We start from the raw sequence: 144179 nt of genomic DNA, 5'->3' as shown, positions 1-144179 counted from the left end.
GTTATTGCTAACACCTTACACTTTTACTGCTATGTCTGCTGTGAAAAAGGCCATTTGATTTATTTGGCTGTACAGTACAGTTTTCATGCTAGAGATAATAATAATTAATTATTATTAATTAGATAGAAAATAATGCTGGTGGCTGTATAACATTGACAGTTTATGAGAGATATGTCAGAGGTAGGTTGAGCTCATCACTTTACACAAATGTAAAGAAGTATGCTCTCTGTATGTTAGTGTTGTGACTTTAAAAAAATACTATACTAAATACTCAATTGGTAAATTGTTCGCTAACCGGACAGGTTTATGTAGCTTATTCAAAATATGTATTTGTACCTCTGTCTCTTTTGTGGAATATTTCTTTGACAAAGGAGGTTAAATAAAAGTGAATGACGCAGTATAGCTAATATACTATATATAGCTATACAGCTTACTCTAGAGTGGCTCTCAGTCCCCTCAAACATCCACATTGTCAAGACAGCTTGCTATTGGTGAATGAGGCAAATTTGCATCTCAAAGTTTACCAAAGTTGAACTCTACACAGAACATGTGTGTAGATTAATTTCACCTCTTCTTATTGTGCCAATTCCACTGGAATGACTTGATGGTGTGTCCAAGCCTTAAGAGTGGCCCAAGCTTATCAAGTTCATTAGAATCAAATTTGAACAACTGGTACAAACTGGTCAACCAGATAACTGGTCAGAGCATATAGCTGGTCCAACTATCAGGACAAAACATGCTAGACTTATTGCAGGGCTATTTAATATCCGGAAACTGACACGCCTCCAGCAGTAGATTTCTAAAATTAGAGGGACTTACATGTAAACGATATAGAAGGGTTTCCTGTGGATAGAAAAGCAGGAGCTGCATAGTAAAGCCACATATTAAGATACATTAAGAGGTGACAGGGGCCAACACAACACAGAGTATGCCAATATACAGTACTTTATATGACATATGTTTACCATTGCCATAAGGTGTTATTTCAGTACTTACTGGCCCAATCGCCATTTGGCTTAGGTTGCATTAAAGTAATCTTGATTTACTATTTTGTTTTATTATTCCCTAAATATCTCTAAAGCACTTTCATTAATGCTGGAACACAATGCTTTAATTGAGTTGAATTGGCAGCAATTTGATTTTAGCCAACCAAAGAATTCGAGCAGTTAAACAGTTTAATGTTCTGCTTTAATCGCCTCCTTTTTTTAACCCGTCATTTCCACATGTAGGAGCAATTAGCTCAGCAGCAAGTTCGCTCAGCATCTCAGAGGAAACCTGTGAAAGACTCTTAAAACATAATGAGAGAAAAAGCATCAGTCACTAATTATTTCAGAAAGGTCAGTTTAAGGTCAGACAAGTAATTAGTTGGTGTCAGGTTAAAGTAAAGTGAAGAAACAGAACAATTAAGGTTAAAATGGGATTTAGAGGATGGACAGAGCAGTATGGGTGTAGGAAATTAAAAATTTGTTGGGGCTGCAGTTTCAAGTGGATTTCAGTACAAGCCTTCCCCATCAGAAGAGGGGTTTAAACTATCTATCTCAACTTAAGGCAAAAATACACTCTGGAAATCCTGTCTGCTCCCCCGACAGGTGTCTGGTACCTTATAAACTCTTTATTTGTAATGCTGTTTGTTGACATAATTATTACGCCCCTGTAACATGTGTCCATCACACTTTAGCTTGACAAAAAGGCTGGAAATTTTGACTAGAGAGTGGGCAAGGGAGCGATAATAAAAGCACTTAATGTGGAATTTCTTTGGAGTGGCTTAATAGACAGAACTTGACAGAGTTTGACGAGTGCCTCTTATATTATCTATGTGAAAAAAAGAATTCCAATTTAAGAGTCTGTTCCAATTCAGTTGTTTGGTTTGTCAGATGTCCCACGTTTAAGGTCACAGTGAGAGAGTGAGTGTTAAACACATTGATTAAGCTCATGCCGCACTGGAGGGGTCACGGCTGTCAAAGCAGAAGCAGTCAAGACATTTCTCTGCAGAGTCAATTGTCTCTTTTCAAACAGTGCTTCTCCAGGAAAATGTTTCATTTTTCTCTTTCCTTCATGTGCGTCTGAGGCCGTAGGATAGGTACTAGAAGTTTTAGATTCACACAGTGATGGCTATCTTTGAATAAGTAATGATCTTCTAACAATAGAACAGTAGATCCCTTTATATCTTCTTATTTAATGCCAGTGATAGCCCAACATTCATCGTTTCTGAGCCTAAGTGTGTGTTTGCTACTATGCAACACACGCTGAATTCAAAAGCCTGACTTCTGGCTGCGAGGTGGACAACATTGTGCAGCACATGAGCACTCAGCTCTTTTCAGCAAGCTCAGTTCCTTAATTACTGTGCAAAGGTCAAGACAGGCAGCCCTGAATATGCTTATCTGCTGGGATCTTTGGATGCTGCACAGGTGAGCACTCGAAGCTGACAATCAATCATAGGCCACATGGGACAGGCCCCTGAGCACCTGCCTGTCACATCACTCCCATAAACCTCAATTCTACAGCAATGAGAGAGCGAGGAGAAACGTCACTCTTTCAGTGAGCTGTGAGTAACGATTTATCTTACAGTGTGGATTTCCTGATTTATATCAAGATGTTGGCTTGTCACTTGAAGGACATTAACGTTTGCAGACAGGAGACAGCAAGCAGATATGCTATGTGGTATCGGGCCAACAAATTTGACTTGAATAAAGTCCCTACCCTAGAAATGCAAGGAGTGCTGCTGCTGTGCAGTGTTTGAGGATGGACTTTTAAGTCGAAGTGGTTTGCTGCAATTGTTAGGGCTGTACTAACAGAGTACAGGTAAAAGGATTCAGATGCGGACACCAGGCCTGTTTGCTAAATTTCTAAATAAGCTGGATAACACTAAAACTTAACCCCTTGATATCTTGAATATGTTGATTATATGTTTTTTTTGGCTGCAAAAAAATGCAAAAGGCCCTATCTACAGCCAGTGTTTGGTTTGTCCATTCTGGGCTACTGTAGAAACATGGCAGTTCAACATGGCGGACTCCATGGAAGGCGCCCCGTGGTGTCTTTAGATAAAAATGGCTCATTCTAAGGTAATGAAAACACAACGAATACACTAATGAAAACGTCATGACTAATATATTCCATTTCTGCCAATAGATAAAAGGTTCACTACAGTTTAAAACTGATATTTTGACAGCAGGCATGTGGGAATTGCTCACACTGCAAACTTTTTGACAGAAATCAAAGTAGATGGTTGATGGTTTGGGTAATTAATCAGGTGTCAAACTGCACACCAAATGACAATCTGTCTGGCAGACATTTGGCCCAAATCTAAAACGAGACAGAGGCAACTAATTAATCCTCAAAGCTCAGCTTTATATATTAGCATGCTAACAAGCTGATAGGAAGCAGTTTAACAGGTCACATGGCAGCAAAATAATATGGAGGGGTGAAAAGTGCACTGAGGACACCTAGTGGACAGGTGAGGTACTGGGAGAGATTTAGAGGCAGAGACTGAGACAAAGAAAGACCATGCACTTCAACAGCAAGCTCCTGCAATTGCAATATAACATGGTTGCTGTAGGTAGAGAATTCCTCTTTAATGCTGTAACACTGAACAACCGAGCAGTATGTGATGTGTTAACAGACAATATGATGCAAAGGTCAGAGTCTTTGTCAGCAGCTAAGGTCACATCCCTGGAGAGATGTTTTCCAACTAGACAGAATGAACAATACCTCTTCAGGGGGATGTAACAGTGACTCAGCGCTGTGTATAGATGCCGGCCTCACTGCATGTAAATGTGACTGCCTCCGTCACCCTGACTGACATTCTGATTCAGCAAGACCACACCGCGTGTGGGATGATGCTGATCCACACACAAGAATCACCGATCAGTTTTCGGTTCGCTTTAGTTGAGTGAATCTGCAGGTAAAACTACAGTTTTACAGTTTTATTCACACATATTTTACTACAGGCACATTTCCAAGTGAAGAAGTAGACTCACTCAGTGACTAAGTGTGGTGTCACTACTGAATACTGATTGGATCAACCTTTCAGTTGAAAGGATGGATGATTGTATGAACCTTTTGGGTAAAATAACACCCATGTAGAATGAAAAATAAAGCTGAAAGTGGACAATTTCTAAAACAGCCGAGTTGTGATTAGCATATCCTGTTAAAAATCTGGAATATTTGAACTGCAAATGAGGAATGTCAGAAAAACTTGATACTTACAAGAATAAGAATTTGTTTTTCAATCTACTGTAGCTGCAAATTCATGCATTAATGTACATAATTTGTAAAAGTAATGGGACGCCACCTCTCATCTACCCCTGAACTCCCCCTGGACATAAAGAAGCTATATATAGAGCGGAGCCGAAGCACACTGTCTGTCTGTCTGAATGGATGTGCGGTTAGACTCACAGAGGGTTAACTGACCTGACTGCTGGACTATGATTCACACTTCGCTGGGTTAAGGACCCACATGCAACACAGCAGAACCATCCCCGGGGCTGGAGACGCCTGCAGTCCACAGATTGTGTATTTGTGCATTTGTGCATTAGTGTACATGTTTCATAAAACATTTGCATGTGACAGATTTGTTACGTTAGTGTCATTTGATGAGATATTCTTTCCATTGGTCTCTAAGGTAAAAGGTAATCCTACTGCAGCAAAATGTGCACACACACACATATACACACTGAAATTCCCCACAGTAAACCAGTAAAGAAAGGATATAGCCTTATTCTTTTCTGATGAGCACACAAAAGAGTTCTCCCTGGAGTGATGAGCTCATGTGATTTACCTGTACAGATGCCTGCTTTCAGAAGCAGCCTCCAAAATCCTTGCTCTTCAGTACTTACAGGTCAGTTATAACATATTAACTGCATGACAGAGCCTCCTGGGAGACACACAGAGACAATGGCTTTCCATCTGAATGCTTTGACTTCTACTACTTTTCTTTTTTCTTTTGTGATCTATGAATCCACTGTTGCTCTGAGAGCAAATCAGGGACAAGGACAGCAAATGAGAAAACTCGGTAGATAAAAGTGTGTTGGAGAATACAAAAGATGAACAGAGGAGGGGAAAGAGAATAGGAGGGATGAGGGGAGTAATGGTAATTTATGGTTGCCATGCGTCCCACATATCCATTAGGAGTGCCATAACGAATTGCTGGTCCCTGGCAGTGACACTCGGCTGGAGCCTGGACTGATCGAGCTGTGATCACCCCAGCAGACTGCTGCTGCCAGCAATGCAACACTAACCTTAGCAGATGACATCTAAACGCCACTGTAAATTCAAACCCATGGTAAGTGCTGGCCTGCCCCACACCTTTATTTCTCTTAGACTTCCTTAGTGATTTCCTCTCATGTGTTTAGGTTTCAGTCTGTGTTTGTCCCTTGTTTGTCTGTCTACACCTGCTCCTCCACTATTACTGTTTTTGCCTTCGACTGTACGGATTAGAGCGTCTGTCTCCATTTAAGTGTACACTGTCAAAATCATACCCTTAACATGGCCTAGGGTGTGGCCATCCAATACCTCCACTATCTTTTCCTTCCTCTCTCAGGTGCTGATACTGAGGGTTGCCATCTTTTTTTTCATCTTTCCCTAGTTTTCCTTTTGTGACTGTACATGATACCCGAGGTCAGGATCCCTGTATTCCGTCCACATCACTCATACAGCACTGCTATAATTATCATCTTGCACAACAGCTGCTAACCTCTATTTATGCTCATTCTCTGTCTGGTGCAAGTTAGATAACCCCATAGCAGAGTATTATACAACATAATGTAAGCTTTCTGCTGTGCAACAGTCTAGTCATTTATCCATCTTATGGATTTAACAAATAAAGCCAAAGCCAGTGTTGTGTGTTTTATGCTTACAACTATTTTAGTCCTGTATCCATCTTGTGCTACATTCATATTGGAGAATTCTGCACGTCACAATTTACATCTGGTGGCAATGTTGCACAAATAAAGAAATTAAAGAAAATTGGCAACAGGCGTGCATGCAATTGATGCAACTGTACATGTAAACCCTTTTTAGACATGGAACATGTAACATTACTGTTTTTCTATTGTACTTGTATTAGAGTGAACAATGCCTCTGTCATTCCCACTCTGCACCCTGTAAGCCTGTTCTTGCACTATGTAACTTTTGGTTTCTGGTCAGGACAAGTGCGTAACACACACACACACACACACACACACACACACACACACACACACACACACACACACACACACACACACACACACACACACACACAACTATGTCACTGATTTTAATGATACTGGATCATAAATTATGGAGAAAATGTTTTCTGGCTTTCCCTCTGATGTCTGTCCTCCACCTCCGCTTTAATTCTCTGGGATTTATTGTGATTTCCTGATGGACAGAAGGCTAGTCTACTGGTTGGTAAAGAAAGTTGGTGAAGCTAGTTAGCTCACTCCATGCTACCCAGAGCTCCAAGCACCATGGGAGTGTTAGTATATTTAGACCGCTAGCAAAGGAGCTTTGGACCGTTGGGAGGATGAGGTTTGCAGGACCGGAGACGGTGTCTTGCCAGAATCAGAGCCAGGCAAGTGGGCAATTTAACCGTGCTCAGCATCCGTGAGCTTAAGGAACACTCACCACTACTTCTGGCTACACAACTACATTTTCACATTAGTTTCATCATTTAGTGTTATTTGATAGTGAATTCTCCTGACTGGTTTATAATGTCTGACTGCACAAGCATGAATGGCAGGATGTTGGGACTCTTGTTTAGTTCCTGTTTGCTCAAATGTTGTATGTAAAGCATGATATTCATTTATTGATCAGAACAACTGAATGAACATTGAAAATACACAGAGAGAGTGTTGGCCAGATTATTGTTGTGAGAATTCTTAATTACCAAGTCCCACCATCAGGGCAAAACTAGATTGTGTAAACTGACCTGATATGAGAAGATTGATCTCCTCAACGCCTTAAAATTGTTTCTTGCACAACCACTACAAAGCTTCTATGTCAACTGAAAATCATGCCACAACAGGTCTGTCACTCACTACTTGCAACATGAACACGATGTCGATGCCAACTCGTGTAATTCCTTTATGTCAGAGGATAATAATAATATAAAAATTTTAGTATGTCAGCCACTGTTCATTTGTTTTCTGTGAAAGAGTTTTGTATTTCTAGTTTAAATTTAATTTCTCCTCAAGCTGATCCCAAGCTGCTGAGAGCCATTTCAAATATTTTGAGCCCATGATGTTCATTTGGCTCCCACTGGATTTGGACATAAATGTCAAGCACTATCTTTCATCCTGGTCAGTGGCATTCAATGACGGAGCTTCATGCGAGGAGAGTGCCAGAGGTTGGAGCAGGCACCTTCCTCTCCACAGTCTGTCTGTCTCTTGTTTTATTTGTGTAATATGTGTGTTGGCCTTGGTCCAGAGCAGGGAAGTGCAGCAATAATACGATTATGAGTGAGCCCAAACTTCATCACCTGTCTACTGCAGTGCAAGGGGAGATAAATTGATGAGGTGATATATGGTTTGATATGACAAGGGGAGCATGGTTGTGTGTGAGAAAATTATATTAATCCAGTTTATTAATGAGATGGAAGCAAATTGTGCATAACCGTGCTGGCCTTTTGGTGTTGCTACAGGGGTAGTAACACTGTTTGAGGTGTGTGTGTGTGTGTGTGTGTGTGTGTGTGTGTGTGTGTGTGTGTGTGTGTGTGGAGAGGCTTTGTTTCAGTGTATTCTTTTATGCATTTTTGAAAATAACATTAATTCATTTTCTTTAATATAATTCACAGGAATGATATGCTCTGTTTTATGAATAGGCCTACTGCATTTCTTTTGCATGGAATTTCAGATGAGCAAAAACAAATTATATTTAGCAAACAAAGGGAAAAAAGTCAATTCAAGCTATAATTGAGCAGCAACAGCAGCTATTCTTTGGGGCTAAGCCTAATGAAGGTTTGAATCTAAAACTAATCACTGTGATAAAACAGGATGAAAATGTCATAATAAGAGGACAAAAACATAATTGACTTTGGAGACTGATTGATTTGTTTTCACTCATTTGAGATTGTTTTTGAATATAGACTTTGGCATTATATTGCAGATGTAGTCCAAAACTGTTGATGCCATGCAAACATTGTCTTGAGTATGAATGTGTGTGATCAACCTTGAGAACAATATGCAAAGTTTTTACTTTCTATTTCTTGACGTTTTTTGGTCTTATAGAATTTACTGTTGGATTTACTGTCAACAATTCTTTCTCCTCTAAAATCCAAAATGATATACACCCACACACTGCTTTCTGGGTCCCAGTTCTTCTTAAAGTCTACACGATAATATTTTGACCACAAAAACTCTTCGGCAGGTAAATATAAGAGTGTATATGAGCTGTGATGACAATGTCACAATCAACGGGACCACTGCACTCTCCAAAACTGGACACAGTTCCAGTCTCTTGGGAGGCCACGTGTCTTGTGTGCTTCAACGGGAAATTAATGAGTTACCGCACTAAAACCGATCAGCACAATCATTCTCTGCCTTCAAAAATTGCTTTAAGACCCACCTCTTCTGAGAGTACTTACTCACTTAAAGTGCTCTTTCTCTTGCTCGCTCTCAAAAGAAGAAGAAAATTGCTAGGAACTAATGTGTTACTTCTGCACCTGCAGCCTTGTGACACTTGATGAAGTGTTGCGGGAGTTTTTCTCGAACGCTTGACAGTTCGCTGGAACTCTCCTTCCCCGTATTGTCAAATTATAGTTTAGCAGCAAAGCATAGCTTAACAAAGGGTCGCCAATCCATGGAAAGGTTGATTAGGATCAAGATAGCAGTTTGTTTTAATGTTTGTTTGTTTTTACAGAACCTACAAAGAAAATGTGCATGTGTATCCTGATAATTGTCTCTAAAATCCGTTTTTACCATCTCCTACTTGTGTACTGTTAGTTAGAGATCCCTTTGTGTAGGATTTAAAAATGTCATTGGTAGCACCAATTTTTAAACGTTTTTTTTATGTTTTTCTGCAAACAAAGGCAATCTAAGAGAGAAATTGTAAACCCATTATATGTAGATGTTCCTATGTGATCCATGTTGCATTTGTCCCTTCTTGGTGTGCACCTTCTAGTGGCTTACGTTGACTTAATACAGTAAGTAAATACAACAATCTGCCAAAAACAATTACTTGATTTTAAGATCCCACTCATTCACCGAGCTGACGGTGCCTTTGAGGAGAAAGGAAGCTGACATTTGCATTTGCATCTGAGAAGAGTTGCTGGCTGGTAGAGCGGAGGGTACAGCAACTCCTCACCCCTGTCAGAGTGAGGCTGTGTTTGTGTGTGTGTCAGGACCGATTGGTGTGTAGCAGCTCTGAAGAATGCGCAACGTTTCCTCTATTTAAGTGTTAGACTGGATGGCTGGGCTGGAAGAAGAGAGAGAATAGAAATAAATAGGAATGGAAAGGTGGGGAAGGGAGGGAGAGAAATACAGGAGAAATGTTCACATTTGCAGAGACAAATGCAAAACAAGGAGATTAACTGGTGAGGAAGTCCCCCCAACCTCACCAGAAAATGTAATTTTATCTGTGAATAACATGCTTGCTTTTTCATCATAGGTCTTTTATCCATATGGAATAGCTAGGCTATAAAATCACATATGTATGCATTTAAATATATGATTACTGCCTTATCTTGTGCTTTGAAGAACATGGCTTTCCATGCATGTACCAGCACGTTCCAGTGTGAAATGTCACTCTGGTGTTTCCTGGTTACTGCTGATGTTATTTCCCTGCTCGGGATGTTTATTTCATCTGAGTCCATTTCTACTGTTGCTGCTATGGAAACGCTAACATAATGTGTTAGAATTAAGCACAATAGTGTTAAATTGCCAGGGCTCAGTGCTGACATAGCTTTTTCCTGTGTCTGTATAACAGGGTGGGAATGCATTTTTTGGGGTGAGTATTGTGGATTAATTTCTAATTGAACAGGACAGTGTGCTTTCCTTGAGTTGCACCACCACCTCAGCATTGAGGCCAATCTCTTTTGCCCTTAATCACCCTTCTACCTCAGAACACCATATACTTTTCTATTGGTCATTCATTTTGTAGGAGTTCACTCTCGCCCACCGGAGAAAAAATCAATATAGTCCGAGCTGAGCACAGTGGGTGGACAGAAAATGGCTTTTTCGAGCTGTTTCTTTCTCACTGACCAAAAATAATGCTGGAGAAAAAAAATCATGTGTGCAGTCAAAATTATGGGAACATCTCCCTAATCATTAACCTTTTCAACAGATTTTTGTGGCTTCAACCTTTCTATGGCTGAAACCCATCTAATGCACACCATAAACCAACCATGCACATAACAAGAAAGAAGAGAAAGAAACCTATCATTAGTGACTGAAGCAAAGTGAAATGCACAGCTCCCATAGCACGCGAAGCCAATTACCTGTAAAGATGTTGTTCTTTCTCTGGAAATAACAGCCAGTGAAGATGTCATAGCAAATTTTTTTGAAAATGGAGATTTTCCACATTCATAAAATGAACACTGCTACGCTGCTTAATAAAAACATGTATCATCACAGTATCTAAACATCATTTTAACAACATCAGAAGACTAATGAGTGCAAGTTGGTGTTTAGCTGTAAAATGCTCACTGAAACATGCTCTCATTAAGTGTGACCTCTCTGTCAGAGTAAAGCCCAGTGGTGAGTGTGTTGTGTTGTAATGAGAGCTGGCTGTGGGCTGAGGATGAGGAGAAGAAAGATCAGGACACTGTGTCTCAGACACAAAGGGCAGAGGACTTATTCAGTCTAACCGACCATACCACACTAAAGAAGAGGAAAACACTTCATGATGACAGAGAGCTTTGTATATTTGTTAAATTACCAAATATTTCCACATAAAATAAAAATTCCAGATAATTATCCTGAACTTATATATGACCTTCAGTAATATTAAGACAAAATCAGGTCAGTGAATGTTTTTTAATAGGTCATTATATAATTTTTAAAAGTTATGGGAAAGTCAGTGGAATAACTTGGGGTTATTGAAATTAACAGCAAAAAGAAAAGCAGTTCCATAAAGAGTAAAGTTGAGACAAAATTTAGTGTTTATGTAACATTTTTAACAACTGAACTGCAGTCTCTGTTTACACTGAAAAATGGTTGAGCTTACTATCACTGCAAATGTACTGTAACACACTCGCTCCCCTTTCCTTTTCTCTAATTAGGAACAAAAATAGCTGTCGTCAGCAAACACTTGTCATGCTCCTCATATATTCAACCTGACCACTCAACTGACTTCATCCTTTTTGCTCTTTCTAATTATCCCAGAATTCCCACTTTGAGCAACAAGAAGATTGAGTTGAACAAAAACAACCTCGTCCCCCTTTTCCGAAATGCTCTTTAGTCAGCTACAGCAGGTAATGGGATGTGATGGGATTGGCTTCAGCAGGTGTTGGAGGATGGGGGAAGTCAAGGTTGCCTGAGTCCAGTGTCAGGACCCTGATTGCAGCAGACAGGCTATCTAGATGTGCCCCTCAACACAACCTGATCTGTGATTGGTTGGAGCTGGCTGGATGACTGTTGTAGATGGGGTCGTCCTCCTCTAGTTGTCACCAAGAGGACAACGTCCTCCTCAGCCTCAGACACTACAAACATCCCAAGAGAAGGCAGAGAGAAGAAAAGTGAGATACAGCTGAGGAGGAGCTATAGAGAATAAGATTACCCTGTACCACTCAGAAGAGAGAGAGAGGAGGGGCGAGATATTTTTTTTTAAACTATGAAGCGACAGACAATAGACAGGTAATGATATATATGGGGTATTGTGCAATAACATGGATAAACTGCTGAGGATGTTATTGGGAAGTAAAGCTGAGTGGTCATCGGTGTAAAGGGGCATCCTGTGAGCATCCACACTGATGAACGATTTTTATGCCTTTATTTGATAGGACAGGTGAAGATAGACAGGAAAGGGGGGGAGAGCAAGAGGGGGGATGACATGCAGCAAAGGGCAGCAGGTCGGAATCAAACCCGGATCTCTGCGGTAAGGAGTCAGCCCATAAAGTTAGATTGGATTGGATATTGACAGAAGAGGACCAAGTATGGAATCTTGAGGAACACCATAGCTGTCAAGAGTAGGTAATTAGTGACCTTGAAAACAGCCTGTTTGCTGTGTTGAGCCCAAAAAGAGGACATAGAGAGACATTATAAGTCCACATGGGGAGGAGGTCAGGCTAAATGTGACACTGTAGACCACAACTTGTTTCCCGTTGCCTTCGACAGTCAGCGTTCTTTTTTTTTAACATGACCGTGGTCATTCCATGACCTTAACTATGTGCTTATTATTTTAACAACAATTGGACCAGCAATGTATCTTGTCATTTCATTTGAAGAACTTGTCGGTCGTTGTTGAGGGTTGAGAGATCTACTATAGGTTTGATCAATTAAGGTTAACAATGACATGTATAAAATAAGTCTGAGAAGGAGCCAGCAGTCAAATAACTAGTAAAAGTTATTTAATTAAACTGACTAACAATTTAGTGAAGATAAACACTGACTGTTGCTGGCTGAAACTGGCTGAGAGAAACAGCTCTGGGTTAGATTCTTACTCAACCTGGTACCAAATATGAACCAACATTTTTATTTTGGGTCTAGATTCAGAATTGAGACAAGACTACAAACAATGGAAGAATAAACACTCTTCATAAGACAAAAGAGGGATCACTGAATATGATATTTGTGCTGCGGTGGAAGTAGCAATGCAAGAATATACCTTCTTCAAGTTATTAATCCATTCTTTAATACATTTTGGAACTGTCAAAGGGTTAACTTGAGATTTGTTTGTTTTCTGCCTGTGAAATTATTGTTCTTTGTCCTCTAAACCTGAAAAGACCTTTCCCTGTTTGCCAGGCCATTCTCTTTTGCAATTTGTTACTAATTAAATTGCATGTTGAAATAAAGGATAAATAAATATGTCCTACTCTTCTTCTAACCTTGTAGAATCCTTTCAACCTGACTCCCCCAGTAAGAGCCGTCCTTGGGGCTGCAGACATCCCCATCACCCAATCATCTCTACCAGCATAAACCACCAATGATAAGTGCAATTGTAAAACCTAAGGTTATATGTAAATGACTGCATTATAAGGTCAAGCATCATTCATATGAGATAAGTGAGTCTCATGGGTTTTTAATGTGGGGGAGAAATCCTTAAAATTGGATTGTAATTACCCAGCTTTACCATCATTTTATAAAGACAACATTTTACATTAATTTCTGCATGTCATACATTTATACTGTGCAGTGTTTAAACTTTGGGCTGTGCAGGATCTCCCCAATAATTTCCTTGCAGCTCTCAAGCAGCAAAGTGCTCTTATTTTAAAATGCAGTCTAAAATGTGTGCCAAGAGCAGACAGTAGGTGTATATCATTTCAATAAATCTGAGTGAAGGAGACAAATTCACAGCTCTCTATCACGACTCTGATGGATACAGAGGGGGAGGCAGAGAGCACTCAGAGGTCTGTCTGCAAGCCCTTTAACTCACCGGCTGTCTGCACTGTAGGTGTGGTGATGCTGCAGGAAGAGACATAATATACACACACAGAGATAAGGTGAGTGCAAACACATAGACATTTGCACACAATCACTCGCTTAAGTGCATATTTATGCTGACAGGGCATGTATATTGTACATAAATGACTTGTTAAGCACATAACTAACATACATACACATCCTTACACAGTCAGTTTGGAGGCTAGGCTCGATTAAAACATTCTGGATGACAAGAGGAGATGATCTGTAGGCTGTTCCTCAGGCTGTCATCAGGAGGTGGGGGTGGGGACACAAATGTACTGGGGGCAGGAAGTATTATATTATCTAGGATCTGTGCATAGCAAGAAAATGTTATCAATTACAAAATACATATTACTAATTTAAAACATTGTTACTGCTGATTCTACTTACGTTAATCAGCAGTTCTGGAAAGGTGCCTTTTAAAAATCCTGGGGCGCATGATAGCCCACCTTGTAGAGCGCATGCCCCATGTAGTAAGAGTCCTTACTGCAGCCACCCAGGTTCAATTCCGACCTGCTGCCCGTTGCTGCATGTCATCCTATCAAATAAAGACATAACAAGCCCTAAATATATCTTAAATAAACATATATATAACTCCAAATCCTCCACACAGCACAGCTTGCAATATGTGTGGAAATAGAAAATGACACATTGTGGTTTATCAATCAGCTAAGATTACTTCCTACACTGACCTGAGGACCATCTGAATCAGTGCCAAACATCATGGCATTAAGAAATGATTCACATACATAGTGTGTGATGGCATATAGAAAAGTGCCACAAATAGTCAAAATAGAAAAAGGCTTGAGGGATAACTTTAAATCCAGTTTTACATTTGATGGATGCACACCAAGCTAACACACCTCCACTGAATGCAGAGAGACAAAATGGTATCAACCCTCCCACCAAACTCAGGGTAATAAAGTAAATAAACCAATCCTCCAAATTATCAGACTGAGTGTTACTGTTATTAGTAGGATAACTGTAATGTAATTACTGACTTTCAAATCAGAACCTCTGTATATACTTCGTATACTATACTGCTCATTATTAAAAGTAATCATATTACTGTCTACTACTGGGAGAAGGGTTTTATCATATCATTTAGCTTCAGCTTTTGACAACTGGCAACTTCTTTTAGTTACAGTGGATCCCTCGCTGTCCTGCTGAGTGTTTGAGATTGTGGTAATTATGAGAGGAATATTAAATTTGATAGGAGTAGGCATGTGTGTGTTTGTGTATGTATATGAGTGTGTTTGTGTATGTATGTATATGAGGGTACATGCTGAGGACTGGCAGACTTTTTGCAGAGTGCTACAGACATGAAGGACAGGTGAGAAGTCTTCATTTTGCGTTTGCTTTCTACTATAATATGATATTCCGTATTGCCTAGCAACACAAACATCACCAGAGGTAATCATGTCAGCCCAATTTATTGAATCTAACAATGATTCACCAATAAGTGGCATGTTATGACCCAGCTTTAGGGATAAATGGATATCAAGAAAATTAAACCAGGTCCCAGGGGGTATCCAGGCCTGTGATAAACTAATGGAAATCAATCGGGGCTCTCTCATTAAAGCGATAATCAACTATGTCTAGTGAAGTTGCATTGATTGGAAAACAGTTTGAGTGACAGCCATGCTAACCTCAGGGGCAGTTAGGATGAGTCATGGCGAGTGAGACTTTTGAAGAATCTTCTGTGTCACTTGTCATATCCTGCCTCCTCACTTTGATCCGGTGGGACACAGCAGGACACATGTCGTGACACTGTCCAAATGATCCACAAGATGATGGTTAGATTCACACTATTACTTACTGCACTGTGTGTTTAGTGCAAGGTGTTTGATGGCAAGAATGAGCAGGGGAAAGGAAGTAAGAGTATATGAAGGTTTACTTTTTATACAGCTTGTTTTTGTAAAAATGTTTGAATGAAAATTCATGCTTGCGTTACTCACTCTATTGCCATATGAGCCCCGGTCTCTCTGCCTCTCTTTACCCTCCATCTGTGTGGAAGCTTCGGTACAGCAATCTCTCCACCCACGGTTTACTCTGAGAAAGTTGCCTACGCCTACCTATGGAAACACTTTCCCTCAGTAAGTTATTAAACACAACTCCCCCCAGTCATGGCAATATTGGCTCATCACCTGTGTGTGTGTGTGCTTTCATTTCGATTTCATAAAACTAAACAAAATTCCCTGTGGTGAGAAAAATATTTGTTCACCTTCTGAGTGTTTGGAGGTGTGTGTGTGTGTGTGTGTGTGTGTGTGTGTGTGTGTGTGTGTGTGTGTGTGTGTGTGTGTGTGTGTTAAATGTCATTGCCTACTGTCCGTATTGTCCCGTGGGTGTAAATACATAGTGATGAGTGGAGGAGAAAAGCAAGGTAAAGGCACAGCGGTGACTCAGGTCAGGTGGAGGCGTCACACTGACGTAAAGCATAAAAAAGCCATTCTGCTAAACAGCAGCAAATAAAAACCCATATATACACATAGAGATCTGTTTATTATACAGTATCAAGCTTCTCCTGCTAATAAGTTGGCAAAAGTCCAAAACATGAGACAAATTACCTCCTATTTTAGGCAGCAGCACATTAACAAGCTGTGAGCTGTGTCAGTGTCTGCGCTGTAGCAGTGAACAAAAGCGTTTGTCGAAGCGGACCTAAATGTTCCCCTCTCAGCCAAGTGAAACCAGACTGCAGTCTGCCATTGATTTCTCATCCTGGATAGTGACTAACTACCTGAGGGCTGATGTTATTGCTGAGCGAGGGTGTAAAGTTTACATTAAACTGTTACTGTTTGTATTGAGCAGCTTACAATTTACAGTTCTTGGCAGGATGTTTGTTCAGAGGAGACTGACCTCAAAATGTTTCCCTCTTTCATCTCATCCAATAGCGGCCCACCAAATGACCAAAAGAACAGCATTACCACCCAGAATGCTAGAAGAATGTTGAACGATGTGATTTAAAATTTCTCCTGCAATTTTGATGCAATGACTACATCTACCTTTAAAATGTATTATAATTAGTTTTAACCTTTGTTTTCATTCTTGCTCTTTGGAATAATGACATTGCTGAAACCAAGAATGCCTGTGTACATGGGAGACACATACAGAGACAAAGAGTGATCTCTCATCACCATCAGTAATCCCCTGATCCCAAAGGCCCGGTGGTTGCTCCCAGTAGCTGCCCCTGCAGGTGCCTGTCTGAATATTCTTATTGAAGGGTTCAGTTGTGCATTCTCCAGGTCCCTGTGCAGTAGGGGAAGGCTTAGGAGGTGCAGAGCTAGACGCTTATCCTTTGAGCTAGGTAGGGAGTAGGTTAGGCAGGTAGGGGGTTACACAATCAGCAAGCGAACGGTTGCTAAGCCAGCCTGAGCGAAGTTTAGCCAACAGGCTGATGCTATAACTTCTCTTGCAAGCCAGAGAGGTAAGCCAGCATGCCAGACAATTAGGGGTTGAATAGTGAGCAAGGCAGCTATCCAAACACGCAAGGAAGCCAAGCAGGCAGACTGAAAAACTAGTAGAGGCAGGTGTAGAAGTAGGCTGGGCAATGTCAGACTGTCTGGTGACTTGTCAGGCTAACTGTCTGGTGTTGGTGTGCGTGGAGAAGGGGTGGGGGCACACTGAGGTGGCAGCTGCGTAACAGCACATGAGGGAAATCATTGTCAGAACGCTGGAGATGTGTGTCAGCCCTGACCCAAGAGGATGACCAGTTGGATTAGCAGGGCTGCATCATCTTGTTACACTGTGTGGTGCGTGCGGGTGTGGACATGTGGATGGCAGCCCTGTTTTGGTGTGTCTTGTCTTGCGTGTGTGTCACCATATTGACGAACTGAAAGTTTGCTTCCAAATTATCTTTGAGTGCATTGGTGATCACGCACGTTTGTTTGCTGTTTGTCTGTCTTGTGAAGGCCTTCTGATATTTCACAAAGTCATACATACACAAACACATACTGTACATGCACACAAGCAGGCAGGCAATAGGCTTAGTGACTTCATCCATATGCCCCACTTTGCTGTTGCATTGATGTTTGCTGTGAGCACAGCAATCTTCCCCACTTTTCAGGAGACCAGCTCAGTATGTAAGGTCACCACAGTATGCGAACAAAATCTTTAACCTTGTCTGCTGACCTTTCTGCTGCTGTGAAGAAACAAACAGGCATTAACATCTTTTTGTGTTTGACATGATGTGACATCTGTAAATTTTTTTTTTTTAAGTTTTTCTAAAAAACAGGTTTGATTTGTTTTTCTGCTAAAGATAAACGTGTTTCGTAAAAAAATATCATATACTAGGCGCTTGTTCTAGACCAATAAGAGACAGAGCTCACACACAAGGATCAGACCAAAGGCGCGGGTCGGGCGGGTCTTTGCCTCTGATTGGCTGTGGTCCTGTTCACCGCGCTAAGTTGTGTGTGTTTAAAAATTGCGCGCGACCTGAGCGCCAGAATAGCTGATTAACTGAAACGGAAAAATAAAATAAACACAACAAAACGAGGAAAAATGAAGAGAGGCAGAAATATTGGAAGTTTTTTCATTAAGAAAACCAAACCTACAACCAGCCCTACTACTATAATCCCATCCATCCCCACTACTGAGAGTCCATCCCGTCAAGACACGGATCCCTCAGTCCCTGGTGAGATACCAAGCCCCGGTCCTTCGGCGACAGCATCAGACTCAGGAACCAGAGGAGGAGACAACCGAGTCTGGGATAGAGCCCGGCCCCGAGACCCAAATTAAAAAGGCCAAAATATATTCCTTCAGACAGGACTGGCTGGAACAATTTCCCTGGCTGAGGTACAACAAAGGACGTAACACAATGCACTGCGTGTACTGTCAGGAGTGCGGTCAGAATATGGCCGGAAATAGTGCATTCGTGAGCGGGTCAAAAACGTTTCGTATTGAAACCTTAAAAAAACATAACATGTCTAAAAAACACACGATATGCTGTGACAAGTGTGTAGAAAAAGTGGCCCCTCTCTCAGCTGCATTTCAGTGGCAGGTAGTTGTAATCCGGTCCGCTTTTATTTGGAAATGTTTTATTTTGCTTAGTGTTTTAGTTTGATATGTTCAATTTCAGCTCAGTGAAGCACTTTAAACACTTTATTTTTCTTTTTATATATAATTGTGCCTCAAATAAAGACAAGCATTTCTCTACACTTATTCTTGTTTAAAAATCATTCACATTATATGAAAGTTATGGAGAGCAATAAAAGGGAAGTGTTAAAGGAACAATAAAAATGGCGCACCTAAATTGTGCACACCAAAAAAAAAGTAAAGCAGAAAGTTAGTCTGGAGCCCTGCGTTTGGGGATGAAAACTAAAAGTCTGCGGATTAAAAAATTCTGAGGGTGTGGAGTGAAGAAGAAGTGAGCTTACCAGACCTCGAGGATATATTAGCCGCTACTTCACCATATAAACTGTCGACAGTTGAGCTGTATTGTTGGTAATGTAAACATGTTTTGACAAGGAAGAAGAATGTGTGGAATAAAAAAAGATTATATCTCTGGTTCTGCTGCATCGATTTTGATCTTTTTTTTAAACTGTCTACTGAGAGTTTGTCGATGTTATAGAAGTGCAATGCTAAATCGATGAAGTACTTCAACAATATCTCTTGCAGAAGCCTACAGTACTAGATATTTGTGGGTTCAGGAGGATAGTAGTGTCATGATTCTCTAAGGATTACATATTTTTTGTGATTTTTATTAAACTGAAAGAAGACATATAACACAAACAGAGGGGCAACAGACAATACAGTGCATAAGGAGGTCTACACAGGAGGTCTCTGTGAAGCATTCAAAATAAAGCCAATCACAAGTTTATTATAATGATTTCGTCTTGAAGAAAATCCTCTCTTCCAAGGCATTGCTGTCTCTTATTCCATGGACACAACCCTAACCATTTACGTACTCCAGTACGTCATGTCCAGCCCAACATTATAAATCATTTAGTTTCTGCCAACAAGGCAGGTCATCCTGTTAACTCTTTCTGACAAAATCAACAGCCCAATTTTTCATAGTCACCTGGTTAGGACACACAGGAAGGATGAGATTAGGAGTGAAAATGTGCTTGTCACGTGCACTGTAATGTGAACTAAGCATTTGAGGCATAACAGAGTATAAATGCAATCAGACCTTATATCTTGTCAGACATGATGAGATGTAAACGTTGTCCAAGTTTCCAATGTAAAGAAACTATATGTTTGTATCAGTGCTTATGAGGAGAAAAAGGAACGGTGCCAGTGAATTTTGATGAAAGAAATGATAATGACTTGAAGACGTAAGATGTAAATAAAAGGCAGGTTGGGGTAAAGCATTCAGAACAAATGGTATAATGTTTTAGAGCATGTAGTCCAGGCAGCCTGAGCTAGTGTTTCAGTATGCTGCCGGTAGAGCACTGCGTCTGAATCTCCATACAGGAGGTGTCAAATAGCCTCTGCAGTAGTTACTATCCAGACCTGCACTGTTATTGGATAGCTGCTGCTGTCACAGCCCGCTCTGTGAGTGTGTATGCACATGTACATGCAGGGAAGCTTATGTATGGGCCTTCTTCATGTACATGAATATACTTCCGTATTGTGTTTTATTCACTCTCCAGCCTGATGGGATGTAGTGTTTGTGTCTGCATCAACTACGCTTGTATTTTGAGAAACCTCCTTTTAGTAGGTAGAGAATGTGTTATATGTCTTTGGAATACACTTTTATGTGTACATGTATTGCCTGAACCTGTGTCTGGGAAAAACTTCCTCTTGAGTACAATAAACTATCTATGCTCTCTTCATGTGCTTACTGGGAAATATGTTTGAGTTTATGGACTTAATTTCCCCTCCCTTTGAGAGGGGCAATACGTCATAGAAGTATATCAACTGGCAGACTGTGTTGGCCCTGATGTTGAAACAGACAATAGCCAAGCCTCTTATAGCTCCTCTAGAGGGAAATACCCATAAAAGGTTAACAAAAGTCACCTTTTAGGCGGCTCTCACAGTCTATTAATCATGTTAAGATGATTACGTAAAGGGAATTATCCATCAAAGTGGGCTCAGGCAGGGCACAAGGGTAATTTAGGCTTCTTTTAGCACAAGAACTTGGTTGGAAATGCTTTTCATGGGCACATAAGAGCCGGCTTATCTATCCAAACAAAGGCTGCATTGAACGTCACAGAAACCAAAAGTTCAAAGGTGGATATTTAAACTAAGTATCTTGAAATTGTTCTACTTCTTGGCTCCACAGTTTCATTTCATGTCTTTAGATTCACAGACGTCTGTCTCTGTGGAAAAAGATCAGTATCTCAGCATCAGTATAGCTCCTGGGGTTTGCAGATTAAAGCTGCAGTAATCGATATTATTATATAAAAAACTGATCAAGTGTAATGTGATAAGAGACGCCCAGTGACAAACCCACTGTTAACCATTAAACTCTCAGCTCTATAGAGCATTTTAGCATCTTTCAGCTCATTGTTTTGGGTTTATAGTCAGCTATTTTGCTATGAAACAACAACAACAACAACAACAAAACAATCTCCCATTGAACGCTACCTGCCATGCACCAAATGGCAGATTGTTGGCAAAACCATAGTGAGAGCATCTATTAACTAAAGAGCCAGATATTTCCCTCAGGAGATGGTGCCAAAACAAAGCTAAAAGGTGAGTGGTTATTGGACTAACATTTACCAGGTGACTAGAAACACCAAATGTGTTTTTAGCTTATTCTGCTGATACTTTTCCTCGCTACCATGTAAATACATACAGTATATACTGTATATGCCCTTGGTACTCGTAAACAATGAACAAACTATCAGTCAGGCTCAGACCAATTAAGCCCAACTTTTGAGCTTGGCAGTGCCAGCTAATATAGTTTGTCCAAGTTTTGGATTATTTATCTCAAACTGTGTCCAATAATACAATGTTAAAGGTATGTCAGTGAGCAAAGTTTGGAGCCACAGTATAAGAAACTGAAAGCTATTATTTGTGTCTGTGTTGATGGTTCCAGGTTAAGCAGTTTGTATTTAGGTGGCTTATGTGGGATAACAAAGTTTCTGTGAGTAATTTTCTGTGTGTGTGTGTGTGTGTGTGTGTGTGTGTGTGTGTGTGTGTGTGTGTGTGTGTGTGTGTGTGTGTATGTCTCACAGTACAGGAGGCCTCACCTGTGGGTACAGCCACCCCGTCTGTGCTCGGCTGTTCCTGCTGCTTCTCTGATGTCATCAGCGGCCCCTCACTGAGCGGGGCTGCACGCCTTTGTCCACAGGGTGCTGATTGTTGTGGCATCCTCCCTTTCTCATCTTCCCTCACCTCCTCTGCTTCTCACCCCTGTGCTTCCTCCACACCATCCCTCCTCCATCTTTGACTCCCCATAGTGATTGTTTGAGTTGACATTCCCAGTATGCCTGAGGGCTGTCAGCAGGACATTGTCCTTTTTCATACAGGAGGGCTGATGAAAAGGGAGACCACCCACATGTGCAGCCACAGTGCAGTCAACAAACAGAGCATCATATTCTAAGTAAATAAATAAGTCATATTTAGATTTTGAGTATTATTGTAATAGTTAGGTAATATAAAGTTAAGATTAAACTGATCTGTCATACGGTATAATTACTTACTGGGACAAAATCAACCACAAAATGGTAGTGCACATTAACACTGCACTAAAGACCTGAAAACAGCCGAATTTATATAATATTTAAAAAAGACACATAATTATAAAATACATGATGATGTACATAAACATCATCATTTGTGGCTGATTCCAGACCCATACCTGCCTCCTCTGTGTTGTTCCTTTCCCTCCTTCCCACTCACCTCCTCCCGTCTTCCTCTCCCATGGGTTGTTTGCCTGATTGATATAAAATGCATTGCTTTTGAATCTTTAATTCTCATTAAGGCAAAGTGTTCAAGGCTCCAAATTCAAAATTGCCATCAATTATCTCTCTAGACCTCTCATTAGAGATTCTGGCCACAGTTTGGGGTTGTTGCTGCTGCTGCTGTCCCCGACAAGATGCTGGCAGGTCCGCCTCCACTAATAAGGAGAAAAGTGCAAAGTCATAGAGAGGGGGAGAGGGAGTGCCACACAATTCCTCTCTTTTTCCTCTCATTTGCTTGTTTTATCTCTCTCTCAGTCAGCGTTGAAGCTGTTACATTACACAGGAAAAGGGACTGGCAAAATACAATAGCTGTTACAAGCCATTAAAATTTTTCTGACTTGTGTGGATACAGCAACAGGCCCATCATTACATGCACCGTAGATATATCAGATATTGTTTTTTAAAGCATGTCAGCTTCTAAAAAAATCTGTTATATTTTTTTATCTTAAAGATGGTAAATAAGCTTTTCATATCCAATTGATGCCTCCTAAAAAGATTTTTTCTCCTGAATCAACTGCCACTGAGTGAAGTGAGATAAGACAGGCAATTCCACTTTTTTGGAGATGTCACATCATGAAAAATTTTGCCTGTTGGCATGTGTCTCTTTGCTTGATTCAAGATGATTTCCATACACTGTGACAGAAAAATTCACTCCTAGGTCTGACAGTTTTGGAGAGGACAGAGTTGAACTGATGATCCATTGGCTGAATTCTCAATTGCATTGAGTTAGCAGATTAATCGGATATAGCTGGCTGTCGCCGACTTTTGGGCGGGGCCGAGCAACGCGTTGTGGACCTTACTGGCACTGATTTGTCAAGATGGCTGGAGAACTTATGGCTTGATTTTGCTCCGAGGACTGGAGAGCCTCTCAGAATGCAGATCAGAGTCACCACTTTGCTGTGTGTACAATTAAAGAAAAAAACACATTCATACTCTCTCTCTCTCTCTCTCTCTCTCTCTCTCTTACACACACACACACCACATTGCGTTTGCCAAGCCCAATCAACAGGACCCCTGGGGAGCAAGAAGGGGAGAACCGAATTCAATCAGGATATTGATTTGAGGGTGTGTTTGAAAATGTGTTTGTGCTTGTGTGTGTGTGTGTGTGTTCCTACACTCAACACCATGTCAAGGCCCACTTTTGTCTAAAACAACCCTACAAGTACTTCTATTTAAAGGACTATCAGCAGCTAGTGCGGCTGCAGCTGGAGAGCTCTTTTGTTGTCTGCGCTGCAGCCGCACAGCGATTGTTGCATCCCCAAGCAACGTCCTCCAGGATACTGCGTGAGTTAAACTAAGGCTGACATGCTTCAACCCAAGCTTTGCTGAATATCAGCATTACTACAAAACATCACGGCGAGGTTCTCATTTACAAAAGTCCACCCTTGTGTCATAGACACTAAAGGGGTCATAAGGACAAATAAGAACAGACAGCTGGTTTTCTGAACCTGCGGGATTGGTATTGTGATATGCTGTGTGTTCTTTTATGACAGTCTGTCTGCTGCTATTTGTTTCAGAAACTTAACAGTTGCTTGATCCGTTTGGTGTTTTGGAGTCTCCAAACTAAAGCATGTCTTCTGATTTACCTAACCTCTATGTTTTTGCCCCCGCATTTATGCAAATCTGAGGCTAACTGTAACTGACAGTATACGATTAGCCATCACTGCTGACGTGACATCTGTACGCATAAAGCTGAGCGATAAATTTCCTTGTTACTACACAACACCATGTCTGGGTATAGGGGGTAGAAGGAAGAGGCAGAAAGTGTGCCGTGATAAATGTTATGCCCCCCGGAATGAGACAGCAGTTTATGTATGGAGGAAGGGGAGCAAATGATCTCTTTTTACTAGTGTGCAGGTGGTGTGATAAATCTCCCACCCCGGTGGCCATTTTAAGAGCAGCTTGGCCTGTTTTTGCAGACCCTCCAGACTTGGCTCTCTGAGCAGGAACAGGCAGGTACCATCCTGTAGGAGGTACACTCTGTATATTCTTAGGCTTAAACTATATATTCAACCACTGCATTCGTATGGGATCTGAGGCTTTATTTGTAATCACTTTACTCCACTATATTTTCTATATAAATATACCTGGAATATATATATATATAAATATACACTGCTGTTCAATCTTACTATACAGTCTGGCAAAATGGAAAAAACAATAGTGGGAGTGATTTGAGGGCTCTTTGAAAAATCGTTATTCTGAGGAATAGGCTGTATGTTAAATAAACTAGTAGTAGCCAAATGACATAATGAACTGTCAGTATTTTAATTACAGACATTTATTTAAAAATAATTGCTAAAGATTTTGGGAAATATTTGCTTTCTTTTCAAGAGTCAAACAGGAACTGAGAAGTGATCAGCCTAGTTTAGCAAGACACGGTGGCACCTTGTATTGTACACGTCTTCTTGAATGAATACTTCAACATCCCTCTCTTTTTCGTTTACTGTCGTTTCTCAACTAGGGCTATATAAATGAAGGCAAAAAATGCCTATGTTCCACCCCAGACATATTCAAGACACAGAAGGATGATGCTCAGTCTGACAAACGATTTTCACAAATGCTTGTTCTCACTGTTCAAGGCTGATTTATGCTGGATACATTTCAAGATTTAAGGCCCATGATGCTCTACTCTGTCACTGTCTAAAGTGTTTGCTGTCGTGATATGACATGATATGTCCTTGGCTTTTGACCCCTCAAGGTCAGTTCATGGTTTCCGTTTAATTGGTTCCTCGCTAATGCTTGTCAGATATGACCACATCTTCATCTGATACATGTTCAGTAAGAAGCAGCAGAATATGGTGGCACAGATGTCCCAATAAAAGAGTCGTCATTGGAAATAAAACTGTCATCCACATAAGTTACAGCTTAGCTATTTATTTCCAGGCCAAGGAACAATGTACTTTACCTGCACGCATTGATTCACAAGGACTCGTAGGCATGGCACGTATGTCCTATTCTGTTGTTTACCTCCTAAGACTGGACACAAGGGGAAATCAATACTGCTCTCTGACAGGTCAGTAAACAGCCTCCATCTGATATTTACTGGTGTCGAGGTTCAGCGGCCCTCCTCATGCTACTGTCCCCATCTACCCCACCCGAGTTTATATTTCTGACCAAGCAAAGTCAGTCCATCAATGCGCCTCCTATCTGACATACCCCCCCTTCTCCTTCTGCCGCTATCGCCCATCAGGGTGGCAGGGTCTTTAATCGATGTGGTCCTGGAAAAGGCCATTTAGCCTGGGTTGTTGACACTGCTGCTCAGACAAAATGATAAAGCTTCTTGTTGCAGATAAGAGGAGGCAGGGAGGCTAGCTGAGACGAGGACGAGACAACAGACGTAATGGGGGTCTCAGACAGAGACTATGTACTGTATTTATACATGCATCCATACATGTGCCCCCTCTAAGGCTTGACTGAATGCATACTACAAGGCTTAAAAAGGCTTGTATTAAACACAGATGAGGCTCCTATTTAGGAAATGAGCCGTTCCCTCAAAAAGAAGCTTATGGGTATCATGTTTGGTTTAACCAACAATCAGAATCCTCTCTGCTGAATATAATGTCTCTCGAAGGATAAGACTGTTCTTTAACATTGTGCTGATCATATTTAGCAGGGAATGACACTTTTTATGTACTAAAGTAAGTATAAACAAGATGAAACTAGTTGAGGAAACTGGTGGTGCACACAGTAGTACTTATGTCCATATGTCATATTCTAGCCACTTAAACTCCTGCCTCCATTCATTTCTAAATTTTAGTTGTCGTTTCGTTCTTTAGTAAACTCATGCTTCAGTAGCCCCTATCTGGATGGGGATAAAACTTCATGTAATATTTGATGGTGACAGAGTAACCTTTTATGGCCATGGGGCATCAGGCTATGGTTAATGTTGAACCCTGTTTAATGTATTCCTCACTACCAGTGTATATTTCCCTATGTTCAAATACTGGCATTCATTTTTGTGAAAACTGTATCCTGATTAACTTTCACCAGCTTCATAATCTTGCCTCATTTCCATTATGTCAAAGCTTCCTTAATTTGTTGTGATTTCATAATGGACAGTTGAGTGTTATCAGTGTCAACATCACATCACTCTCTGCTTAATGTCAACCAACTGACACCCACAGGAATAAATAGAAGTTTCTTTCCAGGAAAGAATCCCTTGAAACCAAGTTGCCCAACAAACTTTGTTTTTAAGCACATGTCTCACTTGGGGCATTTGGGTTGTCAAGACAGCTGCCTAACAGCTTGGTGCCATACTGTGAGCAACTGTGATCAGAGCTCAATGATGCATGCATACACCAGACAAGTTTTCATATGACAGGGAGGACATAGGGATTGGTGCTACCTTGGCTAGAGGTTTGAGGTTTGTCCACAATGTGATCATGACACACCTGCCTTGTGGCTGCAACTTGTTTCCTTTCTATCCTTGTTTGCCACCTTTAAAGGCAGACTATGCAAGATTTTTACCTTAATATAACAGCTTCGAAGTCATTATGATGGTAAACAAACTCGTAGAATAGCGAATCATCCCGATAGCAAAGCAGGAGAGGGACGCCGTTGGCAGAACCAGCAATGCAAGGTGGCTTCCCGCCAAATCTCGTGAGAATCACAATTTGCTTTACTGCGCGATGTCACATACATCAGCGACATAAGAAGCAGCCTCAATGGAAGGCACTAGCAGGCATTCACTCAGACGTTACCTGGTCAGTAGACATCTTCGGAGTCTATCTTTGCCTGTTCGATGTCCGAGCTTCCATCCTACTGAACATGTACCGGTATACAGGTGGGAGGGGATCAGGCCATGAGTGCAGAGACGCAGAGTTGTATATAGAGACGGCTCTGGTGAGTGGTATTTACGACAGTTAACGTTAAATACAAGTACTCTGCAGCGACGCTAGGGATAGCTGTTTGACAAAACCGGAAAACTGCATAGTATGCCTTTAAAGTCTCCTGATGGAAAAGTGAATATTGATTTTGAGTTAAACATAATTCATTTGAAAATCCAATTTCAGTTTGATGTTATAACAGTTATTATAGTATCTATCTCTGAGATAGCTTGTTAAAAGTATAATTTAAATGTCATGTGATTATTTAGTTAAAACAATATTTTAGATAATTTAGAACATGTTAAAAAAGACACTCATGGTATCTGTGGTCCTGAAACTGGTGTTTGTATGCATTGTTTAAAAATATTTCAATACAGACGAGTGAAGGAAAAGAGCTGCGTGTGTTTTCCCTCATCCTTCTCCCGTTACTATTCCCCTTTTTAAGGGCACAACATTAGTGTGCTAAAAATATGCTAATTAGCACTAAAAAGAAAATACAGCTGCAGCTGATGGGAATGTCATGAGGTATTTCTTCATAATATTGGACAAAATGAAATCATACTCTGGGGACAATTAGTGTATTTATAAAATGTTACAGCAATCCATCCAATAAATATAAAAAGCAAAAAAAAAAAAAAAAAAAAGCTGAATAAAACTTCAGGAGATCACCAAAGCTGGTAGGACACATCATGGATATGAAATGCCAATTTATTCAAAGTCGATGTTTTTTACTTTACAGGATATCATCTCAAAAATTTACTTAGAACGAATCGTCTGGGGAATGTAAAAAACTCTGTGCCAGTCCATCCAGTAGATGTTGAGATACTTCGCTGCTGAGGCAGAAGAGAATAGATTAAAAATGCGAAGCTCCTCTCTGAAGGAAACAATTCCAGAGATACACAGCAGCTTTACAATCACTGAATGCTGAACTTATAAAAATAGCACCTCATGTCAACCGCATGACCACACATGTGGAGCCAATCAGGTCACTGTGATGTCAGCACCGCTCGTATAAGGGCAGGGATCATTGCCGTTTGGTTTTGCTTGGGAGCATGGCCCATATTATTATGGGTCAACGCATAACCCTCTGCTGTGAGAATCCAAGGGAAATACTGATGAGAACTGCATAGATAGCATGTCATGGAGTTTGTATTTTTCAAAAACTAAAGTGTAAGTAAATGTAAGAAAAAAAGCAACAATTTACACAAAGTATGTGGTGTAAAACGACTGGGGAAATGTGCTATAGATGAGGACAGCAGTAAATGAATGCTTTCTCTTCTCAGCTTTAAATCGTTAAAACAAAGTCTTATTTAGTCTGTAGTTTATCACAGAAGCAAAGCATTAGAGAGGATTTATGGCCACATTTTCTTCGTGTTTATCTGCACTAAAACCACCATTGTTCAGACAGGAAGGAAAGTATGATCTCAGTGCTGTAGAAAGAAAGAATAATAAGAGGGTCTACAGTTAAAGTGGAAGTGGATGTGACCGACTGTATATACACAGCACATCAGAGTATCAGAGGTTGAAAGGCCAAGTAACAGGGAGATAGAGAAATAGACGAGGCAAGCAAAAAGCCTTACTCAGACAGAGATAACGCATTCTATTGGGGGACTTTGAGTGTGAGGATGGAGCATCTGCTGCTGCCCACTGGGCCTCCCAGCTAGTGCAAGTAAACACTCTCTCTCTCTCACACACACATACGCACACACACTCCGAACCAAACTCCAGCTGATTCTAATGAGGCCGAGGCCTGCTGGGCAGCAGGATGGCTGTTCCAGCCTGTCTCTGGCTATCTGATTCTTGTCCCAAAGCTCCTCACGCGTCATCTACTGTTTCACACCATCCACACTCAGCGTTGTTTTCTCCCAGCGTTGGCTCTTCAGAGTAGTCTCACATTAAGAGACTTAATCTGGAAGAATAGACTAGACTGGACGAATAGAGTGGAACTGGATTGAATAAATATATACAATACAAAGATGTTACTTCATTTCCTTCAACATCATCCATTATTTTCCTATATCAGGACATCTTGGAATAAGTGAAACTTTTTACTAAGTAAAAAAAAAAGTAAGTATAGTTGATTTAATTGTCATTTAGTTTAGTTCTTGAAAAAAGGTTTTTATTAATTATTTTAGAATGATTAAAAAGTGTTTTATTAATTCATTATTTATCATTTGCAGATGAAACCGGCTCATTCTAAGGTAACGAAAACACAACAACTCTGATTTTCAGGTGATTTTACACTAATAAAGACATACATATTATATTCTGTTTATGCCAGCAGATCCTCGTAAACACACTGGATTGTCATGAAATTTGCTACAGACATTAAGGATAGCTACCTAGAAGCTGACTTTCATAATGTCCTGACTTTTCATCTAGTTTCTTCGGTCTCTTTGAGTCTCCTTCATGCCCACTATTCATGCTCTCCAACTCTCTTTCCTTCTCTGTCTCAGAGCCTCTCTATCAACAGGAGGGATAAGCCCAAACAAATCTGCCTAAAGCCTTTGCCGGGCTGATGGTCTCATAGGAATGATACCTATCCCCTCTCATTTCAAACGACACTAATGGCATATTGACGTGCATGCAGATTAACAGATTATTGTATTTGTGTGTCTATGCTGGGTGGGGAGTGCGCAGTCATCAGTGTATATTTTAATCCAAGTTCTGAGCATCTCTTATCATTTCACATCACTCAGAAGGAATCACAACTTGTCCTTTTTCTCTCCCACATCAAACTGGCACACATTAGTATGAGCTACCACCAGCATGAGATGATTCATGAACACTTTGTTAAAACCTTTTGATTCATTGTGAACTGACTCAGCATTAAAGGTGTATTGTAACCCATTACAACTCTGCGAAAACATCAAGTTGCAGTAATTCAATTATTTATTATTTTATGTATTCACAAATTAAGAATCTTATATTTGTTAAATGTCTAATTCCTTCTTACTCACTATGTTTGCTCTTGCGAATACATCTCCTTTGGCAGCAGTCTGCTTTTGCAGATGGTTGTTGGGGCTCTGCTATTTTTAAAAGTGATAATAAAACCACTGAAAAGGGGACTTGGAATGTCAGTGTGGTAAAGAACAGGAGGGGACAAAGTCATCAAAAATATCCCAAAGGAGTCATCTCATCCTTTATTTCAAGCCCCGTAGCTAAACTAATATAGTGAAACGATCCAAGATGGCCCTCTATTTCTCAGCCTCATCTTCTGGGTGTATGCGTTTGTGTGTGTGCGTGTGTGTGCGTGCCTGAGTGCACCCTGGTGCGTGATCATTGTAAGAAGAGATGCTAAAATGGTACCCTATCGGTTTTAGCATTTTTGTCCATATATTCTCTTTCTGCAGGAGATTAAACGTTGCTAACCTCACACAATGGCACACCATGCAAGCTATATGCTCACATCTTATTGTGTTACTTACCCATCACATGCTGAATTCTTGATTTCTCAATTTTCAGAGATCATTTAAATCAGTTTATTAGTCTTTTAGTCATTTTTTCTGAGAGACGTCCTCTCACCATGTTGTCTCTTTGAAGTGTTTAAAAACCTGCAAAACAGAGCTGCAACTTGGTGATCCAATCTTGTTGTATTTGGTCAATTGATAATTATTGTGTGTGTGTTTGTGTGTGTGTGTGTGTGTGTGTGTGTGTGTGTGTGTGTGTGTGTGTGCTTGCATATGTGTGTGTGTGTGTGTGTGTGTGTGTGCGTGAAGCTGGGTTGGAGAGCTTTTTTCTGCCGTCATTGCTCTTCTATTAATTTGATCTTTGACAGAGATAGATTGAAAGTCATAATGTCAGCTATTAGAAATTCACATCTTCTAAGCTGAGCTGTTTTTCTTACAATCTCTGAAAGATCGGCAGGCGATTAAACAGCAAATCATCAATCAAAAGCAATTTTCCTTCATCAGAGAATACAAATTTGTTGTTGTACCAGGTGCTGTTTGTGCACCCAATACATGGTACGCCTCCCAGCAATGCAGTGAATTCAAATCCACTTCCTTCAGTAGCTCTAAGTCCAGCTGATGCTCTCTCTGCCTGCTCTGTCCTAGTTAGCCTCTTGAAAAATATTTTTGTGTAAACAAGCATGACGTTGTTTGCATGTGGGTTTTCTCTGGTGCCTCAGTTTTCTCTCAGATTACAGACATGGACGTCAGGTGGAGTGGAGATTTTAAACTGCTCACAGGTATGAATGTTAAAGTCTGTTTTTATTTTAAGATATTTGATTATTTACCAGAGCCAACACACATACGGTTGTATTCTGCCCTGGTGCAGGAATTGTTTGAAACAGTAGTTCTGCATTGCCATTGTGTTTACCAGCAGCTGACATCATTAGCTTTGCCACAACACTAGCTATATACATATATATAGCTATTATCTGGCAGTGCAACATTTTACCCAAAGTTCACTAACAAAGACCATGCCATTCTTGCTGAGAGGCCACAGTGCTGCCTGCTGAAAAGGCGAGGAAGAGAAGAGCAGGTTTTTTTTTTTTTGGGGGGGGGTCATGAGAACTGAGACAAATGGGAGAGAGGGGTTATAGAAATTCAGTGCTAAATTGGTGTTCCTTTGATACAAAAAGAAAAGATTAAATCAGCTTTAAGGACCATAGTTTCTACACACTCGATTTCACTCCATTGATGAATGCTCATTTCTTCCATTCATTTAATTTGCTTTGGTTACACATCTTTGTCACTATGTGCTGTGAGCACTAACTAAGGCAGGAAATAGAAGGTTGTTTGTAGAAATGGCTTTCCTTGATCAGGCTTATCCAGCATTACTGAACATGAAAAGATTACCTAAGCTACAACAGGGCTGTCATCTCTACAGAGTCACCTGAGACACATATAGCAAGGGTACAGTAAATCACACACAGACATGTCACTTCCTAGGACTAAGAGAGTTAACACTTGACTCAGTAGCCAACTCCAAAACAAAGACAAAAAAAAAAACCCAAATGGAAACAAAGAAATGTTGCAGTAGAAAGGATGTGGACAAGAGGTCGCAGAAGCCAAGGCAGTTTCATGTGGGAGTTTGGCGTAAGGGTCTGGTCTTTTGTTCTCACCCCTGTCTCAGTGAGTCAGTCCTGGGTCTCTGAGTTCAGCTCCAGCCTCTGCCTGCCTCCACTGCTGTCACTGCATATCAGCATTGTGTTAATGCGAACATCTCACTTCACCATTCCTGACTCTGCTCACCCACTCAGGAGGAAGGGAAAAAAGATAGTAATATAGTAATAGTAATGAAGGGAGAAAGACAGCAAGCATGCAGAAACAATGCCAGAAATGCCAACAGTGAATACTGATGAGATAAGATACAATAATATAAGATTAAAAAATATAAATAAGAAACAAAATACAGTTTCAAAGGTAATCAAATCAATTCAAAGAATACATTATTATTACATGCTTTAAGAATATCTATGAAGGTTCACTCAGTTTGTGAGGGTCATTCTTTGTGGGAAGTTCTCTAAAAAGCAGGCTCCGATTGTGCATTTATATTGGTTTGAAAGAAAAAATTCAATTAACTTTTATTCTACACCAAAATCTCACTGACAGCAGACAGTGTGAGCACATCACAAAAAGGCTCTAGGGAAATCGGAAGAAAGAAGCCTTTTTCACATCAATTCCACTACTGAACTGCACCTTTTAAGCTCTCCTCCACTTGCAGAAAGCAGGCAGTACCAGTAGCTGATTGCATAATTAGTTGCTGCCTTTAGTAAATCAGATGCTAATTACACACAGATTGCAACTGGAAATAGAATGAATGCTCTCTGGCTCAGTCTTTGCACATCCATCAATCAACCCGTCTGTCCATCAGTCAGCATGACCAAAGCCCATAACACGAGTTAGTGTACTGCCTCATTGCCTCAGTATGCTTTATTGGCTGGATAGTTTTATTGAACATCAGACATTCTTATTCTTCCTGCAGTTTGGCAGTAGTTTGTACTTTTTTTTCTGTCAGTCTAAATCTGCTCTTATGCAACTTTACCCAGCAACAAGCAGTAGAACTTCATTACAGCTGTAGAAATGTGGCTTTTATTAACACTGCAAGCTGGATAAACGCTAAAGAGCAGCCAAGATGTAGAATAATTTGCATAGTGGAGCAGAATATTGTATATTTTTTCATCTTTTTCAACTTTTCATATGCTGGTTCGTAGACACAAACAGTAACAAAGCTCAAATACAACATTTCTGTTGAAAAACGAACAAACTTGCCTTGAAAATGTACTCAAAAACGTTTGGTTATAATAATGACAACGAATACAAGTTCAAAAGCACAATACGAACCTGGAGCTGTTAAATATGCAACACCAACCAATAGCACCATGTCTTAAGAGACAAACCACCATCTCCTCTTAGTTTTGACATTTTACTGTATTGTTTGATGTCTTTATGAACCTGTGATAATGCTGAAAGGTCAATAAACTATATGTGTACATAGTATGTGTAATGTAAACCAAGAACCATAAAACAAAAGCGAACTGACAGTTTACTTGATTATTTGATCCATAATGTTATGTAGAATATATGTTAAAACTTGGTTTTAGGTTCAAAACAGGCTCCTACTGTATTTCCACATTCATTTTAGTTAGCAGGACATCTCACAAAATACAAATGATATGATGCAGTTTAAATGAAAGAATACAGCTTCAGCCCAGAGAATGTCACCATGTAGTCATTTATGTAGCACAACATACACTTATGTTCACACTGCACGAACAAGTGCCCAAAATCAGATTGTTTTCCTCACATGTGACTTGGATCTGTTATAACTCATGTGGAACCTGATCCTTTCAGTTCTGTTCTGGGCCACTTTCATATGTGGTTCAAATCAGATACAGGTCTGATTTTTTGCAATGTGACCTCAGTGTGAAAAGTCATATCAGGATATGTCTTTTATGTCACTCTAGACTGACATTCCTCATGCATTTAAAAATAATATGAACAGACAAAAAAAAAATCTGATCTGAGCAATAAATCAAAATTGAGCTGAATCAAGGCTTTCAGTGTGAACATAACCATATTTTTATCAACGTTCCTCCTAATTTCTTTCAGTTTCAGTGCATTGTTTTGTGATTTTCAATGCAGTTCTTATTATTTTGTCACAATTTTCTAGGTAGGAATAAATGTAGTCCCAATAATCACATTGGTGCTACAGAAACATAATAAATGTAAATCACTGGTTTATCCAAAGTTAGGGATCTCAAACTGCCGGTCCGGGGGCCATTTCTGGCACTCCATTCCCCTCTCTGTTCTCTAATGTATTATAATCCAGCCCACAAGATTATATATTTTTGTCTATTTGTTTCATATCAATTTAAACTACCCTAAAAGTGTATTTTGTTTGGCACAAAATAATTGCAACACTTTGGCAGGGATATGTGCTTATACAATATGTGTGTGCTTTCTAGTGTGATAAATGTGGTGTTTTCTGTTTTGTTACGTCTTTCCTAGAAAAAGGATTTAAATAGTTTTCTGACCTTCAATGACAACTGCTTTGCTGTCTTAGCATGCAACACAAATTGCAGTACTGGTTACAAAAAAGCACAATTACCTCACTAGTGGCAAAATGTGTGTTTAATGGCTACATGACAGATTTAAATACATTAGTGTCCCCTTCTAGCAGGACCCATTTAAATGTGGCAAGTGTCCCCATGATGAAGTGTGCGCAGTTTGTTTAATAAGTCCTCCATTCCAGCCAAGATATGGGAAGAGTGGTAATGAGAGATCTGTTATCTCTGTTGGCCATTAGCCTTAGTGTGAGAAGTCATTAGAGGATGTAATTAACTCCTATTGTACTAGAGATGGGTCATTATCAAACGAGTTTAAGACGCATGTAGCATCAATGTGATTTTCCTGCTTATGATGGTGACCTACATGGGCTGAGAAGTTAAACGCGCTTTGCTGTGAGGCTGTGTTGATGCTGTGTTTACAGCAAAGTGTTTGGCTGAGATCACAAAGGACTTGTGTTTTTATGATCGCCTTCCGAATGCAGATGGAGCGCATTGTTCTCTTACTTCATGTGCAGACGCAGCATTATGAAGACATTTATCACTTTACAAAAGTGTTTGTACTGAGAAAAATTGTGCAGCCACAGATATGGAAAACAATAAAATGCCTGTCTACATCTCATGTATGTGTGCATTTATTTATATCAGTGTAGCTTAAAGATACTCTTCATTTCTTTCTGTCCCCAGAGAACAGAGTTATTATATACTTTTTCATTCCTGTTCCTGCACTGGTCTATCTGACATGGTTTACATTTTACTCCAGGAGGCTCACTGAGATGCCGCACATTTACATAAATAAATAAAGTTCTCTCATATGATGGGAAATTTGAGACTTTGCTGTGTTACAGTAAATCATTGGAGGGATCTATTTGTTTGTTTCCGTTGTATCTAGAAAATAAATCATTGATAGCCCCATTGAAATCCTCCTGCTGTGAGAATGTAATAAAACCCTGAACATCCTGGCAGATGAGCTGAGGCTGAGTATTTGTACAACAAGCCACTTCTTGTCAAACAGCTCCCCGAAGCCACATCGAGCAAGAGACATAGTCAGAAAGCAAGTCAGTCTGCTGTCACAAACTGCATTTCCCAAGGTGCTCTTTGTTTGATATATGCCCAAATTCTCACACCCTTAAATGATTGAAAAAACTGAACTTGCAAATGGCAAATGGATGTGTTTGTGGTAGAATTTTTTGGTTTTTGGTATTAAATGACTTCCAGGATTACTAACCTATTGACATACAGTAAACCCAGGCACAGGTTTACTTAAGTCAGGATTACCCATTTAATTAAAAGGTTATCACAACTTAATAAATGGAATGGTTTTCTTTCTTCTTTCCAAACCTAATTTAACTTAGTTAATTAGTTATAGTTAATTGTCTGCACATATTTCAATAAGGGATTATCACTGACATTGTCTGACTTTCCCCCTTTGACTTCATTGTTGTGATCTTGCTGTGTTTACCAGTTCTCACTACTTTGGTGAGTATGTTATCATGATTAATAGAAATGATGGACTAATATACAAATGTAACACCCAAACTGTGATTATCCTTTTATACAGCATAGAGCTTCTCTGTAATGAAATCATGCATTTATTTCCATCATCTTCTTTTTGAAAAGGAAATCCCTAGTGACAATACATCACTCTGGAAGTATTATTCATGTTCATGTTTGATTAATACTCATTAGTAATACAAACAGACATAACTGAATGACTTTTTTTCTCCGCAAAAATGTTATGTTTGGGAGCTCTCGGGGCTTCTGTGCTTAGACTGTATAATTATTTGTATCCATGCAGCAGAAGACAATATTATATTTGTTTGATATTGCCCTTGAACTTTACAGCATTACACCATGCATTTACTAAGGTTTGTGTGTCTGTTTTTGTTTTAGACTGTACTTTTCAAAGCACAGAATAGTCTTTATTTCCATTTTCTTTAAATGTTATCTCAGATGATAACATATGCAGCAATAATATCCTTGTTTCATGGTGAATTAGTAATATGACATTTTTGGCCAGAAATCCTGAGCTCCACATGCTTGTTGACGACTCCCATAGATTGACAGTAAATTCCTCCAGATTCACAGCTACCAAATCAGTGTCATCATGTCAGACTTCAGCAGCATGCTACATTTGCATGTAGAATGTGTGTGCTTCAGTAGTTCATCTTGTGTTGATGGGTTTTCTCGGTTGATCGACCGGTCATCTGGGTAGATTACATGTCTGATCTCCGCGTTGATAGATTATTGTGACTGTGCAGCCTGAGTATGGTTATCTCCGGCTCTGGTTCTTACTGGTGTCTCATTGCTCTAACAGCTGACAGATTTGGTGTGGTGTTTATAGATTTACCCTTGCATCGGCCGGGTATGCAGATGGGGAGGATTGACCTGCTGCGACCTTGGAAGAGTGCCCTGGCGGAGGACGACGGCGACCTCGGGATGGGCAGGACATGCTGCAATGCAGCAGAGCAGATCAGTGGCGCTGCATGCTCTCACTCTCTCTCTCTCTCTCACACACACACACACACACACACACACAACACACTCAAACACATAAACTGCAGCTCAGCAACACACTTTTCACACACACAAACACACTTACTGTACATAAATACCAACAGCTAAATGTGCACAGATGCACACAAATCAATATAAACACACGCACACACACACACACACACACACACACACACACACACACACACACACACACACACACACACACACACACACACTTTGTCATGGTGGATAAGAAGGATGTGTCTTAATCAACCTGCCGCTGTCTGGCTGGCTCAAATGCACACACCACCCACATGACTCTGCATATTGAACAGCACATGCTCACACACATTACTTCCACAACCCTTTCACAAGTGCACACGTGTAGACAGAGAATGTTTGTAGATTTACACACACACACGCACACACACACACTGACTGCATTAGTGAAGTAACTCCACACCCATTAAATTAAATAGTCAAAACACACAGAGGGACATTTATAACACTATACACACACAAACAGTTATACACACTAAAATAATGCACCGGTTCCTTTCTGATTACTGTATATAATGTGCAACAACAGCATTGAAAATATAAACTTTCCCTTTTCTCAGCATCTAACAACTTCTTATCACATAAATAGAGAGCTGTCAGTGTTTTTACAGTTACTTTACAACTGTACAGATAAGGCGATCACACAGTCCTATCAGCCACTGGATCCCCCAGATGCTGCAGCAGGGCATCCCATAGGTGGACAATATATAACAGCAGTGCCAAGGCATCTGACTTAAATACTAGCACAGCATAGACTCTCATTAAAGAGATTTTCTAAAGCAAATAAGTAAACCCTAATCACTCTGAGCAATCAGATCAAACAAGGTCAGCCTCAGCTTGCTTTGATTTGTACTATGAGTGTACTGGTAATACTTCAACGAAGAGCAAGCTAATACACATTGGTATTTGTGATGACCTTGTACTGATTTTCATTTATTTCCTGGGGGCATACCCATATACCTAACCTTACCCATAAAAACTAGAGCCTAATCTCAATAATAATATTAAAGCAGAAGTCTGGTGATATATATATATATTTTCCCCACAAAAAAGACTGAACACTTACAATGAATTGATTCTGCCAGCAAGTATAGCCTATAGTTTGGGTAACATATCCCTTAATTATGATAAATATTTTCAATTTACTTGAGTCCGACCTACACACACCGTCCTGCTGTTCTCACAAGATTACCAAATGTGTATTAATCTGCAGCTGAGAATAGTTCCCAACAAATGTACTTGATTTTCTTATTTACTTTTTTCTATTAAACTATTATATTTGTGACCTGTTTTTAAGATTTACAGTATATATTCAGTTGGAACATTGGTCATTATTTACATTCTCTGCCCCTCTCTGTCTCTCTCTTTTCCCTCCGACTCAGTCAGCTGACCCTGGATGTTTAACTCATTCACCTAAACCCATCATCATATTTTGCCACCACCTCTGTGAGCCAATCACTTTGTTGCTGTCAACGTTTTAAACTGTTCCTGTCTGTCATTTCAGTCAGAAGTCAATGTGCTCCACCCATTTCACCTCATCGCATTCAGCACCCATTGGTCCTTCCGCAGTGCTCATCAGAAGTCCTGCTCCACATCACATCCATCCACCACCTGTGTCAAGGATCCATCAGGGGGTTACTCTGTACAACATGTGACACCTCTACCCCTTTAAATAGGTCAAATCACCAAAGACTCCTCATATTCTTACATTTATTTTTATTATGAGCACATATGAAATAAATTAAATCTGTCTTTCAATGAATTCCCTCCTGATTGAAATAGGTTTCGGGGTACAGACAGGAGTGGAAAGTAAAGAGATGGACTAACACATTGTTGGTTTTGGTCTTTTCATGGGATTTGTTAATGATAAGAAATATAGAACAACACCGTCAGCTTTATCTTTTAACAAAATCCTAAACACGCACGCAATGGTGTTGGAAATTTTTAGTATTGCAGTCGATGTTATATCACAGCCGAGCTGAGCCTGTTGGCCTGGATGTGAGGGAAGGTGATGGGTGCAGAGGAAGGAGAACTGGATGTTTCAGTTCCAATGACTTAACAGGAAATTCTTTCCAGTTTGACCCTATTGTCTCCAATCTGGCAGGATGAGACATGACAACATGTTATGGTATCATGTTTAACATGTGTCAGGAGGTGTGTGCTAGACTTTGACTATAATTTTCTTGGTCTATTCTTTACCACACAAACAAAGGAGATACTCTGATCCTTTTTTGTCGCTGCTGCTGAATGTGACTTATAGATCTTTTTCCTAACCTCATAATCAGCTTCATAGTGTTTCCAATGTGACCTTTGTGACTGCAGGGTCAAAGGTCAGCACATGCCCACCTCCGAGTAATTTCAGCACACTGAAATAAAACCTGAACGAGTGGTGCACTTTTACATAAAGAATTCTGTTTATTATTTGATATATATCATATGCATCTTCATATAATAGTTCTAATACCAGTAAGTCAAAAATAATAATCATATTATATTTATATATAGATATATAGAAAACTAATCCAATAAACTACTTTTTACTTGGACTTTACTTCCTTGTAAAAAACAACATGGAGAAACGTATAATCTTATCCCCAGCTTCAATATAGGCGCTTTAAGGGAGCAAGAAGATAATACAAAAAAGAAAAATTACACCTGAACATTGCATCTTATAGAACTAGAACATCTGTCAGCAGCTAGTAATGGTGACCATGTTGGTTTAAGACACAGGAAGAGGTTGTTGTTTTTTTCTTTGCTAGAACATCTTTGACAAATATGTTTTTTGTTTTGTTTTTAAATTCTCTTGAAAATGGCTGAAAAAGTTGAAGACGATGGCAATCTTGTGATCGGCTGGATTTGGAGACCGAGAGACAGAACATTAGATTACACCAGTCTCATTACACACGTTGGAGAGGATGGATATCTGAAGATGAAGGAGACGGGGGAGAGAGTGGAAAAACAGGGAGGGAAATAGGAGAAAGAGATCGAGGGAAGAGTGTGGGAAAATAATTAAGAACAGCGGGGTGTAGAAAGTTTACTTTATGTGCTTCTCCACCAATGATCTGCATTTGTAAACAGAGGACAGCGGCACAAACAGTGCAGAATCCTATCCTCCCCGGCGTCCCTCCCTTCCTCTGGGTGCTCTCCGGGAGGTAGCCGTGTCACAGTTGGCAGGGAGAGATACCCACTCTAATCCATTTAGCTGTGGCAGTCTTCACAAGTTTTCCCATCCTTACTAATAGCATTCTCCCCGAAAACTCCCACCCCTTCTCTCAAACTCTCAATATGTAGAAATGAAAACATGGAGGCAGGCTGTTTCAGGGCTTTGGACACGGATGAGGCTCCATCTGGAGCTACGGAGGGTGGCGTCCGGGGGCCCTCATGTCTGTCAAGGCCAGAGATGCAGGAGGGCTGTACCACTGCGACCACCCCTCCGTTTGAGGAGCCTAGCTGGTCAAGTAGGGGTCAAGAGGAGGCATCAAAGCTGCACAGGAATAGAAGAAGAACAAGAAGAAGAGATCTCATCATTATCACAGTATAACTTTTGTGGGGCATTATTGATCCTTGACTGATTTGATAAACCGGAAAGACCAAATGTAACAAATGTATAATATAATATTTCTTGAGCAAACATCCGGTTGGCCATTGACATTATCGGCTAATTAGTTAATTTGTCCATTTGTCCGTCTTTCACACAATTGTTTAGTCTTTATTCATTCACAAAAAGTTGAATACATTTCGTTGTAGTTCAAATTTTTAAAGCATACCTTTTAGCATCTTGAGAATAAAGGATGTTCCACATAATTGAACAAGTTAAAAACTATAAAATTATGAAGAAGGTGCAAAAACAACTAATGGCTTAATGGTCAATAAAATTGTTTACTAATTACTTAGGTGTAGATAGAATTGAGATCCTTTATGAATGTACATCATTATAATTGGTTTAACTTTATATTAAACTATGAATTCTGCAGTTGGTGAGAAGGCAAGTCAGTCAGTCGTCACAAACTGCATTTCCCAAGGTGCTCCTTGGTTAGATTTGTGCCTCTGAGCTCTCTCACTGTTCTTCAGTTACAGCAAAAATTGGTAAGGCTTGATTTTAACCCTTTAGGCAACCCATTTAGCATTTATAACAGTAGGCTAGATAAACAAGTGTTCTACTATATTGTCATCCATGTTCTTTTTATACACCAGCAACCACTTCTAGGTGCCCACAGGAGCAGTAACAGTTGTTGCCAAATACATAAATACACCCTTATATATGCTTACAACTTAATTTACAAAATGATTATATAGCAACTTGAACAATAAAATGATGGAAAAATATTATATTATATTATAATATTTCTTTGTGTTACATGAACATATGTATTTCATGAGTTGTTTGATGTGTAATAGTGATATTAAATGAACCTATTTTGAATGAATAATTGCTTGCAAAGTAAGCACCACTAACATTCTGCGTGGCAATGCATTTCCAAAAGAGCATTACTCAATTTCATGGTGATGAATACTCAACCATTAGCAATACAAACAGATAAAATTCCACCATAATTCTCTATTTCACAGCAGTCATCTTGACGTGTCATAGTGGGAAAAGCACAGGTGTTACTAATAACATTAACAATGTCACCGCTATATTCGAGTGCCCCAGTAAGCCATGACAGTGTGACAGTGAGCCAGCATGCACAACACCAGGACACTAAAACTGAAGCAGCAGCCTCTCATACCAACACAAATACGGAATTTAACCTTGAAGGTAATCTTTCTTACGGTTCTTACAATATTCTGTCAAGTCTGCAGTTGTGAATGTTAATAGGTTGTTAATAAATGGATTCTGGTCTAGATGCTCAAGCCAAGGGGATTATTCCAGAATCTGAAAATTATCCAGATAATAGGCCTATCCAGAATATTATTAACCAGATAGATAGATAGATAGATAGATAGATAGATAGATAGATAGATAGATAGATAGATAGATAGATAGATAGATAGATAGATAGATAGATAGATAGATTAGATTTTGAGAGTTTGACTGAGTAAGATGTTCATCACTGCAGGCTTTTGTGTTGCTTATCAGTGACAGATCCTTTTGTTCCTGCCTGCGTCTGTCTCCACCACAGCAGAGAGCCAGGGGACCTGACTTCAGTCTGCATTGTTAGCACATCCTTGTTGCTTTTCTCTGAGCTTGCAAATCATCTACTGACATAAAGTACACTTTCTTCTTTACTTCACCTGAATCACTGGTGCACATGCATAGAAGGAATAGTGAATTGAAACGACTAATGTGGAAGAAAAGAAGGAAGCTTTAATCCACAAGTAGTAAAGGTCACCATGTATGGTAGAACAACCATGAGAATGTGTATGAATTATGCCTATGATTATATGCGGTTGTGTGTGCGTGGGTTCTGGCTGGGGGGGCGGGGACTATCCAGTAGGGGGAGGTGTGTCTTGTCTTGCAGTCATTAAATATTAACAGAGCCATCTCGACCTCCCACTGAGGCCTGATTGAAGATGTAGGATACACTTGGGGACAGGATAGGGTCACCTCTAACTCTGTAGCCCCATTGTAAACCCACTGTGATTACACCTGGGCAAGAACAAGCATGCAAACACATTACTCATCTGGAGCCCGTACACAGGACTAACTCAAGGAGCGACCCTGCAATGACACAGCATCACAACAGAATATAATTCAGATGTTATGCTGATCAACTAATGATTAGAGAGATTTCTAATTGTCATTCTTTTTTCAATCACAAACACCCTCCAAGCCAACTGTTAAATGTAAATATGTTTCAAGACTCCAGCTAAGTAAAGCACACTGTATGGTAAAATAGAATAATGGGAGCTAATTACTGGATTATGGGTCCTCATGGAAAGAACACACAGTGACCGTCATTGGTTGTTCTTTTCCTCTCAAAGACTCTAATTAACAGAAAAGAGATTTATGTAAAAGAAAGAAGGTGGAGAGTGGTTCTTACCTGTCCCATAGCTTGACATTTCTACAGTTGTTGGTGCAGCAGCCGGCTGATATCAATGCTGTGATAAAGAGAGATGGGGAAAGAGAGAGGAAGAGATGAGTTTTAAAGTGTTGTTTTGACAAGAGAAAAGAGCCTTGTTAATCTAATGATTTAGAGCTGATGTCTGTCTGTTAAGACTGCCAAAACAAGGGAAAATGACTCATTAATAAAACATGATGATGGATGCGAAAAGTTTTTGTTATCAGCGGAAATTTATGCAAAAGGTGAAAATTGAAATATTTATTATTGAACATGTCCTGGTCACCACTCAAAAACTCACTCAGAATACCTTGGAATTTGGGAAATTACAATTATTTGCTTTTTTTGCAGAGAGTTAAGGTCGATATGCCAAGTGTAAGAGGAACTATGTTGGCCGTGCAAGCTCTCATGCTGCTATAATGAAAAATGCGAAAGGCCCTATATAGAGCCAGCGTTTGGTTTGTCAGCTCTGGGCTACAAACAGTTCAACATGGTGGCATCTGAAGAGGACCTGGTAGATAAAAGCAGCAAAAGAAATAGTACACTCAAAAGACCATCAGGTCCATGGCCACCACTTTATGTCATGTTGAACAGAGCAGCATTTACAACTTTTCCACATTTCCCCCTCTTATGTTTCAATCTCTGCTGCAATGGTGCAAGTGACAGCGAGCAGAATGGCAACAACCTTCACAGGGTGGCTAAATGTGAATCCCAATGTACACACACATGGACAGCTACAGGCAGAGTGATTTATCTGGACCTTAATCTCAAAGTGTATCAAATTTAAGACTAACAGATAATGTGAAACAACAGCAGGAGACAAAGGCTTTATTCTGCTTAAGGAGTGCAAGATTAAACAGCTTTCTCCACTAAAAGGTTGCTCTCTCACACTATCGCACTCCCCCTTATTGTCCTTAAACAAGGCAAGCCATTGACTCTATCTTGACATCCTTGACTGAAGATTCCTGTGCTGCTTTACTTTTGCTTGGCAGAAAAACTGTTACTGTCACACAAAATGGTGTTAATCTAAAGCTGTTATAAAGTACAGCACACACAGTGTTTGCCCTCATACTCTCTGGCTCTGTGAGCACATCTGGTCAGAACTCGGTTCGGTTAAGAAGTGGAAAAATGCCTTTGCCTTAAGCGGTCCAAGCTTAAAAAAAATAAAAACGTTATCCCTCTTTACCTCCTCTGCCCTTCAAAACAATTCTTTTATCCTTGCTACCCTGCTTGATATCTCTCTTTTTCTCTCTCCACCAACGGTTTCCTCCCCATGAGCCCATAATCATGTTTTCAGCACATTTCCTCTCCTTGGCGCGCTAACATCTCTCATTAAACATTCATAACGCTCTTGTGACCGCCGAGTTCTGCGAAAGATTCCAGTATCCACCTTCACTAAGTTCCCTGCCACTTCCCTCTCTTTGTTTATCTTCATGGAGGGGGGGATGAGGCAAGACAGCACAGATATGAAAACTCCTTTAAAGAGTCAGGGGATGCAGTGGTGGGCTAGAGGGTATTTTCATTTGGAGGTCGGGGTGTGTGGAATGGAATTGATTTCACAGCTAAAGCAGAGCTCATAGACAAGTTAGAGGGAGGTAAATACATGATCACATCTCATTTCCTCCCAACACACAAACACAAACAAAGACACAGAACGCCTACAGGAAGCGTAGCTGATAGCTGTTTAGATGCTGCATTTGAAAGCAGGACTTTGTGTGAACATGCTCTGATGGATCGATACAAACGTAGAGTGGTCCAGCAATGACATCCCAGCAGTTTGGTTTTGGATTGATGCCAGACATAAAATCAGCACTTATCAAATCTAACAATGAAAATCAGCTTTAAATATTCGCTGGTGATATTAGTACAAAATTAATATTGGGCCAAGCAGGGTACCCGCTGTACAATGTGATTAGTTCCAGATGTTTTCCAGATGAATTTTCATAATAAACACATGGTTGGTGTCCACTCTGTTCCTGAGTTCAGAGCCTTGTCTGGGACGTCCAGATTAATTTGCAAACATACTTGACGCTTTTCATTCACTGTGATAGAGGGCAATGTTTGCTCTGAGCGGAAGATTTACGGTGGAAATAGCTTTGCTAGATGTGTTACTCCAAAGGAGGAACTTTTCTCCAAGTTCCTTAATGTTGTCAACTATCAACAATTTCTACCTTGTAACAGATTAACCAGGGTTCCCACTCTTTTAAAGAAATCATTTTCCAGGAGTTTTTATTAACAATACAAGACAGCACTTGCCTAGTAGCGTAGTATTTACTTATTTTTTTAATGATCCAAGGTTCATGATTAAGTGTCTCAGGTTTATTACAGGTAGGTGGTCAGCGTTTTATGTGGGACAACGTTTACAACTGTTTTCCTCTCACCATACCATTATGGCCACAGCCCATAAGTAACGATTCCAATCAAGTAAAATGTATCTTTTTTTACAGAAATTGTAATCAAATTCCAGGTGTTTCCATGACTGGAAAACTAGTCTCTAAATGTACAGGTTTTCCAGGACAAGTGGGAACCCTGACTAAAACCAACACAGAGCACTAACTGCAGGGGAGGGTCACATGACCAACGGGGTTATATAGCATGTTTCCTTGCCTGTGCAGGCTTAAGATGTTATCAAAGATATGTATTTATTTGTTAAATGTTACAATGGACACATTTCAGCAGGCTGAGCTTTCCTGCGTGTCTTCCTTTGCTGTACAAACTTTTACTAGTTTTCCACGAACATCTGTGTTACAGCTTTGTGCTTCTTCACTGTTGTTTTTAGCATTACATTATTTTAATGTACCAGCAAACAAGTTAGCAAGGCTACCTAAAAAGTAGCCTTCTGGGCTATTGGCTGTCTCCATGTGTCCCCGAACCATTGCCTTGCAGGTGTGGTCCGTGGAGAGCCTCCCAACAGAAACAAACACAGAAAGTGTACATGAAGGGTAGCTGATCGATGAACATAGAACGGTCTAACAATGACATCCCAGCGTTTTTTCTGAATGTGTTTTACGATTGATCCCAGGATTCTGAAACATTCATTTATGTAGCTTATACTAGTGCAAAATAAATATTAGGCGTGATTAGTTCCAGATGTGTTCCAGATTAGTTCTCATAATAAACACATGTCAGCAAGGCCTTGTCATCACCCTGCTGTATGAAGGTTGGCACCCCTCTGTTTCTCAGCTCATTACCTTGTCTGCAATCTCCAGATCAGTTTCAAACATGCTTGATATTTTTGTCTCACTGCATGATTTTTGGTGTCAGTCTGGAAGCACCTTACAACACAGTAGATACAACTGAGATGCAGCTAGCTTACAGTACATTTAGGAATCAGATCACAAGGACAACTAGGAATTCACGGTTAAAAAATATGTCAGTAAAGAAGGATGTGAGGCAATAGCCGGTGGAAACAATACAGTTTCTTGTTCAACGCATCAGCGTAACTCAGTTCTGGGTCTTAGGACTCAAACCTCACCCGCTCAAGCACAAGAACAATTAGCTTAAATGGATTTTCTGTCTCAAAGTCAGCAGCCACACACACACACACACACACACACACACACACACACACACACACACACACACACACACACACACACAGAGGTCACAAGATTACAAACTGCTGTCTTGTGATGGAGCAGTCCTGTTAACACACAGCAGGCATGTGCCAAAATGCAAAGGATCCCTTTAAAGGGAACTAATCAATGTCTAATAAAACTTGCTCATTCTGAACTCCAGCCAGCAACCGTGACCTCTTCAAGGAGAGTTATAAAGTGAGAAAACATACAGCACACTTGGACGATGTTTGTTGATTTAGTTATGGGCAGGGCATTAAAACCAAATTGGATTTAACGGGATGTGAGAGATGTGTCGAGGGAAGGGGGGTTCTGTGTGGGTCAGAGGAAGAGTATATAGATAATGTGATTACTCCAGAATAATGTGGGACCTAAGCTCCCTTAAATTCCACCTCTGTACTCCAGAGCTCAACTGAAAGGCTCTAAATTTCCCCACAAAGAGATCTGTGAGATTGGCTGGGGAGACGCGGCTCCCACAATGAATAAATCACTGTTCCGGATGGGAAACCCTTTTCCCTTTGCAGCCAGACACCAATTATTACCTCTATATAACTCATAATGTTTGAGTTCGTATAAGAGATTCAAGACCGTTTTTTAAAGTTGTTCTTAAGAAAATCAGATCTGCTTTGTTTCATGGAAATTGGTGAAATCAGTTTGAAAAATCCAATCAATAAAAATAAGGCAGCTTTGGAAAAAGTGGAGTGGTATATCTAGTAAATCTGTATTATTTGTCAAAACTGGTAATCAAGTTGTTATTGATGTCTGAATCAAGCCAGTAAACACATGAAGCTTCTCTCCTCAGGGCTTCTCATCCTTCAACCCTCTTTCATCTATCACCCCCCCCCCCCACCCCCTCTCCTTCTCTCAACTTACAGGATCAATGTAAGGTAATTTCACATGGCCATTCCCTCAGATCTCCTAAAAATCTGCCACATAAATTATTCAGGTTGGCTGGGCAGGAAAGCCTGTGGAGATGCATGGTAGATCAGTGACCTTCCGTTTAGCTAGCAGTCAGTCAGACAATCAGAGAGACAGTCAGTCAGTCAGTCAGCAAGGCCGCCTGGCAGGAGGGCTGCTTGTCTTGACGTCCCTCGGGCAGCTGCAGTCAGTGCTGTTATGTGCAACTCTGGAGCAAGAGGGCAACTTCTGAATGCATAATACAGAGATTATGTGTGGCCACTGCACATACAGCAAGTGGAAAAAAACTGCAAGATATTTATGGAGTCAAGTCAGTGTTTGGTGGGTGGCTAACAATGTCTCCCAAAAAGGCCCAGTCTTCACGTCAATACCCCTTCGGGTCTGGGGAATTTCATCTCTTTGGTCATTGACTGTAGCTCCAACATGCTGATGGACTCCAGTGGTTGTCAGTCATTGATGCATTAGCTGTCAGTCAGTGTAGGAGAGACCCCGGTGACTTGTCTGATTCAAATCAATAAACTTAAAGTAAAGGGTAAACTTTGTATAAAATGGAATTTTTAAACTCATAAACAAATTGGTTGCCATGCTTAAAGTCATTACACTATTGTGAGATTGGGTGGTTTGTTACGGTAGTTAAAGCAGGAAAAGTTACAATGGCTTCAAATGGAAATGAAAGGCAACTTTTGAATTTTAATATCCAGAAATCATTGTGGCACTGAAGGACACTGAATGAACAAAAAGGCACAATATATTTAAAGTTGGTGAGTCATGAAAATATAGTATAGTATTCATTATATAGTATATATGAAGGTCAATATCACTGCCATTTCTTTGTGTTAAGTATGGAGCTGGAGCCTGGAAGTGATTAGCTTAGCTTAGCATAAAGACTGAAAGCAAACAGCAAACAGGGAAACAGCTAGCTTGGCTCTATCAAATCTGCCTACTAGAACCTCTAAATCTCACTAATGAACACATTGTGCCTTGTTTGTTTAATCCAAACAGAAATGTACAAAAAGCTATTTGTGGTTTTACGAGAGTTAATCCTTATGTTAAGCTAAGCTAACAGCCTCCTGGCTCTAGCTCAATAGTAAATAACAATGCTGTGAGAATAAGACTCTTGGGAAGAATGTGAATCTTTCCCAAAACGTAGAACTATTCCTTGTAAGAGCCGGATTCAACAACATTAAAGTGCAGCTACTGTATATTTCCTTAGCCCATTTGGTGTCCTTATAATGTGTACTTACCTAATTCACAAAACAGGATTTTCAGACTTGCATCTATCTATCTCTTCTTAGTTGACATTTAGGCTGATAAAATGGGTCTATCTTCACATAAATCCTTCCTAGTGTTGTATTTTTACAACTTAAGCTTACATTTGTTGTAACATTAGACCACGCAGAGTATAAAGATACAGGAATATGAGAACAAAAGCTCTCATGCTGCTATAATGAATGTAATATCTTCTGACTACTGTGTAAGAACAGTAATGAAGTGAGTGATGGCAGCAGGTAGGAACAGCAAATAACTAGGAGCTGTGGTTTCTACAGTTTGGCTCGCTGTGAGGCTACAGTAGACTGTGGAGAGATGAGAGCATGAAACTCACTGAAGTAGAGCTGGATAATTGGTGCCCTGTAGGCTGATCAAGCCTACAAGGGCAGTGTGTGTGGTTTTGTGTGTGTGTAGTTATTTTGCTTTTGAGATCTTAGGGACCCAGACAGACATACACACATCTATATCAAAAGGGAGAGCACACTCACGCCACCACGTGCAAACTCATGCATGGAGTACATACGTCACATTTGAATATTACCAGCAATGTGTGTGCTTTGTAGTAATCATACACATGCTCGTTTAAGTTGATGGATGGGCACTAAAAATGTTGAATGTTTGTCCTGAAATCAACCAGAGGGATATCAACAGAGCAGGAAAAAACTGAAATACTGCCAGAAAGATTTATAAAAGCGAGTGCTGTCACAACACCAGCCCTTAACTCGTCTTTTGTTGCTTTTGTCCTCCATGTTCAGGCCCCCACATCATCCCTCCCCATTCTTACATGGGCCCATGTTGTCAGTCACATCGGTGTGGTATGCATTCTGCTATGACTCTCAAAGGTAAATTAAATATTTAAAACAGACATTTGCAAGATAAACTGCTCTTGTCCCATTTTAACATGTCACCACCCATCACTCCTCAATGCTGTTGAATAATACAACAGGCTGGGCATACAGTGGTGTCTAGAAGATTGTGGTGTGTGTATGCGTGTGGCTCAGATGGGTGGGGATGCGATGCAATATTGGTCATTTCACCAACTGTGAATGATGTAGGATTTTAAGTGTCCCAGAATTCTTTGCTGCTTCGTCTAGCACCGAGGATCTGCATTTAATGACTTCTGTCTTCTCAACTCCCACAAGCCTTCGGACCTTGATGACCCATGTCCCGAGGCTGAGACTTGTTTACACGAATTCTCTCCCCTCCCTAATGAAATCAACTAATCCTTTTGTAGCTGTGTCATGTTAATAAGCCCTTTATATTCAGATCGAAATAACGCAGTGTATTGCATCAGATATATAATTTTTTTGAGGCAGTTTGTTTCGGAACAACACCATGAAATATAGAATTTAGGAAACATTTCGTAAGATAAATGCTGAAGGAGCTGACATTAACGCTGGTGTACGGAGCCTTCAGGGGTCACATCTAGGTGTGAACATAAATTTACATCCTTCTGCTCTTAAAATACTGCACGCTTCACACAACTCTTCTCACATTAAAGAAGTGAAAGTGAGATTTTGAGCACTACCATTATATGAGAGAAAAAGATTGCAAACAAAAGCAGTGCATTCTTAAAATCAACGCAAAAGAACCTGGAAATTAATTGGCCTACATTTAAAGAAACTATTAAAAAAGTAACATACCAGCACACCCAATGACCATTTACTTCAGCACAAAGCGACCCAAGAATTCTCTCAATTACATGTTTTACCTGCAGCTAAAGCTCTCACAAAGCCAGATGAAAGAGGTAATTAAATGTACCTTTTGCTGTAACAGTACAGGAAATGAGCCAGTCAGTCTGGAGCAGTGGGGGGCAGTGAAATTGATTTCAATATCTCTGAGAGGAAATCTCACAGACCAAAAGACATTTCTGAAAGAGAACTAGTAAGAGATAATGATATAAATATAATGACTGCGGTGCCAATCATTTTACGTTGGTCAGCCCATCCATCCGCAGTAATGGGAGCTGCACATGTGCCTTGCTGTCATTCTCATCAGGAAAAACATTACATCAAATGCACATAATGCACAATGTGGGCAGGAGATACATTTATGCCCCAGGAAATGGATAACTACATCCTGGGTGTTGTGTAAGGGAGGGATAATAATGATGTCAGTTGAAGCGCTTTTGACATGTTGTTGTGTCGATGTGTTATCTCACTTTCTTTTAACAGATGGTGGGGCTCTAAAAATCATCACAGCGATGGCAGCAGCAAAGCTTGCTTCATCAGTGATAGGAATGCATGACAGACAGGCGCCACAGACATGCTTATCTAGCCGAGCATTAAAGCAAGACGATGCAACTTTTTAGAGAAGAAACAACACATTGTTTCTCTTCCTGATTAAAGGTTGAATTCATAAGCATTAAATGTACTGTTACTCAATTCAGTGCACCCAGAGGTTTGCCAGCACCACCTTACCTGGCCTCCTAGCTTCTGGCTGTCAACTTGAACTTAAATTCCTTTTTAGACATGGAATACATAAGATTGCTGTCTTCATCTATCTGGCTTTTACGTCATTCAGACATAGGTGTCCATTACATAAATATTTGCAATGGCTTATTCAGGACCTGACAGGACATTGCTTGCGTGGTATTTGGCACCTGGTATGCCACAGGGAGCCGTGTCACTGCTGGAGAACAGCAGTGAGATAATAAGGCAGAAAAGGGTTCTCTGTTCTTACAAGTTGCATCAGTGGTTAACTTTAAAAAGTACTTTGCTTTTCATTAAATGACCAGTGTGTAGGATTAAGTGGCATCTACTGTGAAGTTTCCATTTGGATACAGCTCAGCCTTCCGAGCATGTAGGAGAAACAACGGTGGCCACGAGTCGGGGAAAACACAAAAGGGTCCTAAAGCTAAAGCCAGTGTTTGTTGATTTTGGGCTACTGTAGACACATGGTGGTTCGACATGGTGGACTCTGTGGAAGAGGACCTACTCCCTCTGTAGATAAACATGGCTCAATCTAAGACACCTAAAACACAAAAATTCTTAATTTCAGGTGATTATATGGACCTTTACTGACCATCAATGACAATCCCCTCATCCTTTTTCTCACCGTTTCTTAGAATCCTGCGGCTTGTTTTATAATGTTAGAGAATGGGCAAGCATAGAATTACAAGATATTGGGATTTGTATTTGCTCACATGGTGTACGTATATTTTTTATTTCTTTTTTACCTCTTTTTGTGGAAGATCGTTTTATACACTTTTTATAAACATCTCAAAATGATCTCATCCAGGCTACAGTGTCACATGTTTTACTAAACTGACTTTACAGATTTACTTTGTGCATAAGAATAACACATTTATTGCACTTCTCTTAATATGACAAAACATGCATTCATTCATTCATTCCCTGTGCTTTAACATTTTACCATTATCTCGAAATTGTCACATCTGGCCACAGTGGCTGCTGTTCAGCAAATATAGACTTGCTTTGAGTCGCACAAAGGTACAAAGATAAGGAGGTAACCTAAAGATATTCATATTAATTTCTCTGTAAATGCTCCTTAGCCAACTCACTCAGGCTGAATATACAGTCATTGAAATAACTCATCAAACTGAGTCAGTATGACTAAAAAAAAAACATGGACATCAGTTCTTCCTAGCCAAAAAGTAAGACACAGCTCAATGAAAGCCTGCACACAGCACATGATGCACTTAGCTTCATCTGTCCACTCACCACCCTTCTTCACTCCCACCTGATCACCTGATACCCTCAGACTGCCAGCTCTCAGCATGACACACAGCTACAGCTGAAGTAAATGTAACATAGCTAAATGTGGTTACTGCTGGTGACTTTGGGACTGACAGAGGTTCCCTCAGGCCCAGTGCTGCCCTCATACATGGCAGCCACTCAACTTCCAGTTAATTACCTGGCCTAGCAAGCTAATTTCCTCTCAGCTCAGTGGGCCGCTCCCCATTGGCACAGTGTAAGAGGACAAAGACTCCATTCCATTGGGTTTGCGTGTCTACCGGATGACTGGGGCTACTGTGGAACATTTGTCACATACCTCTGGGGTTTGGGCTGGAGCGACGCTAGTACATGCCAAGCAGCCTCCTTCATAACTCACACAGCTACTTAGGAGCTGCTGGTGGGGGGAAATGTTTGGGAACATCCTACAACGGTTACCTGCTCCACATGTTCATAAATAAAGACTGAATGATCTGTTTTAAGCTTTTCTTCTTTCTTTCTTTTTTTTTACAGGAAAACAATAACATTTGCTTACATCAGAGTGCCAAAATGCTGCACAAGCATGCACTCATAATATTGTAAATGTTCATCTTTACTATACCTGCAGTGATCATTCTCCTTGCCTCTCCCTAATTCATAATTTAGTCATGCCAAACATAATTTTTTTTTCTCTTGTTGGAGACATTTCACACTCCATTTCCCATTGACATTACTATTGTGTTTGGCAGGTACGGGTACAAAAAAAAAAAAAAAAGTAACTGCATTGTGCATTGTTTGAACATCATAGAACAGAGAGGCAATACATACGACTCTATGCTCCATCCAGAAGAAGCAACTTTTAAAGAGACAAAGCTGACGGCGGCTTGATTAAAAATGACAATGATATGCACCAGGGGTAGATAAACAAAATGCCTAATCATGCACTCCTTGGTTAATGGCTGCTCTGATGGCCTATAGGCAAGGGTGTTTGGGATAATTGGTCTCAGGTGTGATTACAAATTCAAATGCCATCATAGCATTTAAAAGTAACATTTTCCCCTTTGCGGGTTGTGATGAAGACATGCACCTTGTGAAACGCAAGTCTCTGATGGGGCCAACTCTAACTATCTCTGGAGTTTTTAATCTCTCATTCCTTCACTCTGTTAAATTCTAAAAAAACATCACGCAATACTGCTACTCTTATTCGGGAAAAAAAAATGCAACGACAGAACGTTTTAAATAGTCTTCCTCATTGGCTGAAAGACAGGATTATGAGTCTGAACAAGTCAATTTATACAATACCATGCCACTTCATCAAGTTGAACTAGTAATGAAAGGTAAAGCTGGGATGTAGAAGCACAGATGAGGCTATCTGGTAATAATACTAATCCATTCAAGTTACAGCAGCCTAATGTTCCCCTAAATCCGTTCATGCCAAGCAGCTGTGACAAACATTTGAGTTTCTTCTTGCCGCTTAGGCTGTGAGACTTCACAATTTGTCAAGGGGATGCTTTCCATCCATCGCCATGGCAGATGCGTGAGGAAGAAGAGGATAGAGTGGAGTCAGAGGAAAAGGAGAAGATGTGTTGCAGAGAGGAAGACAGAAGACAGAGAGGGAAGAAGGAGGGGAAGAAAACAGCCAGTAATCCACTCAAATACTTCCTCAACCCTCTTTGCACAGCTCAGCCTGGCAAACAGTACATCCTCCGGCCTCATCCAGAAAGAGGGCTTTGTAATCAGAGTTTTCTCTCTGTCCGACAGCTGGTTGTTCACACCGGCAGCCAATTAGGATGGAAGGAGGGAGAGAGAGACAGAGAGAGGAGGGGGAAGGAGAGAGAGTTAGCCTGGCTTTCTCAGTGACAGTGGGGAGGGAGAACATTATCTGTGGCCAAAGCTTCAGTGATGATTTCCTGTTGCCCTGACAGGCAGCAGCACTTCTGAACAACAGCCAGAGGAGCTGGATAGTCTGAACTGATGCTACAATTATAAAGATTAATAGAGTTAATGAGACAGTGGGATGATCTTTGCTAATTCGATCAGATATTTTATGCTCAAGAATAGAGAATCGTGCTGCCAGTGTTTGTCAGTTCTCATTAAATCAAAAAGCACCAAGAGGAGTTAGACATGAATATGCAAAAGTTCACTAGACACTTATTTCAAAGAGAGAAAAAAAAAAAAAAAAAAAAAAATATATATATATATATATATATATATATATATATATATTTGTTTAAGTGACTGCTATACCTTAAAAGAACTCCTGTTCATTGGACATCCACTGTAGTATTTCCTGACTGCGTGGGAGCCTGTCCTGGATGATACAGTATCAGAGTTTATAGTCTTTATTGGATTTAGGTAAGTTTATACTCCAGCAAACTCGTAAGCTACTCATGATAGCATTAAGTTTACTTCTCAAAGCCTCATTCTCAAAAGATTTGCCTGGATTCAGACCTTCAAACCTGCCTACCAAGGGTGTAGCGAAAACTGGGAATACTCTTAATTTATGGCCCAATTTTTTTTTTTACAGCAGCTCGTCCAGCAAAGGATAAAGATACTGTGTTATAAACAGTGCCATAAGACTACTCTTGCATATTTAGTTCACACGGATATGGGCCAGTAGAAGTTGCACATACAATTAATACTGGCCCACAGACGGGCGAGGCAACTCTATAATTGTTCATTTTGAGTGAAGTATTCCTTATTCCTTACTCCATCCACTCATGAATAGAGCTCAGAACTAAGTCATGCCTTTGCTATCCTAGAAAAAAAAACAATTCAACTCACAGAACACTGAATGCACATCAGAGGAGATTTAGAAGTGCTTCCCAATCCAATGAGATGACCGATTGATTCTATGAAGTGCAACAAGTTGACAGTTCTGTCGGATATTGGGTAAAAGTAACCCTAACCTCTGTATTTTTCTATAGTGGGCTAAACATCCAAACAAGAATTATGTTAAACATAATAGTCTGAGCTTCCATTTTTCTACTAGCAACTAGCACTACGTTGAAATACAACAACAATGCTGCTCCTCATGTATTCTACATCAGTAGAAGACATCAAAATTCCTTTCATTGAGTAAACTGTCGAAACCTAAGTGACATATTGTATAGATATTAACTGTGCACAACAACATAAACTGTACAATGATCCCAAATAGTGGACACAATAACTATAGGAGGTGTTGGATGAATTTTGAACTGATTATTTATTGTAAATATTACATCAGAGGTAAGTTTTCTGATGGTTTTAGGAACTTTTTATACAATTCGCTCTCCATATTATGTTTTTAAAAAAACAAAAAAACAATCATACATATTATCTTAGCAAACAATTTCATTTAGTTCTCTGAAATGCTGAGATATGGAGGCCTACTGGCCTATATATATATATTTTTTTAAGTTTTTTTTTTTTTAAGTTCTTACACCCTTTAACATCAAGAAGGCCTTGCGACCCTCCATGAAGCTTTGGTGACCCTAGTGGGGATCCCAACCCCCAGGTTGGGGACCACTGTTCTACGTAGATCATTAGTTAACTGGTAAAGATTCAGACTTTTTGGCTCAGACAGCTTTACCCTCAGACAGTGAGTTTTCAACCAACTCAGTTACCATTATTTAGCTATCTAGTTACAGCTGATAAAATCTGCTAACAGTCGTCATTTGAGGCGGCAAAATCAGTGGTCGCTGGCTAGAAATTAGGAGCTTTTTCCAGACAGTATATACTGGTAAATTAGCGGACAGAGCTTCTGTTCTGTTCTGTTCTGTGAAGCAAAAGCAAAAGTGTCTTAAACCTGCATTCTTTCTAATAGCCAACAGGGGGCAGGTCCTTGAGCTGCAAAAAAGCCTTAGCTCAGCCTTAGCTCAGTACACAGTTTATGGTCTCACTTGCTAGGTTCAAGTCTCCGTCCATACAGCATGATGTTCTTTTTGAAAGTCTGGTTCCATTTAGAGTAAAATATATGATAAAGCAGTGTATGCTCTAGGGCGTGGGCCAATATGTGATTTACAAGTCCCTGCTATAGACAAGTCGAAACAAAGCACAGCCAATGAGTGCAGCTCAACTCGCAGTACATCACTGCCATTGGCTCTGAAAAAAACAACATGGCGACGGCCATATTGCCAAACCCGAGGCTTCAAAACAGTACTCCACAAACCAATTGGATAACTTCACGACAGGCAAGTGTGATATTTGCTTGTAGAGTAACTGTTTTACACTCTGTGCGTGTGTGTGTGTATGTGGCATTCACAAGGGCAGAGGTTCTCCCACACACTGTAGTGTCTTTTTTTCTCCATGCAGCCTTTTTTTCTCCTCCTGATCATCTGAGCAGCTTAAGCTAATATGCAGAACTTGTGATTGCTAAAGCAGAAAACATGATTAAGTCTCTCCTCTTTTTGAAAAAGACCCTCTGCAGTGCAGAGATCCTATAGGCTTAGTGAACAGTCACCCCTCCAGTCTGGGTCAGGAGACTACAATGTTCACGGCTGATTATCTTTCCCTAAGAGGGAATGTATCACATGGAAATACTGACATATTTGATCTGGGTCACAACTGAACTGAAGGGTTCACTGTTTATTTGTACTGCTCAGTATCACATACAGAGTCTTAACAGGCTTTAGAGGCCTATCATTTCAAATGGGCAAACTAATATTTATTGTCATTCATGAATTTGTAAAATTCCAAAGTGACATGCAGTTATTTCATCTCCAATTTATGTACTTAGTACTGTCTGATTTCTCTAAATGTTTTTTAGTTCCACCACTTATCATCAGTTATCTTCTGGATCATGTATTGTTGAAATGAGAGGGTATTCGTATGCAGGCTTCTTATCTTCTGGCATAAAACTTAACATCTCTGTCATATTACAAAGCACAGTAAGAGCACTTCAATACATTTTGGGGGCAGTGTCTTTCTCTTGACTATAAACATAAATGGATATGTGTGACAAGCTTCCCAAAATCAGTTTACTTGTTTTTAATGTTTCAGCAATTCATACCACTTATTTCTTATTTATCATTATTACTGTATAAATCACACCTTTTTTTTTTACCTGGTAACTTGTTTTCATGTCTTTGTAAAGCACTTTATAACTTGTTTTTGGAAAGTGTTATACATAATGTTATTATTATTATTATTATTATTATTATTATTATTATTAATAGATGCAAAAGCAGATTGTATTAAAAGGCTGCAGAGGTCTGACTGTTGTTTTGCTTTAATTTTGGATTTTGTCAGGAATTTAAATGGCCTGGGCTTTAGTGCTGTCGAGTGGCACGTGAACATGAGACATTCATTTGTCTGAAAAAAAACCTACAATGCTACACTGACCCTGGATGGGACACTGTGACACATCCACCCAAATCACACACACGCAAATATATAAAAAATGAAATAATACTGTGCAAAGGGCTTAGAGGATAATCCAAGCGAGTGGAGTGTACTACATCATCACAGGAATTAAATTCCCTCTTCGTCCAAAAAAGGACATGGCAGTAAGGATGGGTCAGTGGATGACATACACGGGCATAGCCACAAAGCTGCTCTCTTTACTTCCCCTACCTCACAAATCTATTCTTTCCCTTTCTTTTCTTCATATATTACAGTCCAGTGTTTGTGTATTTTATTCTGTCAGCAAAATTTTGAAGCAATTAATTCAGTGACGGTACCACAAAAGCAAACTCTTCAACGTCTGGTGAAGTGTTAATTACATGTCTTGATCGAACTGTAAACATCAGGTTGTGACACTTGAAATTTAGTGTCCTTCTCAGGTCAGTGGAGGCATGGTGGCCCTGTGGGAACATGTTCATGGTAGAGATACAGCCAACCTGACAGGCAGCTAGTCATGCTATACCAATATAGCTCTATAGCAACATGCACACACAGACTTCTCTCACACACAGGCTTAATGAAGTCTTTATGAACCTGGTTAATGGCTATTTTGTGCATGCATTTTACTCTGAGCTAAGTTCACAACAGTTATGCCACAGTTGGCAAACCACCAGACTTGAGGGCCAGTGAGTGCCCTGTGCACTCACAACATTTTCCAATTAAGGATTTGTGAAGCATTAATGTGTCGTGGCCTCTTGCAGACATCATATAGGTTTCAGGTTACATCAAGATTGAAATCGCTTATAGAGAGAGTGCACAGAGAGCTAAAATAGAACGATGATCCAAATCAAAGTTGTGTGTGTCTTTACAATAATCCGGTGCAATCCGTAGATTGCAAAATGGTGAGAGAGCATGTTTACTATTGGACTGTCATTTTCGAGGCTACAATGGTTGTACTGTAATTCTTAAAGGGGAACTTCCGCGATAAAGTTGTGGGGACTTAAAAAAGACAGTTTACCAAAAGGATGGTCACAGTTGAAGCAACAGAGGTTGAGATATCCTGTCTTTTAGTCTCCAGTATGGATCAAGCCCCAAAAACACTACATTTTGTTATTGTGTCTTTATTATACCATCCCTGTCTGGTAAATACCCATGCTTTTCAAACTCCACAACATGACAGGCTTTCTGTCAGCAGTTTCAGTCAGAACCCAAGCTGAGATAACCCTGATGATATCACAATTACATCACCAGGGTTATTTTCTCAGACTTGACAAAGCTACTGCAGGGCCACAGATGACTGAGTAGTACTCCTTGCGACTATTAAACTGATTCATATTACTTCATATTTAAATCTGTTGATTGCCCCTTTAAGGTCAGCTAATGTTAGCAAAGATAGCACACTGTCTTTGCTTTGTAACTGTCACAACAAAACATATCAATCCAAATAATCAATAGGCATAAATGACTCACCATTTAGTAAGAATAGTACAATAATCTCACCAAACTGTTGGCATTACTTTATGCAGTAACTGAAATCCTTCCTGTAAGTGTTGGATTTACTCCGCTCTGTTTAGGCTGTTTTTGTTTCTCTTGTAATGTCAGCTTCATATTGCAAAGCCAGGCAGATATTTCACCTTGAGGAGTTTGTCCTTTAGCTTCTGCCAGCTCTGTGCCACTCAGCACTTTTTTTCCCCCGGACTCCAGAAATCATTATCAGCCACTGTGGGGTATTTAAACAGCAGCCAAGTTGGTACTTTGATATTCCTCCTTCTCTCTGACATCCTTAACTCCCACTGATCTCACTGAGATGGGCATCACTGCAGCAAAGATTTGGGGGCAATTTGTTATCTGAGAGGCTGTTTTTGTGTGCCAACAGTTGTGACGCCACACCACACACTGAAATCTGAGTAGGGTTCATTTGGACTGAATCTGTTCAACTTAGATACAGGACATGTAAAATAAATATTTCTGAACTCTTTTTTCTCTCTCATGCACTGAGCCAACCCACATTCCTCTTGAGACGCCAAAAAAATCAATAATGCTGTAAATTTTGCAACAGTCAGAATGAGGAACAGTATCTCTATTTTCTCAATCAAATAAGTACACTCCAATTGCATATCACATAACTATATTGTGTGTGTGTGTGTGTGTGTGTGTGTGTGTGTGTGTGTGTGTGTGTGTGTGTGTGTGTGTGACATTATAGAAACAAGCTTTCCTTTTGGGGACACAATGTCCACATAACATCAATCACAACATTTTAGGGTGAAGAACCTTGGTAAAGTTAGGGTAAGGTTGTGTTGAAAGAAAAGCAGTGTACCCAGTTCACACAGAAACACTGGCATGCATACACACACACACACACACACACATACACACCTACCATTCATGCCATTGTAGATGCTCCGATGATGTGGTGACAGCTCGTCTCCAGCTGGCCTCCTCTGCCCCTCTCTCACAGGGCTGCCAAACTTCACATGGTCAGGGCTCATACTGTACTGGTGCCTATGAGTTTCAGGGCTGCCCCCCTGGACCACGCAGCCCTTTTCATGGTGGTCAGCGCTCCCTAAATGTGCCAGCCGGGGCTCAGGGCTCCCACAACCAGTACTGCTAATGCTGCTCCTGTGGTGCCTCTGATAGAGCTCCCCACTGCCTCCCTGGCCCAGGAAGTGCTGCCTCTGGCCCAGGAGGAGATCAGAGCTGTGGTGCTTGGGGTGCTGTTCCGGACTGCGTCGGCCCACGTTCCTCCCGTATTTTTCCGGGCTGAGGCCCCGCATGACTCGACTGTGGTCAGGCACGGATATGGAGCCGCAGCGGGGCCGGCAGAGCTGGGGCAGGGTGTATGGGTACTCCAGGCTTGTACTCCGGTGGCGCCCAGCAGGGTGCTCAGGGCTGGACACCTCCCTGTCTCCTCCACTTCCGCCTCCTATTCCACTGATGCTGCTGCACCTGGGTTTGTGCACAAGCTCAGGGCTCCCCTTTTCCCCACCACTACTGACTCCAACCCCTCCTGGAGCCAGGTGAGGCTGCTTATGGTGAGGGTGATCGGAGCTGTCAGCGCTTCCTGCGCTTGAGGTGCTGCTCCCATCCCCCACGTCTCTCATCAGGAGCCCATGCCCAGGCACCAGCAGCAAACTATTCTGGCTATCAATGGAGTTGCGGCACCCTCCCATCCCTACACTCCCCCCCCCTCCACTTCCTCCACCGCCACCTCCTCCAACTACCACCCCCTTCTCCTCGTCAAGCAGCAGGCAGAGCTCCTTCAGCTCCATGTTCTCCCTGATTACCTCCTCCTGTCGAAGCTCCAGCTCCTTGAGTTTCTGGAGGTAGAGGGTAACCTCTTTGCGCATGATGCTGGCACTGTAACGTCCCAAGCGCTGCCACTCCCTGGATACACGCTTGCCCTTTTGGCGGTCGTCGTCCAGAAAGCAGCACAAGTCCCGCAGCTCACGGTTGTCCTCCTGCAGTTTCTGATTAATATCCTGAAAGGAAAAGAAGAAAAAAAACGAGAGGAAACGAGAGTTAAAATAAGGCCTAAGCATTAGGAAGTCGTAAAACACTATAATAATGCTGATCAGAGCAGAAAGAATACAAATGTGCTTTTGATTTGGTACAAAACAAAATAGTTTATCTTCTTTTCATTTAACTCTGAAGTAAATTGCTGCAACCATTGTCCAATTTCAATCCATTTTGCTGCTCTTTGAGAAATGCTGTATGCAATAATAATGAAATGAAATCCTAATCCTCTCTGTGTTTCCCATAAAAGCATTCACTCACTGTGTACCATTCAATGTGAAGTACATAATGAAGATTAGAATGCTCTGTAGGAGATGGAGAGGCCACACACAGAAATAAGACTGGGTTAGAACAGTCAAATTAAACACCCTGAACATTTTATACAACGTTTACTTAAACATCCCTTCCTCACCTCCCAAGTGCTCCCTCTATCCTCCCTCTCCCCCTCTCTCCCTTTCTTACCCTCCAGCTCTTTCCTGTGTAATTAGGCAGCTTGCATGGGTGGAGAGGTGAAGAGGTCGCAGAGAAAGGCAAATGATCTCCATGTGCTTCATCTGAGGCTACCTCAGGCTGAGTCTGTACTCAGTAACTGTAAACAATGTAGACACTGTGCCATAGTCCTCTTGTTAGTGGCACAGAAAATAAAGGCAGTAAGTAAAGGTTACTTGCGTATACTTTCAAAGCAAATGCCACATTGTTCTAAAGGCAAATTGCACTGCACATACTGTAGATTTATGAGCCAAGATATTCTAGGAATGTGAGGTGTGTGTGCCTAGGACAGAGAGAGATCTGGACACCAGATTTTAGCACTGGCATATGAACAGAGCTGTAGATGTACAGACGGACATGCCCTCTTCTTCCGTATTAGGAGGCATGCACTGTACTTTACTCTACTTGCCCTGTGTTTTTTAAGCTGAGTTGTGGGGATACATTTTGTCATTGACTTTGGTCACAAACACCCCTCCCTTTGTTAATTAATTCCCCATCTACACAGTAAAAGTTAAATGAAAACTGTAGGCCTGCCTTAGGTTGAGCATGCCCATAAAGCCTGTGTGCACACATGGATCCATACATCCATCCATATCAGATTGTCATACAGGCCTACACAATGGCACAGTGAACTTCAATGATACTATTCCCACACTGTGTTTGCAGAGGCGCTCTCTAAACAGCGGAACATCCCTCCTGCTATGCGCGCTCTCAGGTGCGCTCCAAACCTATGATCTCATCCTTCACCGATGCGCGCCCCCCCCTCACCTTCAGCCCCCTGATCTCGTTCAAGTGCAGCTGGAGGCTGCGATTGACCTCCCGGATGAGATTCCCGTGGTCCAGAATCACGCTCATCTTGTCGGCCTCAGACCGCCTCAGCCGCCGCACCAGATCCTCCTTGGTCCACTTGAGCAGCTCCTCGTCAGTCAGACCGGAGATGTCCTCAGCGGGACTTTCAGTCTTCGCTATCGACAGCTGGAGCTGGGGCTGGGGCGGCGGAGTCGCTTTCTCCATTGGCACAGCTCCTCCGGCACCGACAAAGCGCAGAAAATAGTCAGAGGATCGTTGGCAACCTCTGCTCGCATCCGCTCCTCCGGTCGACTTGAGGTGGAAAACGGTTACCGGTAGAAAGTCAGTCGCATAGTTTGGCCTTTTCTGTTGCTCCCGACTCTTCCACTCTCTGCTAGAGCAACAGCTGACGATGCCGGCTCAGTGCGATCCAGAGGAGAGAAGATGCTCTGCTGTCTTATCACTGCAACATCCTCACAGCCAGGGATGTACTGTGGGGCAGCCGGGTTGCACTGCGACTTATCGGCTCGCTTTAGCATCCAGATCCGGTCCCAAACGTGGTAAAAGTGAGGAAAGCTTGGGCGGACAGTCGGTGCACACACCTGCCGCCTGTGGGTTCAGCACTCTGCGAGAGAGAGAGAGAGAGAGAGAGAGAGAGAGAGAGAGAGAGGGAGAGTCCGCTGTGCAGGCAGAAAGCCCCCCTCCCTTCACTCTCTCTCTCTCTCTCTCTAGCTTTCTTTAGATTTCTCCCTCCAGGGGTTTATATGCTTCACCAACAAAGAAAAAGCTTGGTTACAGCGCCACTTAATGTTCAGACACACTCCAAACAAGTTGTGTGAAATACTACAGTGTAATAGCAAGACTACAGTGTTACATGCTCGGTTACAAGTGCTGCATTCAAAATCTTTTGTAAAAGTACAAAAGCAATTAGCATCAAAAAATAAAAAAGTAAATGTTGGCCTACTCATGCAGAGTGGCTCATTTCAGAAATTACATTAGCCTGCTGGGTTACAATTAGTGATTCATGTGCACTTTAATATATGGCTGATGAAGGTGGCTAATTTCAACTATTTACTTCTGGGTTATTAGTAGGTTTATATTTTGTATTGATTTTAAATCTGCATAGTCTAATACCTAACTAAAAGTGTCAGATAACTGTAGTGGAGTAAAACAGTACAATATTTCCCTAAAGCATAAAAATGGAAATACTCAGGTAAAGTAGTCTACATATAGGCCCAGCTCAAATGTGTAGTAGTTTACAGTAGGCTGCTTGAGTAGCTATGGTCCACCAATACGTACAGTTGATTTCAGAATAACATAACCAGCATAAAAAAAAGCTAGCAACAGACTTATGTATGTCAAAGCTTTTTTAAGTTGAAGCCACTGACGTGAGATCACACCTAGAGGTCTATATAACACTCACAGACACTTAGGCCCATATACTGGCTTCGAGGCGGGCACATGCAAAACGTCCCAGTATGTGAGCCCAGCCTTGAACACAGTATGACCAGGAGCAGCAGTTGGCCACAGTTTCACTCCAGCATCATGGACAGGTGCTAATGTGGACCTTGTTTGACGTTGTGATATAGAACTGTATAAAACATAGTCCTAAAGCAGTGAGTGTAGGCTACTTAGTTAGTTTGGATGCATCGTAAGTTTTGTATGTAAACTTAGATTCTGCAGAGTTAAGTGCAGTGAAGCTCTACTGGTATACACATAGACTACGAGGAATTTAACCCCGGTTTGAACTTAAAGGTCCAGTATGTGACAAAACAAACACTGACTGTAGAGACCATCATAGTTCCTCCGACACACCTCACAGCCCGCTCTCTTTTCCCATTCCCAGGTTGTCCAATACACACGCCAGCGGTGTTCAGTTAGTTGTAATCTACAACTTCACTGCCAGATGCCACTAAATCCTACACACTGGTCCTGCAATAAAGTTCAAATTCTATTAATACTAACTTTCAAATAACTAGTAAAGTAAAATGTAGGGGTACAATATTTAAATAGAAATTTTAGTGAAGTAGAAGCCTACTGTATCATATAGGTTACACTGGAAATATTCAACTCAAGTACCTCAAGATTGTAGTTGAGTAAATGCATTTACTAACTTACACTTTCCAGGAATGGTCAAAGGTCACAGGCTGAGATTAGTTCTTTACACAGTGGATGATTAAGTGGTGAGATAGGCAGTCCCAGTCTAATCACACGTCATCACCCCGTACAATACTGTCACTACAACAACGTCGCCCTAGGCCAATGCCTTCACTGTCAATGGCCGATACTATAAACTCCATTTCCCATAGTGACCTCCTACCCGGCAACGTCATGGAAAGAAGAGCCAATAGGAGACGCCTCAACTTGGAGTAACACGTCATTCTAGTAAAGTGCAGAAGCCGGCTGACAGGGAGTGATCCCCTCACCGTCGTCTTGCCTTGTACATCCGCCTGCGTTTATCTCCAAATGCTGTAATTTCTTTTCAACACAACAGACTCTTTAGCTCTCCTCTAGACCCGAGGCCAACCTCATAGAAAAGGTAAGCGCTCGATTTAATTTAGTTGGAAAGTAGGCCGCCGGTCTCTGCTTTCATTCCTGAAGGGACAGGAAGTGGGTTAATGCTACATTCCGTTAGCTAAGCCAGCCCAGCTAGTCAACGTAGCCTTAGCTTGTAGAGGTTTGAGTGACAGGGCGACGTAGAGACGTTTAATGATGATTAACATTATCGTTTGCTGCTGAATTCATTCACGCCAACCGAATTTCGCGGGAGTGGGCACCGGGAAAACGATATTTGAATGATTTCTGAGTAGAAACGTTTCACGACGGATACCAACCTTCACCGGTGGCTTTATCAGTGATGAGACGTGGCCTGTAGCATATGATACAGACATAATGGTAGTCACTGTATGTCCCCAAACACGGATTCATTTAAACAGTTAAATAACATTTCAAGGTTTCCATGTACTCTCTTACCGAAAGCGAAAGGGGAAAGGGGGCTTTGCCAACACCAGAAACCCCCAAAAACACCAACCCCACATCCTCTTCATAAACATTGGATATTGGGCAACTTACATTTACTTTTATTTAATATTAATCCGCTCAAGCTTATGTCTTCAGGTTGTTTGTTTTGTCCGACCAACAGTCCAAAACCCAACGATATTCATTTACTATGATATGAGACAGAGAGAAGCAGCCATAGTCTCACATTGGAGAATAAGTAATGAGGGAATGTTTGGTTCTTTGGTTTGAAAATGTAGTTCCACAATCAATTGATTATTAAAATACAGACCTAGTTACAAATAAAGTTACAGTGTGGATGCCTTCTTTTGGCAGAGGTGTTCTTAGCTACAGAGAAATCCATTGCTTCTTATCTCAAGTCAGGTCAATGAAACCTGCAACAAGTTAGATCAGCAACTATTTTGATAGGACATTGATAAGTTAAATCATTTATCAGATTAAAAACTGTCTTTTAAACTGAGAGGATTCACTTCTCTTTCTGTAAAAACATTCAGCATTTTGGGACTTCAGACAAAACAGGTTATTTGAAGATATTACATTGGGCTCTGTCTTTTATTTTATAGCGAGCACAGTTATTTACTCAATCAATTGAGGAAATCATTTGTAGATTAACAGCTACAATAATCAGTAGCTGCAGCCCTCCCTAGTACACAGCTGTCTCTCCTACAGAAATGTACCTTTTGACCCTGCCAGGGCTTGAAATGAACTTTTTTTCCTCAGTCTTGAAATCACCCTAGGTGTTTGGCCACTTTCAGATTGCATAATTCTTTTAGTCATTGGTTGAGTTACTGTTTCGTGTTCATTTCTAACTGTTTGATCAATAAATGCATTACTGCAAACTGCAGGGCAAATGCAAACCCGTTTCCTGGTATACGGTGACAGAAATCTACATGCACACGGAACATTTTAGTCAAATAATTACAAACTCACTACAGGGATGTTGTATATTTGAAGTAAAACATTTTCTACAAAGGGGGGAAGAAGATCAAACAAACTATTTCAATATTTACAAGCTCAAACTAACTATTTACATATAAGCTGTAGGATCACCCTAATCCAAAGGGAAGAGACTGAGAGAGGGAAGGTCAAACAAACTATGAACCTATTTACAAGCTTTAGAAACACCCTGATCTAGAGATCCAGAGAAGCCATGGACTGTGAGCAGCATACAGGATGAATTGCGAAAATATAATACTTTAGAAAATATTGCTCGCCTTTTCCCATCCTGAATAAATTGCTGAATTTGTTGCTTTTTCTGAAATTAAGTCACTAATTTGAGACACCTAACAATAAAAAATATATATATTTCATGACGCATAAATGTAGTAATTTCATTTGTAATGATACATTTCTCTAGTGTCTCAGAATTGTACCACACACTGTATCTTTGTGTCCCAGGTGCTATTTTTATTGTCCCCTGGACGATGGGACAGGTGAATATAAAGTTCCTCTGATAGCAGTGACAAAGGGAGAGTGTACCGTTGCTACTGGTGATGCTTTTCTAAAGGTGTAATTCATGTTTCGCTGACACACCAACAAAGGTGTAGCCTAAAAATACCACTGGGATTCCACTGTACTGTACTCTTCCTTGTCAAAACAGGTTGGTCACGTTTCCCAATGACACATTTGTGCGTCACGCTTTCGAATATCTACGTCTTATTTTAGCATTAGCGAGGAAGGAGGACCTGTATAAAGAGCAGTTCACTGCCACTGGAAAACAGTAACAAGTTTTGACTAGCAGTGTCACTACATCCAGTGCTTCTATTGGACCTACATCCTCACTCTGATCTATTGGGCTCTTTCTCTGCTGAAGCTCAGTGATGGCGACCTACCAGGAGTTCATCCAGCAGAACGAGGACAGGGATGGGGTGAGATTCAGCTGGAATCTCTGGCCGTCCAGCCGTCTGGAAGCCACCAGGCTAGTTGTCCCAGTCTCCTGCCTCTTCACACCACTCAAGGAGAGGCCTGACCTGCCACCAGTCCAGTACGAACCAGTTCTGTGCAGCCGGGCCAACTGCAAGGCAGTGCTCAACCCACTGTGGTGAGTTAAATAGAAAAACAATTCCCCTGCTTACAGATGTGTTCCCTTTTTTCTATTGTTTTTTTAATTTTTTTTCAGCAGCAAAGCACCAAAGATGCTTTTGTAACATTTAGTATTATTTAGTATTCAGCCTTTATGCTTTAATGTTTAAATTACATGTTTTACGTTGTGTTTTAGTGTCAGTGCCAACTATGTTCTTGACATTTCTTCATTGTAGCGTCCTTGAGTTAAAAAATAAAGGGGATTAAAGGGGGTTGAGGGGGTTTGAATTTGGTGCTGTGTTTGAATATAACACCTCAGCATTTGGAAGTGCTGAGGTGTTAAAAAATATAAGTTATAAGTACCAGGTGTGATACATGAGTCTCAGGTACACTCCTGCCAATTGAATGCAAACCCTAAATTGTTTTGATCCCTCTTCCACAGTCAAGTTGACTTCAGAGCAAAAATATGGGCGTGCAACTTCTGCTTCCAGAGAAACCCAGTAAGTTCACGTTCACAGCATGATTTAGTTTGACATGAATAGTTGTCATAACTTATATTAGCCTGCATAACTTCATATGGACCAGCTACATTCTTTTGTCAGACCGGTTAATCTGGATGTCTATTTGTCTCTCTGTGTCTCTGCAGTTCCCTCCCTCTTATGCAGGCATATCAGAAGTGAACCAGCCAGCTGAACTCATGCCACAGTTTTCTACCATTGAGTACATAGTACAGGTAAACACTACACTCTGACCTCAACCCCAATGCATGGAGATTGTATGTACTAAAGATGTACTGTGCAAAGGTGAATATTAACAGTGTCCAATAATGGCCTCTATAGGTGAAGAGTTCTTATTTTTATTCTTTAGTTCTGGGTCTAATCCATGTGGTCAGTGTCATCCTGCAACTTGGACACATCTAAACTATGTAGTATTCTTAGGGTATGGATCAGTTCCCATGGTTCAAAGCACACGTTTATAAAAAATGTTCCATATTTGGGCAAACCTAATGTGGTACATTAGTGAAAGAGTTTTGTCATAATCATATAGTTTTTTTTGACATGTTAAGACATATAGTAGGCTATAATAAATATTTGGAGATGAAATTATACAGAAACAGCCCTGGCTCTGCTACCAATGAGGGCCTCACTTCTATTACGAGTGTAGCTTCATAAATAATTCAGATGGATTTCAAAAGTAATATGAGCTGTGTCTCTCCGGTAGTGTAAGCTAGTGCATCTTAAAAACATGTTCAGCAAACCAAACATTAAACATTCATTCAGCCTCTTCTCTATTTGTTTGTGCCCAAACATTTTTCATTATGCAGACTAGAAAGATAAACAAATTCAAATATATACATAAACCTTGCTCTCTCACCTGTTTACAGCGTGGACCCCCGACCCCTCTGATCTTCCTGTATGTGGTGGACACATGTTTGGAAGAAGAAGACCTCCAGGCCCTCAAGGAGTCCCTGCAGATGTCCCTAAGCCTGTTGCCACCCAACGCCCTTGTGGGCCTCATCACATTTGGTCGCATGGTTCAGGTTCACGAGCTCAGCTGTGAGGGTATCGCAAAGAGCTACGTCTTCAGGGGCACCAAGGACCTCTCCGCCAAACAGATCCAGGTGGGTGGGGGCAAAGGCACGGGAAACTTAGAAATGAGACAAATAAATAGATTAGTATGTAAACTTTGGAGTATACCATTTACCAATATCTTAAGGGAAAAATGTATGTTTTTATAAGCCAAGTATGGTGTCTCAAGGTTTTTTATTTTTTATTTTGTGTGTTTTAGGAAATGCTGGGTTTAACAAAGCCAGCAGCATCAGGACAACAAGGGCGTCCACCAGCCCCTCAGGATGCTGCAGCCTCTTGCAGGTATGGTGGAGCTTTAACACTTCTCACTTGTCTTTGTTAATGAATGCTGTTTCCTCTTTCTACAGCATTTTGCATTTCTTGCCTAAGGTGTGTTTGTATTCATATTCAGGTTCCTTCAGCCCGTGCACAGAGTGGATATGAATCTGACTGACTTGCTCGGTGAGCTTCAGAGAGACCCATGGCCTGTCCCTCAGGGCAAACGCCCCCTCCGCTCCACTGGTGTTGCACTCTCTGTTGCTGTTGGTCTGCTGGAGGTACAATACACACACATGCAGAAACACAAATCATATTGTACATTAAAGGTCTACTCTGTAACATTTATATAATATTAATAGTAGTATTTAGTTGGTTACAATCTGTAACTTTGCCACTATATGCCACTAAATGCTACGCACTGGTCCTTTAAATGGATACACATAATGCCGGCCCATGAATATACTGTAATTTACATATGTTGTTTAACACAAGTAAAATCTAAAACATATATGGGTATAAAATGGTATTGATTATTGTTGTCTGACTCAAACAGACACACACACAAATGCTTCACAGTAATCTGTACTTTAGCCTCTTTGAGACGATTGTGCCACATGTAACTGTTCAGAAGTGCGTACACACTGCCTGATGACTTATCTTCAGCAGGAACAGTACTTTCTGAGTTCAAAGGCTGGTTCCTTGTTTGCCTTCTGTCTTTTCTCTCCACCATTATTATCCTCTCTTCTCCTACTGCTAATCTGCGTGGTTATATAACTGATGCAACAAAACGTTGCCCTGCTGTACTCTTTTTCAACAGATAGTAGATGAGGCCTGATTAGAATAATTTTGGCTCTTTCAGTGACTCCAGATTCACTGATTTGTCGAGAGGCATTTGACATGATGAACGGATCCTTTACATATAAAGCGGATTGCTATTAGCAGACTTTTTTATTTAACTGTTCTGTGTGAGTACACTTTGTCCTTCACAAATGAATCATCGTTCGCATAGAACAGAACTTGTTATCAAATGGTCACATTATATTAAAAGCTCCTTCCAGTGGCTTTGACTACGTGCTGCCAAATGACTGTACCTTGGACTTTCCCAGACTGCTGGACTGTGGACTTTGTTTTAAGTGTTGGCTGTGAGATCTGCCCTTTGCTGAAACTGATTCTCTAAAAGCTCTCATTAGGACATGGTGTACTCTTTACATTAAATTAACCAGGATTTCTGTCATTGTCATATGATGTGAAAACCGGCATGTGTGTGATTTGAAACCTACCCATATTCAGAGGTATTAAATCACATTTTACTTGTCTTTGAAAAGTTCTAATATGGATTGCTGAGGATGCATTTCCACGGGTGATCTGAATTCTTTTGATAAGGCAGTCTTAACTTTCCCCTAACACTCCTTTTTTTAAATGGCAAACTTGAGAACTAGGTCAGTAGTCCGTTGCTCATTATCCACGTTCACAGCCCAAAAACAGGCATTCAGCACACATTCTGTCCTGTATGAGCAGTACTGAATCAATATGATATAAATCGGTGCATAATGTATATTTCAATACAAAAAACCTGTTATAACTACAGTGTGCTATAGTCAAATAACTGTGGTGTAAAATTGTCACTTGAGCAGATACTGTACAATGATACTTACTACAAGGGATTTTTAACTGGTTATGAAACAGTATCAATTTAATACTGATGCATCTATATAACCATCAGAGAGAAGACTGGCTATGTAGTTCTTCTTACACTTATCGTTGCCACCAGTTCAGATTCAGTTGGATTCCGCTTGAAATGGTGACGAGACAGTACAAACATTACTACTTTTATCCACAGACGCCGCCAGGATCAGCACAAAATAAATGTTTCTTGTGGAGACTATAATTGAAACTCTGGCCCTCCTCTCTTTATCCTCAGGGTACATTCCCCAACACAGGGGCTCGTGTGATGCTGTTTATCGGAGGGCCCCCCACCCAGGGCCCGGGCATGGTGGTGGGAGACGAGCTGAAAACCCCCATCCGCTCCTGGCACGACATCCAGAAAGACAACGCTCGCCATTTGAAGAAAGCCACAAAGGTGAGAAATCACATGAACCCTCAGCAGATCTTAGCATTTGCAGCAGATCTTGTGTTTGAGTGAAAGCTGCTTCTAAAAAAAAATTTCCTTTGTTGATATAAATGACTTTTTTCCCCAAATAAACATTAATTTCAATTACTGTTTACTGACCTGTTTTTTGTATCACACAGTATTATGAAGCCATGGCTAACCGCTCAGCAGTAAATGGCCACAGTATTGATATCTACGCCTGTGCCCTGGACCAGACTGGACTGCTGGAGATGAAGTGTTTATCTAATCTCACTGGGTACGTCAGCACTTGCTGTTCAATTGTTTGCGGGTGTGAGATTGTATTAGCCTAACTATTATGGATGTTTGATTCTTTACAAAAAATATCCCTTTTAAAGAATGATTTAGATTGTAAACAATTTGTTTTCTATGTATGAACAGGGGTCACATTGTGATGGGAGACTCCTTCAATACCTCCCTGTTCAAGCAGACCTTCCAGAGAGTCTTTAGCAAAGACTACAATGGAGACTTCCGCATGGCCTTTGGCAGCGTCATGGAGGTCAAGGTAAATAAGTGATGTAGTCATTGCAGTTATAATGAATATCGTTGTTTGCTGAGTCTTTGTGCTGATGAGGTATCAATTACTTAAATTCTGAGCACAAAACAGATTTATACTTGCTAAACCTGACATTGGTTGTGCATGTTGTATTTATGTTGTGTGTCTTTGTGTCTGTACAGACATCAAGGGAGCTGAAGGTTTGTGGGGCCATTGGACCGTGTGTTTCACTCAACTCCAAGGGATCCTGTGTTTCAGAAAATGTGAGTCCCTGCCCCCGTCTTAGATTCCTTCCTTCTCACAACTGAATTGTAATCTGAGAGCTGTTACTTACTGCCATTCATCACAATGTGCTCTCTTGTTCTGTGCAGGAGATGGGTGTTGGTGGTACGAGCCAGTGGAAAGTGTGCAGTCTCAACCCATCCACCACTTTGGGCATGTACTTTGAAGTAGTGAATCAGGTAAAAAAAAAAAAAAAAAAAACATTTACCGGAACTTTAACTTCTCTGCTCTGATGGGATTACTGTAGGCTGATGAAAGTACAGTCGCTTATTACACCAGTGAATAATTCTGATGAAGGCTTTGCTTAGTGTAGACAATGGCTTTTTGTGGGGGGTTTTCACTGTAGTAGAAGGCCATTTGTTCTGCTGATGCAATGAGAGAAGTGATTGATGATTGTCGTCTTGCTGTCTTGTGTGTTTGTGTGTGTAGCACAATGCCCCAGTGCCCCAGGGTGGCCGAGGTGTGATCCAGTTTGTAACCCAGTACCAGCACTCCAACACTCAGAGGAGGATACGTGTCTCTACTATCGCCAGGAAGTAAGACTCTGGATTAATTATTGGTGCTGACACTGATTTATGCCAGACAAGACTTTATACCAGAATATAAAACTACTGTCCATATCAACCTGTAGTGGTAGTCATATCATAACCTAACACGTAAGGTTATTTTGCAGAAAAGAGTGAAAGTGAATATTCACGTTTTGTACCTACAAGGCAATTTTAAAGAAAGTGATTAGTAGAATCAATATTGGCGGCAGCCAGTGTTTACATTCCTGCAATTTCTGGCAACGCCTTCAGAGACCTGTGTGCGTCACTCACACCACACCCACACTTACCTGTACGTGTCCTACTTTCTTTCCTCCCTCCCTCTCTTTTTTTTTTTTAACCAAAGCTGGGCAGATGCACAGTCCCAGATTCAGCACATCGAGTCGTCATTCGACCAGGAAGCGGCTGCGGTGCTCATGGCCCGTCTGGGTGTCTTCAGAGCTGAGTCAGAGGAGGGACCAGATGTCCTGCGTTGGCTTGATAGGCAGCTTATCCGCTTGGTGAGTGACGCACCCACGCCGTAACTGCACTTTGTGATGAGGAGAACAATGCATAGTTAGCATTGTTAGGATTGTGTGCTATGAAAAGGAGTAAAACGTCACTCTGTGATTGTACATGTATTGTACAAATCCAGTGTGATGTGCCAGGTTACATAAGGATTATTCCATGACATTCTCAGTGTTTAAACAATGTTTTGTCTCTCTGGGTTTCAGTGTCAGAAGTTTGGCCAGTTCAATAAAGATGATCCTACATCCTTCAAACTGTCAGAGTCTCTGTCCCTCTACCCACAGGTAAACCTGCCTCCTAGTGCAAATACATGAATGTCAATAAAGAAATTACTAAATTGAAATTTCCAATTTTTACACTGTCCCCAATTTTAATTGATTTGCAATAGGATTATATGCTTTTCAAAAACCACTTAGATTACATGACACTGAATATTCATTTTTTAATAACTTCTATTTCTTCCTCTCTCATCCACCTGCAGTTTATGTTCCACCTGCGGCGGTCACCCTTCCTTCAGGTGTTCAACAACAGCCCCGATGAGTCATCCTATTACAGGCACCACTTTGTCAGGCAGGACCTGACCCAGTCCCTGATCATGGTCCAGCCCATCCTCTACTCATACTCCTTCTATGGACCACCAGAGGTCAGCCTCTCACCCCTCCACACTGTTATCATCAATGTTAGAGGAGCATCTAGCCTTTGCTAGAAGCTTCAGAGTGTCTTTATAAGAAATGTTTGTCATTGATGATGTTTTTTGGCGCTTGTTCCAAAATGTATCTGTTCTTTACAGCCTGTTCTCCTGGACAGCAGCAGTATCCTGCCAGATCGAATCCTTCTCATGGACACTTTCTTCCAGCTGGTTATCTACCATGGAGAGGTGAGACACAGACTATGAATGCATCTATATCTTTAGATTCCCACCAGGACATTCGATTAACGCCCATTAATGTCTCCAGAAATGTCTTTCTAGGCATTTTTTTTTTTTTTAAAGCTGTCATTTCCCCCTTTATTTCCAGACCATAGCCCAGTGGCGAAAGGCAGGCTACCAGGAAATGGCAGAGTATGAGAACTTCAAACAGCTGCTGCAGGCTCCCCTGGATGACGCCCAGGAAATCCTGCAGACACGATTCCCCATGCCGCGCTACGTCGACACGGAGCACGGAGGCTCACAGGCTCGCTTCCTGCTCTCAAAGGTCAACCCATCACAGACCCACAACAACCTCTATGCCTGGGGACAGGTACGGTGTTATAAGCTACAAATTGCTATTTTTCAACTGTCTATACTTGAAAATAGATTGCTTATAGAGGTCATATTCGTCACCCAAAGTGGAGACTATGGGTATTGACACTGAGGAAAAGGGCATCTTACTAAAATTTTTATGGTTGATGTTTTGTTTTTTGAGCGGGCCATCTAAGGATACACAATTGTGTGGATTTTCCCTTGCTTGAGCTGAGGATATGTACGACCTCCTACAGAACTTTCATAACAACAGTATAAAGCAATTACTGAAAGTTTCAGAAATCTCTCATTTCCTTCTTACTTCAAAATCAAGACTTTAAACCCCAGGATTGTCTCTATCCCGGGTAAAAAAAAAAAAAACACAATCTGTGCTGACAACTTAGAAGATTTAAAGTCCAACTGTCAGCAAACATAGGTCCTGGATTAGCTAACCTCTGATTCAAAAGGGGAAGATTGAAAGCTTAAAATAGCTCAAATCTCTTTATTTCCCAAGTCAAGGAAGAGTTGGACCATAACCTGCAGTATGCAAACCCTGTGAATACATCTATGACACTCTCAAAATGAGATTATCAAGAGATCAAGGTCTTGCATAAAATAATCTTTGCTTCATTAAAGTGATCATTAGCGTAAATCACTCAACCACTTTTTGTCTTCTCTTGCTTCCGGTGTGTCTGCAGGAGACAGGAGCCCCAATCCTCACTGATGACGTCAGCCTGCAGGTCTTCATGGACCACTTGAAGAAACTGGCTGTTTCCAGCTCTGCGTAGACGCCTCTGTTCCACCACAATGACAGACGGAGTGAACTGTCTAGGGACCCATTAACATTTCCCCTGTTTTTGTAAAGGAGCCAAAATGGTCTACTGTATGTGCGTTCTTGATTTTACTGTGCCCTTTCTGGAGTCATATGTGACATTTCCATGCTGCAAAAAGAACAGGAAAAGGGGAAAACGGCACATTCCTAGTAAGAAAACAAGTGACATTTGTATTCATTTTCATTAACTTGTTATTTATGAGAAACTGCTCCAGTACTCCAGAACCAAACTGTTCTCATCCAAGCAATATCACATTCTCTTTCTCTTTTTATATTTGATATTACCTCTGATATGCAGAATAATTAGACTAATAATTTAATTATTTTTTAGTTTTCTTTTTGTTGGTCCTAAAATGTGTATGTACTGCATCGCACTTGGTTGAAGGTGCTGTTTAATAGAACGCTTATATTTGTTTGCTTTGTCTATAGCTACAGATGACATGCCTAGAATTTTCTGATGAATAAATTATAATGGTACCTCTAATGGTGGCTAAGAGATGTTCACGGGGCTAATCGGTCTTCACACTGATAATGTTAGTGTTAATGTTAATCACAGTTTATTTGTCAATGACTTCAATGAAAGTTAAAATCCTACATGGATTATGCCAGTGTTTTCCAAGAAAATTCCCTCTGAATAATGAGGATTAATGTTCTGAGGAATGGAAGTCAGTCACATCAACTCAACTGAGATTGACTCAGTTTTCAATGACGAACATTTAGATTTATTTTTAACTTTATAGGGCACTCTATAGCTCTCATCGCATCTTGTTCACCATCTGGTATTTTGCACCCGACAACAGCCCAAGTGTCTTTGTAATCAAACTTTAATATACTGTAAGACTGTATAAAAGGGACAGTTGTTTGACATAGATCCTGTCTGGATTCCTAATGCTATCCATATAAAGGTCTGTCAGCAGGAAATGGATTCTGTCTGCTTTTTCTCTCCTCACAGCAGCATGTATGCTCCAATCACTAGGCACTTTTAGGCCATTGTACTAGTGTCTCCCACTTTGGATTTTCACATCGAAGTCACAGAGGTTGCCAGAGATGCTTAGTTCACACAGCAGGCATCTGTTTGGTTTATGTGCAGCAGGAGAAAAGGCCTAGCATTGCAGGTTGTACGATTGCATGCCAGTGTGTGTGCACGAGAACAGCACATACCGTGTTGCTACAACAGTAGGTAACATATCATGCGTGCAGATTGGAAGCAACACTCTCCCTAAACAATTGTCTTTTTCTCATTTGGTGCTACTGTACATAAAGCCTGCACGGCATGCAATCCCAATCATAAAACCACTCACACTCCATCTACTGTCTGTACTACTGTAAGCTGATTTCAGAGCACCCAGACAGTATGATTTCGAGGATCAGTGAACGGCAGATTATAAAGACTAATCCTTAAGGGCTATCTGTTTAGAGGCAAATTCTACTCTTAGCAGTTTTAAGCGGAAGTTGCCACTGAAAAACAAATGAAGTCTGTTTATTGAGAGCTTAGACCTTACAATGTTGCACTCTGAAGCCACATATGCTCCAAAGGTATTCAAGGCCGAATGAAAGATGCAATGCTGTGGCTCTTAATCTCTTGTGACATGGATACTCCAAAATGCCTAAAGCTCCTTTTAGGCCTGTGCATTTTTCAGTTTAGAGTGGTGCAGCTGCGTGTGATCTGATGCCATACTGTACATGGATATGAAATGATCTCATAAAAGGAAAATAATCGTGTCTTCATTTTAATCTGTTTGTCTGTATGCTTTAGCCATCTTTACACATGCAAAGGCTGCAGCTGTGCATGTTCAGTGACGTTCAGAGAAACAAAAGATAAACTAAACTAAAATTTCTCTTTGCCCACTTATTTTTCATTTATTTTGTCTTCAGTGATCTTTTATGATGCTCGGGTCCATGTGATTTCCTGGCTTAGGCAAAGCTGTAAGGAAATGTGTCGTCTTATTATCTCCTATCAAATCCTATCGGATCAGTTCTAGTCCAGCAGCCAGAGAAATCCATTCTGGCTTCTGCCCCACATAACTTATATAAGATTCTATATAGAATATGTCATGTTTATGTAACTATGATTGACACAATACTGTAGTCAGATGATGCATACCATATATAATATGCCTCTGTTCATCTCAGTGATTTAGATGTATATTCAATATGTGTGTCTGAATACATGTAACATACTTCAATCCCAAGAAGGCTTGTGGCCACAGCAAATAATTATCTTTATAGCAGATTTCATAGAATTGAATGCAGTTGAGGAGGGGCTCCAGTGTTGAGCACTAGAGTGGAGGAGGTGTGACCCCCAATCTGAACTGGCTGGGGTCTGTTTGGGTGGAAGTCCAGTATACAGATGCAGAGTGCTGAGTTTGAGTTTCAGAGGGAAATTGTGTTGTGCTGATACTTGATTAGAACAAGTTTGTGTTGTCCAGCTACAATCAGAAATCCAAACTGTTCATAGTTATGTAATAGTTGTTCCTATAAGCTATACTGGAAGGTGAAGTACAATTTGGCCATCACAGGGAGACGGGAGATGCTTGCAGAGGCTCATTTACATACAGTCTCTCCTGGAAGGCATTCTGTTGCACTCAGTGACAGAAAAGTTTGTATCAGGAATTAAAAAGAGAGCTTGACTGTTCAAGCCCTGCCCATCCCCTCCAGACGGCTGGCCAGAGCCAAGAACATCCCGTAGTCTCAATCCATTGGCAGCTATACGTTCTAAACCATTCAGTAAGTATGCAGGAGAACCTGAACCGGGATTGTGACCTCAAAATAAGATGGTCATGATCTACTGTACCAGAAAAAGTACCAGAAAATATCATTTTCTCGCATTCAAGTCTATCTTTAATTATTTCATCATGTTTCTCAGCATATGAGGATCAAAAGACTACAGTATTGCAAGATTCTGTCTAAACAGCAGTCATAGTATGCGACCCCCACACTTAACCTAATCCAATTCACACAAATAGTCTGAAATTCATAATAAATCGATCGTTATGTAGTGTGTGTGCTGTGTACATAGTAAAACTGTCTCTTCTGAAATGTGGTAAACTGAATTATTCTCTTACCATAGGCTTTGGAGGATGTGTGAACTTTCATTCCAAAGACTTACAATGTGTTAACTTGAGAGCAGGGATTAACATCTTGTTATTGCCACAAACTCTGGAGACAGCCTATCACCATTCACATGCACGTCATAAGCAGTGTTTACCAGACTGTAGCCAAGTATTCTGACTTCCAATATGCCGCTGATATTCAATAAGACTCTTGTCAGCTGTTGGCACAAACCACTGGGTGATTTAAGGACACAGAGCACTTTTTGAAGCTTTGAGATGTGTAGCAGGGTTTATTCACAACCATTTCAAAGCAGTTCATCAAACTCCATTTGTTATTTTTGTGCCTTTAAGCCTGTAGAGCAAGGGGAGATTTAATCCTGTGTAATTGCAGCAGCGAATGTCCCCCTCACCCCTTGATCACCTTTAAGTACAAGACCATGCCAAGGTGGTAATTACCTACTGTATCACCAGCTGCTTGTTCAACAGTATTTGGGGCACTTTAGCAGAGAGTCTTGGCCTGATTTGTCAGTTTTCAGAGTCATGTTGAAGTGCGGCTTAGCCTCTGGTGCTGAGCATGAAGGCACGCTACTGAGGTAACAGAGATGTCAGGCCTATCTGGCCTCATTTACTGTGGGGTTGTAAACACTGTTTGCACAGAGGCTCAAACGGTTTATATTTTTAGCTCATTCTCACACTGAAGAACCACAGTGCTCATGGGAAACATCTTTGAAATGCCAACTTTTGTGTTGTCTCTGGGCTCCAGCACAGTTCAGATTAGAAGGCATTCACTGCAGACTCTCAGTCTTGTGGAGTCATCTGTGTTTCTCACAGTGTGCAGAGCTCAGCAGGCCACCGCCAGTCTGGTCAGTAGCAGCAGGAGCAGCTGCTCATCATCCTCTCTGTGACCTCTCTCTTAACAAGAAAGCACAGATCAGATTCTCCAAAAACAGAAACAAGGGCAAATGGAAAAACTTCAGCTGGTGTACTGAATTTAACGAGGAATAGTTTTTTATAGAACTGTATTGACTGATAACTGTGGTTTTTCTTATGTGTCAAATGTAATGTTTTCATTCACTACTACTAATTAACCGACTGTTATCTTTTACTTCACCAGCCTGTGCATCACTGGTGGCCTCTGCAGGGACTACAGATGCAAATGAGCTTTTGGCTATATCTGGTGAAATAAATGTATTCTCCTATTAAATAAACAAAAACTAATAATGTTGAATGAACTCAAAATCAAAAGTCAGAGTTTAAAAAAAAGAATGTACTGTACAAGCTCAAGCAAAAACTTCCCACATTTAAAATCAGTAGAGCAGTTTATGCAGTATGTACATATAGTATACACCAATCAGCCATTACATTATGATCACCTGGGCCCCCATAATGGTGGTCATAATGTTATGGCTGCCCCATACCAACAAACTGTGATGCACTGTGTGTTCTGACACCTTTCTATCAGAACCAGCATTAACTGTTTCAGCAGTTTGAGCTACAGTAGCTCGTCTGTTGGATCGGACCACACGGGCCAGCCTTCGCTCCTGATGACCCTGTCTCCGCTTCATGGCTTTTCCTTCCTTGGACCCCTTTAGATAGGTACTGACCACTGCAGACCGGGAACACCCCACAAGAGCTGCAGTTTTGGAGATGCTCTGACCCAGTCTTCTAGCCATCACAATGTGGCCCTTGTCAAAGTCGCTCACGCTGCCCATTCTTCCTGCTTCTAACACATCAACTTGAGAACAAAATGTTTACTTGCTGCTTAATATATCCCACTGACAGGTGCCATGATAACCAGATAATGAGTGTTATTCACTTCACCATCAGTGCTCAGAATGTTGTGGCTGATTGGTGTATAGTGCCCCTTCTTCCATGCTTTGGGTCTTTATATTCACAGGCCTACATAAAGGACACAAAGGATCAGGACTGGACATTGCTCTCGTCCACTGCACCGATTTAGCATTGCACTGCTGTAATACTGTCGTTTTTTTTAATTCATAAACTTGGATTCTCCTGCCCATTAGAGTATTAAAACTCTATTAATACATCGATGCTTAAGCCCCAACTAATGTTGCATGTGGTTACGTCACTTGAGGCAGTTCATCAGACTTCACACAGCTCCCTCTGGAGCCACAAAAGGCTTCATACAACTGTTTCACATAAGCAGCAGTACTCCCTAGGAGCTGAAAAACAGACTTTGATGTGTGAATTCAAGTTTCCTCTTAACCCTTGTATTATGTTAGTTAGTTCATTAGCCTTTATTATCATTGAGAACACTGTCTTTTTCAAAATTAAACAAATAAACACAAATTCACACACACAGCTTTCATGGAAAATAGACAGTATTTCTATATTATAGTATATAGTAACAAGTGGCAGTTCCTAAATTGGATAAAGAGTGAATTTAAAGGGACACCCACTGTTTCTACACAGATGTTTTACAAGGAGTAGTGCATAATTAAATTGTCCAAAGTTTAAAAAGGGTTATTTGGATGGATTGTGCTTCAGACTAACTGATCTCGCTATTGTGTTGCATTATGGGGGATTCAGCAAGAGGGTTTAAATGGAAGGATATCTCACTCTCAGCCTCTGTTTCAGGGTCAGATCTGCTGTCAAATGTATCACATTTATTTTGATTAAAAATAACATATTAAAAATGTAAATTAACACATGTAATGTAATGATCTGTTATGGATACATTAGTCTTCCTGATAGGTTAGGTTCAATGAAAAAAAAAAAATATTTGGAAAAATGTCTGAAGATTTGGAAATAAAACAATTTATTGATTTTTAATGCCACCTTTAGCTATTTCTATTATTGCTTTACTAATGGGTCACAATGATGTTATATTCAAATATCTTCATTTGGGGGGCATTTAAAGGCAAATATTGATACATGTGATGGTTTTTGTTACATTTAGCATATATTTAACCTTAAAGTGTCACTCTCTTGCCACTCCATGAATATTTCTCTAGATCCGCCCCTGCTCTGCTGCTTCCTTCAACTTAAAATACACTGAATTTACTAAACATTGCTGGAATATCTCTTTAATTGAATTATTACGCTACTGAGCAATTTTCTTTAGTTGTGAAATTGTGACACAGAGCAGATATTATTAAGGTCTAATTAAAGTGGTAACCAGGCTGGTAATCGCCCTGCAGATGATAGGCTGTTTGTGGGCGATGGATGGAGGGGAGGCATGGTATTGACAGAGAGACAGAGAGTAGGGGGGGGAGCATCATAAGAACATCCCACACTTGATGCAAACGAGAGTCAAATCCTTTGACAACGTGACATCCTATAGGCTGGACGCTCGTGGGGCACCGCGTGTGAAAGGGGGGGAGTGTGTAATGATGGGAAAGTGACACTTTGACACACAGCTGAGCTCAGTGTGGGGGTGCTGTCGGTATCGGTGGAGATGTTCGGTAACTGTGGAGCTGCATAGGACCCGTACCTCGCCAGGTGTGTGTGTGTGTGTATGTGTGTGTGTGTGTGTGTGTGCATCTGCTCCACCTCGCACCCATGAACTTTTCTGTCCTCCGCGCGCCGCTGCACCCTCCCTCTCACGGACAATGAAGACGAGTCGCAGATGCCGGACCCTTCTGTCGGTTACCTTGAACTTCTTCGCCCTGTTTTTCTCAATAACCGCGTTTATAACGACTTACTGGTGCGTGGGGACCCAGAGAGTCCCCAAGCCAAAGTGCAGCAAGCTGCGGACACACCAGTGTATAGACTACGGAGTGAACGAGACGGACCCGAACAAAGTGGTGTACAGCTGGGAGACCGGGGACGACAGGTTCCTGTTCCGACAGTTCCACACCGGCATCTGGTTCTCCTGCGAGGAAAACATCGATGATGAAAGTAGGTGGAGAAGGTCTGTGTGTGCTGCAGTGGTGTAACTGAGTACGTTCACACTGGCACTGTACTCTGTGTATATTTGAGGTAGGCTACTTGTACTTTACTTGAGTATTAACATTTTATACAACTTTATAGGTACTACTCGCCTACATCTCAGAGGGAGATAGTGTAGTCTACTTTTTACTCCACTACAATTATCTGACAGCTTTAGTTGCTTTTCAGATTGTAGGTTTATTAAATCCTTGTTTGATTGTGTTTTTGTGAATGCTTATTGTTCCCGGGTCTCTCTTAGAAAATACATCTTAATCTCAGTGAGACTTAAATAAAGATGAATGGATTACAATTTTTCATACTCTTTAGTAAAAAAAAAAAATGTATTTACAAAATTTGGTGATTTTACATTTGAATGTTTCTGATAACATGAAGGATTAAATGATCCTACTTCTTAAGCTAAATACACTATTTAAAACACAGAGCTGAAAACATGGCCTTTTTTCTGATCCTCTCAGGACAGTGACAAACGTATGATAATAGAATAGAATATGATGCATTGCTGTAGATTAAACTACGCAGCAGTATATAAAGTAGTTCAAATTATTAAATCAGTAAATCAGTGCACCATCATGCATTAATGATAATAATCCGAAAAACATCATATATAGTAAAACAGTGACTGGGACCGTTTTACTGTACAATGAGTACTTTTACTTAGTATACTTAAAGTGAAGTAAATGTTGCTGATAATACTTTGACAGATACTTTATTGAAATGTGAATACTTCTTCCACCACCGCTGTGTTGTGTGTGGATGACCGAGCTATAGCGTAACTATGCTCATACTGATACCGTTAGTTCAAAGATGCTGAGATGTTTAACTTTAAGGTGACGGTTGTTGGAGGGACTCTGGAGGGACTGATCAATGAAATTGTTTTGGTGGGGAAATGATGAAAAAGTTTTTTCTCCTTTTTTCAAATTCTCTTAATACCTTATTGATTCCACTGATTTGAGAATCTATTTAAAATCCTAAATTAATTTGCGGCCATTACTATTTGATTAGAATCTAAATTTATTTTTTTTCATAATTCACACCTTCCATTTCACTATCTTTTGATTCTTACAGAACACATCATCTTTGTTACAGTTTACTTTGACAGCAGGCTGTCGTCTAAGCCTATAACCCCTCACAATTGAAAACATAATATACAATGTTCACCTCTGAAAATCTTCCATTTTACCTCCCTCATTTGTCACAATGGAACACAAATGGAGATTAGTCGCTCTTATGGAGTTGTTTCGTTTCATGACAATTTCAGGATAATCGCCCACCATTAATATCAGTATACTTATCATATTGCAGGGATTGGGTAAAATAGCTTTATTTGGTTTTATCTGGCATCAAACACAGAGCCAACAGCAGTACATGGGTGCTTCAGTGTGAACCTGGGAGAGAACGAGGGCACTCACTCAAGATTCAGTACTGTACTCGAACCAGGGTTTTAAGTGTGTGGCTGTGCAGCACTTGATAGGGGCAGAATGAGATTGCTTGACAGCTTAAGCCAAAGGTAAGAGAAAACAGTGAATGATGTGCGCACAAGCTTCATTTCTTCCCTCTGGGAAATGGAAAAAGGAATTGGATCACATTGGAGTACAGTCACTTAATAACGAGGGGCTTAAGGGGGAAGATTGGTCAAAAAGGGGATGTGCGTCAGAAGGGGGGGCCACGGTCATGAACAGTTTAGGTCAAAGGTGCGATCAGGCCAGATTAGTCCCCTCGGGTTAGTTCGCTGCAATCTAATTTAGTAACTGTTCCAGCATCCATCTCAAAACTCAGTAAAACAACTCTGACATCAACTATGACTGTGCTAACTGTGCTAATAATGCAAATAGTTTTTATGATGCTCAATACATGAACCACACATTGAGATTATTCAGGAAGGAATTGCTAGCACATGGCTAACTCATCAAGTGGCTGTAGGATGGGAGGGAGGGTGGGGGGGGGCTGAGACAGCTTGAGTTAATAAGGATTATGTAACAGGGGCCTTGATGAGTTTTTCCTCAAAACAGCTGTTGCCACCCTTCTTCTACCTGATTAAAGTGTTCCACTTACAACAAATCCAGCGACGCGCTCTGCTCGACAGATGACAGAGGGAACACATCACATCTGCAGGAAAGTGTCAAGGGTCAAGGGTCATTGTTGATACCCTGTTCTTTAAACTGACCACAGGCTCCCGTCACGTCTCACAGGGTGTTTCAGGTTTGAGCAGCTTGAGTGTTATTTTTCAGAATTATATCTCTATTCTATTCTATTATATTGTAATTCTGTGTAAAGTACCTGTAATTCAACTGGACAAGAACCAGATGTTGAGCGGCTTTGCCAACACACCAGCTGGTGACACTGAACCAGGAGCCCAAAAAAGCTGTATTTCTGACACATCTGCCTCCTATTTAGCATCCTGTTTATTCATTTTTGAACTAATGAACTCTGAATTTGGTGTCGCTGTGTGGTCATTGGGCACAAGGTCATACTCTTGTCTGAGCCGATCCTGTGTAACACACCTGGACAGAAATTGGGAATTAAACACAGATTAGGACTTGGACCGAGGGCTGTATCAGTGCAGTACTAAGAGCACTTATTTATTCAGTTTTGTTTGTTAATCCTAAACCAGTCCCCTCTGACCTCAACACAGTTGAATTCAACACAAAGTATTAGCTGAAGATGCTACTGCTACAGTGCTGTGTCTCAGTCGTGACGATATGCTGTTTTCCTGCTGTAGGTGAGAGATGCCGAAGCTTCATCGATTTGGCCCCACCATCAGAGAAAGGTAAGAGCCCACTGGTCATCAGTTAGAAATAAGACTTCTCCTTCAGTAAGATAATCTATAGTTAAATATTCACAGGAAACATGAAATGATTATTTTCATTTATTGCAGACCACTTTCTAAATGTAATTATGTCAAACCCATTGTGCTTCAGGCCTGTTCTGAAACATCAGTAAGAAGGGAGACTGCGGTACTGTAAATCAGGTTTATTGTATTATCGAGGCATCCCACAGACATGGCTATGAGCAAAGCAGTGTAATGGCTATAGGACGCACATCCACTTCTTTCCAAACAAATTCATCATGTTTGTGAAATTTCCCTATAAATCTTTAAGGTGATCATTTAGACAATGGCGGTGCAGTACAGACTTCAAAGGCAGAACTGGAACTGTAGACCTAATAGTGAAGTTAAATATACATGTTCTTAATAACAGTACCTCTGTATTGTAAGTATTATATCAAACATTAACAGTAATTATCCACTGAGCTATGGAGCCTTCTGTAACATCCCATTTCCCAGATTTAACAAGCACGTAACTTTCATTTTGTGCATTGTCCTTTTGAAACCATTCGGGACACAGGTGCAGCCACACACGTTTGGTGTTTTTGCTCTTGGGATTTTCAGCTGTGTTGACAGTCATTTGAGAAAATGATACTTCCTCTATAAAGTGACTGAACAGCAAGAAAGACTTGAGAGAGATGCAATTACACTTGGCTTGATTCACTGGAAAGCTGAATAAGATTTGGAGTAGACTGCTCTGACATCAGTTGAAATTCAGCATCTTGGATATCGGTTAACATCAGCCTCTATTAGCTGCCTGAGGAACGTCTGAGACTGAATCTAAATCGTCCACTTGTCCATAACATGTTAGTGTGTGTGTTTTAAGACTGATATTAAAAGAAAGATTAACGGTTTAATGTAGAATTCCCCCATTCAACATTCAACAATAGCCATTCTTTATAAGTAAACTGCAGCACATTTAAAGGGACAAGAAATAACTGCACTCTGTACATAGGCTGACTATGTAGTTATTGTAGTATACTGTGAATATACTGTTATATCACACTGTCAGTAATATCACATTTATATTTGAAATGTTAAAGATCCCCTCCAGACATTTATTAAGACAGATACAGATTTTGCCCATTCTGAAGTTTTCCTGATGGACACAGGATGTCTCCTACTCCTACTGTAAAGTCCATTCTTCCAAACTATTTGTGATGTCACAAATCATGCTTGTAAGCCCCGCCCCTTAAAATCAGATTTTCAGTGAGCACAGAGAAACTTTCCACTTTCAGTAGACGTGAAAACATCCTTCTTGTGACAAACTGCATTATTCTGTACAGTGAAGCTCCAACATCTAACTGTAGGAACAAGAATAAAAACATATTTGAACTATTTTACTTTAATATTTGATTTAATTTGATGTTATTATATCAAATGTTCCCATTTTTTCAGGGATGCTGTGGCTGTCGCTGGTTTCTGAGATGTTGTACATAGTGCTGCTGGTGGTGGGCTTCAGCCTCATGTGTTTAGAGCTGGGCCACTCCAGCAACGTCATTGATGGACTCAAGCTCAATGCCTTCGCTGCCGTCTTCACTGTGCTCTCAGGTAGTCCCATTTTCTTTGTTATTAACCCAAAGGATGTGAGTCTCTACTTGTCTATTGTCAAGTGTTTGTGATTCCAGTTTCCACAGCTTGATTAAAAACTCCCATCTTGTGGTGAGCCGGGCATGATAACAAAGCAAAGTACCTTTTGCTTTTAAAATTAATTTAGAAGATGAAGCGAGCAGTCAAGAAAAAAAGGCTCTCGCTGAAAGCTGCATCTCACAAGATTAGATTTTCTTTTTTTTGTTTCTGCAATGATACTAGATTTAAAATCTATGACAAAGGAGCTTCATAAATGAGTCACGTTGACAAGTCATCAGGTGAAGAAATGTTACTTTCTTTCAGTGATGATAAGTTGAAAGCAGGTTCCAATTAGGAGGATATTTTTTTACAAACATTTCAGAAGGAAGGAAGGATTTGTGTGTACATGAAATGGCTTTACTGTACTCGTGGAAACAAAACATACTGTTTTTGAAGAATTCTTTGTGCATATTTAGAACCGTATGTCATGCAGCCAGCTAACCAGTCGCATATATTGTTTCAGGTCTTCTTGGCATGGTGGCTCATGTGATGTACACGCAGGTCTTCCAGGTCACTGTCAGCCTCGGACCACCTGACTGGCGGCCCTACAACTGGGACTACGGCTGGTCTTTCTGGTATGGCTCCACCGTCACACAACAGAACTCAAAGTTCAAACTCATACTATTTCTGTTCACCAATATCATATGAAGCCCTGCTATGTAAATAAAGCTAGATCAGCTCACCCATTAGGACACCAGATGAGGGATTCCATTCTGCGTGTAGCAGCCCCAAATAGTTGCCTTGTATCTCTGCTCTCACCTCTCCCCAGCATCACTGTCTCTAATGAAAAAAGCCCAAAGCTCTCATGTTACAGCAGGATTAGGCTTTGGTGTCCAAAGCCCCAATACAGGCGTGATTGGAATTGCATAAGGGGATAATATTTCACTCCTTTACAATATGCTCAGTATGCTGAAAATTTGTTTTAGAGACTAAACAATTCTCGACCTTTTGTGGGCATTAACCAACCTGGGTGAAAAGTACATGAGACAGTGATTTGAAAGTCTCATCTCACATGACTTAAAGTGATTGACACTAATCTCAGCAAACAAAAATATTGGTGCTCGCCGACAACAGAGTCACCGTATGTGCCGAACAATGTGCTGAATTTCTCTTTGCTCTGTGTTCTATCAGCATGGCCTGGGCCTCCTTCACGTGCTGCATGGGTGCATCAGTCACCACACTCAACTCCTACACGAAGACCGTCATCGAGTTCAGGCACAAACGCAAGACCTTTGAGCAAAGCATCCGCGAGGAACACGCACAGGAGGCTTTCGGATATTTCCGGGAACGCTCCGTGCACTCCATCTCCAAATCTGTGGAGGTTTATTCCAGCCAGACACCAAAAAGCACCAGGAAAGCTCCCATACCTGCTGACTCTCTGGACCTGAGTGACATTACAGGATCTTTGGGGGAAGAACAGTGTTGAAGTAGGTGGCATTTCTCTCAGTGTGGCAACTTGACTGGCGGAAGCACTGTTGTTCATCTGTGGTCGGTGTTTAGTACGGGATGAACACCTAATTGGATTTCACATCATTAGCTCCGTCTGATACATTTAAACGCTGCCTTAATTGTGGGTGTGTTGTTGGCATCGGTAGTCATGGAGCTTTAACTCACATAGGAGCTAGCTTCAAACTGGAAAAATGGACTAATCTCATGGATAAAGGTGTTTTCTCTGTTTGTGTAACACAATGTAGATATAAAGGAAACTGTTAATTACGCCCATATAAATAGAGTGAGGGTCTCTCAGATGCTAACGGCCTTATTTCAGTCAATCAATGAATCAATGCAAAAGACAGGGTGTCAGTTTAACTGGTTTTCATTGATTGTGAAAAAAAAAGCCTCAAATACTTTCTGCAAATGATGTGCCTACATATAGAAATTGTAAATAAGTACGTAAGTGTGCAGTATTGTTGTACATAGATTGGTTGTGAAAAATTGTGTGTCATTTTTCTTTTGGATGTTCGCGATCTTTTATTGTCTCACAATGCCCAAAGGAGCATATGCAACACAGTGGTTTTGTTTTGTGAAACCAGTGTGAACCATGTCAGAAAAAACTGCAGAGAAACTTAAAACAGAGACCTTTGTAGCAGGAAAATGTATATGAACAATTGTAATGGTGTTATAGGTATGATCAACAGTGTATATAGTATCACACATTTCCAGTACAGTATGTCATTTTCATTTAATGTTTCTACTTTGATTAGATAATAAATACTCACTTCTGTGAAGATGTCTCTGTTCAGACGGTTTCAGACAGATATGTTGGATATTAGTCCCCCTCCACTCAAAATTGTGTTTTAGTTAGTACTGCTTAATGTCCACTAGGGGTGGTGGGGCATGTTGATACGCTAGGTTACTTCTTGTCATTATTCCTGACACAGCAGTTTAGCTTTTTGAGTAGCATGGATTTTCTTTGCCCTGTGTTTGCCTCTAAGGCTTCAAAGAGCCTATCCACTGATTGGTGGATGTTTGCCAGAGCGGAGGACTGCAGATAATACTCGACTATCAAACTTAATAAAAAGGTGAGTTATATTTTTGTTTATTGTAAATTTGAATCTAAAAATATGCTAAAATCATTTAAAGATATGGCAGAAAAGACAGTACTGTCTTTGTGCTCTTTGTAGTAAAGATGCATTGATGATGATCATTATGTATCATTAAGTATAAGGTATAAGTAAGTTAGTCATCGTTCAGACTATAAGGTACTTAATGACGAAAACCAAACCAAAATGTTGGCATTAGTGTATTAATATTACAACAATAAACATAACTTTTTTTACATATTAGTCTACAATTATTTTGGAAAGCCTGATAAATAGTTTAATACTAATGATTGTTTTTGTGTTATATAGTAAATGCAGCATTCATCTGCGTTTAGATATTTTCAGGGCTTTTGTTTTGTTTGTTTGTTTTTTTTGGTTCTCTGACTTGATGCACATCTTTGGTTATTTCACAGAGTTTGACACCCATACGTTGAAGGGAGAGCATTTCTCTGTGCTTTTAATTTTGAGTTGATGGCGGTTGCACAACTAGTGGAAGCCACTCAAGGTCCAGTATGTATCTGTCTGGATTGGGATTTTTCAGTCGGGGAAAGGACTAGATGTAATTTTAATCATTTTTAACAAGGTGATTACATTGTTTTGTGGAAAAAAACATATCAGACGCAAGTTATTTTTCAAAGCAGAGTATTTTTATAAGTCTTAAACATGTCTGAAGAACCACTATCCAAGAATGACACTCGAGAAGGCTTTGATAAAACTCAATGCCTAATGTGTGTCATTGTATACATAATCCCTACAGAGGGCAGTGTTGTCTTAACAGAAATACTGGAGACTATATTTTGTGTTGTTTATTTTGGCATTAATAGTTTGGTTTCAGAAGCCATTAGTTACAAGGTAATGAAATGCATAAATTCATTTATTTTGTTATTTATTTTTCTTTTATTTCCATCTGGAGTTCATCTACATTTCACAGAGAATATATATAGAGTACAACTGGTGTTTATGATGCAAATTAAATTATAAATGGCACAAGATCAGGCCTACTTATACTATCATATACTTATTTATCATAGAAACATAAATATATTCCTTAAAAAGGTGCATGAAGAGGTGGACCTGCACTCTCTCCTGCAGTACCTATTTCAGTACTCTGTTCTTTTGCATGTACAGCAGGACTGAATGTATTACAATTTAGAAAAAAAGCACCCCCCGGTTCTGGACTTGTACCTGATACTAATCCATCTATGGGTGGCAACACAAATCATAAAATGACAAGTGTGATTTTGGTCATCTTAAAGAAATCCATTCTATTATTCTTTTCCGTTCCTCGCTCCGTGGTAAGATGAAGTCAGACCCCTTTGTTCAGTAACCGTCATCATACTCATTCTGGGCCTGCTGCCGGGCCAACATGGCCTGTATGAGAGCGCTGGAGCCTGCGGGTTCTGAGTTTTGTGGTGGGACCCGTTGAATCTTGTCCTCTTCGTCAGCTCTCTGCCTGGCTTGCATGACTTGCATCATAACACTAGACACAGAAGATGGCAGGTCATCTGTATCATCTGCTCCGTCCCCCTCTGCTCTTTGTCTGGCTTGCATGGACTGTGCGAGTGCGCTGGAGGATGACGGGCGTTTAACAGGCATCTGGTAAAAATCTTCATCCTGGTTATCAGCTCTCTGACGGGCCAACATGGCTTGAACCAGAGCGCTGGAGGTGGATATGTCAGACGGAACGGGCACTCCACCTGCTCTGCCTCTCTCCTCCTCCTCTTCGAGCCGCTGGCGAGCGAGTAAGGCCTGAACCATGGCGTTTGAGTTGGACTGACCGCCCGTGGAGTGGTCATCTAAACGCCGGTTTGTGTGCTGAAGGAGAGGAGAAAATATGCAGGGAGGTTGATAGACAAATCTCAGGGTGAAAAGGTGATTAGTTAAGATAGAATCCACACAGCAAACCTTTTTTTGATTCTTCTGTTTGTATTTTGTGTTAGATTTCTGGAGGTTCTGGAGCTTTTCTAACAAGAAGGACTTGTCTTTCCCCTCCTGGTGAGAAGAAGAGAGAGAGAGAGAGAGAGAAGGAAAAGAATAATAGCCATGACTGAAAAATGAATTTCAAATGCATTAAAGGTATAAACAGGCATACTAAATGGGTAGCAAATAAAGGAAAAAACAGACAAAAGCTCATTTTTAAGGATGTAAAACACTCACGTTAACAATCTGTTGTCTCAGTTGACCAATTAGCTGCTTGCGGCCCTGAGTGACTTGCCAGAAGATGTATATAATGACTCTGAGAAGGGAAACATGACACAATATCATAGACAGCGTTTGCATAATGACACAAACATGCTTAAATGCATACAGGCACAACCGCAGCCTGTACCCTCACATTGTTTCAGTATGTATCAGTTTATGTTTTAATAGTCCAATAAATAAACAACACTGTTTGTCTTTATATAACTGAACTGAGCACCATGGTTTCCCTGCCTGGCTGTGCTTAATGCCCAAACAAACCTTAAGATCAGTGATCTGAGAGGTGACTGCTTTGGACATGAGGTTATCAGAGTGCAAATACAACACACCTAATTCCCATTTGACATCAGTGTCGGTTAAATATTTTCTTAGTAAGGTATCATAAAACAAACAAAAATCTACACTCATATTTCTTTCCTCCAAAAAATTTTCTCAATTATTATTTCTTTTTTTTTTTCTATTTTATACTACCTTCATATATTTAAAAAAAATAAGTGATATCTAATTTCCAGGTTCTCAACATCCACAGAGGTTCCAACATCCTAATGACTTTGGTGATCCCCGACTTCCCCCTCTACTACCATGAGGTCAAATTTTCAGTTTTCAAACATCTTGGTTTAAAACCTACAAACTACTGACGTTAACATTAGCCTCAGTGGTACTTTTTTTTAGTGCTAATTAGCACAGCTCCAAGTTACTAAATTAGCCTTGAGGTGAGATTGCTTTGTCATAATTGTAACTTCTGAACAGCATATAATAAGACAGTACATTGTACTTGTTCTTTCTTGTGTTTAATCTGCAGGCTCAGAATGAGTTTGTGTTTGTGTAAACAGCTGTATTTTGTCTCAGAACAATACATATAGTCAATGAAGACGTGTGTGTGTAAACACACAACATAGCACTTGCACTATGCACTTACATGATGATGAGTGTGATGAGAAAGTAGAAGATTTCACTTCTGATGACATTTTGGTAGATCCATACAACCCACTGAGAGGCAGGGATCTCCTGCAGGTCATCTATCCAGACTCCCACCACACTGAAGGTATTGTTGAGTCCCCGAAAAGGACCACACTGCTCTGAAGGAGTCAGCCTAAAGACCAGGACAAGATAGACAAAACAAGACAGAGGTTTGGTTTGGGGGAATTTGTGTACTTGGTAAAGAATGCAGCATGTGACTGCTGGGGTTCTTTTATAATTTTGTTCTGAAGGTAATGATCTTCTTTGACTCCAGGCTGCTAGTGTGACATAAAAGTTTATAATGGTCGAAGCAGGTCATGTCCTCGTACCTCCAGGCAGTGTATGCAACAATGGACAGGGCTCCCACAAAGAAAGGGAAGAACAGGAGGGCGATGAAGATGGTTTGCATCTGAGCTGCTCTGCCTGTCCGCCGTGGGGGCTGGCAGTTCTGGGTCAGGCTGACCTGGGGAAGTAGTAATAAAACACACACACATAAACATGAGAAGACATATAACACAAACACAATTTTCACTCATTATTCTTGCAATACCTTATTAATAAAGTTTACAAAAGCATGAGCTAATTTCAGCCTGAACATCATATCTATTTCACTGCACAATAGGAAAGATGGAGATCTCGTCAGAGCTCTGAATAGCATTGCTTCAGAGGTCATTCAGCATGTTCATGAAACATTCAACAACACCAGATCCAGCCTGGGTCAAATTTCCAATCATACTGAATTCATTTACTGTTGGATTGATTGGTTCAATGCAACCAAAAGATGTACGCCATAAATCACACACCCTGCCTGTATTTTCCATAACACAGAATAAAGCATGCTATCAATGTGATGGAAAGATTTTAATTAATTATTGAACCAGGTGCACAAATAGAGTAATGTGAGCCTATAACAGAGCAGCTTGGGCAGCGATATTTTACCTTCTTTAAGTAAAACAAGATGAAAAATTTGAGGATCTGAATGGCAGGCAGCAAAGGAGAGAAGTATATTCCAATCCTGTGGAGAGAAAACAGAGAATATATTAGCACTGAGACCAGGAGAGAAAACACAGGTCCTGATTTTAATAACATTGAGGTTTTCAGTGGATGTATTGTTCCTACCAGGCCAGCGTCTGTGCGTAGATCAGTTCAAGAACATTTCTAGCTACGTCAAACTCTGGGACCCCCAGACGTGGTAACAATCTCGTCCCAATAACACTGTTACAAAGAAACAATTAATATGTTTTACATCTTAGGTTCACTTCCCCAATTTCTATGACTCCGAAGAACACAAACAAACTTTAAATGTGTACTGTAACTTACTTGCTAAGAAACTCTCCAAAGAAGGATCCCAACATTAGAAAAAGGAAATCAACAATGACCAGACGGTACAAAGCCTGTCCCACCATGGACTCCCAACACTGTGGAAAACACATTAAGTTGATGAATGAGTCTCTATATCAATGTCTACAGATGACACTAATGTTGGTGTGTTTAAAGATGACAATTGAGGATTAATGCTTGTCAAACATACCGAAAACTTCTCAGCCACCACATTCATCCAGTAGTAACACAAGACAGCCAGAATGGACATCTTGAGTAACACATTTCTGTAAGTGTGAAAAGAGAAGCGTTATATTTTTTATTATGTTATTAAGCATTATTGATGCTTGAAGGAATAGTGACATTTTGGGAAATATTATTTGCTTTCTTGCTGAGAATTAGATGAGAAGACTGAAACAACTCTCATGTCTGTGCGTTATCCATGGTATCTGAATATGATACATTTAAAAATGGATTCAAATATTGTTGCAAATGCAGTGGTTAAGTATAAAATAAGTTCAATTGTTTTATTCTGTAAATCTTACTTTAACAGCTGCAAGAAATAGCCTAACAGGCTTCATACAGTGTATTAGTGATGCTCTCTGAGTTCATCCAAATGTACACATAAATCATCCACCGCCACCCACTTGAACTAATTATTTTCTCTGGTTTGGAGACCTGTACCCACATGGACATTTCACTCCACCCCTACTAGTCCCTGTAGGATATATTGCCTTTTGAATGATTCAAGGTGATTTCTATGTGGGGGTGAAAGGAATATGACACCATTAACAGGTAACCAATGGAAATTCACGTTTCCTTGAATAAAATGACAAATTTCTCTGGGTTTAAAACATTTGGGATAATGTAAATACACAAGTCTCACAAATGAGATTTAACATATTAATTAGTGAGCTTTAGAGGAGCTGGTAGGTGATTTAGCTTTGGACATAGCCAAGCTATCTGTTTCCTTGTTTCTAGGCCATAGAAATGAGACTTCCTGCTGTCTAACCTGACTACCAGAGCGTAGATCTGTCTGCCCAGGCTGGAGTAGTGCTCAAACTTGTTGAAGAGGGAGTAGAAGAGCGGCACAACCAGGTTCATCAGAGACACCACAAAGGGGACCAGGAGAGTCTCTGCCTCCTGAAGCAGAGACCAGTTGGCAGCATCTGTTGTTTGCTATAAAGATAACAGATGGAGGTCAGATCAAGATAGTGCTAGATGATGAATACTACATGCAATGAAATGAATCAAACCCTGCGCTTTCCGGTAAATGACTCAACACATTCCTGTCAGAAAGCTGGAGGCTTATGACACATGCTGATAAGGAATTTCACCATGCCATAAAGTATTATCATATGCAGTTTCTATACACAGGAATACAAAGGGAACTGTGTGTCAACTGTGCAAGTCTGAGGACATTTTTCTGTTATTATTGATTTTAATGGAACAACAAGAATGACATTTTCCAGAAGGAGAAGAAACCTTTTTATTGTTCTCTGCCGTCTAAAGCCAACAAAAACAATTCCAATTTAACAATAAGACAAAGTATTCAATCTTGACTTGTGTACCTGCTGTTCATATTGGCAGAGATAATAGATGCTAGCTCCACAGCCAACAGCCAAACCGGTGGAGAGGAGCCAGGAACCCAGATGAACCCCAAAGTGCTTCAGCTTTTCAGAGAGGGTTAGCAGCTCCCTCTGGGCCCTCTCTGACAAAGACTCCTGAAGAGATGGCAAGAGGACAAACATGGCGATTAAAAATAATGAGACGTGTGATGGGACTTTAAACAGGATTTAAACTCTGAAAGCTAATTGTCTGGCATTTGTTGAAAGCTTATTGTGAAAATATAATTTGCAGCTAGAGTGGATTTCCAAAATGCAACTACAAAGCTTAGAGTAGAAAATTGAAAAATGTGAATTATTAGATATGTGCTATATTAAACATGTCATTGAGAGTTTCTTATTTTAGATATATTTAATGATGTGTAGGTGAAGTGATCCTGTAATAAAAAAGCTCTCTCTCCTGACTTGGTCTTGACTGATAAAAGTGGGTTTGTAACACAAGTTTTATTCACCTTGAGTTGGACACGTAGGTTGTTCTTGCGCTGTCTCACTGCTCTCTCATTGGTAATACTAAAATCCCAGCTGCACAGAAGCTGCCATGCACTGTTTGAAACTGTGTCTGCTAGTACATAGTTTTCCTTGAAGGAGCTGGCCATGCTGTGTGAGTATAGAGACAGAATGCAAGAATAAGTAAGGTGCTTTTATTTGTATTCAAACTACTGTTAACTTTAAAAAAAACAATTAATTAAAATGAAACCTTAAAATTAGAGGGGTCATTTCAAGGAAATGTACAATAAACCCAAAGTACTGTAATTAGCTCTATTCCATTAGTCATTAAGACAAATGGACTGACCTGAAGATAAGTGCAATTCCACACAGCACCATGTAGACGGCAATGGTGAAGAAATAGGCCAACTGCATGTTGTAGTCCACCAGACCGATCAGGGTTTCATTGCTGTAGCCACCGTAGTACATGACAGTGTAGTTGAAGTAACCCTGGAGGAACCAAAAACACATTCACTACATTGCAAAATATTTAGTCATGCTGCCATAATCCACTTAGGTTAATTAAATGTCAAATAAGGTTGGTGACTGTGTGGAGTAATTTGCTGGGCATCTATATGTGAATTAATCCTTCATTAATTGATTTTTTTGCTCTTTTAGCTCTGTTTTGGTCTCCAACAACCCTTGAGGGATTTAATTGGCTCTGTAGCTGCTAAATGCTCTAGCATTTTCATGCATCTTGAAATGAGGCCAATGAGAGCAGTAAGAGTAAACCAAAACAGTTAATCTGCAGCCCTAAAACTAAAATAATACACAGTTAGCGACTAAAAGGCTAACTAAAACAGCTTTAAATTATGCAATGTATATCAGGGATCACATGGTATGGTGAAGGTATGTGGGGAGAGCCTCCACTTACAGCCCCAGTCAGTATCTCCAGTCCTCTGAAGCTCACATTCGGAGGTATGTTTGGTGAGGGGTCGTAAACAAGCAGTGGGATGGTGATGAAGCCAAAGTTGATCAGGAAGGAGAAAATGTTGAACATGAGCAGCCACTTGAGGAACAGGAAATAGGAAAGGACGCTGGTGCCAAACTTGCCTCCTATCTCTTTCATGATGCCTTGCCACAGCTCCAGGGTCTGCCTGGCTGACCTAATGCTGTAACCGCACCTGCGTAAGGACTGAGAATGCAGCTTGTTACATGTATAGCAATACAAGCTTAGGTCATGAACAAGACGGCTATATATACAAATGATTTGTTTATGTATGGTGTTGCGGCATTTTGTCTTATAATTGATGAAACACTCACCAATGACACATTCTCAGAGCAGTCTGCAAAACATGTGAACTGGCGAGATTGCTTAGCAGACTTGAATGCCAGTACTTGGCTCCTGTGGGGGTAATTAAGAACATAATTTGGTATTTCCAATAGGTTTTGCAACAATGACGCTGCACTCTGCAGAAAAACCTTTGACCTTTCATTTTAATACTTTCTTGTGTAATGTACCTTGAAAGAAGGGTTCAGTGTTAATTATGTGTGTGTGTGTGTTTACTCACATATATAACTTTTCCTCCAGTGACGTATATCGCAACTCAAGACTACCATTTTGTTTTTGCATACAGAATGCTTGTTTTATGGTCCTCAGCAGGGTGTAATGGTTAACTCAGTACCTCAGAATGACGCGGACAAGGAAGCTTATCAACTTTAACTGCTTGTCAGTCAAAACCCACCTGATGTGTTTCTTCTCTTCAAAACTCATTGCAAGGTCTCGAATGGCCCGAATTCGGTCTCGTGTTGACAGGGCAACAAATTCCTTGACCAGGTTCTGTTCCTCTGTCACATAAAAATGACAAGACAAGCCGATCCGGCATCACACTTTACATTGCACACATCCACAGAAATAATCTGACACCCGTCACAGAATCTTACCGTCCTCCATCTCGTCCCTGATGGCGTTCTCTGTGAAAGCTAGATGGGCAGGATCTGTGTTAGGAAACATGCTCATCCTCCTCATTGCAATTCCCCTCCATCTCATTGTCATGTTACCTGGATAAACAAACAAGGAGAAAAGAATGTGTTTTTGCATACAGGGTGGCATTTTTAAATGTAGCACCTGCAGCTGCTCACACATTTAAACATTTACCCTCCCATCACAGATATCAGCTTTCTTCTCTTTATAATTTCCTGGTTAACTGATTGCACAGAAACTTTGAGATGTGTGTTTTACCTACCGTAAATGTACTGATTGAAAGCACAGCTGATAGCAGTGCAATATAAAGTAAAAGCTAATGCGGGTGCTATTATAGCACTGACTTTACATTATCTTAACTCCTGATTATCCCTATGATACTGTAGCTGTTGGAACCTCAGCCTTTCACACCGTCAGGGATTACTGACTACCAACTGTGATACAACAGTGACTACTGATATTCAAATGGAGTATGGTAATGCCTTACAACATAGCCTGCAAATTACTGTTAATTAATTAATAATACAATTAAGTTGTATTACAGCATGCTAACAGGCTAGCAGGTCTGTGAGTCTGTACCTTATATATAGGCCTACTGTCAATGGGATGTACTTAGACACAGCATTGCTTTGAGCTCAATGTCAGCATTACAATGCTAACATGCTTATGTTTACCATGTTTATCACCTTAGTTAAGCTTGTTAGTATGGCAATGTCTTACAGTTTGGTTTTACAGGCATTTGGTCAGAAACCAAAGTATTGGACAAATTAAAATTGTGATCTGTTTGATCTGTGATCTGTCAAATTTCAGCTTTATGGAGGTGTTAGAGGAAAGGTCAGGGGTTCACCAACAGGATTCATCCTCTGGGGACCATAGTTTAATATATTTCAGTCTGGAATAAAGCGGTAGGACAACTGACGGACTGACTTTCATGGCTTGTATAGCTACAAAAGATCCATGTTCAAAACACGTAGAACATGTTTTTCATGATGAAAACACAAGCTAAAAGCTGGTCAGTAATTATACAAGGATTTAGTTACAGTACATCACGTCAGCCACAGCGCAGTTTTAAATGCCTGAGAACAATAAATGTCCACTCAGATTGCTTTTCCCCTTTTACAGACACATGTACACAACCTTTAGATTGTTACTTCAGATTCAGATAGCATTTTCCAAACAATCCTCCTGTTTTCTTTTCTTTGCCTACTTCCTTGTCTTCCCTCTCTTTTGCTGTTGCGTGGAGCCTCCATTAATAATTACCCAGCTGGATTTTGCTACGTTGATTGATAATAAAAGTCAACAGGCCAACATGAATGACTCATTAATTTACATGTTTTGTCCTGTAATGCACTAACAACACTGTGTGTGTATTTAGCAAGAACAAAGCAACAGTGTGAGCACTTTACCTGTAAAGACTTCGACTGTGGAAATAAAGCATTATCTACAGTATTTAGTAAGATCAGTTTCACCATTACCTGACATTGTAGAAGGAAGAACAGAAGGCGGTCGATCAAACTGAGAGGCAGGGGGGATTTGGAACGTACTATGATCTGAATAAAAAGTTAGGAGATAAAGTATCAACAGAACGGTCACTTAGCAACACATAGAGACACTTAGAAATGCTGCATAGCCAACAAGTAGTCAACACTAAGTAATGTTGCTTTTATATGATACAATGCAGCATAGACATCAAAATGTACACAGACTTGTTCTAAACTGAGCTCAGTCACTCAGTGCAGGCCCACTCACTGACGTCATGCTGCCATGAAGGACTCCCGGGGCGCGTTGAGATGAGGCCCATGGGGATACTCTCTCTCCCCCTCCAGCTCTCCTCCTGCCAGCCCCCCCATGGTACTCTCCCGGCATCATCGCTCCTGGTCTGACCTGTCGACGAGTAATATGCGTCCTCCCTGGCATAGGGGTTAGTGTGGTTGGTTTTGCTGGAAGACCTAGACAGACACAGAACAAATAAAGATCAAGCACTGTGGTTGTCAGTTCATGAAAGAAACTGGTATTTCAAGTCATGGTTACGGTGTTGTCATTGTCTGCAATTAAACAAGTATCATAGATATGATTGCTATGGAAGTGATGTTTTTCTCCTGTGGGTAATTTTGAGGATATGATATCCTACAAGCAAGTATAGGATTAAACTTCAGACATCAATGAACTAACATATTTGCCTGCAATGTTTTTTTAAGAAACTTTAGACCTCAAAGTCCTTACCCAAAATAAGAAAAATGCATTGAATCACTCTTACAGCCCAAGATATAGCCAGGATAAATACCATTTCCACACAGCTGCCTGTTCCTTGAGGACATCCTGTTCATTCTTTTACAGTACAGTATGCCCTTAGATTACACACAGCGCTCACTCAAACACATTCCTTCATCAATTAAAATAAGGGAAGCGTTTCTTTTCTTTTAGGATAAATGATGATGCACATTTGAAGACAGAACCACATTTTATGTTATTATATTACCACAAACCTTCTATCAATTTCCAGAGTCTCGCTGTCATGATAGGCAGGGTTGAAGAATCCTCCGTTGCTGTAACTTGTCATGAGATCCTTCAAATTGATCCTTTTGCTCTTCTTTGAAAACAACAATCCTTCAGCTCAGCAGTCGCTCTTCAGTATGTAGATGTTTGTATATAGTTCCAGTTGTAAACTGGGAAAAAAACCTCGCTAAAACACAGATGTCTGTAATAATGAGATCACAAGAAAGATTTCATCACGTTATATTCAGACTTCAGTTGCCAGCTATAAGACAACTTTAATACAGTAGTTGCATCACATGTTGAGGCCAAGTGCCTTTCTGTGCTCAGAGTGACATTGTCGGGGGATGCATGTGTAATTTAATCTCTTGGCCCCATCCTCATCTGTCCATCATTAATTCATACTGTAGGTTTTGTTTCCATCACATGTAGTAGCCTAGATCTACGGGTGTCACACAGAACCAGGATAGCAGAGTAGGAAAATCTGAACAACAGTTCACAGAAATCTACAGTCAAATCAACAATGCAAGTTAGAAAGAACAACTAGTGGGACTACAAACAGATTTACTATCACATAATGAAAAATGCTCATAAACTATATTCTGTTATCTTTACAAATGCTGCTTACCTGGTGAATGTGTTGTGATCATGAGAGAATACACAAACGTAAGTCCTGACAAAATGCAGTAGAGCTGCAGAAGAGGAGTAACCTGAGAATCAGCCTGAGAACCAGCGTCAATGAGAAAGAAATACGGACTGTCTGGCTACCAGGAAGTGTGTGTGGAACTAACTCATAAAGGTAAAAGTCCACTGCTTCTGAAGAGGCCATGTAAATCCCATATGAACACTTTATATGGTGACTAAAATAATTAAATCCCTAAGGCTAAAAATTAATTGGGTGTCCAAGAGTTCATGTTGTATCTGCTGACCTGTGGAGCTTACTGATAGAGGTTGTCTACAGATAGATATAATAAGTGATGAATGAATACATTAGTGAATAAATAGATAAGGTAGGTAAATAATCTGCAACCTACCAACAGCTAAAAAGTAGGTGCTCTTGCAAACTGGATATAATTAACTATATAATATAACTCACCAAGTAAAGGTAAAATCCCATGGCCAGGACATATATCAAGGACCAGGGCAGCCATACAGCACTTTATATCACACTTTCAGCATGGATTTTCTTTGCTTTGCACAACTGGTAAAGGTCAGAGACTACACACAAACACACACACACACACACAAAAAAAAAAACAAAAAAAAAAACAATGTAAATTTAATGGGTTGTACACTGAGATGTTTTCTTATTATTATTTCTTCTCCCCTCTTTTTTTGTTTTTACCTTAAACACGGCCTCTAACTTAGGGAAGTTTAGGTTACTTGTCATGATGATAAGCCTGTAAACACTTACACAATGTCTTCTTTGGCCTGGAGGGATAATAACTTTGATGAAGATTATCTCAGAGACTTGAAATTTATAACAGACAACATTGCTACAAACATGGAGTGCATGGAGCTTGACCCATTTAGCAACCAAAGCTCAGTGTCTGCTGCTTATATTCAGATGATTCATCGTTTTAATGTGTCTATTCATTTATTAGTTTATTAACTATTTTTTTCTCTCTTAAACAATCTAACACATATTGTTAAGTTGATAAAAAATCAACATAATTTAAATATATATTTTAAAACCAGTAAAATATGACAGAATGTAATAGGTAAAGGTACAGTAAAATGACAAATAGAAAATGAAAAGAATTAAAATATATATTTTAAAACCAGTACAATAAGAATAAGAAATAGGAAAAGGTACAATAAAATCACATAAATAAATACAAAAAAAAAGATTTTAATAAATATCAACATAATTTAAATATATATTTTAAAACCAGTAAAATGTGAGGGAATGAAATAGGAAAAGGTTAAATAGAAATGACTGAAATAATTCAAATATATATTTTAAAACTATTGACAGTATATGTTAAAAACCAGTAAAATATGAATAAGTAATAGGAAAAGGAACAATAAAATGACATGAATTAGTACAAATTTAAATACATTATTTTAAAACAGTAGCTTACAATAAGACAGAATGAAATAGAAAAAGCCATAAAAATGACAAATAAAAAAAACTTTTAAAACTAGCAAAGTAAGAATAAGAAAAAGGTGCAAGGAAGAATAAAATGAAATGAATGAATAGAAATCTAAATACAGTGAAATGAGACAGTAACATGGACAGCGAGCTGAGGGCTGCGGTCGGTCTCGTATCCACATTCAGGAAGTTGTCTCTGGAAAAAACTGAGTTGTCTTCCTGACGGCGGAGTGTCAACTCCCTGTTGACGAAGTCTGCTAGGTTAATTGTTAGCTAATAGTAATACCACTCAGTACGTTGAGGTTTTTATTGTATCGGAAAGGGGAACGATGGAGGTCGACTCAGGTAAACTTGTGTCTGCAGCTATCCTCGCTCATAAACCAGGTTCATTAAACCTTCAGCACTAGCTAAGCAGCTAGTAATGCTAGCCTCAAACTTTGTATCAAGTAGCCGCTAACAACAGGCTAACAACTTCAACCTGCTGGTTAATGATTTCTAAGGAAAGGATATTTGGAAGAGTACAAGTTACCACGTTTAGGAGTTGTATAGTTTTGGCTCTTTGCTGTGTCGGAACTTTGCTGTGTGCGTTTCTCTTTGCTGAGTTTGCTCCTTCGTTAGCCATTGTCTGATGCTGGATAAGTACTGTACAACAGGGGAGACAATGGTAGTGTCAGTCAGTGTCTGTTGCTCGTATTAGAAACACTTTTTTATTTTTATTTACAGGAAGTAGCACCTTGCATTACTGATGTTATAGTTCTGCAACAGGCACATGTATATCATATTGGCACATAATAATAATAATAATAATAATAATAATAATAATAGTCACATGTACACATCTTTATTAATAAAGTATCCTTCGAAGACATGATGACCTATTGATATATGAATTGTGAATATCCTTATTTTGACCTCAGTGTATTAAGCATACTATCAATATTGGATTTGAATTGCCATCAAATTTGTTTTGCAGTGGTGTTTTTTTGTTTTGTTTAATTCTCTGTCCCAGAACAATATCCGTAACTACATTAAGTAGTTAATTCAGTCCACTGGTCAAAAGTTATTACATTTCCATCTCTGTCACTTTTAACCATGTTTTAACTGGAGTGCTTTGGTAGCTGAATGGTTGCAGCATGTGACACATAATCGCAACATTGCTGGCAACCTTTCTTCTGTCTTTCTCTTATTGTCATACTGTTGAAAATGCCCCCCCAAAAAAAATTATATAAGGGATAAAAAGCTGCAATTCTATTAAACTGTAGTAGCCTTTGGTACTACATAATCAAACATAATAACTCTGTAAGATCTAATCATATTTATTAACCCCTCTTCAAGTCTTCTACACTGATCGCAGTGGAAGAGTCACCAGTAACCCACTGTTGGACCAGCTGCCCAGCTACCAGTCCCTGCTGTACCGCAGGAAGTCGTCGACTTGTACCACCAAACGAAGAAGCAGCTCCAGAGGGCGACTTGGCTCCTCCGGGAGTGGGAAATGGCGCGTGAACACCATCAGTAGACCGGAGGAGAAACTGAAGATTCAGACGGAGCAGAGATCCATCAGGGAATTAACCAAGACCATGGCCGAGAAACGCAGAGACAAGTAGGAACAACATTATTATAGTATCTTTACTGCCTTATTTCCCATTGTAGGCTATGATTAAAAGGCATGATGTATCTGACTGTTACTTGTTAGGACCCAGCGCAAAGAGGAGGCTCGAGACCTCAGCAGTTGGAGCCAGTTGAGGCAAAGAGCCCGCAGGTATCTGAGGAGGCTGAAGGATGATGGCCAACAATGGCTGGGCTCCCTGAAGCTCTGGAGGGGAGACATCCACCTGATAGAGGGTGAGCCTCAGAAGCATTCATTGCTTTCTATTCAGGATGGCCGACATGAGTATATGTACCTTTGCTGTAACAGAAAGTGTTTAAGAAAGTGAATTTCTTTCTCTCTTCTCATTTATGTTCAATAGGGATGTTCGGCACAGGGATCCTGTCTTACTTCTCCTTCCTGCGCTTCCTGGTCATGCTCAACTTTATCATCTTTTTGCTCATGTTCAGCTTCGTCATGTTACCCATCATCATTGCCCCCCATGCTTCAGGGAATATCACATATAACCAGAATGATGGTGAGAGGACGGTTTGTTTGTTTCAAGCTAGAGTGTAAATTAAGCATAAAATGGTCTTAAGCATATACTGTCCTATGTTTCACTACAGGGAGTGTGTGCAGTGTGTATCCAAGCAGTGCCCGTCGAGGTCTGGTCATCTTTCATGAACACATTACTGACCTGCTGTCTGGTGGAGTAAGTCCTTGTTAGATATTATTTAATGGTCTCTGGAGAGGAAAAAATAATGCGTTTGGTTTCCTAATTCCCCTTTTGTGATCTGCAGGGCTTTCTGGAACAGACCTATCTTTTCTATGGCTACTACAAGGTGGACAAAATATACTTTCCAAAAAACACTTACAATTTGCCACTGGCCTACTTGTTGGTCACTATAGCCTACCTGCTCCTCAGTCTCATCTGGATTGTTAAAAGGTACAGAAAATTGCAAACTCGTGAAGAATGAAATTTATTGGACAGATCAGTTTCTGATGAACTTCTCTTCAAGGTCTGCCACAGGATTCAAACGTAACCTGGTAAAGGATGAGGACCGCTTTCAGAGCTTCTGCAACAAGATCTTCGCCGGTTGGGACTTCTGCATCACCAACGAGAACACCTCGAAGCTGAAGAGAAGCAGTTTACTCTATGAGCTCAGGGTTAGTTGATTGATGCTTTATAGGGCAGAATTTAGCCGCAGCTATAAGATAGGGGCAGACTGAAACTTGACTGGTTGGTGGAGGCATACAACCGTGGGGCTCTACTCAGTCAAGTGGACTGATGTAGTTGAAAGTTTACCTGCGTGAAACTAAAATGACATGTTCTCATATCCCCAGACGGATTTGGAGGAGGAGAGGATCAAACAGAAAATAGCGGATCGCACCCGCAAAGAGAAGTGTCGGATTTACCTCCTCCGCCTCATCCTCAACCTGTTTGTCATCGGTGTTCTGGCTGGTTGCTTCTACAGCATTTATGTAGCCACCATCTTCTCCCAGGAAGCCCAGATGAATAATGTAAAGGTATTGAAATGATGCCGAAGTCCCTTGATGGTCTTTTATTATTTTACACGGCTAGAAACTCATTCCAACTTGAAACCTGTCCAACAGATGTCAGTAGGCATCAGAGTTAAAAAACGGTAAGCTTTGTGACACTGTTTCCTTGGTTGCAGGAGAACTTCATTGTGGATCTCATCTATGAGTATCTGCCCTCAATTGTTATCACCATGGCCAACTTCATCACCCCCCTCCTCTTCTCTGTCATCATCAATTATGAAGATTACTCGCCTGCATTCGAGATACGCTTCACTCTTATGAGGTACAGTCCACTCACTGACCACTTATTTTTCCTTTCTCTTAATGGTGATGTTAACTTTAAAAAGTAATTGCATTAGGAGACGGACACTATTATGGGAACTTGAATATTTACTAAAAGTTAATATGACACAAATGTATAAAACAAATAGCTGTAATACCAGTGACATTAAATGGCTGAATTACTGTCTTTTAAAACATGTACTCTGTTACTTTCTTTCCTTCTTTTTCTCTCTTTTTCCTTCCTCCTCCCTTTCTTTGCAGGTGTGTCTTCATGCGGTTGACCAGTATTGGGGTTTTGCTCTTCTCTCTCTGGTCTCAGATCACCACATGTAATGAAGGGGAGACCTGCATCTGTGGCTATAACCATTTGCTTTACTCTGTAAGTCATTTTCCTGTATTCCACTATGATATAAGTTAATTTCCTACGATAATACACAGGTGCCAACATCACCAATTTTCTCTGTCAACATGCACACCTGTAGCTCAATGCTTAATGATGTCCTAAGACTGAATCTTAAGGCATTTCATTTGAGAATGTTTTATGTAAATCTCTTTAAATGTAGTGTAGTGACTTATATTCTGAGTATGTTCTACGTCTTTGTTGTTGTCCACAGTGTTGGGAAACCCGTGTGGGCCAGGAGATGTACAAACTCACCGTCTTTGACTTCATCATCATTGTTGCGGTCACCATCTTTGTGGAGTTTCCTAGAAAGTAAGTCTTCATCTTACCAAAAATCATCTCATTACAGTCTTAAAAACTTCTGTTAGTGTAGTTTTGTCGACAAAATGGGATCATCTTGATGCATTTCAGGAGGCATAGCCTTAAAAAAGTGTTCTGTCTTGTGTATTTTTAATTGTCATCCCAATCCATATAATACTTTGAGGTGGAATACCTTGAGGTGGAAATGTTACTCATCATTTGTTCTTCAGTCATTTGTAACAGTGTCTCTGTGTTTCCCTGTACTCCTCAGGCTGATAGTGAAACACTGTGACTGGGGCCTGGCCAAGTGGTGGGGTCAGCAGGAGTTTGCTATTCCTCAGAATGTGCTAGAGATCGTCTATGGTCAGACCATCTGCTGGATCGGCACGTTCTACTGCCCGATGCTGCCTGCCATCTGCACTATCAAATACTTCTTTATCTTCTATATCAAAAAGGTGATTTTTGAACATATTCACTTACACATTTTGTTTTTACAGGGATCAAAGTCAGAAGTAGGGTTTTCGACTGCTTTCTGTTTGTTTAAAGGTCTCATTGATAAACAACTGCCGTCCAGCCACACGTCCGTTCCGAGCCTCCAGCTCTAACTTCTTCTTCCTTGGTGTGCTGCTGATAGGCCTGGCTCTGGCCTGTCTGCCTGTCACAGTTAGTGTAGCACAGTGAGTATTGATGCACTGTTGATTCAGTCAGTTAGCTAATATTACATCTGCTTCTCTGCAGCTTGTTGTATTGACACCAGAGGTCAATATTTGTCTCATGAATATTGTTGTTAAATATAATAAGAGTCAAGATATTTGTCATTTCTTTTCTTTGCATTGACTGTTGATGTTTCTCTTGGCATATATATACTCATGCACGCATCCCTTGTTGCACAGAATAAACTGTTCCCAGGCCTGTGGACCATTTGTTAATTACAGCACCTCCTGGGAGGTTCTGCCAACCACAGTATCCCAGCTACCGCACGGTGTCCAAAGTCTCCTCTATGCTCTCTCTTCAGAGGCCTTCGCTGTCTCCTTCTTTGTTGTTACATGGTACGTGTTCCCGTCAGGTGTTCCAGCATCGATGATCACTACATAGATGAGGTTTTAACTGTCGGTTTCTCTCTTTCTTCTCCTCTGCAGTTTGGCCATGTTTTATGTGATCGCACTTGCTGGAGCTCACAAGAGAGTTATTAACCAACTAAGGGAGCAGCTAGCCATGGTAGGTTTACTAAAAATATGATGTCTTGACTATCTCACTTTTTATTTCTACTGTATTTCTTTTCTTAATCATACCACTGACCATGCTTGATCATCATTTGAGTTATTACCAAAGTTGGGATCCACCATCTATGTGTTATTTTATTACTCAGGAGGGCCGTGACAAGCGTTTCCTGATCCAAAAGCTGTGCCAGGCCCAGAAGCTCTCGGCGGTCAAATCTCCAGTGTCCAAATCCCAGCCCCGGAGCAGCAGAGGCAGCAGAAGCAGCCCCAGCTACCACACCAGCTTCGCCAACAATTTTGATGAAGGTGTGTTCCTGGCACACCCGCCTCCTGACTCCTCCACACATGTGTGAGGCAAGAGACTGATACTGCAGATACAAGACTGGACAGATGGACGCCAGTAGAAAACTGTTTGAACAAATATCTTAAATGTATTTTTTTTATTATGAAAACACTACAACTTGGGAGCTTCTATGGGCATGCCTTTATTAATGTGACTTGTCTTCTCAGTGTTCTTTTGTTGACGATCTGATTATTATAAAACTATTAAGAGGCCACACAAGTATTCTTAAACCACAACAGTCATTGCTGGCCAGATGTTTTTGTGGTGTGTTTCCTACTGCATGTACTGTCATGTTTTCCTTCTGAGAAGGACTTGATTTACTATAACACTGGAGTTTGAAAAACCTTTCTCAATTTTATGCACTTTAAATGTATTAACACTAGCGTTTTCTTACTTTTCTAACAGACAGAACTGTTTGTTGATTGTGCATCTTGTGTGTTTTACATCTACAATTTAACATTATTAATCACTATAAGGTTGCATAATAATGCAAATAACTAGTACATTTCAAAACACTAAACTAGGTTCTTGTTAACATTACTGTGACTTTTTTTAGAAGACATAAACATATATGTATATATAACATGTATAATCTACATCATGTACACTTCCTGCATTAACAGAACAAAGACCCACAATCCTAACAGCAAAGCAAAACAAGACGGGATGACATTCACATACACGCATAATATTTAATAATTTCTTTTTTTTTTTTTAGAGTAGTAGGGTAGGAGAGTCTGTGGATTTGCAGTGTTTCAAGTTAAGTTTCTCAAATACAATTGATGAAAAAAAGAATAATCCAACTACACGGATACCTTACTTTATTCTGTAAAGTATCTCAAAATATTTGCTGGATAAATATTTCAACCCCAATAAGATAACCAATGTTCTACTTTAAAAAAATCTTCTGAATTTTCCCACAATCTCAAAATAGTTTATTCTCTCTGAAAGAGGAAAAAAAGACTGGGGGGAAGTGGGCAACCCTGTCTGATACTCTCCAGTGAAAATCCCCCAGACATAAGTCATTTGTTTAAATTGATGGTGGTTGTATATTTATATAACTAATATACCTTTTAGATGGTGGGTACGTTAAAATGTTTTTGTCTGATTTTGGGACGAAATGCTGTTTTACTCTATCATGGCACCTTTTTATATGACTATGGTGACTGCTTTTACTATTAAACTGTTTACGTGGAAAATAAATATTGAAATTTGTCAAATCTTAGTTGTGCGCAGTCCTTTCTCTCCTTTTATCCTCGACCCTCACAGAACTGTCATGAGCTTTAAATGATACCTCCTCCCACCCAGCAGAGGTCGCTGCTCCCGACGCTTTGTCCGGTCGTTGACAGCAGCTCAGCTGGTACGGAACCGGAGGCAGCGTGCTGTTGCTCGGCTCAGAGAGAGAACATTCAGCCAAAATGTTGAGAATTACGATCCGGGCCGACATGGGAGCCATTTGGGTGTTATTCTGTATCACCTATTCCCAGTTCTTGACCGTATCGTCTGATGACATAGTGGTCGCATGCGGGGGATTTGTGAAATCCGACGTTGAAATCAATTATTCTCTGATCGAGGTGAGAGTGCAAACCCACCGGTTAGCTAGGTGGCTAACAGCTAGCTGGTTTATCGTAGTGAGCTAACGTTAGGTGAAAGGTTAAAGGCGGAGGTTCGGTTCAATGAAATTAAGACAACAGCAGTCTACTGTGACTCTAAACTGGTTTCCTGTTGCTTGCAAATATAATTTAGAGCTGTAACGGTAAATGTAGTTTGACGTAAAGTTAGCCATCTGCTAGTTTGCTAATTTTGGTGTTTTGTGTATGCAGCCAGGCTTGACTGAAAACCCATATGTTAACTTTATATCATCAACACCAGCGTTAATATATTAATATACTGTGTGAACAGTCATGTGTAACACAAATGAATGCACAAATGAAGCTGTCTGTTGACGTGGAAGACATCCGTCCTAATCCCTGTTCATTCACAGGCTCCATGGGATTAGCCATTTGGCTAATTGGTGAAATTAACTAAATCCCAGATCGACTGGTCTGGTAGTTGATGACAGCTGATAGAAATGACTCAACTAATTTACTATTGAACATAATATTAAACGCAACAAGAGACTGTACCTTTGTCATAACAGTTCAGGTTTAGTCATTTTAATATGTATTTTAATACTTATTCTGTCTTCTGTCATGCACAGATTAAACTCTACACCAAACAAGGTTCCCTGAAATATCAAACAGATTGTGCTCCTATCAATGGCTACTTCATGATCCCTCTCTATGACAAGGTATGAGATTCACTCCTTAGAGTACTTTTAACTCTTTTATTCCGATACAGATGTGATTGGTTGTAATCTACAGACCTGTCTCTTTTACACAGGGAGACTTTGTGTTGAAGATTGAACCTCCTCTTGGATGGAGCTTTGGTAAGATTGTGTAGTCTGCTACATGCTCACATATTATTGTCATTTATGCCAGCTGTTATCCAGGAAATGCAAAGACGGTCTCAGAGGTTGTTTGCATTTTCTACGTACATGCTTCTGTGTCTTTTCAACTCTTTTTTTAAAACTCTGATCAGAGCCAACCAGTGTTGACCTCCATGTGGATGGAGTGAGTGACATCTGTACAAAAGAAGAAGACATCAACTTTGTTTTCACTGGATTTTCAGTCTCAGGAACGGTGAGGATTGTTATGGATTTCCTACCTCATTAATGGAAAAAAAATGTTTGAAGACCCTAAAAGCTTATCTGCGCATAAAGGGGTCTGAAATTTTGACTGACATCAAACTTGGAGCTTTATGCATGGAGAAAAAGTGCTCAGATGTACAGAGTCAGGTTCAGTGTGTGTGTGTGTGTGTGTGTGTGTGTGTGTGTGTGTGTGTGTGTGTGTGTGTGTGTGTGTGTATATAATTTGCAGATCTTTTGCAGAACCCAAGACCAGATTTTTTTTTTTTTGCATTATCCAACCCTCTTTAGGCTCGTTCTTGGATCATTATAAGAATTAATTCATGTCATAAATAAATAATATTGTTCAGGTCCTGAGTAAAGGCCATCTTTTGGGTCCGGCTGGAGTAGAAGTCAAACTCAGCCGAGTGGGAACAGAAGAGAAACTCCAGAGTGTCATCACACAGCCTGGAGGAAAGTAAGTGACTCACACCTTTCTGCTTCACAGAGTTTTACGGTGTTTCTGCAGTAAACACATGTTGTAAATTGTTTTCCTTTTTTGACCTTCCTAACACAGGTATACCTTCTTAAAAGTCCTCCCTGGAAGTTATGACATCACAGCTTCCCATCCCTCCTGGACTCTGGAGCAGGTTGGTACCTTCACCTCAGTTTTCATGAAGCTGTATCAACAGCACAGACTAAGTAGAAACATAAGTGTAGCATGTGTGACATCGCCCATGCCTTTTTTATGCCGCTTTTAAAGGTCCAGTGTGTAACATTTAGTAAGATCTTTTGGTAGAAATGGAATATAATATTCATAGGTATGTTTTCATTAGTGTATAATCACCAGAAAATAAGAATTGTTTTTGTTACCTTAAAATGAGCCTTCCATGGAGTCCGCCATGTTGAACCATCACGTTTCTACTGTAGCCCAGACCGGACAAACCAAACACTGGCAGAAGATAGGGCCGTTGGCGTTGTTCGTGCGTTTTCCGACCACCATGGTTACTTATTCATGCAGAAGGGGAGAGTGAAGCGAGGAAGTTGCAATCTGCAGCTACACTGTTAGATGCCACTAAATCCTACACAATTGTCCGTTTAAGATCATTAAGATTTTTCTCCATTGGCCTCACTGCAATGACAGATTTTTGCAGTATTTATGAAAACGGCATCCTAAGACCCTTTTTCTCTGGTGGCAACATTTATACTCTGCTGACTGCTCCTTGAACAATAACAAATGACTTTGTAAGTCTTTATCATGGTCACATCTTTCTTTACTGTCTGTGATTCTCTTAAATGTTACTTACATTCTCTAACAGATAGTTAAGTTAGTTATTTGTTCATAAAATCTCATTAAGATCACAGTTTCATTTGCAAGAGAGACAAACCATACGTTTACACTTAATCACACACACACTGTTAAAAAATGAAAAATGTACATTAGCAGAAACCCATTAAGCTCAGAATATAAATAGAGCGCCTCATAATGATTATTTAAAAAGATGGATTAAGGCTTTTGGGGCAGAGTTGGGACAGATCAGCAGGTTTGTAACTAATGATTTCAAACAGCAGACAGATTAGACCTGTGTTTGACATCATTTTATTTTTTTATTAACACACTGTTGGGTACCACAGTATGGCAGCTCTCCATTCGAGTAGTGTCATTAAGAAGAATGCATTATCTCAGAGGTCTTTAATTCTGTCTCATCTACTTGCTAAGCTTGATAAGGTCTCCTGTAAGGTTAGCAGGTTTATAACTAATGATCTCGAGCAGTAATCACAGCTCCTGACAGGGCCATTATTCCCACCCTCACTGTAACTTACGTGGTGACCTTTGCCGTTTTCCTGTAGAGTACCACCTCAGTACACGTCTCCAATGCCAATGCCCCAGCCGCCGACCATCTGGTAGTTGGAGGCTACGATGTCTCGGGGGAGGTCCGCAGTGATGGAGAGCCCATGAAAGAGGTCACCTTCCTACTGTACTCAGCCACAGTCAAGACAGAGGTAAACCAAGATTATTTTAAGTTTTTAGAAACAGTGAGCAGTCAAACTAGATCATGATTTTATAGGGCTTGTCAGATCTATCCTGCATTATTTGATAAAAGTCAGTATATTATTCTGTAGCTTTAATTCTTGCAGTATTTCTGGAATATCATAGAAATCTGTATAGATTTTAACCACAAACATTACATCACTCCATTTTAATTTTTGTGTTTTTTAGGACGTTGGTGGCTGTAACACGTCCCCAGTGGAGGGGGCTGATTCTGGGGACAGCTCCCTGGTCTACTTGTGCAGCGCTCTATCCAGGGAAGATGGGACCTTCGTCTTCCCCGCACTGGCCAGCGGCGAGTACACTGTGGTAAGCTTCCTGTGAAAACCAAAAGAAGGCTGTCTCCAGTTGTAGTCCTTAAGACTTCAGTCCGGGTTGATTTGGTGACACTTGTGGTTACCATGGTGAAAGCAAGTACTGTGTAGTACTACAGCAAAAACAGCTTGAGCAGCTACTTTGTCAGAATAGCAACAGAAGAGTAACTTGTGTATCTGTTTGCAGTTTGCTGTCAAATACAGTGCTTTTTCTGTGACTTCTTCACAATAACACACAGAAGTTAACCTAACCCTAACCCAGCATGTGAATGACTCTACCACTACCACTAAAATCTTATATATGTGTATATGTTACTAACGTATTACTAAAGTAGACCTAAATGGTACCAATATTGGGGGTTGACTCTGTAGTGATTCTCAAATCTTTGATCTCTGTCACACTCTCACATGTAAATACTGTTATTTCTGTCTCTAAATCTGCGTTTGTGAAATCCTTCACTTCAGGTGCCTTTCTACAGGGGAGAGCGGATCACGTTTGACGTCGCTCCCTCCAGGATGAATTTCAAGGTGGAACACAACAGTTTGAAGCTACAGGTAAAGACTCAAATTAGATCTCAAATTTTCAGTATAATTGTTATAGTAATATGTGTCATTATCTTGCAAACAGAATACCTGTAATGCATAGTATCACATTTTGACACGTGGTGCTGTTTCTGTTGTTTGCCTGTAGCCCATCTTCCGTGTCATGGGCTTCTCTGTGACGGGCCGAGTTCTCAACAGTGCTGGTGGGGAGGGCGTCCCTGATGCCACAGTGTCCCTCAACAACCAGATCAAAGGTAACCATACTAGAAGACCTTTAAAACAAACATCCAAATAACTGTGGAATTTTCTGTGATCAGTGGTTCTCACTGTCTACAGATTGTCACACTGTAGCTTACTTTGCTGTTCTGTCCCCACAGTCGTCAGCAAGGAGGATGGTTCTTTCCGACTGGAGAACATGACGGCTGGTACCTACACCATCCGTGTCAACAAGGAGCTCATGTTCTTTGAGCCAATCACAGTGAAGATCGCCCCCAACACCCCGCAACTCCCTGACATCATCACTGCAGGGTGTGTCTGGCCTGTCCACATAGTGCTGGAGCTGCATACAGTTCATGAAGATATCAAATTCCCACATCATTTTTCCACATTGCTAACTAGTGTGATCTAAATTCTGATGTCTATCCCACACAGGTTCAGTGTGTGTGGCCAGATCTCCATCAGCCGCCTGCCTGAGGGCATGAAGCAGCAGGGCCGCTACAAGGTCACTCTGACACACCAGGACCAAGAAAAAACCCCCAGCAAGACCATAGACTCTGATCCTCAGGGAGCCTTCTGCTTTCAGACCAAACCTGGAGATTACAGTGTCCATGTAAGTCTAACATTCAGATTCACCCATTTGACTAGAATATCTCAGAACCAGAAGATTATTAGCCCACAGTGTCAGTCATTAATTATATGGAAAAGAAGCTTACCTTGAACTTATTTTCAGATTTAAAATATTTGTCTATTTAAACCATATTGTATAAGATAATACTGAGGAATCTTACCTTCATGAGAATTCAGAAACAGTCTAGAATACGTCAATACTATTATACTAGTGAGATGAATTGCCAGAGACATAAATTATTTTACTGTTTATATAGTAGCATGATTAAAAACGTGGCTTTTTCTACAAGATGACTTTGGTTGTATTTCCACGTGTCCAGGTGTCGCTCCCCGAGGCGGAGGTGAGAGCAGGCCTGGCTCTGCAGCCTCAGGCCCTGGAGGTCTCCCTTGTGGACCGGCCCCTCACAGACCTACTTTTCACCCAATTTATGGCTTCTGTCTATGGAAAAGTCTACTGTTTAGGTAATTTTCACTGAATTTTTTTTACAGATGCAGAGTGTCTGAAATGCGACTAAAACCCCATAAAAATATTACATCTTTGTTCATGTTTTCATTTTGTGTCCTCTGGTTGACCTCTAGCGTCCTGCGATGACCTCTCAGTAACCCTGCAACCAGTGAGTCGGCAGGGAGAGAGGAGGACGGTGGCTCTGTCTGGCAGCAGTGACATCCTCAGCTTCTCCTTTGACAATGTTTTACCTGGGAAATACAAAGGTCAGGACTCACCACCAGCAGCACTTTACATTCTTAATAATAGTAGAAATAATAATTGTGATGTTTATCTTTCATTCATTGATGATTGATTAGAGCTGTGGCTTCTGCACAAAGGCAAAGTCAGCATGCAAGTTTTGACTGGAAGACCTCAACCATTGTATATAAAATGATTCCCTCCATCTTATGTGCATTTCCATTCAGAAATCACACTAATTATTCTCTTAACGATTGTGGGGAAATCAATTAGTAATTACCAGCTTTCGATCATAATTGGTGTTCAGTAGCAGATTTCAGGAAGCACACATTATTCAGCCTGTGTTTCTGTGCCTTCTGGTGCTGCATCCATCTCACTCACTGTTCGATGCACACACATCTGTTTTGGGCGCCTGCAAGCTATCTGCACACACAGCATCTTTTGAGGCATGTTTACTCAGCTTATAGTGGTGCCAGGCCTGAGCGGTGGGATAAGTTTACTTTCTCAAGCGTTTGTTTAGAGATGAGATGATTATAAGATCTTTTTGTGGGAAAGCCCCGACTTTCCTCCTTGGCTGGTGTGACAGATTTAATCCTTTTCAACGAATATTTACATCTGTTTTTCTGTTACTTTTAGTCTATGTGTTCATTAGTTCTTCCCCATTTTTACACATGCCAGTGAGTATTTCTCACGAGGAGTGGTGCTGGAAACATAAGTCCGTGGAAGTGGAGGTTCTAGACTCTGATGTCTTGGGGGTGGAGTTCAGACAGATTGGCTACATCCTGCGCTGCTCCCTCTCGCATGCCATTACTTTGGTGAGTATTCAGTAACTGTCTACAGCAGCTGCGTCTGGTGTATGTTGTAACAGATGGTGGCACGTCCACAATTATTATTCTAATTCTAACTGAACACGTTTTTCTGTGTAGGAGTTCTTCCAAGATGGCAGCAAACCTGAGAACGTCGGCGTGTACAACCTCTCCAAGGGAGTTAACCGCTTCTGCCTCTCCAAGCCTGGTGAAGTTCATTCTCCTGACCTCTCATTAGCTAAACATAGTATGAATTAGCATAACTAGAAAAGAAAAATATCAGTGTACCAACTGTTCCCTTGTGCATAGTGCAGTATTTTGAGCCAAAAGGTCTGTGTCAGACTTGCCTAAATATAAAACTGGAGCAAAGTAATTAATCAACTTACAATGGCTTGTCCAGGTGTTTACAAAGTCACCCCTCGCTCCTGCCACCAGTTTGAACAGGACTTCTACACCTACGACACGTAAGTAATGAGGTGCTGTGTCCATTTATTTCTGCGTTATAAGAGTGTTCTGCCTCTAGTTCAACAGAGTGACTGTTGTTAACCTGTGTCAAACAGCTCAGCCCCCAGTATCCTGACCCTCACAGCAGTGCGGCATCACATGACCGGGCTCATCACCACCGACAAGATCTTAGACGTCACAGTTACTATTAAGTAAGACTCGGCGTGGCTATGCTCGTTCTCTTTGCTAATATAAGCTGCAAAAAACCTTCTGCATCTTAATTCCATTTTTTGTTTTTCGGGTTTGTTTGGTTTTTTTTCTCCTCGGTCAGATCATCTATTGAGAGCGAGCCGGCGCTGGTGCTAGGTCCCCTGCGGAGCCTGGAGGAGCAGAGGCAGGAGCAGCAGCTGCAAGAGATTCAACTGCGCCGTCAGGAACGAGAGCGGCGTGCTGCAGAAGAGGACGGAGGTGCCCGGGATGATAGCCCTCCTATCCAAGAGAAGGCTGATGAACTGACAGGCCCCTTCCACTATGAGTTCTCCTACTGGGCCAGGTCAGTTGCACTGCAGAGTCACAGCATTTGTTAGTTTATCACTCTTTGCTCTTTACAATATAAGAAATTAAGGATTGCAGTCTTGTGAAGACAATGTGCCTCTTGCACAAACAAGTGCTCAGTGTCTGGCAGTGTTGCAAAGTCAGATGAGCTGTTGGTTTTGGAAGCAGTTTTCCCCACTAAATTACTGTTTCAATTTGAAGAGAGTTTTCTTTTAATAATATCCACAATGCTTTGAAGCACAGGAACCTCCCAGACAATGTAGTAGGTTTATGTTATGGCCATTGTTTCAACTTTGTTTCTGGGTTCCATCAGTTTGACGCAGTGAATGGCTCTAAATACAACAGTGCCCATTAGGGGCGAATCTGTGGCAAATTCAAAATAGTTTGTCCTTGCCGTTGGGAACAGAACACTGCAGGGTAGTAGTCGGATTTATCAGTTTTCTAAAAGCACAATCTTCAACTTCAACTCGTCTTTAGCTGCACATGTAACAGAATATATACTTTGTATATATACTTTTTAAGTGGATGTTTCTTAATTAGTAAATCCACCTTGGACAGTTGTAGTAAACATACGTTAAAATGTTCTGTCTATAGGCTTGTAGCTCTTGACTTTTTATTGAAAAACTATTATTTTCTAACACAGTTGCTCATCTTTTGTAGTGATGGATTTAACCAGGAGAGTCTCCAGCTGTGAGTCACCAGAATTGTCTATAGAGAAAATGAACAGGACATTTCCCTCTAGAACAACTTTATTTTTAGTGTCTGGTTGACATCCACTAATAATAACCACACAGTCTAGGAGTCTTGCTTAGTCTTGCACATGTGTTGCTGCAGTGAGTTAATGTACACTGTATGACTGTACAGGGCTGGAGAGAAGATCACAGTCACACCTTCCTCCAAGGAACTGCTGTTCTACCCTCCAGAGGTCGAGGCCACTATCACCGGAGGTAAGTTCCTTCAGACACTTTGACCTAACAATCCCACTGTGTCTGTTTGTGTCCTTATTATAGCTGCTCTTTCATTCTTTATATGTAAATGGTCAATATTTATAAAGATATAGCCCCAACTTCCAACAGTAAGTCATTGGTTGCTAGGAGAAAGAGGAGAAAATTCACATCCTCTACATTCTGTAACATGCAGCATTAACACGCTGAAGTAATTACACTTTTTCGACAGAGTCGTGTCCAGGTCGGCTGGTGGACATTGCGGGGCGCGCAGGTCTCTTCCTGGAGGGCAAGGTATCACCAGAGCTACAGGGTGTGGAGATCTCCATCACTGAAAGAGGAGCTGCAACACCGCTCATTACTGTGGCCACTAATGAGATGGGAGCATACAGGTATGAGAGCCCAGCATTCATTCAATGGAGATAAGATTAAAGCACATAAAAACAAAAAAAAGTGTAAAAAGTGGTCGCTATGTGTGGGTCCTAGTTGAAAAAAGAGTTTTAAAAATCCCTTGGTGCTGGTCAGCCAAACGGACAATTAAATCATAATCTGTGCCTGAGAGACCCACCAGTTTGTGCAGTGTGTTTAAAAGGACTTCAGGCTCATGAAGTGCCACATCTGTGCTGTCAGTGGCAGAAAAACCATATTGAAATGTTTGACTTGCCCTGTGTGTTCAAGCCTGCTCGGTTGTTCTTTTCCCGTGGCCGTACAGATGTTGTTTTACATGCAGATGAGCTTGTAGGAAGTAGTTTTTAGCCACATGTGCGGTTATAACTCAAATGTGAACCCACAGATGTGTGTACATTTTTAGATTCAGTGTGACTTCCACTTCCCAAGCATAGAGCTATCGCTGATGTCCACCACAAATAAACATCTATATAACCACTTAGAAGGCATAGGAAAGAAGAAGCTACTTATTCATTATCAGACCAATCCAGTAGTCGTTGTCTGTACAGACATTAGCACATTGCAAACAGGAACCGCTAATTTGGTATGCTTTTAAGGGTGCCAAAATGTAAAGAAATATAGACTAAAGTGGTAGCCCACAGCACAACTAACTTAATCCATCCTTCCTGTTTACATCGAAAAGCATTATGGGAACTTGATATTAAAAGTAATAAATAAAAGTAATTAAGTAATAAAAAAGAATCATAATAGAAGTGACAAAATCTATTATACGCATTTTTTTTATGTTGCACTATAAATATTGTTCTGCCATTACCGTCTTCTGGAAGATCCTCAGCAGTTGCCTTTAGCCCTGAACAAAGATTGTTCATGGTAACATTATCAGACTAATGTATAGCATTGTGCTTTCTGGGTAGTATTTTTTTTTGTATCACTATTAGAGGTTTAGTAATTTTAAAGTTTTTGATTTCAGCTGGATGGAATTCTGTACTATTATCTATGTTTTCATCTTTGGATATTATCATATGTGTGTGTCATTTTGTTTTGTGTATGAGCTGCTATTGTAATCACATAAAACATTGTATAAAAATATGCATCCTGGAGACATCCTGGCAGTTTTAACCCCCTTTTTGCTGCTCTCTTTCCATCAGTGTGGGTCCACTCCACAGCGACCGGCAGTACAACATCAGCGCCAGTAAAGAAGGTTTTGTCCTGAGCCCTGTGGAGGGAACCCAGGGAGATTTCAAGGCGTTCGCTCTGGCTGGTGTCACCTTCAAGGTACATGTGACCAGACTCACTTGCATACATCACGGTTAGATCCCAGTAATCACCAGCCACTTTGACATCTGCTACTATTATTGTATGGTGCTATTGAGCCGACACTCCAGTGTTCTTTGTTCACACTGACTACTTTTACTGATGATGTGGTTTAAAGGGAATATGAAATGACATGATGAAATGTTGTTAGTTGTACTGTATGTTTTCACAAAATATCATTAAAAGAAGCGATCACTGATGATAGCTGATGATATCAGTTTTCTCCTTTGCTGTGTGCGTTGCCTTTGTTCTGCCTTTGTTAAAAAGGTCTGCAATTATCTACAGCAACTACGAGATCCTGGCACAAATGATCAGTGTTAGTTTCCCTTTCAGACTGTGTGATTAATTGCTTTTAAAATCTTTTGTACAGCATCAATACAGAGTTTTATGTCCTTTTTTTTTAATCATCCTTTTATAAATCCTCTCTGAAATAGAACATTAGAGACACTAAACTCACCTGTCAGCCTAATTATGACTCAGGGATTTCAAGTTTCTCTGCTAGTTTGCAGTCATTGCAATGGATAGGAAGTCCTCATCATTTCTTTTGAAAAGACTGAAGCAGTTTAATCTTTGACCTCCTGTTTTCCACAGCTATGACACAGTATTTCCAATGAGTCAAATTTCTACTATTCAAATTTGGACACACTCATGTAGTATAATATAAAGTGCTGAAATGATCAATTAATCTATTAATTACTTACATTTTATAACCTGTACTCCCTCTCTTTCCCTGTGTGCTGTAGATCAAATCAGAGGATGGTCACCCCCTGTCAGGTGTCCTCCTGTCTCTGAGTGGAGGACAGTTTCGCTCTAACCTGCTGACCCAGGACACTGGCCTGCTCACCTTTAATAACCTGGTAGGAATCCAGAAACTAGCTTTCACCATTGTAATGTTCTTCCTGTGTTGTAAGGTATCAGTCTGCTGTAAAGCTGATTGTAGGTATGCTACAGTGTCTTGTGTTATGCTCTTTTCATTTGATATAATAACTGCTTTTCTCCCCTCAGAGTCCTGGTCAGTACTACTTCAAGCCCATGATGAAGGAGTTCCGCTTTGAGCCGGCGTCTCAGATGATCACAGTGGAGGAGGGTCAAAACCTCAGCATCGATATAACTGGCATTAAGACTGCTTACAGGTATAAAAACGCACCTCCTACAGCGTGACAAGAACACAAATTCCTTCAACATAGCGCTCAAATTTTTATGTTGGTGGTCTAAAAATGAACATAACGTGAGTGTGATCCGTGTCATGGTCTTGTTACCGTCATCCTCAGCTGCTACGGGGCGGTGCAGTCTCTGAGCGGGGATGCAGAGAGGGATGTGGCTGTGGAGGCAGTGGGACAGGGAGAGTGTAGCCTCTACAGCGAGGACACCGTCACTGATGAGGAGGGTCGCTTCAGACTCAGGGGTCTGCTGGTGAGTGAAGTGTTAAAATCTGACAGGGGTCACTGTCCTATCTTAGACCACTAGAAGAAGTAGTGACCTTATAAAACACATTGTGTAAGCAGCATTGAAACTAACGGACTGTATGTTGTACACACACATATTGGATCACTCAAATGCTATACTCGTACTGTATTTTCTAAGCCTTTTAATTGTACACCTTGTACGTCTTAATGAATGTAATGTTTCCTTGCAGCCGGGTTGCAAATATCTAATTCAGCTGCGAGCGGAAGGCAACGACCACATAGAGAGGGCCTTACCACAACACAGAGCTATAGAGGTAAGAAGCAAACTTATTAAAGGTTCACAAAGCTGAATGATGTGTCATACAATCATTCAGGTTTTTGGAAATGTTCAGAAATTATACATGAATTTAATTAAGTTTTCTAAGAATTGAAATGTTAGAGGAATTATTTAAGTGTCACAAAAATACAGTCGGAGTCAGTTTTACTCTGTTCTAACCTCATTGTTTCAGCATGCAGATATAACATTAGAATTTATAGCTAACTAAAGTCTAAAGTCGCCAAAACACAGTGTAACAGATTGTAATACTTAGGTCAAGAATTAACTTCTACTAAAATGCCATTGATGATCCACCAGTCAGTCCAACAATAACATATTTTCAGTGTCATAGTGTTTTTTAATAGTTCCTTTATGCCTGGTACTGAAAACTAGATAGGAGGGTATGGAAAACTTTTGTAATTGAATTGTTAAAAGAACTGTGGGAACCCTGTGATTATGACTTATCAGCAGTCTTATCACATGGGTCCTTTCTATACGCAGAACAAAAGCAGCAATAATCCCATTGCAAGTTTAAACCTTTCTGTTCATAATTTTAGCTTGTCTGGAAAGTGCAGGCCCCTTAATCTCTCTGGCAAGGCAGGAAATTCCTTAATTCCACTTAATTCTCTGTTATTATCACACCGTGTGACTTGTACAAAGCTTTATCCATATTTTCTTTGAGAGTGCAAGGTTGTACCTGTACATTAAGCTTTGTGTTCCCTTTCAGGTGGGCAGCAATGACATCGACGGGGTCAATATCATCGCCTTCAGGCAAATAAATCAATTTGACCTCAGTGGAAACGTCCACACATCCCCTGAACATCTCCCAACACTATCGGTAGGACTTTTTGGCCTGCATTGTGGTTGTTGATATTGAACTTGTATACACATCTGTCATCACAAGTTTTACTACAGTTTTACTAAAAGTTTTTTTTTTTTTTTTTTTACTATTCTCCCCTTTCTTTATCCAGGTGAAGCTTTACAAGAGTGATAATCTGGACAACCCAATCAACAGTGTCTCTCTGGGACAGTCCCTCTTCTTCCACTTCCCTCCTCTGGACAGAGATGGAGAGGTATCTGCTTGTAATTCTGCTCTTAGGTCTACAATCACATAGTAAACCCTGAACTACTGAAAAATGCAGTCTGAAAATTAAATTTTCTAGACCACATTATACAGTGGCAATAAGTCTGTTTAATGTCGACACACCGTTGTTGGATCAAAAGTCACCTGGCTTTCTTCTGTCTTTCTGCTCCAGAGCTATGTGCTGATGCTGTACTCCACCTTGTCCCGCTCCCAGTATGACTTCACTCTGCCTCAGGTCACCTTCACCTCCAGCGGCTACCACAAGCACGTCACTCTCACCTTCAACCCCACCGTAAGATACAGATGGTTGTTTTTTACCCAAGGTTTAACCTGCAGAATATTTCAATGATTTCTGTGTGAGAATATCATTTCTTTTTTATTGCCAAGAACTACAAGATTCCTGACTTCCAGTGAGGCATATTGTAGCAGGTTTTGTATCAAAGCCATATTGATTGGGCTTGAGTTGTCTCATCTCAGGGTGTGTGTTTGTGTCTTTCCCACAGCGTAAAGTGCCTGACCAGGATATTGCCCAGGGCTCCTACATAGCTCTGCCCCTCACTCTGCTGCTCCTCTTAGCAGCATACAACCACGAGAAGGTACGTAACCACCTCCACCTGTTCCAGACAGCATCTTTAAAGAGCTTTTCTTGCTTGACTATTGAATTTCTGAATCTGTTCGGAATAAACCTCACTGGAATTTGGCCTTATCATGCCCAAGCCTGAAATATGGAATGACATCAAGAAGAATGTCCTACTTCCTGCAGTTTTCATGTTTTATAATCAGGATTTAACCATGTATTAATTCCTGTTAATCTCAGGGATTTTCTTAATATTTCAAGTGAGAAACTATTAATCCAAAAAGCATTTGTTTAATGCCTTTTGTGGACCTGTTTTGCAGGTAATCCCCCTCCTGTTACAGGTAGTGAATCGTATCCAGGGAGTGAGGAGCATGGCCCAAACCAGCGGGGAAAACGCTGCTCTGGATGAAGCCAAACGTCAGGCCAAGAGACAGAAGGCCAGACGTACATGAGGACACAATCACGGCTCACCTCACGCAACATCTTTGTGCACTAAATAGTACACTTGTAGCCATGGTTACAGCCTTAGACAAAGCTGCAGGTAGATGTTGGTTCACCAGATAAAGCTCTTAATGTTTGGAGTGGCTGTGGTTAACTGTGGGTGCCTGTAAACTGTTTAGCTCACTAAGATGTGATTTGGTCCCAAGTGAAGCCCGACATGAACCACTCAATGCGCATTACCACCACCTCATCAGCCAATCAGATTCACTGGACTGATAGCTGACATTTTACAGGTTGTTTTCTTCAGTTTGTTTTTTTTTCCCCAGAATACTCATTGTCTAAAAGCGTTGTCAATATTTGTGATAGAATATGAGCCATTTTTATACCTTTGTAATTTATGTAGGTCAACTCGAATCTATTGCGTGTGTTTTGAAAGCACCTGAATGCTTTTGATATCAGTCCTAACATTGTTTAGGACTATCAGTCACCGTGGATTAATCATGTCTCTCACCTACTAGCATTGGGGTCAGTTCAGACAAAAGGGAGGTTTCTTTAGAATATGGCTGGAGTTTGATAAGATCCAAACCTCCAGTTTTAACTTAAAGATATTTAAATGTATAGTTTCTTATGGATCAAATAAAAGTCAGTTGGATTTTGAGATTTTTAAATGATCATCAGAAATGTTTTCAGAGCTTGTGGTTGTATGTCACCCTTGTAAACCAGTGGTGAAAAAGTTTGTGTATATGTAGAGGCAAAGACTGAGAAAACATCTGAGTAAAGATCCAAAGCATTAAACTGTGTGTGAAACAAAAGAAGAGTAAATTAATAACCTGGTTTGTTTATTTAGACTGTGGGCACTCCAAACCCATTCCTAATATCCACATCATTTTAACAGGTCTGCAAATGATGATATACAACTAGCTTTGAATTAAAAAAAAAAACTTAATTTCACAATCTCAGAATCTTTTTGACCCTTATTTGACCCCATAGATTTGATAAAAACTGAACTGACTCCTGTAATACCATCAGATCCATTGTGTACCTGCTAACTATGATTGAGGGACTGCCAAAGACGCGGACAACGTAATAAATGTACCATTGTCAGCCATATCACTTAAATGCGAAACACCCATGAGTTACTGTAATGCACTCCACTTCTGGTGGTATTTTATAAGCCGTTAAGTGTGATGCAAGATTGACTTTATGTCAGTTTCTCCAATAGCTCAGGAAAGTGGCGGTCAATAGGATGATACAAATTTTGGTTTGAATACTGTGTGAAAATAATTTTTGGTTTTGGGGGGAGGTGTTCTGGGGTGGGTGGGGGCGTGGGGAGCTCTGTGGGGGATAACTGATAGTTGATTAATTTATTAACATATTTCTAATCAGATGTGAATAATAACCTAGTTTGTGTTCTGGTAAATGTCTTTCAGAAGTGTGCTTGTTTTTTGAATGATGTTCTGTCAGATGAAGTGTGTGACATGCTATTTTAAAGACAACGTTAAATTTAAGAAGACTCACATCCACAGAAGTGAAAATGAATGGGAATATGTACAAAGGGTCTGTCACAACCTTGAGTTAAACTTGAAAGATAAGGCAGAATTGTAATTTCATAATCTCATTGTCTTACCACCGGGCTGTGTAATGCACTGAAAACTATGGACCCCAATTATTTTTCTGTATTTAATTCGTCTGCTCTCAGTTGTGGCTGACTTTAACTGAAAGATGAGAAGGCCACTGATTATTTACTGAGTTGAAATATATTCCAATTAGTCAACATTTAGGGGGAGTTGATTAGTTTGGTTGGGGTGGGAGAGGGAGGATGAGGGAGGTGGGGTATAATTGTCATTTGGTCTGAATCTGTTAATTTTTTTGAGATAATGAATAAAGTTTGACTGGAAGGAAAGGAACTTGACTGTTATATTGGTTTGCCTCTAGGGGGCAGTGTAACTTTAGGTATGGATTCTTTCATAAAGATGGCAAAAAATCTCATTCCTAAAGTGTTAAGGTAAAGATCCCGTAAATTATATTAGTTGTTGACTTATCTTATTGTCCCCTCTCTTCTAACAGCAGCATACGGTATAAAACGCTTTAGGGCACATGAGTGCAGAGGACAAGCTGGTTAAAAGCTTAAAATGCTCTAATAGCTGAGCTCTCTATGAAAGGCCACTTTACTGAGTTTCAACCTAAATGTTACTGTAAATGCATGAACCATTTTTATCCCTCTGCACCTCTCTTTGCTCTCCACTACATAATGTAAAATGTATCACACAGCAAAGATCTTAATGAACTACAGTAGGGCCAACTCCGAGGGAGGCTGCGAGGGAAGAGGACTTCCAAAAATCTTCTTCGGCTTTGTTAAAGTCAGTGGTGCTAGAAGATTTAATTGGATAAAAACCAGAGCTTTCTGGTCAAAAACAACTTCTGTGACTCAACATTAGGATTTGTGTTGTTTTATTAAACCAATCAGTGGCTTTAGTCTGTGCGGTTTGAAAGTGTTCATTGAAAAAAAAAAAAAAAAAAACAATTTCAATTGCCTGATCATCTTCCATTGTCTGCTAATAATAGGCTAGACACATGATTTATCAACAGTATAATCACAGGAAATTACAGCGCAGCTTGTGAAGTCTGGTGAAATCTGGTGGTCGTGTGTTAGTGCGAGCTGGAATGTAGCTGGGTGGTGTCAGGAGGTGGGTTAGGTGGGAGGCAGCTCACAGCATTTGCTCTAAATAGTTTTGTATTAACAGTTCTTGAACTTAAAATTAAGCAGAGAAATGTGTTGGGTGTCTTTGATACATTTTGACATATCATGGCAGTAAAAGCACTTGAATGGGAGGGGACTTTGTTGATGCTAGTAATTACACCTGTCTTTTCCTGCTATAACATGTCAAAATGTATGCTGTGAAAAAGCTATATTTTTCACCACGACGAGCAAAAAGACTCACTCAGAAACTGATACACCATTAGATTTTCAAGTCGTTGCTGCTAGTGTGTTAGCAAATACTTACCTACTATCCAGACAGAGAGCAACTTGAGCTTCCCACTGGAGTTTCTGTCATCCTGGGGTTTGTAAATCAAATATTCACTGGCATTTTAGTTTGGAAGTCTAACTCATGAGAAACATTTCTGGGTGATTTAAAGGTTCTATATGAGATTTAAAACCAATCAATAAATGTATATTATATAATATAATGGAGTACTGTCCTGAGGTCATACTACCTTGTTGTTATCGCAGCCTCTCTGTGCTTTGTTTACAGATCTGGGCTGGCTACGCATGCATGTGAGTGCCTGTATGTACAACTGAGTGGAGCGACTGAAAACTGCTCTTTTCTCATCTAAGTTGATGAATTAAGGATTTATTTTGACCAAACCAGAGTTTGAAGGAAATACTAAGACAGTTTTGGTGATGTTTATTTTGTTTCTGTCCTCTTTAAATGAAGGTAAGATGTTACAATGATATGCAAGGTAAAATTACCATTTTTTTCTATGCAGTCTGGTGGAGAGCGATAGCAATATTATGTTTTTTTCTGGTTAGACAGTAAGATTTATCTCTGTAGGGATCCTTTCCATAATGTTGTCAGACACTTAGAATAACAATCTGAGCCTGTCAGTGGCAAAAAAAAAAAGCACTTTAATGGGTGCATTTGTCCCCAAGCATTAGCTTATGTTGTTGCTGCCATTGTAGCCTGTCTCGCAAATATTTTCATATCCAACTGTGAATTAAGGGTTTATTTTGACCAAACCAGCCCTGGTTGCAAAGTCTAACAAAGACACCTAGTAGAATGTGAATTTTGTACATGGTTCACCATCCAGTCATTTAATTCCACTCTGGTGAGTTAGCGTAGACTCATCTTGTCTCAACCTATGATGTTGGAGCAGAGAGCGAGTTTACATACTAGCTCCAACAACCAGAACAATGGGGTAAAAATGCCATAAAGCTGTTAACTCTCAGTGAGATTGGCAATAGGAGCCACCTGTTTACAGCACATGGACACTTTTGACTGAATGCTAATGTTGAAACAGGGTTGTGCAAGTATGGTTTCTAGATCTGCCCAAGAAGTCACTGCCCCTCTGCAGTATATTTTACTATAATATTAAGTGTATTGGGCTAATTGCTGCAGTGCTCATGGCCCCTATCTTTGCTAGCCTCTGTTCCACAGGCTCCTACTCCTGGGGGTTTCTGTCCATATTCTAAGCTACGGGTACACTGGAAAGTAAAATATGAATACTTGGCTTTTTAACAAAGAAAAAAAAGAACCTATTTTGTTGGCTTTTAACAGCACTGAATGTTTGACAATGGCGAATACTCAAGGGGTGTGTAGACATTGTTTACTGCCGGTGAACACTCTTATGCACGAGGGCCAGCTAATCTTCATTCTGTTATGTTAAAGAAATAATTCATGACGACAATGTGAAATATAGTTACACAACAAGAAGCTGATATCATGTTCACATTCAGCTTACAGCCTATACAAACTATTTAATACAGCATCTCTTATTTGGAACTTCCTCTTATCAGTTTCCATATACAGAGCTAAAGCACAACGCTTGTGGGTGTGTTAGTGTGTGTGTGTGTGTGTGTGTGTGTGTGTAGTAACCACTTGAAAGATAAATATGTGTTTTATCAAGTATTTTGTGCCAAATTCAGGAGTGGAGGCAGTAGTGAGAGGTGGAAGGAAATCAAAAATATCCCTGAATGGAGCCTATATACAGATAATATTCATCCTCAACAGTAACAATGAATTGCCATTTGAAATCATTCACTTATTTAAGTGCTGTAGGTTAATAATATTTCTTATTAAAATTACATCCCTTAAGATATGTCTAATCTAGAAATCATAAGTCTTTTCTCCTGTTCGTTAATCTCATTTTGTCTGTTCTTTCCAGTTGGAGCTTTGTGAATTGGTCTTTTTTTTTTGCCCATCATTATTTCTTATCTCTCTCTTCGGCATTGTTAGTGTTTGCCTTTATCCCCTTCCTACGACACAGACACATTTGAGACAGTGCTATAGCTTATGTGGATTCTTATTGTCTGTCCACTCCCGTGAATAGAGCGCCGTTGTCTGAGAGCTTGTCGCTCAATGCACAGCCCTTCGACGGTAGCTGAGACACTGGACTCATCTGCTGGCATTTTGTCTTGATGAGATGCAGCCAATTAGTGTGAGCCACTCTGTCTGGAGCAACCTGTGGAATGAAAGAAGCAACAACAACACACACCGGAGTCAGCAGTTCGATTCAGATAACGCCGTCGCTCATGTTCATGACACACAGCGGCCTGTTGTAGACACGAGTCAGTTCTTTCTCTCAACCTATTTATATTTATTGAGAAAACTGTGGGTATTGTTTTCTGTTCAGCCATTTTTCCTGCAGGGATCATTATGCTACATTTTGTTGACTTTCTAGTATGATTTTCTGCAAACAGCTGTTTCACGGCATGTATCACTTGCTGCCATTAACGACAATTTAAAGGCACTACCTGTCTGCCTTACACAGCCTCTAAGTAGCTCCCACATGGTACTTCAGGGAGCCTTGAGTGCTTATAAGAAGTCTCCATCAAAATGTGGATTAGTGGAAGCTTTTTAAACCAGATAATGTGCATTATTTAATGTCTCATGAGAATTTTCCACACCTACAGTAAAACAGCTAGATCCTTACAAACGTTAAAGTTTGTTGTCTTACTGTAAGTGAATTTATTTAGTTTCTTTGATGCAATTGGAAAGTCTTATCCAAAATCAATACAGCATCATGACTGGTCCTGCAGCAGATGCATTTGCATCAGTGTCACCTAACATAACCCCTCTCCATTCATGTCCCCCCACACTCCAGTGGCTTGCTGCCCAGGCTGAGTCACCCCTACCAGTCATAATGCATTGGCCCGGACACAAGTCATTGTAGAGCAGAGGAGGGAGGAGGCGGAGAGGGGTGCAGCACACCGTCTGTGGCACATTAATACCAGACGTTTGATGAGAAGGCCAGAGAGGGGGAGAGGAATTGAATATTCATAGGGGATGATGACAAGATGGGCAGCGGTGAGGATGGTGTGTAACAGTATCTACTGGCTGCTTTTTGTGGGAGCTGAAGTCTGTGTGTGTGGAGACATGACCCAGACAGACTCTAAGTGCCCATTTCTATCAGAACAAGAGGTGTGTCATGTCACCCTTTTATGAAACCTAAGGCCTACTTACTGTGTGCCAGATACGATGATAGTTGAGGTGGTCACGTCCGCATTAATGTAATCGGAGAGATCAAGAGTGCACAGAAGGCATTAAAAGTCATTCATACATACTGACTCAGAATAAGTGATAATATTTCAGTACTCTCAGGGCTATCACAACAGCCGTTATAACAGCATGCTTAGAGCCAACACACAGGATTCAGCTTTGGTGAAATTTGCACTGTTGGTCAGTTGCAAACGGTCTTGACAGAGCTGACCTTTGAGGCCATGGAAAGCCAGAGAAACAAGAATGAAGTGTGGTATCACATTAGCTATCACTAACTGTGCAAACTACTCCACAATTATCAATTATTTTATATTAAAATGGATCACTTGACTACTTTTATGTGAAAGGCAACAGTTTCCAGTAGCAGCAGGCACTGGTTTTATTTCATTTCGTGTCAATGAAATGAAAGCTAATGTTGCCCTCTTTCTGCCGGATACTGAAATTGGCAACTCTTTGTTAACTAGTTCGATATATCAACTTCAAATTGTTTACAAATAGTTTCCGCTGCCCCCAAATGGCCCAAAACAAATTGATTTTTGCAGGTTAAATGTATCGTCCAGGTGGCGACCGAAAGCGCAAGTGACTCTATCACCAAGCTTCACATACCATCTGCTTCAAGAGGACACATGAATGATTTTTACTGTGCCCAGGGACTGACTAATGTTACAGCAGCTCCTCTAATTCAGTAATAAAAATCAATAAATCAATTTGCTTCACACTTTTCTGTTTGGACAAATTTAGCAAGTCTTTAGCGATATCAGGTCAAGGTTTGAACACCTACATCAAACAGCTTTGATCATATATAAATAAGGAAAACTTTAAATTGATATCATAGCATAGCAGTCCTAATCTGCAGTCAGTCTCTCCAGGATTTCACAGGCTTTTTTAAAACTGCTGCGGCCTAAAATACCTGATTTCACAGCAGTTTTTCTAAAGCATTGTTTGGACAGGGTAAATGTGAGATGTTCATGTCTGCATGGCCTGCATCTTCTCAACTAGAAACACGATGTACCACGTATGAAACAACAATGATCGGACAAATTTGCGTAAAAGTTGGGTTGAACAGAAAAAATTGCAAGATTGTGCAGAATTCACAGAGATTGATTGAATTTGTGTTAATCACAACTTCCTGGAGTGACTTTACAGTTCTTCCCGACACTTAATGTGTATCCATTATGTTAAACATTGTAGATTAAAGGTCAAACTTTAATTATGGTTAGTCTTAATTTGAAAATGTTTCAGATTTATCCACACCATTCTCCCCCTCGCTGCCACACTTTCTCTTGGTCTGAAGAGCGAGTCATTCAATTTTTACCCAGAAATATGAGCTTTGACTTCTACAACACATCGACTTCTCTGTGCGAGCCTCGGTGCCTCTTTCTCAGCAGTTCGCAGTGTAAGGTGAGCCAGGTACGAACACTGTCTTCTAATCCTCTGCCTGTCCACAAATCTCTCCTTGAACACGTGTGTGACACTGACCACCGCCGCTGGCTGTCCTCAACATGCCGTCCCTTCTCCTTTCCTCCATCCAGCACAGGGTCGACAAGGTGAACCCTCCTCCCTCCAGCCCTTTCTGACCCTTATGAGGTCTCCCTGCAATGCTCAAATACCTTGCGGATCAAATGAGCGTTCAGGCCCACTCGCCACTCAGCAAGGTCTCCGTAGCTGCCGACCCATTGGCTATAAGAGATTTTTGTTGGCGGGCACGGTGATAAAAGCACAGACATTATGGTAATAAAAAGGCTGACAGGCTCAGAAGGACTGACTCTCTTTCTCTCACTCTCTCTCTCTTACTCTATCCATCTCATTTTGTCTCCTATCTCCTTTCCCTTCCCTCATCGCTCTCCTCAGCTCTTGGTTCCGATACACTGGTGCCGTAGTCTATACTATCATCTGTACGGTCAACGGAGCTTGACGAAAGGGGAGGAGGAGTGAGACAGAGGGGGCAAGGAGGGACAAAGGGATGTCTGGCGTGTGTGTGTATACGGGGGAGAAGTTGATCAGACTGGAGTTGCAGAAGTCCTTGAGCAAAGTCACGTTGTGGAGGAGGACAAAAGAGGTGGGCATGGCTGCTGACACCCTGGAGGAAGCCTCGACCAAAAGGCTTCCATATACTAAGACCTTTCCTTAGTACATCAGTGAGATGAGCTTTGAATGTTAAATATTTCACACCAGCTTGCAGTGCAACCAGTATCGATTAATGGCCAGGCAGTCATTAAAGCTGCCCTTCCAGGCCAGGTGTGGGCTTGACTTAATTCAAACACAAGATAGTGACGGGCAAATGAACAATTTTTGTGTGAAATGTGCGGTTTTAAATCAAAGGTTTGCTTAATTTATGGGAGAAATTATTCATTATATTCAACTATGCTGCATGGATTTTTCAAAAATGTCCTGTGAAATGTGCGCTCTGCCTCGGTTATCTATGTTCTTCACAGCCAGCGAGTATGAAAACACTTTTCTAATGAGGTTTTTATTAGTTAGCTTCAAGGCACAGCTATAGAACACATTAAACAAACAAGGCGTCGTTGGTGGACTCAAAGCCAGCAATTCACACATCCATCCGCACCGTCTGATCAAAACAGGCTACAGAATCTATAGCTGTGGTGTCAGACTTTGGAAAATGTCACGATTCAGAGATGATAAAAGATAATGAAATGAGGGGGAAAACCAGAATTAAAGTTTCATCGTCTCCTCGTCTCACCCTTCACACCTTGCTGAGCAGGGGAGGATACTGATGATGCTGCCAGATACGACACACATGTTGTGATTAGGTGGATATACCTTTTCTGATTAATTGGATTAATTAAGTGGGTGAATAGTCAGCCAAGTGATAGCATAAGAGGTTTTTGTGTGCAAATTTAATTTGATAGGTGTGCGGTGCATACAATTAGGAGAGCTGTGTAGATGTGGGTGTGCAGCAGAGAGGCTGTTGGAGGCAGTGAATGAGGGGGAAAAAGAGGTAGATAGTGTGTGTAAGGAGAGAGACAGAGCCAAATCCTGACTGACCTCCACTGTTGGTTACCCCGAGGATGAAGAGATGACACAGTGGGAATGGGTAAAGCTAGTGTGGGCGGTCTTTGGTGTAAAAGCGGAGACACACGGATTGAACACTGTCAGAATTTAAATGTGCTATGTGCAGCTTTTACCATCAAAAGATCTTTAGCACATTCATTTTATTTAGTGTGAACAGTAAAAGCTAATTAGCGTCAAGTCACTATTCTGCATGTTCAATAATGCCGTGCTGAAATCTCTATAAACACAGAAATAAGACACTGTGCATCCAATGGGAATTGAGCTAAAGCTTATAGAATTGCTTGCAATAGCAGATAGTGGAAAACAATGGGAAATCCCTGTCAATAGAAGATTACACTTAATCAACATGACGCATCCACTTTAAATATTAGTCCTTGATGGGTGCTGGTGGTGGTGTTGGAGTCCTACCCCTATTAGACCTAACCAATGAAAAATACATCACTTACTGGAATGATATTACACACTCACAAAGCAAGCTAGAAACATATTTGGCCTAAAACAGACAGGGGCGGACACAGGCAGGCCTCGCTGCCCAGAGAGGGAAAGGCTGTGCTGTTATTGTGATGAGGGAGCTCTAGAGACAGAATCACACTTTTCATCACACAATGTCAAAATTGTAGAAATATTAGAGAGGAATTATTTCCAAAATTTGAAAAGAATCGCCCTGAATTCCAAAATGGAAAGGGAAAAATGACCATGAATGAAAGTGTTACACATCCAGCAGTTACAGAGCAACATTATGAGTCTCTGGTCACCTGATAAATATAGGTCCAATATTCCCTCTCTTTTAGCTCTGTTTTTGGTCCCTACCAACTCCTGAGGGAAATATCTGGCACTTTAACTGCTAAATGCTCCACTGTCTTTAGCTAGTCACTGCACAATCAGCTGAAATTTGCTCTCAAGCTCAGGGGAGATGCAGAGATAATCTAAGGCATAAAGTGAGTTTGTAACCATACTCCTGTGTCTGTAATGCTTTCCAAAAAAAAACTACCACAAATCATATAGGAGCATTTACTGTCAGGCTCAGTGGTCTCCACCCCTGTGCCACTGAAATCATGTTTGCGCAGGATTTAGTTCGAGCCAAACACAAGAGCAGGTGATTTTACTGATTAGTTCCTCCCCTCTGACTGAAGGTGTGCTAATCAGTGAAATCAAATGCTCAAGTGTCAACAGATGCATGGCTCTGAACAGCACACAGTTTGTTCTACCACCAAGCTATCTCCATCTCACTTTTGATCTTGTTACTTAATGTCTCTGTCCTTCCATCAGTTTATCTCACACTTCCCTGTCCCCCAAGTGCTGCCATTCTCACATCTCTCTGCCTGCTACTGTCCCCTCCTTCCTCTCGCCATCCCTCATGCTTCGGTGTACCTCATGTCTTCCTATGTGAATAAAACATGGCTTCTGAGGCTTTGGATGTGGTGAGAGAATACAATCCCTGGCCTGGGCTGTTTTTCTGTCTGTTCACCTCTTGGGACCCTCCCATGCACAGCGTCTGGCCAGCTGCTGAGAGGAATACTGAGTGATCTCCTACACACAGTCACACCATTATAGGCAGGTCACTCAAGGATATGTGGAAACACATATGCAAACCTTTATGTATGCTTTCTGTGTGCATGAGACCAGAATGCGAACTTCATGGTCCGCTGTGTGGTTGTGATACAGTTTTATCTTTCTCGGGATAATGGGCCATCATCACTTGTAGTCTTGTCTGGATAATTTATTGTGCAAATCGTGAAACCTTCTTTGCATTGGAAACATCTGCTCACAACAAAACAACCCATAATGGAACACTGGCTTCTGCATCCTTTAATGAAATGACAATTACAAATTCACAACTAGCTCCCCTTCCCCAGAAGCCCTTTTGAAAACACGACATCATAACAGGGACAAATGAGAGCAAGTCTCCCTCTAATTGATAACCTCATTACCTATGTCTACCAAGCTATTAACAGTCCCCCGCTCAGTAGCGCCCGGGTCACTGGGTCACCACTGGGACTCGCATATGAGAGCAGCCAGCATTAAATTGGTACAAGCTGGCCAGGCCTCCATGTGCTACACTAGCTATCTGCTGTCAAATGGCTCCGCCGGACAGATACACAGTCAACGGGGCACCGCCTGCCACCAGCTGCTCTTTGATGATACAAACAGGGAAAGGGACACACAGGAATGTTGGACGGAGGGATCTGGCAATGGAGGTGTCAGGTGTCTGAGATTGTTATCACCAAAGCTGACAATGCCTCTGTACTTCCACTTTGTGAAGGTGTCTGGGTGCGCTTCAGGAGAAGTGTTTGAAGTCCACTGATGTTGGATAATAATGTCTGACTAGGGGCTTTTGTGTGTTCAGCTTCTGAGTTTCGTTAGTATTTTAGTGGGAGGTTAAATAATGCCTTAAAACGGCTTAAAATTTTGCTTGCATAACAGCTGTGTAAGGCTGCCAATAAACAACCCTAATATCAGATTTGTTATGTTCCCAGACTCCAGGCACAAGTACGGGTATGCACATTATGACTCTAGAGAGACTTTTTAAATTCACCAGTAAAACTCTGCAGCTACAGACATTATTTCAGGGGTTTCAAACTGCTGGCCGACGACATGATATCAAAAAATATAATTTGATTATTTATTTATTTTTCTAGTTGTTTCCTATCAATTTAAATGACCCTTCAACAAACATACAATAACAACACTACTCTCTTTTAAAAAAATTATAAAATCATGGTCAAAAGTGCCTGCAAATGCATGCAGTGTGTTGATAAGAAGGGAGTGGGTTTTGGGGCTTCATTTGTTGTTTGGCTATGAACAACAAAGATGATATAAAATGAGGATATAAAATGTATAGAAACTGTTTGCATTTTTTGTTAATTATGATGTTAGTAATGGAAATATTTTCAGAATATTGTTCTTTCTTGTTGCACTTGAATGTTGGAGTTCAAGTCATCTCCTATGAGATGACAGTGGCCCCAAGCCAATTGAAGTCTGAGACCCCTGGATTACTTAGTAACTACTTAGTATGATCTGTCATTTTACTTGAATGTGAAGAGTAAATATGATGATTGTGCTGCTCAGCAGAGTTAATCAAGATCAATTCCCTATTAAAATCACCATTATCTACAATATAGTCCTACATTTGAATGATTTTGTGGACCATTGTGTACCATTCGAAATGTATTAACTTACTACTACTATTATTACTACGACTATGATTAATTAATAAACAATAAATTTGTTCTTCACTCATTCCTTAGAGTAACTACTCATAATTTTGTGTAGTGTATTATAAAGTGTTACTGAATCTGGTGCTTCCAGACAGGGAGGGTCATAAATACCCAATTTTCACTCCAAATATCTCATTAAGTGACAATTCTGCTTTTAATTGTTTTAATTAAATAATTCAAAGAGTGCATTACATTTAAACAAATAAAACAATTAAATAAGTAAACATTTCAAAAACGTTTCTACTGTAAAATAAGATTTTAAGGGTAACAGAAGATGTAATGTTAAGAGTACTTTATATTTCCTGCCTGCACCACAACTGCCCCCTTTGCTGAGCCATTATATCCATCTTTCATGCTATTGGAAAGTGACGGCTACATGCCTGGCTTGTTGATTAAACTACAACTCAGTTGCCTTCTCTGTGATTATTTTGTAAACCTCATAGAACTGTAGTATGAACTCTTATGTGTCCATAAAGGCAACATCATGTTCTTTTATTGTTCTTTTTTGACAGTGATGATTTGAGTTGAATATTTCTCCTCTCAGCTAGCACAAATTGAGCACACATAACAACCCACTTCATTAATCCTTACTAGAGAAGTCACAAGTCAATTTAGTGAAATTGATCCAAGCCGTAGTACAAAGTCACACTTAATGAAGCATGACTTTCATCGATAGGTCTTGGTTTTCTAAGCAGACAACTAGCTAGATCCTTAAAACAAGAGCTAAGCATCCCTCCAACCATGCATTTTCTTAACTTTATTCATCCTAAAATAGACACAAAGACTTTATTGAAGTAATAGGAAGTATGCGGCAAATCACATGGTATTGTAAACCAGTTCAAAGCAGCAGCGCATTAGAGGTGGCGAATAAGACGTGAGATGTTAGATAAACCATCCTGCAGACACTGCAGTGATCACGGTTAAACTTTAAGCTTTAAGCCTGGATTTCCAAAATATTTGGTGCTATCCCTCCAGAGTGTTTGGCTATGTTCATACTGCAAAAACACTCAATTATGATTTATTGTTTGGCTGTTCACATTTTTTAAATGGACCACATGTTAAAATGGCCCAAATCAGAACTGAAAAAATCAGATTCCATGTGTACTGTTCACACTGTGAATGTTAAACAAACAGATGATTTGGGACACATTTGCTAACTGTTTAAAGCCTTAGACATTCTCACGTCTCAAAGCTTAAAAAGGGTCTATGCGACTCATCTGATTCTCTCTATTTACACCTCTTCGTGACTGATTTAACAGACTTTGCCGATACCTAGATTCACCATGTCAGTGTCGTCACCACTGAACTATTTGCCTCCCACAATCAACTAACAACACTATAGAATATCTGTATGCAGCTCTCCCAGTCTGACAGCTGTCCAATCACGCTCAATCACTGGTGCTGACAGTTTATTGGTTCTCCTCACAGACTCTAAGATACCAAAATTCATATGGGGATTCATCAAAGCCAGCACTGCCATTAGTGATGAGCTTTTTCTGAGCTGAGCGTTTCTCCCATCTACACCAAAACTTTTACTCTTCTCAGGATATCAGTGTTATTTGAACACTTATGCTGACACCCTTACGTCAAAGATTAAATAAATCGTTGCTAAAAGAAAACCTGTGCTGAAATGCTGTTGACAGGAACAGTGGAGATCATTTGTACAAAAAAAATGTTTATCAGATATTTCCGTCTCAACAAACTTTAAAACTGCACTAATCAACAGTTTTTTTATCAACAATTGATCAAATGACTGTCATTGTGAAAGTGATTACTCATAATGACGAACCCACAGCGCATTCCCTATTGAGCATTTTTGTCTGTTTTTAATTATTGTCTTGGTTTTTCAGCTCACAACTCTGCCTTCATATACCTGCCCAGCACCAAATGCCACAGACAGTGTTAGCCACTAGTAGTCATTTTCCACACACATGTGCATGGAATGTTTGTTGCATCTCCATCTCTACAACAGGGCTGCCTGCTTGGCTGTGTGTCTTTAAAGCCAGAGAGAGTGGTCGAGTGAGCTAGAGAGTGAATAAAGATGTGGATTTTTAGCACAAATGAACATAGACACACACACACACGCACACACACGCACACACACACACACACGCATATTCCTGCAGAGAAAGGGCTGAATTTTGTATTTTGTTTTTACAATGAGGCGATAATATGTCACGTTTTCAACTTGCTTCGCTGCCCTAAAACCACAAAACATTTGATACAGCTTTTAAAGAAGCCATCCTCAATAATGTTTACAAGTGATTACATTTTCCCCCTTAACTAAAAGAGGCTCTATCTATTTATTTTTCTGTCAATGGTTGAGACTGAGAGTTAAGATTGCAACCTTCAATGTGGAAAAATAAGGGACATCTTGCTAGTGGCCCCATGCCTGGGGAACACAATTCAAGTGGGGATCTGGGGGTCCTCCCCTGTGAGATTTTACACTTCATTTCCTGCGTTCTGATACTTAAAATTGATGTAAAGAAAATAATCAATAAGAGTAAAGCACAGTTGCCTTAATTATATTAAGGATTAAAACAACAGCTCTGCACTCTTTGTCCTCTGCCCTTGCACTGCTCTGACATGGTAGTCCTCTGCTGAATGGAAAGTCCACTGAGGGCAACAGAAAATACTCTGTAAACTGTAGAGTTTGCCTTGTACTCGTTCCCACTGACAGGACTCATCCACTCATGGTCTGTCTGTTATTCAGATCTGTATTTGGACAACCTCGTTCTTTTTACAGACATACATGAGCTGACATTTTTTAAAAAACCTGCACGTCTGAGTCTCCGTAACCAGGGCAAAGAAGAGACGTTGAGCGACAGACAACTTGTAACTCATTCTAGGTGTCATTCTCTTCAGCAAATTCTGATTTAATACTTCTCCGCTATATCTGGTGAAACTCTTTTGGTTTTATCATTTCTCGTGTCAATCAAAGCCTATGAAAACATCATTTTCAGTCGATACTTAAGCTGTGGTTAATTTTAGCCAGAGGAATTAACATTTTTCACAAACATTGACAAAAGCCAATTCAATTCAATTCAATTCAATTTTATTTGTATATCGCCAATTCATAAAAAAAGTTATCTCAGGACACTTTGCAAGCAGAACAGGTCTAGACTGTACTCTTTATAAAATTAAGAGTTGTTATCAAGTTCAAGTTGACTTGAAAACAGCCTGAGCAGCTGCCTCCATCTCATCCACATTTGATGCAATTTCTGCCGCTGTTTTTCATGGACATAGCTAGCTAGCTATTTAAGAAGATGAAGGCCTTGTTCTAAATCTATTAAGCTCTGATTTGTGGGATGTTTTCCAATGAGCGGAAACAGCTGTGAGTGGGCACAACACCAGACCCATAGGTCTCACTGAACTAACTGGAGGTGTGGGCGGTGATTCAGAGATAACCATACTATATAGTATCGGCCGATATTCACTAAAAAATGGAATATCGGGAATTATCGGTATACGTGCTAGATGACGTATAACAACAACAACTACTAGACTGGTTGGTTGCTAACCGTGGCTAACAAGCAAACAATTTAAAGCTGAATAATTTTAATATTAACACAAAATAAGTGCAATGCACCTTAAATATTTTACCCTGCTATGAGCTGTTCCTTAACCAAACTGACAATTGGCTTAGAATTTACATTAGCACTCCTTCAGGTGCATAATACAATTAAACACATTAACCAAAGCTAGCGCGTAGCTAGCGAATAGCATTAGCGCTCTTTTCAGTATTAATACAATGAAAGTTGAAGTTGTTGTCTTATTTTGCACAGACAGTGTTTACATTTGGAAAGCCATGTTGCATTTATGTGTGCATCCAGTGGGGCATCACAATAGAATTAGGCATAATGTGTTAATTCCACAATAGGAGATATGTTATGTTGTTACCTAACAGTTTTGGTGTAAAAATTCTGCATATATCGGTATCAGGTGATATCGGTATCGGAAATTGAGAGTTGGACAATATCGGAATATCGGATATCGGCAGAAAAGCCAATATGGAGCATCCCTACTATATAGTATAGTCAAAAGTTAGCCATTGGTGCAACATAAACATACATCCATTCACAAGTTGACAGCGACAGTCAAGAACTTGCTAATAGAGCCAATCTCGATCGTCCCTTCGACATGCAGTCAGATTTGGACGCGAATGGCGATGGATATATACAAATAAGATCAACAGGATGCTTACCGAGTGTTCCTTGATGGACGCCCACAGGAAGGTGGACTTGAGTGGCAGCTTGGCAGCCAGTGGTGGAGAGATCCATCATGTCATGACAGGAAGGAGAGGGCTCTGACGTCTTGGCCTGCCCTGAAGGGCCAGCGCCTGTCAGCTTAATGAGGCTCCCACTGACAGGTGATGTGGTTGTTAGATTGTGTGAGTGTGTGTGAATGTACGAGTGTGTCGGTGTGGATTTTCACAGAGGTTGAACAAGTGCCTCGTTAGCATGACTTCCACAGTTGAAATGTCTGTTATTCTATCTAGAGCGTCTCCAACACCCTTGTGTTCCTCTTTGATTTGTTTCTCAGAAAAATCACAAAAGCTTTTGTCTCCATTTATATCTCTTAGACTTGGAAGATAACTAGGGGTTTGTTTTCCTCTGTAGTTCAGCACGGTTCACAGGTGATATTTGTGCAGCCACGGTATCCCGCCGGCATCTCAATCTAGAAAACTCTCAACTTCCCCAAAGTCGATCTAACCTATAAGTTACTCCAACCTGTGTGAGTGCACCAACAAACTTTGTGTATAAATAACTCTTTCTCTCTCTCCATCTCTAACTTCCTTTTCCCCTCCAGTGTGCCTCCCTGCTTCTGCAACTTCCTCACCTCTTCCCCTCAAACCACCCACTCATCTTCCTTTCCCCATGTGAGGGTATTAGGTTCACACAGTAGAATATAGATGAATCCAGCATGGACACCTCTATTGATTTCTCCCACACCGCAGACACCGGGGATAATGAAAGGGTTTTCCTTGCTTCCCCCCCAAGTAGCCTTGCGTCATATTTCTTCAGGAGGTCTGGAAGTGAAAGACAAATTGAAAAAACTGGACTCCATACTACTCATGTGGTGGACTGTGGTTGCCTGATATGTTGACTGTGATCAGTAGGGCTATAAGGTGTGTGGCTTGTACTGTAAACAACAATAGCTCAACAGATGATGATATATATATTTTTTTACTGTTGCTACACTTGTCAGTCAACTTTTATTTTCACATGGCACATTATGCAGTTCACAATTATTGGGTAATGGTGACAGTTTACCACCCAAAATCCTGAGTAAGTTTTGAAATGATGGGTCCTTGATTTTTTAGACAGAGGTAGACAAAAGCAGGCTTATCATTTCTAGCTATTGACAGTCAATTTCTTCAGGTGGCATGACGACTTGCCAACAGATTCATCAGTTTTTTGAAACACTGTCTCCGGCTGACTTTTTAATGTGTCCAGCTGAATAATAACACTGTAAAATGAGGCTTAATTGCACTTACTGCTGGCTACATACATGAAATCATATCACTGTCAGTGGCAAAAACAAGCACTTTTAGTTGACGTACATTGACCTGCACATTCACCGCCAAGGATTAGTCACATGGCAGCCTGTTTCAGAGGCATTTTCTCAACTCAGTTAATTACAGGTTTATTTTAACCAAACTTGAACTGATGCATGTTTTGGTAAGGTTTATTTGGTTTCTGCTGAGTTTGAATGAGGTGTGTTTAATGATCTGGGAGATAAAATTTGTGTTATTTGGCCGTAGCGCTTGCTCATTTGTTTTGATCTCAGACGCTTTAGTACAACATCTAGTCTGAAAGTCGTATACAGCACTTTTGAAAACATGGAAATAATTATGTTTGATTTTAACCCTGTTTGCTCTTACTTTTTTGGATTTTCAGACAGCATCAACATTGAAGATAAGGCATTTAGGATGAGGACTAACAAACTAACACTTAACTCTATTTTGGGGAAACCAATAAAGAGCATGCTCATTAATGATATGCTTACTCCTGGCCTTGGACGTAATGCCAACTTACTATTGTAGGTAGCAGGCAGACATGCTAACAATTGCAGTCTACCTAAGAGCAGAAAAACACACTGTTTAATCCATTCCTCACAGTTTTACTTTTGTATTTTTGTATTGAGAACAGACAGGGGAAAAAACTATTTCATGAGACAGGTGCATAGTAGCAGGTCGATCAAATCTGCAAACTCTCCTGCACACTAACTTAACAACATTAAGCAGCAATATAACATTGTGACGTTTCGGTACTGGACCTTCATCAGGCAAAAGGTTTATGACAGCGAGAAGCCATCTTAAATAGGGAGGGGCTACAAGTCTGCAAACAACTCTCCAGGTGCAGTAGGAAGGTGCATTAAATCCAAACATCAATTTACAATGTGACAACCTCCAAAAGTTGGACATAATAAAGACAACAAGATATCACAGAATTTCAATGGGTAAACACTATACCCAAATCTACATATGTTAAATAACAATAATTTCACTCTATCCTATCAACATTAATTCCATTACATAACAGATGTTACAGGCTCAGAAAGCAGTCTATAGACAATATACATAAATAGTTGAGTATAAGGGATCACAGGAAACTGCTAAGAAGTAATTCATCTTTCAGTCCCTTCAGAGCCAATGTTTGAAGAGTATAAATCCTGTAAGCCTCACGCTGTTTGAGTACTTTGTCATGGTCACCCTAACACCAAGGTAGACCTGTTAGATACCACAGAAATATAATAAAGAGATGTCATGGTGAATATCATTGAAAGTATCTTTGTGTTGAAAAGGCTAAAAAGAGCGACATCACCCTCTAACTGAGTATTGTTCTTGTCAGATGCCTGTGGTTGCTGTTGGACATTTGCTGTTTGGGGGGGGGGGCGGGTGAATTAAGGATGATGTGTTTTAGAGGTAACTATCTGACATCACGGCAACTGTTTTTCTGTTGTTGTTGCCAAGGAAGTGTTGTACCTAAAAGTAAGTTATTGTTGTCATATTTTTACAAGCCATTTATTACCCCGCAAAATATACCCAAAAGACAAGCACACACATTTCCTGGAAAGCTTTGAGACGATATTTTTTGTAAACGGCTTGCTGTAAATACAGTTATATGACTGTTGTTAAGCAGCCAACTGGGAAGTTTATGTCACTTTCATACTGATTGGAGGGTGATTCAAGTCATACACTGTAGACTGATGGACTGCCTGAAGCGATGGTGGCCATTTGGGAGCAGCAAGGGGCTGATTTCTCTTCTTTTAATCTGGTCACACTGGGCTGGGTGTGTCCTCATTTGGTTCCTCAGAGCTCTAATGGCTGCAACACTCTGGAGGACTTAATTACTACCCAAGCAGCGCTCAGAGATACGCTTGGAATGTTAAAGCCACTTCCCTTTTAATTGCTGCCATTTCTTCCCCTCCAAGAAGAAGCCACTCTTTTGTCTCCGTCTGAAAGGAGTTTGGAAAGGGGCAAAGGAGAAAAGATACACAAAGACAAAAATAAACAATGTTACAATAAAGCTCACATATATGGGCATTTCAATTTAGATTATTTCCTAGATATTGTGTTAGAGTCTATTAGACTGTGATACTGAATCAGAGACGTCACTTGGAGTTTTCCTCGTACATTGTCAAATAGCGTATGTGGTTAAATATGTTGTGTCTTTATTGATTGCCTCATGAAGCTCAGCTCAGATGGAATATTGAGCTATTCAGCTTGAGTTGGCACAGACTGCCCTCCCTCTGACTTTCTGTTTCTCTGCACGCAGTGGGGTGCCTGGTCTCCACAGCACTGAAGGAAAATACTCTTATCACGGGAGCATGACGAGC

The 144179-nt window shown here is 40.5% G+C and overlaps 6 protein-coding genes across 6 annotated transcripts; 4 read left to right on the top strand and 2 right to left on the bottom strand.

Moving 5' to 3' along the window:
* Positions 1-39680: 39680 nt before the first annotated feature.
* ccdc85al (coiled-coil domain containing 85A, like) lies at positions 39681-63994 on the bottom strand. The gene is made up of 4 exons (XM_051384563.1): positions 62822-63994; positions 60432-61530; positions 43273-43330; positions 39681-40772 (listed from the first exon to the last, which is right to left on the bottom strand). The coding sequence occupies exons 1-4, from the start codon at positions 63065-63067 to the stop codon at positions 40754-40756; spliced, it is 1422 nt and encodes a 473-aa protein (XP_051240523.1). The 5' UTR covers positions 63068-63994; the 3' UTR covers positions 39681-40753.
* Positions 63995-65212: 1218 nt separating this feature from the next.
* sec23b (SEC23 homolog B, coat complex II component) lies at positions 65213-76659 on the top strand. The gene is made up of 19 exons (XM_051384562.1): positions 65213-65381; positions 67674-67901; positions 68325-68382; positions 68529-68615; positions 69267-69503; positions 69671-69753; positions 69863-70007; positions 71651-71809; positions 71980-72095; positions 72239-72362; positions 72536-72616; positions 72725-72814; positions 73065-73171; positions 73527-73680; positions 73894-73971; positions 74169-74330; positions 74478-74564; positions 74704-74925; positions 75605-76659. The coding sequence occupies exons 2-19, from the start codon at positions 67681-67683 to the stop codon at positions 75692-75694; spliced, it is 2301 nt and encodes a 766-aa protein (XP_051240522.1). The 5' UTR covers positions 65213-65381; positions 67674-67680; the 3' UTR covers positions 75695-76659.
* Positions 76660-82152: 5493 nt separating this feature from the next.
* On the top strand, positions 82153-89398 carry LOC127354235 (germ cell-specific gene 1-like protein). Its single transcript, XM_051384014.1, has 5 exons — positions 82153-82652; positions 85423-85470; positions 86926-87078; positions 87620-87731; positions 88288-89398. The coding sequence occupies exons 1-5, from the start codon at positions 82364-82366 to the stop codon at positions 88580-88582; spliced, it is 897 nt and encodes a 298-aa protein (XP_051239974.1). The 5' UTR covers positions 82153-82363; the 3' UTR covers positions 88583-89398.
* A 1092-nt stretch (positions 89399-90490) lies between these two features.
* tmc5 (transmembrane channel like 5) lies at positions 90491-102401 on the bottom strand. The gene is made up of 21 exons (XM_051384012.1): positions 101335-102401; positions 100700-100911; positions 99963-100162; positions 99689-99763; positions 98174-98290; positions 97975-98077; positions 97553-97634; positions 97164-97424; positions 96597-96739; positions 96256-96400; positions 95750-95902; positions 95191-95357; positions 94390-94465; positions 94179-94276; positions 93978-94073; positions 93798-93873; positions 93188-93321; positions 92818-92991; positions 91857-91935; positions 91605-91691; positions 90491-91514 (listed from the first exon to the last, which is right to left on the bottom strand). The coding sequence occupies exons 2-21, from the start codon at positions 100771-100773 to the stop codon at positions 91020-91022; spliced, it is 2835 nt and encodes a 944-aa protein (XP_051239972.1). The 5' UTR covers positions 100774-100911; positions 101335-102401; the 3' UTR covers positions 90491-91019.
* A 586-nt stretch (positions 102402-102987) lies between these two features.
* LOC127354234 (transmembrane channel-like protein 7) lies at positions 102988-109695 on the top strand. The gene is made up of 16 exons (XM_051384013.1): positions 102988-103146; positions 104137-104401; positions 104495-104643; positions 104769-104924; positions 105013-105098; positions 105187-105332; positions 105406-105553; positions 105731-105913; positions 106063-106208; positions 106469-106586; positions 106822-106919; positions 107179-107362; positions 107454-107584; positions 107801-107956; positions 108047-108125; positions 108277-109695. Exons 1-16 carry the CDS (start codon positions 103131-103133, stop codon positions 108478-108480), a joined length of 2265 nt encoding a protein of 754 aa, XP_051239973.1. The 5' UTR covers positions 102988-103130; the 3' UTR covers positions 108481-109695.
* A 127-nt stretch (positions 109696-109822) lies between these two features.
* Positions 109823-125771, top strand: nomo (nodal modulator). The gene is made up of 31 exons (XM_051384011.1): positions 109823-110044; positions 110671-110760; positions 110853-110898; positions 111051-111151; positions 111507-111613; positions 111713-111785; positions 112987-113139; positions 113357-113494; positions 113965-114054; positions 114191-114296; positions 114420-114570; positions 114694-114871; positions 115209-115350; positions 115468-115599; positions 116252-116388; positions 116500-116587; positions 116780-116843; positions 116940-117035; positions 117155-117376; positions 118243-118325; positions 118555-118714; positions 119879-120005; positions 120788-120901; positions 121050-121177; positions 121316-121457; positions 121681-121764; positions 122494-122604; positions 122738-122839; positions 123023-123142; positions 123354-123446; positions 123748-125771. Exons 1-31 carry the CDS (start codon positions 109889-109891, stop codon positions 123877-123879), a joined length of 3666 nt encoding a protein of 1221 aa, XP_051239971.1. The 5' UTR covers positions 109823-109888; the 3' UTR covers positions 123880-125771.
* The last annotated feature ends 18408 nt before the right edge of the window (positions 125772-144179 follow it).

Source organism: Dicentrarchus labrax, unplaced genomic scaffold (assembly GCF_905237075.1).
Source record: "Dicentrarchus labrax unplaced genomic scaffold, dlabrax2021, whole genome shotgun sequence".
NCBI lineage: Eukaryota > Metazoa > Chordata > Actinopteri > Moronidae > Dicentrarchus > Dicentrarchus labrax.
The sequence above is the reverse complement of the archived record's forward strand: the minus strand, read 5'-3'. Positions and strand labels throughout refer to the sequence as shown.

What these genes read in the sequence shown, in the direction of transcription:
- ccdc85al (XM_051384563.1), bottom strand. Translation starts at nt 63,067, where the DNA reads ATGGAGAAAGCGACTCCGCCGCCCCAGCCCCAGCTCCAGCTGTCGATA. An exon ending in ACGAGATCAGGGGGCTGAAG is followed by an intron (nt 61,531 to 62,821) that starts GTGAGGGGGGGG and finishes TTTTCCTTTCAG; the next exon opens with GATATTAATCAGAAACTGCA. An exon ending in CATCTACAATGGCATGAATG is followed by an intron (nt 43,331 to 60,431) that starts GTAGGTGTGTAT and finishes TCTTTATCACAG; the next exon opens with CATTGATATCAGCCGGCTGC.
- sec23b (XM_051384562.1), top strand. Translation starts at nt 67,681, where the DNA reads ATGGCGACCTACCAGGAGTTCATCCAGCAGAACGAGGACAGGGATGGG. An exon ending in ATTTGAAGAAAGCCACAAAG is followed by an intron (nt 71,810 to 71,979) that starts GTGAGAAATCAC and finishes TGTATCACACAG; the next exon opens with TATTATGAAGCCATGGCTAA. An exon ending in GATCCTGTGTTTCAGAAAAT is followed by an intron (nt 72,617 to 72,724) that starts GTGAGTCCCTGC and finishes TGTTCTGTGCAG; the next exon opens with GAGATGGGTGTTGGTGGTAC.
- LOC127354235 (XM_051384014.1), top strand. Translation starts at nt 82,364, where the DNA reads ATGAAGACGAGTCGCAGATGCCGGACCCTTCTGTCGGTTACCTTGAAC. An exon ending in GGCCCCACCATCAGAGAAAG is followed by an intron (nt 85,471 to 86,925) that starts GTAAGAGCCCAC and finishes CCATTTTTTCAG; the next exon opens with GGATGCTGTGGCTGTCGCTG. An exon ending in CGTCTTCACTGTGCTCTCAG is followed by an intron (nt 87,079 to 87,619) that starts GTAGTCCCATTT and finishes ATATTGTTTCAG; the next exon opens with GTCTTCTTGGCATGGTGGCT.
- tmc5 (XM_051384012.1), bottom strand. Translation starts at nt 100,773, where the DNA reads ATGACAAGTTACAGCAACGGAGGATTCTTCAACCCTGCCTATCATGAC. An exon ending in TCTTCCTTCTACAATGTCAG is followed by an intron (nt 98,291 to 99,688) that starts GTAATGGTGAAA and finishes TTGTTTATCCAG; the next exon opens with GTAACATGACAATGAGATGG. An exon ending in TGGAGATACTGACTGGGGCT is followed by an intron (nt 96,740 to 97,163) that starts GTAAGTGGAGGC and finishes TGGTTCCTCCAG; the next exon opens with GGTTACTTCAACTACACTGT.
- LOC127354234 (XM_051384013.1), top strand. An exon ending in ATACGCTTCACTCTTATGAG is followed by an intron (nt 106,209 to 106,468) that starts GTACAGTCCACT and finishes CTTTCTTTGCAG; the next exon opens with GTGTGTCTTCATGCGGTTGA. An exon ending in GTCACAGTTAGTGTAGCACA is followed by an intron (nt 107,585 to 107,800) that starts GTGAGTATTGAT and finishes CTTGTTGCACAG; the next exon opens with AATAAACTGTTCCCAGGCCT.
- nomo (XM_051384011.1), top strand. Translation starts at nt 109,889, where the DNA reads ATGTTGAGAATTACGATCCGGGCCGACATGGGAGCCATTTGGGTGTTA. An exon ending in TCTCGCATGCCATTACTTTG is followed by an intron (nt 116,389 to 116,499) that starts GTGAGTATTCAG and finishes TTTTCTGTGTAG; the next exon opens with GAGTTCTTCCAAGATGGCAG. An exon ending in GACTTCTACACCTACGACAC is followed by an intron (nt 116,844 to 116,939) that starts GTAAGTAATGAG and finishes TGTGTCAAACAG; the next exon opens with CTCAGCCCCCAGTATCCTGA.